Raw genomic sequence first — 109,282 nt, 5'->3', positions numbered from 1 at the left:
ATCAAGGTGTAGACGAGCCGTATGTAAAGATACTGAAAGATATATAGCGGCTCCACAGCCACCGCAGTCCTCCATAAAGAAAGCAACAAAATCCCAATAAAGAAAGGCGTCTGGCAGGGAGATACGATCTCTCCAATGCTATTCACAGCGTGTTTACAGGAGGTATTCAGAGAACTGGATTGGGAAAAACTGGGGATAAAAGTTAATGGAGAATACTTCGATTCGCTGATGATATTGCCTTGCTTAGTAACTCATGGGACCAATTGCAATGCATGCTCACTGACCTGGAGAAGCAGAGCAGAAGAGTGGGTCTAAAAATTATTCTGCAAAAAACTTAAGTAATGTTTAACGGTCTCGGAAGAGAACAGCAATTTACAATAGGTAGCGAGGCACTGGAAGTGGTAAGGGAGTACATCTACTTAGGGCAGGTAATGACGGCGGATCCGGATCATGAGACGGAAATAATCAGAAGAATAAGAATGGGCTGGGGTACGTTTGGTAGGCATTCTCAGATCATGAACAGCAGGTTGCCATTATCCCCCAATAGAAAAGCGTATAACAGCTATGTCTTACCAGTACTCACCTACGGGGCAGAAACCTGGAGGCTTACGAAAAGGGTTCTACTCAAATTGAGGACGACGCAACGAGCTATGGAAAGAAGAATGATAGGTGTAACGTTAAGGGATAAGAAAAGAGCAGATTGGGTGAGGGAACAAACACGAGTTAATGACATCTTCGTTGAAATCACGAAAAAGAAATGGGCATGGGCAGGACTTGTAATGAGGAGGGAAGATAACCGATGGTCATTAAGGGTTACGGACTGGATTCCAAGGGAAGGAAGCGTAGCAGGGGGCGGCAGGAAGTTAGGTGGGCGGATGACATTAAGACGTTTGCAAGGACAACATGGCCAAAATTAGTACATGACCGGGGTTGTTGGAGAAGTATGGGAGAGGCCTTTGCCCTGCAGTGGGCGTAACCAGGCTGACGATGTTGATTATGATTTTGATGATGATTATGATGATGATGATGGTGATGATGATGATGAAATGAGCGACATGGTTCGCTTGTCGAGTGACTCCCTCGACAAAGTTCCAGACAGTCTCCCCACACAGCCGCCCCCGCTTGCATTGTCAGGCCACACAGAGCAACCGCGTGGCAAAGCCCAACTGCTCGAAAAACAGGTTTTCTTTATTGGCACGATTCGTTCGACGTGCCTTATTCGCTAAAAGAAAATTCTACCTGCCTCATTCGTTCACAAACATATCAGAAGTGAGCGTCATCTTTGGCCACGCTTAGTTTTCCCAGAGGTGAATGCTCATCAGTGAATTCTACTAGTTGAAAACAGATAATTTCATTCTTCAATAACATTGGCCAATAATGGCCAATATCCCAACTTAGCTGTACCTTAGTGGGCACAAGTTTGCCCGACAAACTGTCCGTCTGCGTGCCTACCTGTCAGCGCGCACTCTGATGAACTTACAAATCAATATTCGATAACAGCGGCTATGCGAGTGTAGAATAGTAACACATCAGTGTCACACCTTGAGAGCATTTCATATTTCTATATACATATGCTGCAGGTTTCTAGAAAAACTCCATAGCTCAGCTGGCTATTATATATTTTCACAGTACCTCTCTTCTTCGGTGCTCGCCGCTTAGGACAGTAATCTTTTCAGAGTAACTATTGGAAACTGGACCACTTGAATTATAATAGGGGCTTTTCTGCCAAAGACTATATTTTACGTGTTGTGGAAGCGCCTCCGTAGTTGCGGTCTAAACAATCCCAAACGTACAATACTTTTAAAGACCACAAAGCATGTCGTGCTTCTTCCATTACTGAATAAAAACCTAAATTTTAACATTTTACTGTTTTTCATGTTTGTATTGTAAAGTTGCAGGGTGAACACTTTGAGACCAGGAAGCACCCTTGGCGTCGCTGTGGAATGTCAGATCTTTCAACAGAAAAATAAAATGCAGCAGGGTTGTGCGGCCTTGCAGATTCACAACCGAATTCCCGGCGAACCTGTCTCTTTTGAGCAGTTACTACAAGAATTTCGTTTGTACGTAACTAAGGCAGATACTTTAAAACGTTGTTTACATATGACTCGTCCGCCTGAACCTTTGGTCGTTTATAACGTTTTCGAGCCCTTGTTAATAACTTTTTTTTACTGAGGCAGTAATTCATACACACAGATTTAACTTCGCTAGACACACAGATTTAACTTCGCTAGGCGACTGCCGATTTCCCCCGGGTGGCCGGGTCAGTCCGGGGGTGCCGTCTACGTGAAGCAGAGGCCAAAGAAGTGTGTTGCCTCCGCCGGGGGGGCCTCAAAAGTCCGAACACCCAGCATCGGCGCAACCCACAGGATCCCCTTTTCCCCGGACACGGCTAAGCCGCGCACGGCTACATGCGGGAGGGTCCAACCCTCGTGTGCTCGGGTACATGGTGTCGCAACACACCAAACGCCTGCTTACGCAGACGCCCCTGCGGGGCAGCACCATTATTATTTTTTGTGAAGTGGCTTTTTTTTTTTCCTGGACTTCTTTTTTTTCGCCATCTTGGGTTCGTCAAGCATGCAAATTCGTTTATTCAAGGGACAAAGCATCAACATCGGCACCAATTCCAGCAGCAGCCCGGGCAAGCACGCACCACGGGCGTAGAAGAAGTCCGAGTCTCGTTCCTGTCAGCTACGCTCTGCAGGCCTGGGAATCGGCAGCATTACAAGAGGTACGCTTGATGCACCTTTCGCAGCGCTAATTGTAACGGGTTCTATAGCTCCTCGATGTGGTCGCGTGCCATGTTTCTAGGACCGTACCGTTAAAATCTACGAGGGTACTGAATGCATTTGAACCCGAACCGTTAGCGACGCTACGCTCAGTTCTCGTGAGATCCCTGACGCTAAGCAACGTTGGCCATTGCTTGCGAAAAAGGCTTGCAGTTGCTAATGGCCCCTTTACCGGCATGGAACACTTTAAGATTTGGAGTGGGCGCAATGTACACGGCCTCCGTGATTGTTCGGTACAGTGGCTGCAATGGATATAGCCTCCGAGATGGAACGGCACCTTCTCGGAGGACATTCCGCGTAAAAAACGGTTACGACGATCATCGACAGATGTCCAGTTCCCATAATTCTCCTAGGAGCTCCCTAAAAGCAATCGTGGAGGCCACGCCTTAAGAGAGACGGTTACGGCATTCACCCGCTTTGTCACGCCACTTCTGCACTGCTGCTTTGTGTGATAAGTGATATGTTACCGTGACACGTGATATGCCTCTTTCGGGGCATTCGCCGCCACTCCCCGGAACCGTGGTAGGCATATCGAGATAATAACGCATAAGCGCACCGTCATCGCGTACCTACCTGAGGCAGAGTAATCAATTAATGATGCAGTAAAAGAATCAGGCTTTTGCAGCGTTCCGCACTGTCAACACATTACCAACGCTTATGCCGTGGCGCCATCTGCTAAGCGGAATTTCTAACATTTCCCTAGCCCGGTGCAGTATAGGCCAGCAGCGCCAAGACAAAAAACTGGTCTCAAAACTAATGCCAAAGCATTGCAGATACTTTATGAGATGATACTAACCGATGTATGATTTTATCACTTATTTTTTGCTGCCCGGACGGACTAGTTTCCGCTTAATGTCTGCAAACTATTTACCATTTTTGGTCTACCGTGTTACTGGACAGGTGTACCGGCACTGTTACTGTGAACGACATGTATTGGCATTTCGTAGAATCTCAGTGCCCTAAACACGTTGTTGTGTTAGATGAGTCTGCTTGAGAAAGAAACTAAAAAGACAATGTGTTTGCGATTACGCCGCTGCAGAAAATTTAGGTCAGCGGCGACTCAGAATACTTTCCAAGCGAGAAACAACGCGACAAGACGAAGACTGACGCAGAGTCGGCAACACTCGCGCTATATAGCCTCAAGGTATGGTGGCTAGAAGTTGTCCATACTCAAGGGAAATGTTTAACAAAAATTTGTTGTCGACTTTCGGCCAGTTTCTGTCATGCCTCGCTGGTTCCGGCCTAAAAGGCATTCAACTTTTACTACCCAAACGTCGCTCATTAAGTGAAATATGTTTGGTTACTGCAATTAGAGGATTTCTGTTTTGTTTGGTTCTACTTTGCGCTACCAGGTAGAGCCACCAACCCAACCCCTCACGTAATCTCTCCGGTAACCACGTGCTCCGCAAACGGTAAGTCTGCAAACCTTCTCGCCCCTCGCGAAACCATCTGGGAAGATTTCCGAATACGCGTTGGAGGGTGAGCCACACAGCAGAGCGAGCGTTTGGGCCTGGCCCGCTGAAGTATCATATCTGCAATCTATGCACCTTGACCACTAAGCGCAATTATTACAACCTGTGAAGTTACTGCTGAAACCATCCTCCATTATTATTCAAATCAATGCGAAACGCTTTCGAAAGTAAACGGTGCAACTTGTAGAGGTACGTGGCTTGGAGCAACTTTGTTATAGGGTTTTCGCATTTATGCGGCCCTTCCGCCGAGGTCCGGGTCACCTTCACTGTCTTCCGCCTTCTTCTTAACCTGTTTCGATTGCTGGTATTGTTGTTGGCACCAGAGGAGGTGATGCCACGTTGCGGCGCCGCGAGCGCACCATCTCCTCTACGTCGACCGGAACGTGCCGATTTTGCCGACGATTCCCGACCTGCAGCCATGCATGAGACGTTTCCCTCGCACAAACGGGATCCGGTGCAACACCAGGCGCTCGGTGACCTCGTCGAGGGGCGGAGGGTACTAGGACTTCTCGAGGTACGAGAATCGCTTGCTTCCAGAGAGGCACGGGACCGTGCCGCGTGTTTCATTTACGCCCAAGCTTACTGTTCGAGCGCTGCGCCGCCATGCGCCGCTCCCGTGTACCACGTTTCTAGGTATTTTTTTTTCCTGAAGAGCCACGGCGAGCGCCTTAGATCCTTCTAGGTACCTGGTGGGATTAGGGAGATGTTATGCCTGGGCGCACAATCTGCTCAGCCAGCTGTCGCTAAGAGAAAATAGGTTTTTCGAAACACGCCGCCCACCCTATCTTGAAATAAAAGTTGCGTGAGGAAGCTGAAGTAAGACCGGACGAAATATTTCATTGCGGATAATGGTATAAAGGGATGCGATAGGAAGTTGGTCGTAGTGTACGAGGCGCTTCGATCTACAAAAGCTGGGATAATCGTGGGGCATGGGGGGTTTCTCGCACCAGGTGTCATATCATCGCTGCAATCAAGCGTCCTCTCCTTCTTTACATCACTGTCTCTCTTCCAGCCTAACCAATAGCAAGGGACAGGTGCCACAGATGAGGCATATATTAAACAAACTATAGCGCGACGTCCAGGAACAGAAAAAAAAAGATCACGCAGAAACTCCTCTGGGAGTTACACTAAGTATGCGTAAGCATTGTGCCACTTTCTCATCTCCACGCATACCGGTGTCATTACCAACGTTATGCAACTTCATTACGCCAGCCCTAACGGTAGCGCAATGGCTTCACGAACTGGTGCCGATGGCGGCGCAAGTAGCATTGATGGCGCTAGCAAAGTACTGCAGGTGAAGGCGCCAGGTGCGCTGATGACGTTCCGATCATTATAAGCCGTTATCGTTCTTTAGTGCCTTATCCATCCGCGTCGAATCATTATGAACCATGAACTTACCGAGGCGGCGAATTCGTGCGGCACTGCCGCACGGCCCGCACCTTGAAAGCGATCTGCGATGCCTGCAAAGTGTGCCGACTGCTCATAGCTTCGCGCGCTGTGTTCTCCCCGCTTCATTGACATTCAAGCGAGATGATGCGTGCTATCTCTAAAGTGGTCTTCTCGTTGGGTTAGCATACAAATGCTTATTCATTTACAATTAAAATTTACCTATACCCCCTAAACTCTGCGAATGTGGTCTAGGCCGAGCAGACTTCGCGCCCAGGTACAGCCAGGGACGGCGCCACGGCACAACCAGTGCGCCGTGACGCTTCGGTGAAAAAGTACCTTGAAACGTGGTACGTGCGGACGGCGCATGTCGGCGCAGCGATTGAGCGCTGGGCTTGAGCGTAAATAGAAACACGCGACCGTACCCCTGTTAATTAAGGCAACCCATGCGCGTGGCAGAACGGTCAAACGAACTCGCGTCCTCCCGGGGAAGCGCTCACTCGAGTATCGCTCCATCTGCGAGCCGTGACACCCTGATGGACGTCCCGTTAGAACCAGACGCGGCCGCCGACGCTACACGCCGCGCTTAATTCGACTTGAACCAAGCGAAGCACGCGACTGCGTTCCGCAAGTGCCGGCCTCCCAATCCTCGCCGCTGGCTCTTCGGCGCCCGTTCACCCGCGTGTCTTTTTTGTCCGCGCTCCTCTCCTCCTCTCCGCAGTGCGTGTGGAGAGGAGAGGGAAGCTGCTGAACACCTGACACTTTCCTGTAAACGGGTTCGCCCTGCAGCTGCAAGCAACGGGGCTCATATTTTCAAAGCATTAGGGTTTGGAAACAGTGGAGGCAAAGTAGAATAACCAAACGGAGGTTTTTAACTGGAGGCTAAAATCAAAACAAGAGTCAAATTCACCCTCCGCTAATACAGAACATATCGCCAGTCAAGGCTAGGTGGCGTGTGCCGCCGGCCGATAAGAGTGCATCCTTGACCATTCATCCATCGCGCATCGCGTTTTTTTTTTTTTTTTTCTCGCGTTGCCTGCCGAAACTTCTTCACTTCTGCGGAGCTTTTGCACTCTTGCGCTCCCTTTCCGTCTCACACTTTTAAAAGCCCATCGTTTTGTCTTCAAGTCAGGGCATAGTTATTCTTTAGCGCACCAAAAGCACACAGGACCGCTGTGTCCGCGTCATTCCTTTCGGTATCATGTCCTCTTTTGTGTGCTAAACAAATTACCGTGTTCAACCAAGATGCCCCAGCATACGCACCTTCAAGTTGAGGCCTACGCGCAACACAGCGCACCCAGCGACACCAAGCTGCCTCTATTTGTGGCGCGCGCAGCCGTAGCGGCGAGCGAGTTGGACGCGTGAGGGCGCGCGCATCGGCGACAAGCTCTGCGACCTTGAGTGGCCTCGCGTTTCACCTTGGCTCTTACTATGCAAAGAAGTGCTTCGCATTGAAAAAGCACCAGTGCTATATATTAGCACCACTGACCCTCTATAAGTATGCGATAGAGTACTTACAATGTGAGATTCTTGAATAGCAGTAGGCAAGATCGCCTCTTAAGCACACGAGCAGTCTGAGACGTGAACACAAAGTGACGGTTCAGTACCTCGTGTAACTTAGGGTGTCGTGCGCACCATGAAACGCTCGCATCAGCTCAACACATCCGGAGTCATCTGTTACATGCCTCCGCAGTAGGGTAAGTCCATCTTTAAGGCCTTAGTAATACGTGACCGGTGGTGTGATCGAACACCTGTCGTCCAGCACGGCAGCCCAATGCTTTACCTATTTGGCCCCGATCACATTTATATGCTTCTCCCATGACAAAAAGTCGTTCTTTGAAACGTTTGGCGCGTGCGCCGATTGCCAATTTTTCGCATTCGTCCCCCGTGACATCTAGCCTTGATGTTAGACTGCACTTCCTTCGGAAACAGCCTATACTTCTTTTGTCACGGGAACGCGAGATCTCCAAAGTGAAAGAAGTCCCGGTCACCCGATGATGATATTGCTATAAAAAGCGCATCCATTTCAGCTGAGTCTAGGAGAGAAATGACAGAATCATTTTCCCGCTCAGAGGCGCCGCTCAGTTGGTACAGCAATGCCGCAGGGAGCTTCGGTCAATGGGCTGCCGCCTGAGTCTAGGTTGACGGCATCTCTTGGCCCGCGACACTTACGATAAGGTAGCGTTTTTTTTTTGCATTATACTGAACGTCACATGTGGATTTACCTTTGGAAATCTCGTGTGGTGGCGAAACTTTCTTGTAGACGATCGACAAGAGCTTGCAGACTTCCTGCGATATCCAAAATGGTACTGCAAACTTCCCAGGCCACGATGTCAAAGGAAGAGGGCAAGAAAGACACGGTGCCTCGCCGTCGTCGGCACAAGAAGACGGCGGACAGCGAGGCCAGGACGCCGTCGGTCGCCACGATGTCCGCTATCGTCACCTCCGATGAGAGCGAGATGTCCGCGAGTGGCGTGGAAACAGCCCCCTCCCGGCTGCCGCCTGCCGCCCCCACCGCCGAGCAGCCAGCATCACAGGGAAACATCACCACCGTTCAACTATCCCCTACCGCTAGTTCTACTTCGGTTCAGCCGGGGTCGCAAAGCAGCGGCAGCGTCGGACACATGCTTCAGGAAGGTGCCGTGCCTGCGGTGCCAACGTCGGCCGTCCCCAATGCCGCGACAACGGTAAGAAGGCACCCTATCTTATGAAAAGAAACAGTGGAGAAGGCCTGCCAGGTTTCTAGACTTTACGTCAAACTGCGTGTCTTTTTTCTGAAGCTCGTCGGCCATATGAACACTTTTGGCAGCTCTCGATTACCTGCTTCCTGGCCAAGTATGAAGTCCTTATCAGGTATCCCGCTATGTATTACACAAATTTGCTGACAGTGAAACTTACGATGCGCGGTTGCGTTCTTCATATTGACACGAGGGTGAGCTGACCAACCCTCCGCGATTCTGCCTTGGAGAGGTGTTATAAACCGGATTCGAAAAAGTAGGTTGCGCCCTACGTCGCTGACCTTATCCGTCGTTACGCAGTGATAGCATTCTACAGTGCATCGCAAGCCTCAGTACAGAATGTCACCGGCCTTAGTCTGTGATAAGGTGACAGAATAGACAGACGTATCAATGGCACCTGAAACCGGCTCCGTCGGTGTTCGTAGTTACCGCCTCTTATGCTGGAGGCGCCACAGGATAGGTGAGATAGAAGTAGTAAGGAAGAAGATCCCCTACGGGAACCTCAGAATAGCATCGCCATCAATAACAGAAAAAGGAGGAAAACAAGAAAGGGAGCTCGCCTTGCAATTGGCTACATCAACATGAAGAGCGGCAGAAGGAAGGAAGGTACAATGAGTGAAAAAAAAAACTTAGCTGGGTATAACGTATTTACGCACCGGCAATAATTGCAGAGAGAAGAATCAAGAGTTAGTGGAAGGCATAAGTGCTTATATTAGGGGTTTCGGGAAGTACGCCGCAATTATCCTATTAGGTGACATGAATGCCCACATACAGGATCTAGATGGCTTTATCGACAACAACGGGAAATCAGTGCTGGATTGTTGTGAGCAACATAACTTAGTTATCGTGAATACAGGGCCTAAGTGTTAAGGGCAGATCACGTGGGAAGTGGGAAACCGGCAATCGACCATTGATTACTGCGTGATGACAGAAGGAATTCATGATAAGTTGAGAGAAATGGTCATTGACGAGGAAGGGTATAGCAGCATAGGCAGTGACCATAATCGCATCATTTTGAAAATCGGATATGTAGATGGTAAAGCAAGCATGGAGTGAAAAATGGCCAGTCGAAATTTGGACGCTGAACAAATAACAAATATAGTCACAAGAGTCGAGGAAGAACTTGGCAAATGGCCAAGTAAAGAATAGGAATATCGTGAGCTTCTCAATGTAATAACCACAGAAATACGCAAAGTGAAACAAGTTCATTGGAAAGGAAAAAAGAAAACAGAAAATCTGGTGGAACAGGAAGATGTCAAAAGCGATCGCTGAACGATACAAGGCATCCCGAGAGCACAGGCAGGCAAAAAAAAGCGCAGTTGTTGCAGGATGAAATAGCCAGTAAATATGAAACGTACCGTGAGAAAAAAATGTATGGTTTAAATATTGCTGCAAGCAAAGATACAAGGTGAAAGTGAACGGCGGTTGTCATAAATATGTGAGGAAAAAAAGGCTGCACCTAGAATATTTTGGAACCCAATAACATTATTAGACAGGATGTCAACAGCATCGCAACAACATATCCTAAACGAAAGTGGAAAGAAACGGCAAGAAAAAAAGTGCATGAAAGAAAACCAGATGGAAAAGGAGCTTGAGCTGACAAATTTCAACTGGAAGAAAGCGGAAGAGGATTGCTAAACGTACAGCCACAGGGCTAGATGAGGTTCCTGTTAGGCGGATTAATTAGCTAGGACAAAAAAGAAAGGAAGATATGGTGAAAGCAGTGGAAAAAGCGAATACCAGACAGTTGACGACAAACTAGAATAAATTTAGTTGATAACGGTAAAGGGGACAAAGATAGAATTCCCTGGTATAGACCGTTGACCAATACATATGTAATACACATGTTAGAAATGCAGGCAAACAAATTAAGGCTGCAAGCATGGGCAGAGAATAATGACATTTTGGGAGAACTTACGGAGTGGCATTAGGATAGGTAGGCGTTTGGATGATAACTTACTTGTTCTTACTCAGTGTATTCATATATCGAGAGTAGAAAGCAGACCGTTATATGTGGCCTATTTAGATATTACATGACCGTAGGACAACGTATGCCGCAACATTTTATCGGATATTCTGGATAGGGAAAGCTTAAGCGACGATTGTCTACAGGTTTGGAGAGAGATGTATCTAGAAAATAACGTTTGCGCTGAATGGGAAGGGATGAGGAGCGAGGAGACAGTTGATATCAACAAGCGACTGAGGCAGTGGTGCACTTTATCCCCACTGCTGTTTATGATGTACATGGTGAGGATGCAGAGGGCGCTAGAAAGAAGTAATATCGTTTTTAATCTCTCACACAAACGGGCGGGTACAGTTGTACAGCAGTAGCTTCCAGGTTTACTTTATGCAGACGACATTGTTTTGCTAGCTAACAAGCAAAGTGATTTGCAACGTATGGCTTATATCTGTGCACAGGAAGGCAACAATTTAGGTCTGAAATTTAGTGTTCGAAAATCAGGTGTATGGGATTCAATGAAAACAGTGAACAGACGGTGCCAATACAGGGCCAGGAAATACCTCGGGTAATAGAATGTAAATACTTCGGCATATGAAGAAACGAAGGCAATGGATATATGGAAACATTGGAAAAAGCAATAACAGTAAAGGGGAAGAGAAATGCATCCATAATGAAGCACAGATCGCTATTGGGATACAACACGTACGAGGTGCTTCGGGGTATGTGGAAAGGTGTAATGGTTCCAGGACTTACTTTTGGAAATGATCTTGTTTGCTTGAAATCAGGTTTACAATCAGGACTCGGTGGCAAACAAAGGTCGGTGGGACGACTCGCATTGGGCGCGCAAAGGAAAACTACAAATGAAGCTGGGCAGGGTGATATGGACTTCACAAGTATTGAAGGGGGGGTAACTCACAGTAAAATTGATTATGAAGAACGACTCAGAAATATGGAAGAAAGTAAATTGGCTGGGAGAGTGTTGAGGTTTTCGTACAGGAAAACCAGTTATTCACAGTGGAGGAAAGGAACTAAGAAGCTTACCAGCAAGTGGCGACCTGTAGGGTGGGCAACACAGCAACAAAGAACGTCAAGCGGAAAGTCAGAGAAGGTTAAAATAATGTCAAGGGTGGCGGAAAGGGAAAAGAAACCTGCCATGAGTAACGACTTAAGAAAAAACGAATTCAGGAAACAAACAATTTATAATAACTCAAAGGAAAGCTCATTATTTTCGAAGCGAGATCAAGATGCCTTAGAGCACGCACCTATAAAGCGAGATATAAAAACGTAGAAGCATGTACTTGCTGCGGTAAAGCTGGGGAAACGATGGAGCATGTTTTATTGGAATGTGAAGATATCTGCCCAGCAGTCGATTTAGGCACCAATGGACTGCTTGAAGCACTTGGATTCCGCAAGAGCAGGACGAAAGTAAACATGTCCGCAATAGAGATTAGTAAGAGGCGATTGGAAGATTGGTGGAAGTAGCGAAACCACAAAAAACGGAGTCGTGCAAAAAAAATTCACAATATGGGGTCGGAAAATTTGGTTATGAAAATTTATCGAGTTTTTTCTTTTTTTTCTTCTTTACCCTAGGTACAACATTAGGCAGCATAAATGCAACAGCTTGGTTGCGCACCCATCACCCCGTTCCAAAGGGCACGTTCATAACATGCATCCATTCATCCACCCCTGCGACCTTGAGTGGCCTCGCGTTTCATCTTGGCTCCTATTGTGTGAAGAAATGCTTCGGATTTAAAAAAGCAACAATGCTATATATTAGCACCACTGACCCTCCTTGAGTATGCGACAGCGTGCTTAGAAGGCGAAATTGTTGAATAACAGTATGCAAGATCACCTCTTACGCACACGAGCAGGCGTAGAAGTGAACACAAAGTACCTGTTCTGTACCTCGTATAACTTAGGGTGTCGTGCACACGGCGATGCGCTCGCATCAGCTTAACACATCTGGAGTCTTCTGTTACATGCTTCCGCAGTGGGTTAAGTCCATATATAAGGCATTCGTGATGCGTGGAGGGCGGTGTGATCGAACACCTCTCGTCCAGCTCGGCAACCCAATGCTTTACCTATTAGGCCCCGATCACAGTTATGTGCTTCTCCGATGCCAAAACTTCGCTCTTTGAAACGTCTGGCGCATGTGCCAATAGCAGATTTTACACATTCTTCCCCCGTGACATCTAGGCGTGGTGTTAGACTGCACTTTCTTCGGAAACGGCCCATACTTCTTTTTTTTTTTGTCACGCGAAGGCGAGATCTCCGAATTGCATGAAGTACCGGCCCCCCTACAATGCTATCGCTATAAAAAACGCGTCCATTGAGCTTAGTCTTGGAGAGAGCGGACAGAATCCTTTTCCTGCTCAGAGGTGCCGCTCAGTTGGTAGAGGAACGACGCAGGGAGCTTCGCCGAATTGGCTGAAGCCTAAATGTCGCTGTCTGAAACAAAGAACGGCCCGAGTCTAGGTTCACGGCATCTCTTGCCCCGCGACACTGAGGACGGGTTAGGGTTTTTTTTTTTGCGTTATGCTGAATGTCATGTGTCGATTTACCTTTGGAAAGCTCGTGTGGTGGCGAAACTTTCTTGTAGACGATCAACAAGAGCGTGCAGACTTCCTGCGATATCCAAAATGGTACTGCAAACTTCCCAGGCGGCGATGTCGAAGGAAGTGAGTCAGAAAGACACACGACATGGCCGTCGTCGGCACAAGAAGACGGCGGACAGCAAGGCCAGGACGCCGTCGGTCGCCACGAGTTCCAGAATTCGCGCCTCCGATGTGAGCGAGATGTCCGCTAGTGGGGTGGAAACCACCGTCTCCCGGGTGCCACCTGCCGCCCCCACCGCGGAGCAGCCCGCATCTCAGGGAAACATCCCCACCGTTCAACTATCCCCTATCGGTAGTCCTACTTCGGTTCAACCGGGGTCACAAAGCAGCGGCAGCGTAGGACGCACCTTTCGGGAAAGTGCCGTGCCTGCGGTGCCAACGTCGGCCGTCTCCGATGCCACGACAACGGTAAGAAGGCACCCTATCTTAGGAAAGCAAACAGCGCAGAAATGCTGCAAGGTATGTCAACTTTGCGTCAAACTGCGTGTCTTGTTTCTGAAGCTCGACGGCCAAATGAAACACTTTTGGTAGTTCTAGATTACCTGCTTCCTGGCCAAATATGAAGTCCTTATCAGGTATCCCGTTATGTGGTATACAAATTCGCTGGCAGTGAAATTTACGATGCGCGGTTGTGTTCTTCATATTAACAAGAAGGTGAGCTGACCAGCCCTCGGTCGCATTCGAAAAAGCAGGTTGCGCTCTACGTGGCTGATCTTATCCGCCGTTACGCAGTGATAGCATTCTACACTGCATCGCAAGCCTCAATACAGAATGTCGCCGGCCTTCGTCTGTGATAAGGTTACAGAATCGACAGAAGTCTCAATGGCGCCTGAAAGCGGCTCCGTCTGTGTTTGTAGTTACCGCCTCTCTCGCTGGGGCCCCACGGGATAGGTGGTATAGTAGTAGTAAGGAAGAAGATCCCCTAAGGGAACCTCAGAATAGAATCGCCATCAATAACTGAAAAAGGAGGAAAACAAGAAAGGTAGGTCGGCGTGCAATTGGCTGCATCAACATGAAGAGCAACAGAAGGAAGGAAGGTACAATGAGTGAAAAAAAAAACTTTGCGGGCATAACATATTTGCGGAGCGGAAATAATTAGACATAGAAGAATAAAGGGCTAGTGGAATGTATTAGTGCTGATATTAGGGGTTTCGGGAAGTATGCTGAAATTATCTGATTAGGTGACATGAATGCCCACATACAGGATGTAGATGGCTATAACGACAACAACTGGGAGTCAATGCGAGATCTTTGTGAGCAACATAACCTAGTTATCGTGAATACAGGGCCTAAGTGTTAGGGGCAGGTCACGTGGGAAGTGGGACAGCGGCAATCGACCATTGATGACAGTCTGATGACAGAAGGAATTCATGATAAGTTGAGAGATATGGTCCTTGACGAGGAAGGGTATAGCAGCATAGGGAGTGACCATACACACATCATTTTGAAAATCGGATATGTAGATGGTAAAGCGAGCAAGGAGTGAAAAATTGCCAGTCGAAATTTGGACGCTGGAGAAATAAAAAATATAGTCACAACAGTCGTGGAAGAACTTGGGAAATGGCCAAGTGGAGGAATACAGTCGGCTTCTCAGTGTAATAACGGCAGACATACGCAAAGAGAAACAAGTTCGTTGGAAAGGAAAGAAGAAACCGAAAAGGTAATGGAACAGAGAGATACGAGGAGTGATCGCCGAATGAGATAAAGCATCCCGAGAGCACAGGTAGGCAAAAAGAGCGCAGTTGCCGCTGGTTGAAATAGCCAGTAAATGGGAAATATACCAGTAGAAAAAGAATGTATGGTTTATATACTGGTGCAAGCAAAGATACAAGGTGAAAGTAAACGTTGGTTGTCAGAAATACGCAAGAAAAAGAAGGCTGCACCTAGAATATTTTCGAACCACGTAAAATTATTACACAGGAAGTCAGCAACAATACAGCAACATATCCTAGACGACCATGGAAAGAAACTGGAAGGGGAAGCGGCATCAAATTACATCCGAAACATAATAGCCGAATCTTTCCAAGGCAATGACGAGGTTGTACTTGAAGAAAAAAAAGAGCATTTATCGCTGAATCCGTAAAGTTCATTGCATGAAACTAAGAATGGCCCGAGTCTAGATTTACAGTATCTATTGCAGCGCGAGACTGGAAATGGGTCAGTTTTTTTTTCTTTTTTTTTGCCTTATACTGAACGTCACCTGTGCATTTACTTTTGCAAAGCTCGTGTGGTGGCAACATTTTTTTGTAAAAGATCGCAAGAGGGTGCAGACCTCCAGCGATATCGAAAATTGTACTGCAAATTTCCCAGGCCGCGATGTCGAAGGAAGGGGGCAAGAAAGACGCGGGAGATCGCCGTCGTCGGCACAAGAAGACGGCGGACAACAAGGCCAGGACGCCGTCGGTCGCCATGATGTCCCCTATCGTCACCTCCGATGTCAGTGAGATGTCCGCGAGTGGCGTGGAAAGCCCCGTCTCCCGGCTGCCGCCTGCCGCCCCCGCCGCGGAGCAGCCCGCATCACAGGGAAACATCGCCACCGTTCCACTGTCCCCCACCGGTAGTCCTACTTCGGTTCAGCCGGGATCGCAAAGCAGCGGCAGCGTCGGAAACACGTTTCCGGAAGGTGCCGTGCCTGCGGTGCCAACGTCGCCCATCTCCGATGCCACGACAGCGGTAAGAATTAAATCTTAGGAAAGGAAGCAGCGGAGGAGGCCTGCAAGGTTTCTCGAATTTGCGTCAAGCTGCGTGGCTTGCCTCTGAAACTCGACAGCCATATGCAACACTTTTGGCGCCTCTTGATTAGCCGCTTTCTGGCCAAGTATGGAGTCCTTATCAAGTACTGCACTATGTGTTATACCAATTCGATGACAGGGAAATTTACGATGAACGGCTGTGTTCTTCATGGTAACAAGAGTGTGAGCTGACCAACCCTCCATATTTTCGTCTTAGAGAGCTTAATAAAGCGGATTTTAAAAAGTGGGTTGCTCTGTATGTGACTGATCTTATCCGGCGTTGAATTCTTTCTGACAGTCTTTGCAGTCCTGTAGCATACCATGGCATTTGAAGGTATAGGGAAGCTGGTTCCCGTCTATAAATCAGGTAGTCGACACTCACCTTCTAACTATCGTCCGATATCGCAAACTACCGTCCGATCTAAACTAATGGAACATATAATATACTCAAATTTGCTCCAATTTCCTCAATCTAATTCACTTTTTCACCTCCTCTCAACAAGATTTTCGGAAAATTTTCGCTTGCAAAACGCAACTCGTGTCCTTCACTAATGATTTGTTTCGGGCCCGTGATTCTGGCCTCACGATAGACGGCATTGTCCAAGATTTTGCTAGGCCTTTTGATGCTGTCTCGCATGAATTACTTTTCTGTAAACTAAGCAAGTTTAACGTCAATCCCAACATCAACTGGATTGAATATTTCCTTTCGATCGTTCACAATATGTGTTTGCCAATGGCTGCAGCTGAAGACTTACCCCTGTTGCCTGCGGTGTACCACAAGACTGTGTTCTGGGGCCACTGTTGTTTCTTATCTAAGTTAACGACCTCCCCACTAAAATTCAATCTGCCATCAAACTGTTGGCACATGACCGTGTTGTTTATCGAACTGTCACGAACTATTCTGAAAATGCAATGCTTCGAAAATGATCTGGATAACGGTTCGTCTTGGTGCTCTTATTGGCTACTGGAGCTCAGCGTACCTAAGTGAAAGTGCATACGTAACTCGCGTCATTCATAAGATCCTAACCCAGTAGTATACCTCCCAAATACTACGTCGCTGACAAGCGTCACTTCATATCAATACCTTGGTTTTCACATAACAGGCATCCTTTTATGAAATATACACGTAGAATTCGCATCTAACAAGACCAATCGCAAGCTCTGGGACCTTGCGACGCATTCTTTTATCTGCAAATGTCCCGGTAAAGTTATTCCCATACAAAGCACTCATACCACCCAAGCTCGAATATGCACTTTCGATATGGGACCCTTGGTATGCTTCCCTCGCGAGCATTCTTGAGTCGGTTAAAAACCGTGGCGGCTGGTTTCATTTTGTCCAATTATTCTCGTCATGCCAATGTCTCCTCCATGAAATCAACCCTTGGTTTACATGAACTCGATCGTCTGTCTCGTCTCGACTTTTTTCTAAAAACATTTTATTGCACTAATCCTAACCTAACCTAATCCTAACTTCTACTTCGTCCTTCTTGTATACTTCGCCACGTGCTTACCATCGGTCCAACGTTGGAGTGCCGATTTGTCGCTCGAGTGCTTACCTCAACTCCTTCATCCCGCGCACCAGTAGAGAATGGAACCATCTCCTTGCCTGCATCGCCGCTATTGCGTGCCACAACCACGTCAAGTCATGCCACTGCTCTGTGTAAAGCCCTGTGGGCTTTGAGAGCAACGACAATAAATAATTAAATAAATATAAACACACAAACAGCTAGTACACGCACTCAGAGACACATACACAACAAAGTAGAACAGCAGTGCTCCCGTGCAAGTCATCGTTACCCCGTGGGTCGGGCATGTTCCACAGCTTCAAGTTCTAATCGTGCAGCATGTGTAACGTGGCCTTGAGAGAGTGTGTATCTGACACTTAGTGACAGCCAGCCGTCACATAAGTCCCGAGGAACGTTACGCACAGAGCACATTGACAAAATTCTGCCCACAGAATTTCTCACGTGAAGAAGTTCGTGTAGGCCACTCACGTATAGAGCTTCTGCCCTACAGGGCCGCGCGATGTCACCCTTTGACTGAATTCTGGTTTTTTGCCTGCTGGCAGCGGTCGCCATGCTAAAACTTTCAACGACGGCCCGTCCGCAGGCGACGCCACCGAAACAGGATGGCAGCGGAGGACGGTGCACCGAGCAGGAAGGCGATACCGCGGAGGTGGAGCCCATTTCAAAGTCCCCGTCGGGCGACATGACATTGGTGCCTTCTGTGGTAGCCGCCCCCACCCCTTCGATCGGAGTCGCCAGCCATGCCGAGCCGGCTTCGGCGAAGGATCGGGACGTAGGCACAGGGCGCACACTCCCGACTGACGCGTCCACTGGCCGCACAGATCAGATGGATCCGAGCAGAGGAACCACGGGGCAGACGGTGCCGAAAGGAGGAAGTACGGGCAGAACGATCCCGCTGCAGAAGCCTGTAGCGGGAGTCGCAGGTTCCTTGCAACAGGTTGAGCAACATTCCGTGTATTCATTTCGGACTACCCTGAAGGTCAAATAGCCTTACTGAAAGAAGTTACTGCACGACAGAACGTACGAAAAGTGTTGTTAGTTCTTAATAAGAGCAGCATTCCGCAGAAGTTGGTAATCCATTACTGAAGTAATATTGCGCAACAAAAAACAAGGACACGTACGTAAGAGAAGACATACCAAGCGCTTGGTGTGTCTTCTCTTACGTCCTTGTCGCTTTTTTGTTGCGCAATATTACTTGAGTGTTTAGTTCCATCTTGTACAACATTAGGTGCCACAGCAAAATGCAAAGATATTTCTTTAGTGCATATTTACTGGGCTAAGACAAGAGGAAGTGTAATACGTTTATTATTTACTTGTTCTATATAGTGTTACCCTGGCTATTACGCTGTTTTCTGGTCTAAGATGGGTTTTATTGATGCGAAGAGGTGATTGCACTCGTTGGATGTGCGTGGTAGGAAATGAATAAATGAATTTTTCATGCGGTGGAAGGCAGAGTTTATAAAGGTGGTCTAATCTACGTACGATATACTGCGGAAAGGAGGGGGGGGAGGCTTAGCTGCTTACATAAGTCACGATGATAATGCAACTTATGAAAACTATCACTGCAATCATTTCATAACTTTAATTTTTTTAGAGCTTTCATACAAATCATGGCAGCAAATGTGGTACCTGAAGAGGGCGAACCACGAAGGTGAATCTTATCATCGACGCGAGAGACATCTTGCAGTGTGTGTATGTCCTATTATTGGCTCTAATCCGTGATATCATTTCAAGTAGCATGTCAGGCATTTCGCTAGGCTAGCATCTGCAACTGTCATTAGAATATTTGTCGCTCTTCCCTTTCTCAATATACAAGCCTGATGTCAAAATAATGAAATCTCGAAATGTCAAAGAATAGGAATGTACACGTTCCGGCGTCTACGAATATATTTGAAAGCAATAATATTTTTTGAACAGTGAAGGAACCTGGAGAGGGTTACAAGTGAATTATGTATAAAATTGATCTTCTGGGTTTCTGGCTTGTTTAGCGGCAGAATGACGCGTTGAGTGCACAGTTGATATTTTCACGGATGTTGAACGAAGACATCAAACCATTACGCAGATTGTAACACGTTTTGGGCACTCTTTGGTTATACTGTTATGTCATTTCAGGCAATAATTGGCAACGTTGATCTTCAAGCCCTTTATTAGGAAAGAAAGGCGATATTTTGAAGTGTCCGTACCAGAATATTTGCCTGGAAGAAATCTACCTATCAATGCAATAATAGCTTTCTCCGCACTGTAGATCACTCTGGAGTGATTGTCAGAATATTCACTTCCATGCCAACGAAAGCAGATGTTATTGCAATAAGATGTATTACCTAGAAAGTCCTTTTCTTTATCTGCTGCCCGAGAATCTCCATTAGTTGACTACTTAAGACGATGTTGCGGTTAGGGTGGCATTGAGGGCTTGGAAACCACCAAGCCCATCGATTACGACGTCAAGTTGTAGAAAACGAAGAAAAAAGGGTTCATTTAGCTTAGTTACACGGCACCAGTGCGGAAGCCCACTCCATACAGGAGCAAGTTAACGCCTCAGTTCACATCAGGACCCTCTGTCGCTCTCGAAAGGTCTCTCTCTTTCCCGTCGTCTTCCCTAGGCGAGTCGACGAGTGGTATGTACCGTAAATCTTTTCACTCTTGCGAAGACAATACCAGCGACTCGTATCAGTCACGTTCACAGAGGGCTCTTCACTTGTGACCAGGTGAAAAGTAACACTGGCGCTGTATGTTCTATAAGTGGGCGAAGCGCCGTGCGCGGTCCCCTTGGTGCTTCGGACAACAGACGACTTCATCGTCTTTCCCGATGGGGAAGTTTTCAAATTTTGTACTAGGCATCACCACAGACTAGGTTTACCTGTGTGAAATGTCTGAACGAAATAGGCACATAAAATATTCGTAATTAAAAAGGCACGTCGAACAAAGCAGGTCATTAAAGGAAAACCCATTTGTCGAGTAGTCGGGCTTCGCCGCCCGGCTGCTCTACGTGACCTGACAGTGCCGGTGTGCAAGGCCGCTTGACAAAACCTTTGGAGTCATCTCACGTGCGAACTGTGGATAACTCTTAAGTACTCGCCCTGTTGTGTATATGCAAATGATTCGCTTCTTTGCTCTATCATCTCACCCTGATCTTTTACTTCTCCCCCCCTCCCCCCCAATTGCTGACTGCCGTTGAAGTGACAGCAAACTGCGCTATTTATTTATTGATAAACAACCAATTATTTTACGGAAACGTTCCATATGCCGTTCCAAATATTTCATACGTTATTTAAAATAATTTATGTAAAATCTACATGGATTCCATACAAACTCGGTATGATTTCCGATAAATGTGTATGAAAATCTTATTAAAATATTGGAGCGCATGCCGAACGTTTGAATGGCTACAGCGTACTGCTACCAATTCAACAGCTGTGGTGTTAAAATGCAGATTAATAAACACACTAGTTTAACAAGGAGAACATTTTACGTCCCCTACGCGTTGCCCTATCAGCAGATCATGTCGGCACCATGAACAACCGGCAATGTTCTTCGGTGCGCAGCTACCCGTCAGCTCCAGCAAGGCCCAGGGGAGCATGCAGCTTCCCGCTTCTGCCCCCGACTTGAGGCCTGCACGGACCGGCCTTCCGTTCACTAAACCGGCGATCAACGTGAGTGCACCTGCTTAATTTTTCGCGAACCGTGTCTTTTTTGCTCGTTTCAAGAGAATCATGCACTGGCTTTTTCTGCAAAAGTAGCTGTTTGGAAGAAAACTGCATGGCTTGTTGTCACTGGAGAGTTTTCGCGTGTCCGTAAACGCATCAGATAAATTTAGCTTTTCTGGTATTGCGGCAAACGCTGGCGGTTCTGGGTGCTCTCTGGGTAAACTCTGAGCCACAAGGTGGCGCCACCGAGGCGGCCAGTCAAACTAAACGTCACCGGTAAACCCGGCATTCAGCCAAGAGCAATAAGTTTTAAAAATCTGCTCAAGCTCAACTGCCACGTCACCGGATATGCGCTAACGGTGATTGCCGGAGACGTCTGCACGAGCAGCCACTCGATATGTTGCGAAGGCTTTAACAAGAGAGGACACGGAGAACACATTGCAGTCATTACCGCGAGCTGACGCATTCCTTAGCTGCATAGATTGCCAGTAGTGACGCGGCCGTTCAGATTCAGTTTTTTTTTTCTATCGTGCCACGAGCATCACGTGACACTTCTGTTTCTTGCGCGTCCCTTCCGGCTCACCTCCTCAGACGACCGGGGAGGAAACTCAAAATAAATCAGGAAAAAAAAGAAAAAGAATAGTACTGTACAAAATTCATTAATTTCATTATAGATATGATATCAGACCGTAATATAAGCTACAAGTTGAGTTACTAGAGTGTCTCCAATAATTAAAGTTAATTAGATATCACTGAGCCGACTGAGGGCAAAATTCAAGATCAGAAAAAAAATACAAGTAGTGAAGTAGAAAGTTTATGGATTTCGTTATATATAATGTATCAGAGCTAAAGTTTAAAGTTGAATTACTGAAGTGTCTGGAATAATTTGAATGAGAAATCATTGGTTAGTGCACACCAAAGCACAGAATCGTGCACCTTAGAGACCCGCCATGGGAGCAGATTTTGGCGAAATTCCTGGAAACCCGGAAGTAGAAAGTGGAAGTAATGACACCACTAATGAAGTCACAGACAAGGTGGCCTGATATTTACCCCCTAATTAATGGACAGCAGTTGCCCAATGATTACCTAAAGAATACCAACGACGAGGTGCAAGCGCCACTATGACACACCTACCATTTTTTATTTGACGAGAACAGTGTTGCAACACACAAACGCATCAAAGGCGTAGTGATCGGACAAACCATCACGAGATGTCGCTACCTGCGTTGCTATTGTCTACGGGGGCAGATTCTTGTCAATCCGTACGGCGGTATGTGCTACGGAAAACCTACGACTGTCTATTGCGAGATGAACGTAGCGCCGATCCCGAACTCACCCACAGGCAAGGAAAACTGAATTAAAAATATCAAACGTGATGAGTAGCGGTTAATTGGTTCGAAATAACGAATGGGCCATTTTGGCTGAGGGCGAACTTTTCGTAATTGAAAAGGGCAGCTGGTGAAGCCAGGGTAACAAGCAGGGCGAGGTGTAATACTGGTAAGGAAAATCAGCGCAACAAAAAGACGACGAGCACAGAGAGGGAAGAAAAGGTCAGCACTTCTATAAATGCAAAAAAGATCAATAGCTCAAGTATTTCTGGAATATATCACCGAAGTCTAGTAAAGTTATCTAAATACCAGCGTCACGTGATGCTTAGGAGCAACCTGCCGTGCCGTTGTCCCCGTATAACCTTTTAACAAAATATGCGCTCAGAAAAAAATGAAAAACGGGTGTCAGCCAATCCAGGGCAAAAAGCCTTCGCTACCAATTTCTTTGCAATCTTGACTATACGGCGCGTACATACACAAAAGAACCGATAGAACGACGATGACATGCGCTTACTTCCAAATACGCGCTGTACGCACCGCAGTCAAGTTTGCAATGGAATACCCCCATGCCCAAACCCAGCTTCGCTGCCAACAGCGGACACCGTTCCATGTTCGTTGCAGCCAAGAACCGAGTTGCCGTCAGCGTCGGAGCCTGGCGCTGCAAAGTCCTACCGTTGGGCAATCGTGTTGGTCACCTCAGGAGTTGTCGCCCTCTTCTGCTTCCTCATCTTTCTTGCCAGCTCGCATCGACGCGCCGATGTCCGCGCGCGGCTCTGCAACACGGAAGACTGCCGCGCACACGCCAAGCTGCTCACTGGGCATCTCGACTGGACGCTGGATCCCTGCGAGGACTTTCAAGCGTTCGTTTGCTCGGCGGCGCCCTCATCCTCCGAACGAAGCGAGCTCTTCAAGACGGTGTTCGACGGACTCCGGCTCTCCTGGTTCCACAGGCTTCGCGGCATCCTTCACGGCGGGTCGCGCAAGCTTCCCGTCGGGAAGAAGGCGCTCACCATGTACGAGATGTGCCTGGATAAGTACCCGTCGGACAAGCCCGATCTGCCGTTTTTTCTCAGTTTTATTAGGTTCTTGGGGATGAATTGGCCCGAACCGCCGCGCGAATTCGAACCGCCGCTCGAATTCGTAATCAAGCTCGCCTATTTGTGGCATTCCCCATTTTGGGTCTCGGTGAAAGTGTTTGAGATACGGGACCGCTCTTTGTCGACTGCAAGGCTGCGGGTCCAGATTCGGCCGAGCGCACTCGTTCCCACGTTGCTCCACCACCACGTGATCGTTGAATCCGTGTACGTTACGTACTGGAAGCATTTTCTTGTTCACATGTATCCGGACGAAAGAACGAGACCCGCCATGAACAACGCAGCTATTTACGAGGTTCGCAACATGGAGAAGTACATACTCGAAACCTTTAAGTCGTTGGACAATGCCGCAGTGCCGCGGCCGGCGGTGTTCTCATTTGGCAACATTCCGGCCCACGTTCCCAACGCCTCGGCTCCTGAATGGCTTCGAAGCTTCCAGGTATCCATCCTTCTGAAACGACAGTTCACCTTCGACGACGAAATCGTCGTCAGCGATGTCCGCCTCCTCCAGAGAGTCAGCGAGCTACTCAACAAGTACGACGTGGCGCAGCTGAACATGCACCTGACGTGGCTACTCGTGCAGTACCACTCTGCTGTGGCCGGTTACCCCATGCTCATCGATTACTACGGGAGCCAGGACAAAGCCAAGTCGCATTTGCCCGTGTACTGCGGCCACCAGCTAGAGGCGTCTTTCAAGGTTCTTGTTGCTGCGCTCGACTTCGTCTTCCGATTCACGGCGAGAGACATCAAGACCGTCAACGAAGGCTTCAACGACGTGGTTTCGGCGGCCGTCGAAAGGGTCAACGCTTCGGACTGGATGGACGATGAGAGCAAGGCGCGATTAAGCGAGAAGATCTTCGCTGTGAAGAAGTCATTGTGGCCGCCCAAGTCTATCGTGAACGCCGCCTTGCTGGAGAAGCTGTACGGTGAGTTCCCCGAAGATACTAGAAGTTTCGCGGCCCTATGGATGGGCACTAGAGTGGCTGCGAGCCAGGCTGACATGGCGGGCCGATACCTGAAGACGATGAGGCTGCCTTGGAATAGCCTTCCTGGCTACGCTTTCTACGATTACGTCTCGAACGTTGTAGAGCTTGCCACCGCCACCGTCGCAGCACCCCTGTATTATCCGAACGGTGCGAAGGCTATGCTGTACGGTGGTCTGCTGTTCCTCGTGGCGACTAACTTGGTTCGTGCATTCGACAGCGAAGGCCTGAGGTGGACACCCAACGGAACCGAAGTCCACAGCATCCTGTCCAATGCGACGCTGTTCGAATACCGCGACAGGGAGCGATGCCTGGACGGTGCCGTGGAGCGCAGCCTCTTCCCCGAAGCGCCGGCTGCTGCGATCGCCTACGCAGCCATGAAGCAATCCCACGTTCGAGACGGCAGCGAACCCCTGGCGCTGCGCGATGACCTCTCGGAAGACAAGGTCTTCTTCATGACGCTGTGTTATATTTCGTGCGACATCTCTGGTGACCACCGCTCCCGTGATTTCGACTGTAACAAAGTAGCGAGGAATTCCATTGCTTTCGCTGAAGCGTTTCAATGCCCTGTAGGATCCAAGATGAATGCCGAAAGGAAATGCGAATTCTTCTTTGGATGAAGACGTAAACCAGCGCAGACGATACGAGTGGCTACATGTTTTGGGGACGAAAATTACATTGCGGATATTATTCTGTGAAGCTTTAGTTAGCATTGTTGTTAGCCTTCTGCAACTGTCTTTTAATACTTCGAACTTTCCTTGTTAGTTCCAACAGACGCTTGTGTAACAAACATGGAGAAGCTCAGTGACGCAATTGTAAAGGCAACGTGGCGCGCAGATGATTCGATAAGCTCTAATATGGGTGATTCTATTAATGTTTGTTCAACAAGCAAGTTGCCATGTACTGTGTTGTATACGTACTTTGCTATGGCGCAGTAGCATGAGCCAGATATGAACTTTAAGAAATCAGCCGCGCATGCGCAGAGACTTTGCCGAACGGCTTGAGCATCAGTGTGTCGTTCGCCACCCTATAACGTAACCTGAAATCATCACGTCTGCCTATATAACAACAATTTGACATTTTCCTTTGGCAGTGCTGAAATGGGGGCAGATATAGTAGTGAATATAGTTTCAATATCGAACGTTTGCGTCTTGTGAAACATGGTGCATATCTCGCAGTTTCACCACCGCCTGATTCACCCCAATACTGATGTTCCCCGCACACCAGCTTTTAGGCAGAAGCTGATGCTTTATGTGCCATTTCTACCCAATATGGCCGGCTCGCTGCAATTTCATCTGAAAGAAGTCGCTAGATGCTTAGAAGACCTGTGGCAGGGATAGGTGCGTAATTTGTACAGAGTAGTTTACGTACTGTTTTTTTTTTTTCTATCTGCAGTGAAATCTATTGTTCCCAGTTTACCGTGCTAGTAGTCCCCGACCATTTCTTCGCCCTTGTGTGTTTAGCGTTTAGATTGTTTGTTCTTCAAATGATGAGGTCACTGCGCAAGTGGCTGAAATTGTTTGCATATTGCTTGGCGAGACAGCGCTGAATGCAACTGTTCTCTTTTTGCCTATTGATCTGGTTTCGGACTATGAGTACTTAAAAATGTGCGTGATATATAGACGGGCTTCGCCGTGGCCTATTGGGAAGCAGCGCACGCAGTGAACGGAAGGGGTTACTGACCCACCCATGGCAAGCTGTGGTCGAACCTGGCTATAATAAAACAAAGGTACTTTGGGGCTGCAGTAAATGTCATTCTGTGCTTAAATTCGGATATCTTGTTGGGTGTCACATTTCACCAAAGGCCTGTGAGTGGATTGGCTTTGGCAGCCCACGGCAAAACTACGAACCAAGGCATTGCAGGGTGACGTATGGGTTGGGCGTCTTACGAATATGGAGGAGCGCGAACAAAAATTTGTTTTAAGGATTGACTCGATACCAAAGACTAAGTACAAGTGCACAACATGAAGTCGTCAATAGTTAGAAATCTCAAGGGCAAATTCGGACATTATTGATGCAAGAAAAAAGTTTTTGAGGTTTACAAATTAAGCAAGCAAGAAATCTGAAAAAAATAAATTTGTAGCTCCAACTAAACTTCTAGCTGGCTAACTGAAAAGACTGAGTATAGGAGATATTCATATGAATCCTATATCTTCTCCCCTTTGGAAACAAACTGTTAACAGTATCAAGCCCCATCTATCTACTTGCAGCAAACCCCCATCCGCCATCTTTTCTAGGGCACGATCAACTGAAACTGCTCACCCGACGGCATAGCTGCTGCTTTCCCCCGTGTTATGCGGTAGCCTACCACTGCTATTCGCTGCCACATGCAAAGCAAGGAGGACAGAAACGTATTACCATAGAAGAGCTGAGAGGTCGATGTGAATCAAAGTTCTGACTTGCTACGCAACATTGTGAAAGGTAAATAGGAGTAAAAAAAAATTCACGCAGTAACTTCTGTGGGGATTGTCTCGGTATTATGCGTAAGCACTGTGCCATTTGCTCATCTCGACGCAGCCCGGTTTCATGTTATGTTTCATCAATGTTATGAAACTTGATTCGACCAGCATAAAACGTTATCAACCCTCATCGGTCGTTATTACCCTTATCGAACATGATCCGGCCCTTATGAATTTTCATTGGGCTTTATCAACCTGGATATCCAGCGAAACTGTTGCAAAACCTCCACTACAATGGCTGAGGGGGATATGCAGGGCTTTATTGATGGTTCGGATGCTTGTTTTCAGCTTGTTCTTTATCGAAACGCATGCTGTTCTGTCTGTTGTATGGGTGATTTCAATGAATGTATGCACTGTTCGTTTCACGTTGCTGAACGCTTTGCTGATGGTGGTGCATCAACTTGATCAGCGAAGACTCTTCAAGGTCTCAAGTTCAGACCGCTCTCGCGGAAAAATTTCATGAGAGCCTTTACAACTCAAGTTTGACGACAACGGCACAACCAAGGTTCTAATAGAATCCTTTGAAACAAAGGTTTATTTGTAAAGGTGATTTGTAAGTGAAGTAATGTAAAGCGCTCCTGCGCGCGTTACTGCAGGCTCAATAAACGTTTTTCCAATCAAATGATTGCCATTCCACAGCAGATCGCTGGTATAGCACATGACGTGTTTACGAAGCAAGGAGTTCTTGACAACGGCTACAGCACGCTATAAGCTTGTCTCTCTCTCTTTTTGCGATATACATAAAGAAGCAGTGAATAAGATCACTGCTACTAGCACTACCAGGTAGTGTAGGCACTACATGCAAGCAATTCTGCTCATAATAAGTGTCGTCTGCTTGTGGTACAACGTGTTCCGTGTTGACGTGAGCTACGTGGTCAGTTTGGGTCTCGTGGTTTCCTGAGGAATATGAAACGCCCTTGTTCCGTTGTGCCCAGCTAATATAGCGATTGGCGACATGTCAAGCTGCGACATCGTGTCCCTCTGCAACGCAATGATCCAGCAGAGTGTCTGTATCTCATCGGGCTGCCGGTATCCGATCGGCTCCAGGACCTATGCGTTCGCCGCCATCGCTCACGCCGGAGAATTACTATCACAGTTTCTAGCCCATGAAGCAATTGGGCGCGGCGACAGAACGCTCGCAACGCTCGCAACGCACGCTGATTGGATAGCTCTGGCTGAAAATCGACGACCAGGCGGCTAGCGGGGAGGCTTGAGGCCGATTTAAGCCCGAGCCGCCCGGCCCCGAAAAATTGCACACGTTGAACACCTGTGCACAAATTTCGGTTTACACTGTGTACGCAGAGTAAACAGTACGCAGTGTAAACCGCAATTTGTGCACAAGTGTTCGACATGTGCAAGTTTTTCGCACCACCGCACGTGTGCGGTGCGGCTTGCGGTGCTGGGTGGCCTCGAGCGTAAATCGGCCTTTCTCGCTTTCTGGCTCTAAGACAATCTGAAGTAGACAACGCGGCGTCACATCAGGACGCAGAGCCAGTGAAGGCGCAGCTCAGCAGCGATCAGTCGGCAAACCGATTGAGGAGAAAATGCGTTGACAGGGTGGAGGGCAATTTGTAATCGCCCGCAGCTCCGATAATAAGAGACGCTTCACTTTAACGTTACCCTGCACGCTTTAAAAAGTTGTCCAACCGTTTCAGACACTTGAAGCGTTTTAGCAGCTGGAAAATATTTCGCAGACAGAATAAGAAAAGCTTCACGGATTGCTACCACACCTATTTTCACACAACAGAAATCAAGAATGCGTCAGCGAAGGCCACTCAATGAACATGAAATTTGTATTTTCACTTGTACTGAACAAGAATGAAAGAATTTAAGACGTTAGCATAAGCGTGCAGATGGATCATTTATCAATGCAATTTACTCCGTAGAAAGTGTAACCAGCTCGAAAAGTCTGCAGACTTTTCAGCTAAACTGAAATGACTGTGGCACCCCTGCAACCCGCCAGGGCAAGCTTGTTGAGCGGCATCGATGACATCGCCTCGGCACTGCAAATTCGCCTACTTCGCATACAGAACGTGGTGAAAGCGAAAGAGAGTGCCGCTGTGATATAGGATTGTTTAGAAATGTAATGTACGATTTACATTAGCCTGATAGTGAGACGTATGCAAAAAGAAGCTATGGCATTACTATTCACAACCCTGTTAAGTATATATAGCAGAGCCACGGGCGAAGTGTTGCAACCAGGAGAACGACACATCGCATGCCGGGCACTTTGGCTCTTAGGCGCGCAACGGCCTCCTTGCAAAAGTTGTAACGAGAAAAGTGATGACCATGGCCTCTGAGACCAGACCCGATTGCGGAGGCCATGGGTATGTTACGGAGCGCAATCAACAAGCTAGCAGGCTTGGCAAATCCTTACAAAAAGAAGTGTTGTTGGAATTCTATCGATTCGCTAATAACATTTTTTTGGCATCAACAACGAACAAAGTGCGGAAATTCTATCGGTATTTCATTGTTGATTTGTTAACTAGTGATGGAAAAACGACCACAGTGAATCCACTGAAGTTCTATTAGAGTACAATTGTGTTGTTTTTCCAGTGGGTCGTTATTTTTGTGTAGCCATAGGATTTAGTGTGTGGTCAACCTCCGTTGTATATTCATTGCATTGGGATATATCCCACTGAGCCCTACTGTACCAAGATTATGTTCACTGAGGGTGAATGTTAACTGCAGCTAACAGGGAAACAAAATAGGCACATGAAAAGGCATTCTTATCTGAGAGAACAAGCTGCTGTTTATATAATCAACGCTTGCACTTGTTAACCTAATGCTGGTATATCCTGAAAAACGAAATATGCTATAGAGCAATAACGTGTACCATCAACATGTTACATTAACCAAATATTTGGGAGTGGTTTTGGTCCACGATATGTCTTGGTCTTCACACGTTGAACTATAACATGCAAAAAAGAAGCTCTTCGAGGCCTCGCTAATTTGCAGCGCACGCTCCGATTCGCACCAAAACACACTAGACTGTTAACCTATATAGCCCTAATACGTCCAATATTGAAATACCCCTATATCACATGGAATCCCCATCATAAAAAAGATGTCAAGTTGTTATAATTAGTACAGAAGGTGCTGCTGCGATAGTATACGGAGCACGTGCATGCCGGTCCTTCCACAACACGGTTGTTCTCGTTGTTTCAAAACAAGTCCAAGAGCGCCGTCTTCTTCCCAACAGTCCTCATCGCCTTCTTTATCGGCCTGTCACAAAATAAAACATACCACCAATTAGGTACCCATCATTAGATAGACTTCTAACGTTATTACAGTCGCCAATCACCTCGACGCGATGGATACGCCACGAATTTTAATGTGTTAGTATTTTTAAGGTACCGGGAGCCATCTATCTGCTATATATGTTTCTTTGTATATAAACGTTTTCCCGTTTACCTTGGTCACTGGATAGCCCATGGTGGAATGGGTAGAGCATCAGGCTGCGGTGATATATGGAACAGGTTTCGAAACCAACCGTCGGACCAGCTTCGGTGACTGAATGTGCGGCAACGTTTACCTATGTGTCACTCTTCAGCGAACCTCTTTTACGCCGACATAGGTTATGGTAGATGCGGAACTGCTTATGTACCACTGTCAACCAAAACTATTTGGCGCTGGCTTTGGAGCAGTTGCTATGTGCCACTTGGTGCGTGCCACTCGACTGATGCCGGTCATCAACGAACCTCTCTGATGCCAACTATTTCACTGGTTACGAGCCAGTAGGTGTGGGCTACTCTTCAACGAACGACATTGATACCAAATTGGGTAGCTGGGTACGTGTCATGCGAATGTGCCGCTCCCCAATGACAAAAAAGATCCGTTCAATTTATCCCGTGCCGAGCAAAATTGAACCCACGTCACATGGGTTCCTCAAGGGCAGCAACCCGACACTTTGTCACACTTGTAGTGGGTATGTCATTATCATCATCATCATAAGCCTGGTTACGCCCACTGCAGGGCAAAGCCCTCTCCCATACTTCTCCAACTACCCCGGTCATGTACTAATTGTGGCCATGCCGTCCCTGCAAACTTCTTAATCTCATCCGCCCACCTAACTTTCTGCCGCCCACTGCTACGCTTCCCTTCCCTTGGAATCCAGTCCGTAACCCTTAATTACCATCGGTTATCTGCCCTCCAGTGGGTATGTGCCGCTTTCTAATGAACGACTATCGCGCCAACACTCTAGCGAGCAACGCCACGAATGCACTGGGTACGTGGCGCTCTTCAATAAACCTCTCGCCAACTTGGGTCACTGGGTCCTATCACGATGGTCCTATAATCCCCATTTTACCTTAGTCAGCTTTCATCACTGCGGCGCGATTCAGAAAATATACTACTCGAAATAGGTTCGCGCGGTCGTCATAGGCAACATCTGATTTCCCTCATCTCAGTTTTACTTGGAACAACAAATGGGACGAGGAGCAGAAGGAGCTTCGATTTAATAAAACAGACAAACCTAATGTCTACGACTTGTTACCTTCGGGTCCAAAGCAAGAGTGACATAGTACACCGAATCTCATCTTCCCGTTGTTTCCCCACATTTTACGACTACCAGGCGTTGCTTCGCCTAAAAAATTGCTCTCCAACCCACGCTGTGAAGGTGGTTGGACAGCGAAGCTGTAAACGACAACTGGAACATTACCTGTTGCGACGTAGGTTGAAATTTTTGACGTGGCGGCATTCACATGCACTTTGCCTAATTATTAGCATAGGACAGTTTTGACGGCCTGCAACTTGGCTTGGTCTTTACCATGGTCCACAAAGAGTGGACCATGCAGAGAGAAGAGAAATTCGCCGCACCCAGTATTCACACTGCTCTTGAGGAGTCCTGACTATACGTGTCCTTCCCATAGCACTGTCACAACGCTAATCAATTGGTAGGTGGGTTCTTTAACGTATAGAACGGTAGAAGGTACATCACTCTGGCAGCTAGAGCAAGAGTAATGTTTACCGGGAAACGTATGCAGGAAGCGCTGGGTGCTTCGCATTGCAGGCAGGTGCAGGAGTGTCTTATCAGAAAATATGTGGCTCGGATGCTTGTTTTTATCTTCTTCTTCATTGAACAAATGCTGTTCTGTATGTTGTGTGCACGATTCCAAAGAGCGTTTGCTCTTTGCTTGAGGTTTGCTTGAGAGTTGTTCGCTTCGCGTTGCTGAGTGCTTGTAGCCTCTGATTTACGGGGGATGAGTCAGTGCATTAGGGGGTATGAGCTATATATGATGATAGTTTTCTGTCGACGTTACTCTGCGAAGAAATCCCGGGATCCTAGCCAAAGACAACTTCTCCGTAAAAAACTACACGCTTTCAGAAGTACCTTTCTACATTTCGCTGAGTGTGGTCGCGTGTCGGGTGTATTGTCCTTCGCGGCCGAAACAGCAAGACTGAGAAAAAGACGACGCAGGTTCACGCGAATAGCGAATCATTAGCAGCGATAGCAAAGTATACTATTTCACAAAGTAAAGGTGAGTCGTTGTATCGGCCGCATAAATGGCCGGAACCATTGACTTACCAAATACACGTGGTGCTGCGAGTCCGAAGTCACGTGTAGCGAGTTTGTTCGAGGAACGCGAGCGATCGCGGTCACAAAATTGTCGCAGGGAGGAGTGGCGACAGCGGGCGTTCTTGTCCCGTGCACTGGTCGCCTTCACTACAGTTAATTATTTTTTTTTTTAATTTCCGGGTTTTACGTGCCAAAACCACTTTCTGATTATGAGGCACGCCGTAGTGGAGGACTCCGGAAATTTCGACCACCTGGAGTTCTTTAATGTGCACCTAAATCTAAGTACATGGGTGTTTTCGCATTTCGCCCCCATCGAAATGCGACCGCCGTCGCCGGGATTCGGTCCCGCGACCTCGTGCTCAGCAGCCTAACACCATAGCCACTGAGCAACCTCGGCGGGTTCCACTGCAGTGAGTGCGCCGCTCTTGAAAGGCTTCGAATATCACATGACTGCCAACATTGAGCGTCGCGCTTGTGGTGAACGTTCCGCGCTACCGCTCCCTCAACATGTCAACTTCGCTGCGTCTCCGTAACTCGTCAGATAGCGTGACGTGCAACCGTAGGCGAATCCAGAGACAGCGCGCCACGAGAGACCAGCATGCTCGGCTAGGCTGGCACGATGTGCTCCTGCTCGCCCTTGCACCCCTTGGCAGTCGCAACCCATCACGTGAGTGCCAACCACAAGGTTCACATGCCGCTTGGCAACCTGGCACTCACGGCGACGGCGCGAACCCACCTCGACCGTGTATAATTGGTACTGCAATAAAACGCAAGAAAATCCGTGTATTCGACCGCCTACATTTAGGGAGAAAAAATGATAGGCGACCGTAATGTTTGACTCATACTGGCACTACCACCTCAGCGTTGGCGTTCTTTAGGTTAAGCGAGCGAAAATCTTTCCCCTGGCACAATAGGTGGGCGAGGAGCGAAGAAGGGCGAGGAGGAAGCGCAGAGCAAGCCATCTGGCAGGGCGTAGCCCCCTAGATAGCGGCGCACAAAGCGCACCTTACGCCCCCTGTCAGGTGCCGACGTCAGAGCATGTAACGAGCACGCGTGCGCAGCTGTTGCGAGCAGGCGAGCGAGCGAGCGAACAGGTGAGCGCCGGGAGAAAAAAAAATTAAATTATGGAGTTTTACGTGCCAAAACCACTTTCTGATTATGAGGCACGCCGTAGTGGAGGACTCCGGAAATTTCGACCGCCTGGGGTTCTTTAACGTGCACCTAAATCTAAGTACACGGGTGTTTTCGCATTTCGCTCCCATCGAAATGCGGCCGCCGTGGCCGGGATTCGATCCCGCGACCTCGTGCTCAGCAGCCTAACACCATAGCCACTAAACAACCACGGCGGGTCAGCGTCGGGAGAGGAGATGCCAGAGAGGAGGGAGTGACGTTACAGCCGCTCTGCTAGGCGGATGTTCAGTCTATGCCAAGCATGTGTTTTTCATTAATTAGCCGGTTAAATATTATGTTACCTTCTTGTGTGTGTCGTCATTAGTGACATCACTGCTTCCGCTTTCTACTTCCGGGTTTCTAGGAGTTTCGCCAAAGTCGTGCTCACATGGCTGATCGCTAAAGTCTGCGATTCTGTGTTTTGGTATGCGGTAATCAGTTAATCCTAATTAATTCCAATTATTTCAGATGCTTCTGCAACTCAAATTGTAACTAAACTTATGCTTTGGTATATCTATAATGAAACCCGTGAGTTTTGTCCTGCACTATACTTTATATATATTTTTTCGACTTATTTTGAATTTCGTCCCTGGTCATATCGGGCGGTGAACTGGAACTGCTGCGCAATAAACAAGAGTGTTACTTGAAGTTCATGCCACTAAATAAACTAGGAGGGAGCGTAACGGATCCATTTCGAAGCCTCGAAAAAGAAATCGGCCCGCCACGGGATCGATGTCACGGTAGGCTTTAATGCCTTGCGCCCGTTTTTTTTCAGATGCCGTAATCACTGCTTTGAGCGCTACAGATGCTTTTTATTCTGTCAGACCACAACAGTCCACCATGCAACAACGCTGCATCAGGTTTGGAACACTCGCAGAACCCGCACATGTTCAATGAACTATCAATAAAACGCAAATAACTAAGACAACCTAGGAAGCAACACGTAGGTGGCTTCTGTGCCAGTTAAATATATGTCCTAGTTGTTTGCTATCATGCAGAAGGGCAAAATATTATATGAAAATAAACACACATAGAGTAATTCGAATAAAGTATTATAAGTCAAGATCGTTGCACGCCCATTGAAAATCATGGAAATGTTCTTCTTAATTACGGTCGACACAAGCCTGCTCCCAGTCTGACTTGAAATCAATACGTTCTTGTCGCCTGGCATATCATCGGAATTTACATCTTTATTCGGTCTTGTGCTTCAAAAAAATATACATTTTTCATCAGGGTTCATCTTCGATCCCTTTGAACAGTTAAAGGCTTTGGCAAACGCTTCGGAATTCTGCGCCACCTTATTGCAGTCCAGGCCCAAGGGGTCCCTGTCTCCCGAGCTCCTGCACGTCAAATAGCAGAGCGTCATAAAAAAGACCTTGACCTCTGTAAGCCTTTCGTTCAGAGCGAGGGGTACGCTTCCGTCACGAATGTGGGCTTGCCTCAGGGCGGCGAAGCACATCACGGAAGCCGGCACTTCAGGGTGCAAGCTCTTGCCGAGATGAGAAAGACAGGCATCTTTCTGTTTGAATTCACGCTGCGTCGATGCACTCACGATGCTGCTGACCTTTGTTCCACCCGACGTCCACTGAAGGCCTTCGTTGTCGATGGCCCTCGCCAGCGCAGTTGCCAAGAGGAACAGCAGCCCTCCGTGCAGCATAGCCTTGCTGCCGTGTGCGTAGTACGCCGGTTCTGCGACGACAGACATTGCGACATTCACGGTGTTCAACGCGTAGTCGTAGCTCACGTAGGACAAGGGAGTGTTCCAGGGCAGCCTCTGCGCCTCATCGTAGTCTTCGGTCGTGTTCATCAGAAGCATGGTTCTTCTGGTGTCGATCCAATACTCGGCCAAAGAGGCGTCCTTTCCCGGGAAGGCGAAGTAGATGCTGTCCAGCACGCCATCCTTGAGAAGAGCGTCTGGAGGCCAAATAGCCATCTTCGCAGCGAGCAGCTTCTTCGAGATGTGGTCCTTACTGGGAGGGTCCATCCAGCTCGACTTCTGGACGCTGTCGACGGTCGCCGAAACGAGGCCATGGAAGCCATCGTCGATGATCTTTCTGTCTGCAGCTGTGAAGCGAGAGACCAGGCTTAGGACAAGGATGAGGACTCGGTACGGTGCTTCTACGTGGCGGGCGCAATACATAGGTAGCCAAGCTGCTGCTATCTCCGTATCGTTGCCGTAAAAATCCATAAAAAGGCGATAATCTGAGATGGGAGCGTAGTACTGCACAAGAAGCCAAGTCAGGTGCATGTTCAGTTGCCTTCTGTCGTAAGTGGAGATAAGCTTGGCGATTGTCTTCAGCAAATTGACGTCGCTCACTACGATGGTATCGTTTAAACTGAGTTCCGGTTCCAGAAGGAGAGCACTCTGGAAGCTTTGGCGCCACACGCTGTTCTATACGTTGAGTACGTTGTCTTCTAAATTAGCGAAAGAGAACGTCACCGGCTCAGGTGCTTTCGATGTGAACACCGCGTTCAGGCTTTCCAGCACGTCCTTCTCTACCGCGATAGTTTCATCAACGATACTTTCGTTCAGGCGAGGTCTCGTCACACTGTCCGGATATAAGCGCTTGCGGTACTGATCCCAGTATTCAGTGTAGCCGTAGGAGCTTGTGGCCTTCTTGTGATTGCTCCACATGACGGGGATGTAGAAACCGGGATACAGCAGGACACGTCTCCCCCGAGAAGGCTGATTCGTTGACTTAAGCAAACTGACAGTTATCCACAGCGGAGTTTGCCATTTGTAAGAGACTTTGAGGATGTAATTCAACGGTGAGGGCAATTGTGCAGGCAGCTCGGGCCAGCTTAGCCCTTGGCTCGCTAGAAAATCGAGAAAAAGTTTTGGCTGCGCCTTGTCCGACGCGTAATGAAGGCACTTCTCGTACATGGCCAAAACTTTCTTCCCGGCAGGGATCTTATCAGCACCATCACGCAGCATGCTGTGAAACTGTCCGTACCATGACTGCACGAAGCTGTTCATTACGGCCACTTTGGAGCTGCCCCGACCCGAGGAATTGCGCGCCGCCGAGCAGACGAAGGCGGAGAAATCCTCGCAAGGATCGAGCGTCCAGTCGATATTGTCGGTGAGTAGCTTCGCGTGCTTACGGCAGTCTTCAGTACGGCAGAGCGGCAAGGACTTCTGTCCGCGCGAAGACACAACGTAGATGATTAAGAAGGAAGCGACAAGGATTGCTCCGAAGCACGCCAAGGTTATTGCGTTCTTGTTCCGTTTGCCGTCCCACGTGGCTGTTGACATATTGACGATTGAGATCTCAACTGCCTTCTGCTGCAATAGACAGGAAAAGGGTTTCAGGCGGGGTGAAATGATGATCAGGTGAACACGCTACTGAATTAGTTTGTTTCACATGCGATGCTATAGCAGCTAAGGCACGGACACAGAAAGGACAAAGGCGGGCGCTTGCGAGCAGTGCTACATAGAAGAAAATGATATAGGGACGTTTAGCGCGTCCGGTATCCGGGCAAGCGCGGGCGGTTTTCCGGTTTAGCGGGGGCGTCAAGGTGCGCGGCCCGATCGGTGGCGCCAGCTGGTGGCGCAAAGCTCAACCACACAAACACAGAGCTAATTACTGTATTCTGCTTAGCTGCTGGGGTAAATTTTCGACAGTGGCGTAATCGTGTTCACAATTACGCCGCTGCCAAAAATTTGCAGGAGTGGCGAAGCAGGATATCGTGAGTTACGGTAGTTTTAGCTATGCGTTTGTCTGGTTGAGCTCTACAACACCAGGCGGCTTCACCGCTCACGTTTACGCCTCGACCATACGGTAATCCGCCCAAACCGCTCCCGTTTACCGGAATAGCGTACAAGCTAAAAGTCTCTATGACGGCTCGTGTGCTCTACTCCTTACAGATAATAACACTTGTGAAACGTGGTTTCTGTGCTCAGGCGTATAAATTAAACAGCGAATCACTGCTGTGTGGCGTGCCTCATACGAAACCTTCGGTGAAGTTTCGGGACGTTGAAACTTACAACTCACTCTTAATACTGATATTGTGTCAGTTTTCTGATACATATTAATAAAGCAGCAGGATTTAGCACCTTCGAGCCTTTACTAACTATTGACGCGTGTGGCTGTGTTTTTGCAGTGGCACAAGGACATGACAGGTTCAGATCGGAACCCTCATGGGTCTTATGACAGTGGGCGATAAGACTTCTCATGCACACAGGTATATGAGGAAACGAAATAAAACGCGGTGAGAGCAGTACTCAAGAGCTTCGTCAAAATAGGGAACCTTTTCCAAAGAAAAAAGCACTAGCAGGCACTTTCAAATTAAGCGGAGAGAATGACGACCGTAGTGAGACACACCGCTATGTATAGAGGCATAACTTCAATCCTTGAATCTGAAGTTAAATCACGTCTCAAGATAAAACCACAGAACTAGTTTAATCCTTTGAGGGTCCATTTTTTTCGCCATATGTGACCGCCCACTGCAGGATCGATTTTTTTTTATTGCAGATTACTGTTCTGAGGGACCTATATCGAAAAAAAAAGAATTGCGTAATTTTTGTAGGGTGACCGTAAAGTGAGAAAAAAATATTTTGGGTATGAATATGAATATTTTGGGTACGAGAATATTTTGCAAGTGTCAAATGTTCCTGCTCTTACACTAATAGACAGTTTTAGTATAGGTGCCCCAAACGATTTGGGGCCCCGAAGAAATAGCATCGGAGCCACTGCGCATGCGCGAAACGCGAACTGCGTTTGGGTTTTGCATTGTGCACGCTATTTCCCTGATTTAGCGGGAGCCCCAAAAGTGGCCCCAAAATATTTGCGTAAACAAACATGACGGCACCCATTGAAGCAACGGCTCTAACCAAGCTCCAAACTGGGTTCGATTCGTGGTAACGCGTAAAGTTCGCAAGCTAGGAGAAGTGACTGCGGGTGTTGCTTTCTCAAGTCTAGCATATCTTATGAAGATTGATTCATTAGACGCTGCTGATTCCGAATTCGATTGTGGATTTTATGGCTCATAGGCCGAGCACGGCTAAGCTTGGCTGGTGAAGGCACGTAAAGTTGGTTACTCAAAACTATAAGGGCGACTAATTGTTTTCTGCTTACAGAATAACCTCTAAATAAACTCTCAATTGTAATCAAACGCGAATACACGGAAATCAAGATTACTATTTTTATCATGAAATGGTATATTTTATTTCATTATTTCTAATAGCTTTTCCTTGACGCCGTAGTGCAAGACGCTATCCGCAAACGCAAAGCCCTATTCTAAAATTCTGCACTCCTGCGTGCCCCAACGCTAACACCCACAAAGCTCTTTGGGGCCTCAAGCTATTGGGGCCCCTGTTTTAAAACTCTAATATTTACGTCCAGAGGACCGTGGTTCAAATCCCGGTGCCGCGCTATTCTCCACCGGAAAATACAAAAAAAAACCGTGTGTTGAGAAAATTGCACAAACAGGCCTGGAGTGCGGCCTGATCCCGGCGACCAGAACCGGTAACGCACTCTCTCACCAGAGCAGGATTGGCCACCCTGGTGCAGTACTTGGCCACAACCTCCCATATGAATACAACAATCAAACCCCGGCCCTCAGTCCCCAGCAGCCGCGAAGCAACTGACCACGGCGGCGGTCAGATATGTGACGCTGCAGAGGGTGCTAAGAATACCTGGCTCCGGACAGGCCGCCATTGGAATCTGAACCTGGCAACGTTTAACGTTAGAACGTTATCTAGTGAGGCGAGTCTAGCAGTGTTATTGGAGGAATTAGAGGGTAGTAAATGGGATATAATAGGGCTCAGTGAGGTTAGGAGGACAAAAGAAGCATATACAGTGCTAAAAAGCGGGCACGTACTGTGCTACCGGGGCTTAGCTGAGAGACGAGAACTAGGAGTCGGATTCCTGATTAATAAGGAAATAGCTCGTAACATACAGGAATTCTATAGCATTAACGAGAGGGTGGCAGGTCTTGTTGTGAAACTTAATAAGAGGTACAAATTGAAGGTGGTACAAGTCTATGCCCCTACATGCAGTCATGATGACCAGGAAGTCGAAATCTTTTATGAAGACGTGGAATTGGCGATGGGTAAAGTCAAAACAAAATACACTATACTGATGGGCGACTTCAATGCCAGGGTAGGCAAGAAGCAGGCTGGAGACAAGTCAGTGAGGGAATATGGCATAGGCTCTAGGAATAGCAGAGGAGAGTTATTAGTAGAGTTTGCAGAACAGAATAATATGCGGATAATGAATACCTTTTTCCGCAAGCGGGTTAGTCGAAAGTGGACGTGGAGGAGCCCGAATGGTGAGACTAGAAATGAAATCGACTTCATACTCTGCGCGAACCCTGGCATCATACAAGATGTAGACGTGCTCGGCAAGGTACGCTGTAGTGACCATAGGATGGTAAGAACTCGAATTAGCCTAGACTTGAGGAGGCAACGGAAGAAACTGGTACACAAGAAGCCAATCAATGAGTTAGCGGTAAGAGGTCAACTAGAGGAATTCCGCATCAAGCTGCAGAACAGGTATTCGGCTTTAACTCAGGAAGAGGACCTTAGTGTTGAAGCAATGAACGACAATCTCATGGGCATCATTAAGGAGTGCGCAATAGAAGTCGGTGGAAACGCCGTTAGACAGGAAACCAGTAAGCTATCGCAGGAGACAAAATCAAGAAACGCCAATGTATGAAAGCCTCTAACCCTACAGCTAGAATAGAACTGGCAGAACTTTCTAAGTTAATCAACAAGCGTAAGACAGCGGACATCAGGAACTATAATATGGATAGAATTGAACAGGCTCTCAGGAACGGAGGAAGCCTAAAAACAGTGAAGAAGAAACTAGGAATAGGCAAGAATCAGATGTGTGCGTTGAGAGACAAAGCCGGCAATATCGTTACTAATATGGATGAGATAGTTTAAGTGGCTGAGGAGTTCTACAGAGATTTATATAGTACCAGTGGCACCCACGACGATCGTGGAAGAGAAAATAGCCTAGAGGAATTCGAAATCCCGCAGGTAACGCCAGAAGAAGTAAAGAAAGCCTTAGGAGCTATGCAAAGGGGGAAGGCAGCTGGGGAGGATCAGGTAACAGCAGATTCGTTGAAGGATGGTGGTCAGATTGTTCTACAGAAACTGGCCACCCTGTATACGCAATGCCTCATAACCTCGACCGTACCGGAATCTTGGAAGAACGCTAACATAATCCTAATCCATAAGAAAGGGGACGCCAAAGACTTGAAAAATTATAGACCGATCAGCTTACTGTCCGTCGCCTACAAAGTATTTACTAAGGTAATCGCAAATAGAATCAGGAACACCTTAGACTTCTGTCAACCAAAGGACCAGGCAGGATTCCGTAAAGGCTACTCAACAATAGACCATATTCACACTATCAATCAGGTGATAGAAAAATGTGCAGAATATAACCAACCCTTATATATAGCTTTCATTGATTACGAGAAAGCGTTTGATTCAGTCGAAACCTCAGCAGTCATGGAGGCATTACGGAATCAGGGTGTAGATGAGCCATATGTAAAAATACTGGAAGATATCTATAGCGGCTCGACAGCCACCGTAGTCCTCCACAAAGAAAGCAACAAAATCCCAATAAAGAAAGGTGTCAGACAGGGAGATACGATCTCTCCAATGCTATTCACCGCATGTTTACAGGAGGTGTTCAGAGACCTGGAGTGGGAAGAATGGGGGATAAAAGTTGATGGAGAATACCTTAGCAACGTGCGATTCGCTGATGATATTGCCTTGCTTAGTAACTCAGGAGACCAATTGCAATGCATGCTCACTGACCTGGAGAGGCAAAGCAGAAGGGTGGGTCTGAAAATTAATCTGCAGAAAACTAAAGTAATGTTTAACAGTCTCGGAAGAGAACAGCAGTTTACGATAGGTAGCGAGGCACTGGAAGTGGTAGGGCAAGTAGTGACCACGGATTCGGATCATGAGACTGAAATAACCAGAAGAATAAGAATGGGCTGGAGTGCGTTTGGCAGGCATTCTCAAATAATAAACAGCAGGTTGCCACTATCCCTCAAAAGGAAAGTGTATAACAGCTGTGTGTTACCAGTACTCACATATGGGGCAGAAACCTGGAGGCTTACGAAAAGGGTTCTGCTGAAATTCAGGACGACGCAACGAGCTATGGAAAGAAGAACGATCGGTGTAACGTTAAGGGATAAGAAAAGAGCAGATTGGGTGAGGCAACAAACGCAGGTAAATGACATCTTAGTTGAAATAAAGAAAAAGAAATGGACATGGGCCGGACATGTAATGAGGAGGGGAGATAACCGATGGTCATTAAGGGTTACGGACTGGATTCCAAGGGAAGGGAAGCGTAGCAGGGGGCGGCAGAAAGTTAGGTGGGCGGATGACATTAAGACGTTTGCAGGGGCAACATGGCCACAATTAGTACATGACCGGGGTAGTTGGAGAAGTATGGGAGAGGCCTTTGCCCTGCAGTGGGCGTAACTAGGCTGATGATGATGATGATGAGCGTAATCGAACTGCGTAGGTGAGCGCACTCAAGAAAACTATGCTTGTGTGCCCGTCAAAAAAGCAAACCGTGTGACAAACATCCGCTAATCTTCATCTTATCGCTAACCAGATGCAGTTAGATATCGCGAGTCTTCCTCCCCCTCCAAGAAAGAAAAGGAAGCGCATGCACGGCGGCATTCTTCCTATGCGCACCTCTGTGAGCACTAGACGAGCGAGAAGCAGGCGGTCGCCCTTTCAGCGATTAGTAACGAGATAGCCATCAGTGTTGTTAGCGCAAGAACCCGAAAACGCCTGCGGAACAAAACTCAAACCGCCCCACGCCCGCGCGCCCGCCAATGCGCAAGTAAAACCCCTTAAACTTCGTAAAGTATTCCCACGCTTTGAAGAATGCCGCCTCCTCCTCGCGCGCTCTGGCCGAGGCAGACGCCGCGTCGCTATTGGCCTATTAGCATCACGTGGGCCCTCGCGCCGTGCATCAGCGCCATTTTTGGTCGAGAAGCATATACGGCATGGAGGAAGGAAACTGAGGAGAGGCCCTACCCCCTCCGCGCGCAAGGAGAAAAGTATGGAGGAAGTGACGAAGTACGTTCTCATCTTTTTTGCTGATTTTTAACTTTTTGCCGTAGCGGCCACGCCTTTCGGGCCACAATGGCGGCTTTGTTTTGGTTCTGTGCGCTCACACGCGTTGCTCCGTAGGTTTCGTACCGTGGCAAAGGCGCCATGCGGGCATGTTTGCGTTGGTCTCCGTGTTTTGTTGCGCTGCGTTATCTAGACCGTGCTCTCTCGGATGTTGCTGTGGCCAGGTGGGACAGGAGGAACTAAAGTTCGTGAAATGAACGCGCATGCAACGCTGTACGCAATGTACCGCGCCACGGCAATAGCTACGGACGAAGGAATATCCGCGGAAAATTTTGCCCTCTTTCGCGGAATCATGCTAACGTGCTAAGGATTGCTTAGTGTAGGCAGGTTGCGAACGTAGTTCCCGCGCCTACAAGGGCGCCCCTCGCGGCGGCGAGCGCGGAACCGGTAGGATAAGACCGGCCCGCTTGCGTTCGGAAAGCCTGTCTGCGCACTGTTTCGCGCGTAGCTGTTGCCTTTTCTGAGCAATGGCGAAGTGCAACACGAGCTGTTGCGTAGTGGGCTGCAACAGCACGTGCACCAAATCACGAGGAACAAAGTTTTACAGGTTTCCAAGCCGACCGTATGAAGCAGAATGGCGTCAACACTGGATAGCGCTCGTCCGACGGCATAAGCCGTTTTATGTTCCGGTGTTATGCCAAGCGCGTTAACGCTGAATTCTTTGCTTTTACAGCAATGATGGCAGCAACGGGACACCTGCAGTGCGTACCAGGATATACAGCAAACAAAGTAGTTTGTTCCCACACTGTACCGCAGTAAAGTAGTGGAACTCTTTCCCAATCCTCTCCCATTCAAAGAGCGCTAGGGCTTGCTGAGAGGTTTGAGGAGAGGTTGCAGCTGTTTGAGCTGGCATACACCCTTCTGCGCCCAGCATATCAACTAGGGGGCAGTTGAGATCACCAAAATTTTTGACGGCGTGAATTATTGGAACCTCCTTTGCACGCACTGGAAAATCGCAACATAAAAGTATCGCACTTCCAGTAACTTGGGCGAAAATATTTTCCCAACGTAGTCTAAAGCCTGTTTCACATGATGCGACTGCAACGACGAAAATCGGTGCTGTCGCACGCGTCGCAATGCGATTTTTAGAGGGCTCATTTCACATGATTGCGATTTTAACAATGCGACTGGTGCGACGCCCAGGGTTGCTTAGTGCCAGGTTTCGTGGCACACGCTGCATAATTCATTTATTGTAGTGAATAAAACGTTTACACTATAATATTATTGACTTCTTTTGATTATAAGCAAATAATATGTACGGTTACTCATTTAAAAACGTTAGTTAAGATTTGTCTTGGGGTGCGCGACGGCGGTTTCTGTAGTTCAGTGCGACATCGCGCACGTAAACAGCTGTTCGTAGGTGGTTCAGCGGTGTGTGTTGCCTTATCTACCTTCTATGACCGTTTTGTTCTGCCTGTGCTACAACAATCTGCAAGATGACCTATCGACAAGTTCATATAGCTACCCTCACCGTATATGCAGTATTCGGAATTCGGCTGCCACGAAGTTGTCGTGTCAGCCCAACAAGATCCTCGCGCTACCCGTGCTCGGCGTCAGCGTCTAGAGAAATGATGCGTGTCTATTGCCTGTCATTGCGCATATGTGGTGCCTGCTCCTAGCCATATTCTTACGCCAAACGCAACAAGAAGCACCAACCCGAACGCCCGCGTGTGCCCCTGTACGAAGCCTCAAACGATCTGTGTGATTACGACGTGGAATGAAAATTGTGTTGTGAAATTCAACCTTAGCGCTAGCCTGGTTCGTCCATCGCCGTGCTTGCGCTGCGAATATATATATGGGAGCCCCCTCTCAATATTTCTAAAGGCGCAAAAGCCGACGCATCAAATGTTTCGAGCAGTTACCGTCACTTTTGTAGAAACCTGTACGTTGTAACATAGCATTCTAAAAGACACGCTCCTCGTCCACTTTGTTGTCCCGTGTCTCGCGCTGGTAGTATACTCGGAACTTCTAACAAGAAGACCATATCAATACGCGCTATTCATAATGCAGGATCGTAGGCCCACGGCAGGCGCATTTGCCGTAGAATTTTTCAGCTTTCTGCTCAGCCTCGCACGCCTCTCACGGTTAGCCTGTTTTGTGGAAATAAATATTAATATTATATTATTAATGATATTAGATATTATAGTTTCTGCACTGTAATTTATAGCAATCGTCCAGATTTCTTAAGCTAGTCATGCATTTAACCTATATTAGATCAACATTGTTACGACATGCTTATGGGAGTCATTTCAAACTAGATTGCTCAGCCAGAGAAAGTACAAATGCAAGCCTCAATGTTTATTCCAATTTGGTATTCCTATACATTATATTGTCAGAATTTTATGCCTGCTTGCATTTCCTGCAATTCAATGTTCAGAGCTGGAAAAACTGATTCCTTTTCTTGCTGTCGAATGGCTGCTTCAATGTCGATAGCAAGCTATAATTATTCATTTCGAAAGTGTTAAGCAATGACTATATGTCTAAGCTTATCAGTGCGTTTTTGTTCCACGAACACTTTTAAGTTTTCTCTCTCCCTCTCATTGACAGCCATGGAATGAAACCGTTCACTTTCATATGTATCAGAATGCAAACATTCTGAAATTTGTCCTGAACATTTGTCTGCGTCCTATAGTGTGCATGTTTGTATTAAGTTCTGGGGTTACAATCGCAGTGATCTACACATATTGTTATATTGCAAGAAACAAATTTATTTCACTTTGTTTTCAAATCTACAATGTGGCCATGCAGTAACGACTGCATTAATAAGCAAAAAAGAAAACTGCAGATTCAGTGTACGTGTTGGAATCTATGCGAAGTGAAGTTTTTGTCAAGTGGTCAATTAAATGCTGTTAAAGTAACTGCGATATATACCATTTGTCTTATTTTCAAGAATCCAACTTGTCATCTTTTGCAAGGTTTGCTTATGCACCGCATAGGTCACAACCTTAATGTCATGTAATCTTTATGCATTACACTGTTCACAAACCATACCGAAACGCAAACGGCAGTTAATGTAGATGCACGCTGCGAGACATCAACACAGTGACGTTTGTTGAGCAAGGAATGGTGCGAGGTGTATGCAGATGAATGAATGACGTGCTTATGTACTTATTTATTTATATACCTCGCAGGCTGCAAGGTTGGAGTATTATGCAAGGGGGAATAAAAAAGTTGTTACAAAAGGAAGAAGGGCACAACATTAAGAAAAAAACCAGCAAAAACAGTACCACTACATTGCACCAACTATCCCAACGTGTTTTACTGGCTCAACATTATACAATACTTAACAAACAATAACAGAAAAAGTTACTGCCCATGCACCCTGTACAGACGGTAAACCAGCGAAGCTGAAATGTGCAGCCCCGGTTCTTATCACTGGGTTAATTCCAATGGCTTGTTAAAGTCTTTCTATATTATTGGTTATGTCTGTGTTTCTTAATGAGGTTATGCACATGTTTGGCTTGGGTTTATCACATTGTTTATTTGGAATGCCGCACATTGCACTTTGCAAGATCACCATCTTCGAAAGTGCAATGAGCAGCGGTTCATTGTGTTAATCCAGGTGGTCCGTCGAAGTCTTTCTGAATTATGTTACGCATTTGTGTTTTGTAATGCGTTAATCATAATGTTTATGACTCAGTTATGCACTGTAGTTACCAAGTGACACACCGGGGCTGCACATTCCATTTAATTAAATACAGGGACACATTTTTGAACCTATAGGGAAGTCTGAGAGAGACTTCTGCACGCGCGCTCTGCTGCTAGAGAGAAATGACGTCACTATCGGTGTAGCCATTGGCCCGCCACACCTTTGCTGCAAGATAATTATGACATCATGATCTTGTCTTAACCCCGTCCCACTCTGTGTCCCTTCCTTGGAATAATGCGTAGATAAATGTTTATGTGTTAAATGCATAAGCAATTTCTATGTCTACCCAACAAGAAATGTCTCCGTCCCTCATGTAAGACGAACAATGGCTCACAACCCCCGAAACAATGGCTCATACCCCTACGCTAGGGTTCTTGTGATCGGACCATGAGTGTTTCGCCTAGGCATATACAGCTTCACTCTAAAAAGAATGAACACCTTTCTGCTAGATACCAAGATAATCTCATGAGGTGTTCTAACAAATGAAAGTTTATTGACCATGCCGAGTAAATGCTGGTCGACAAGCAATAAATCGAATTTACACAAAAAGCAGAAGCAAGATCTGATGCGTGTCCATACAGATCCCAACAGGAAACGCATCCATCTCTGAAAGTGTAACAGCGGCCATGCTGACACAAGATTCTCCCAGTGTATTTGCATCTACAGCATCCATAATTTCTCTAGGCAGCCGATCTCCACAGAATGCTAGCTTCTTCCTCTACAATGCACTCTCCACATCTGAGCGTGCATCGTAGAGGAAGAAGCTAGCATTCTGTGCAGATCGGCTGCCTAGAGAAATTACGGAAGCTGTAGATCTAAAAATGCTGGGTTAATCTTGACATCACGGCCCCCGCTAAAAATGGATGCATTTCCCGTCAGGAAATGCACATGAATTTTTGCTTCTCCTTTTTGTGTATGTTCAGTCTATTGCTTGTCAGCGAGCATTTACTCGGTGTGTACATTAAACTTTTGATTGTTAGATCATCACGGTTTTCTTGTTTGTCCTATGTGTTCTTTGGTGCCATTTGCAGCCAGGCTATTCGTTTTTTTTTTTAGACTGCAGCAAGTCACTTTAATAGCCCTCATGATACCTTATAAAATCTTTTATTTGGCCAATGTAGCAAGAATTTACAGTGTGAAGCAGTAAGAACAGGGTATTGCTAACTTCTAATTAAAAGGTTTATTGTGAAAGTGCAGTGATCTATAAAGGTTACCACAAAGTAGTGCAGCAATAAAACCTGACAAAGACTAGTGCTTCATGAAACCAAACATAAAAGCAGGAAAGGGGGAAAATACGTATAGATATACAAGTCCAGGGAAAAAAAACAGTGATGACCAAGTGTGCAAGTGGCTACCTTCCAGGAAACTCATTTTTTCCCCAATGGCATGGAACTGGAAGAATGTGCTTGCATTGCATAAGCAAACTGTCAGTCTGTCTATTGGAATAACAACAGTGTTTCTTGAAAGGTGCTGGCATGCAGGATTGGCAATTGTAATTATTTTTTCCTGCACTTGGAATTTTTCTCTATTTTCTTTCTGTAGCATATTTATTTATGTTTGGCTGCATCAAGCACCAATTTTTATCTATCCTTCAATGATGTCTTTCTTTTTCTGGGGAAAATTCGGGGGAAGGCAGGAGATGGAAATTCAAGACGATGAGCAACATGATAACAAGGTGAAAGTAGGAGCCAACGTTTCCACACGTGGACTTTGAAGAAGACAAGTCCACTTGTCGAAACGTTGGCTCCTGCTTTCACCTTGTTCTCGTTTTGCTCATCGCCCTTTTACAACTCGCCACATTTTTACAAATGAACCTCAGTTGAAAGTTAGTCCTCATCCATATCTAGTGTCATCCTGTTGATACTGCTCCATGCTATGCACTCTTGCAACATTTGTGTGTGTATGTGTGCACACGTGTGGATTTGGATGCGAGATCGGGCCCTTGGGCAGAGGTATCATTCTTCTCCTGTGCAGCCTTATGAATTCATTAACTATACTGCAACAGAAATTCAATGGACAGGAACGAAGTGAACACATAGAGCGCTTCGTTCTTGTGTGTTGTCTATCTGTTGCACTTTAGTTAATAATGAATACACACAAACTCATCTAGTTTTCAGTTATTATGTCAGGCTTATAAGCCCGCTTGTGTCCTGGAATAACTGCATGGCTATGTATCCTGTAATTTAATTTCTGGCCATGTGCTGGCAAGTCGCGTGTTAATCTCTTGATTTTCCTGACAATCTTGTGTGATGTGCAGGCCCAGACAGTTTCTGGTGAATCCATGCAGGGTGTTGTGCAGGGTGCAATCTGCATTACAAGTGCTGCTTTGATTGCTTTCCGTTCAGCTTTTCTAGGTGTAGGATGACCTAAAATGGTACTCACTTATATGGGGTTTAGTTTTATGTAGTGTCATACTACTGTTACACTGCTATTGCCAGATCAGTGTACTATATGTGCCTTATGTTTGCTTGCATCTTCGTGATTAGCAACCTCCTGTGTTTGTTTGGCAGCTGCATATAATCTCCTGGCCTAATTGTTTGTCCCCATATTTCACGGTATGGGCCTGTTGTGTTTCAACTTCACGTAATCCCGAGGTTGCCTTTCTGAAGGGAGGGGTGTTTGCATCTCATATGCTAACTGGCATAGTATCTTGGGACGAGGTTCTGAGCTCTTGAGACAAAGAATTTGTGCTGCAGGCTGCAACTCTACTCTGTCTAGGTGCTTGTTCATTAGCTCTTTCTCATAGAGGTCTTCAAGCATGGTACAGTTGGAAAGACCTGTTATTACTACCCGATGCCTGTATTCGATGAGTTGTCTTTTTTGTGTGCTGTTGGTAATTCATACCGTACCATACCTTGGACACAAGCACAGCATCTGCGATTTTCTATAGTATCCGCTCGCCCACCCCCGTTATTTCAAGATTATTCTTTTCACCAGGTGTGGAAGTTGCGTCCAGGCATTGCATAATTGTTTCACCCACATGCTGGCTCTGCCGTCATGGGCTTACACTAGCTGAGGATTTGTGGATGTTGACTTGCGGGCATATTTGTCCAGCTATGTGGATCACTATGTGCAATCTGGGGTAGTTCTTGATTCTAGTCTTTCTTTTTTTCTGACGTCGATATGAGCTGACTTATCAGAAAGCGAGAGGCCAGACTAGCCAAGAAAGTCTGCAGTGTTGTCGAGGGCTTGTTGCATCATTTTTGATTTCTGTATAAGATAGCTTTCCCACAGACTGTAATACACCATAGGCTGTAGTGTTTCTTGTAGTATGCCCGTGTTGTTGGTGTGTGTGGGCTAAACGTACCTCCAACTCTCACCTGGAATTTTCTGTCTTTCAGAAAGTTAGTTTAAGTGTTCTACCAGAAATGTTTTTGCACATCGTTCCTCTTATTAGAGCAGCATGAGGTACTGCTGTTAACCCTTTAATGACGAGACATATAAATACCGAGAAAACATGTTTATTGTTCTATCTAAATATGCAAAACACGTCAAGAGTAAGCATAATCAACAAAAAGAAAAAATATTTTGCAGAAATTTTTCAGCAATAGAGGGAAAACCCCAGGCAGGAAACTGGAAGTGGGCTTCACCCCATTGAAGCCACCTAGCTTTATTTTCCATTTGTATAGACAGCTCTTATCATATGTGAACCAGAGGTGCCCATTTCATTTGCTTTACATCAGATGTGCGACACCAATGCAGCTGCATACGTTGCATTGGCCTGTCTCCTCTGAACTTGCTTGCACAAGACAGTGAGTCACGTGCCAAACTTCTTCTTCCTCATCCAGTGTTCCTGCTCTAAACCAACAAATTGACAACCAACAACGCTTGCTGCTTGTCATTCAGTGTTGGCCGAAGACATTTAGCTAGAAACTTCGTACTCGATACTTAAACTCGACAAGAAAAAAATTCTTTTTTGGTGTGTTGCCTGTAGGCAACACTCGTCAATAAAGGGTTAAAAGCCTATTCACTCACTTCATTCTTTCATAAGCGGTATTACACAATGTCCTGTAATAAAGTTTCTGGTGCTTATGGCCCACTCATATCTGCCAGAAGGGACAACTCTTGAAAAAGGTTTTCTCTGTGCTATGTGTGCGACGTAGAGTATGAGCATTCATGCCTTGACATTTATACATCTGTATAACCAGCTTCTTGACAGAGTACTTGCTATACCTGATCATGCTTACTTGTGCAGTGCTGTTGAACAATACATATTGATGCAATGAATATTTACACACTTGAATTATCACGAAAGATGGTTGTTTTACAATTCTGCGCTTTGCTTTCTATTGGTGTTAGATTTTGCATAAGCATGCCCCCCGTGCAATAGCATTTTGAAGTGTAAGGGTTCAATAAAAGGTGATGAACTAAATCTAAGTGCAAGAGCTTTTTTTCGCACCTATGACTCCCATCGAAATGCGACTTCCATGGCTGGCAAATCAATCCCTCGCCTTGTGTTAGCAGCAGAATGCTATAGCCACAGTGGCAGGTGAACAAATTGAAGAACAATATTTCTGTCTATAATTTTTTTTCTTGCCTGTATGTAAGTAAAGTTTGGAATAAGTTTGTCATTGCAAAAAAGCCCAGTTTGTGTTCTTTTATTGAATAAACCACATATTGTGTATAGTTGAAATGCAGAAATTTGTTCTAAAATCCTCAGGTGATATATGTTCTTGCAAGTAGCATGGTATTTCATTACTTACAAAGATAGTAATCGCAGCGGATATCGTTTTATGGGTTTACACACTAATATATGTGATCACAAACTTATTAGAAACTTACTAGAAACATGTAAGGCATGAATGTTTCTGCACACTTGATCAGCTGTGAACGTGCAAGAACTGCTTGTACTGGCTGACTTCACTGCACAGTTTAGATTTACTTTTCTTCTGCGTGTCGTTTTATACTGTTTTATCCACACAAGAACAGGGCGTTTGCCTGCTTTTCGCGTTGTTGCACGAGTTCTACATAATTGTGCAGGAGGGTACGTTGTCACTGTATTTACTTAATCTACTAGCTGTGCAGTTAGTTACCTTGCAGAGCAAGTGTTCATACAGATGCAGTAAGGATACAAAGTCCGCAACATAGTCAATGTTTATTGGTTTCTGTGCAAGAAAAAAAAATTCTCCAGCGAAGAGGTGCAACCAAACGTGCATGTAATATTTTATTCAAGCCACGGATTTAATGCTATCGTAGCAAATTCATTACGATAGCCTACACTTTTGCTCTGTCAGATTTAATAAGAGGCAAGATAAGCTTTCAAGATGCATCGGGAAATTCGTGCTTGAAAACCGACAAGAAAATGCAACTGAACGGTACCGCGTTCAGCGCAACGTTGAAACTTCGGGTACTTTGCTGTCTTGTCATTTGCCCTTGACGAGGTTGAAATAATTCAAGCTGCTCCGTAAGCGCGATTTTTGCATGCTACTCAAAACATTGTAGCGACCTCGTCGTCTGCTGGGGATCGAACACCTCCTAGCACTGACAACTCGCAAAGGCGTACGAAGCAAACGTGAAAATGCACTTCCTTTGCTGTGCAGAGTGTCAACAAACGCATAGAAATCGGAGAATGCAATCTGCGGTACAAGTTTTTTTATTCTCCCTTCGCGTACGTACCGAATTCGACGATCCACGTCTCCGCGTATTGCACTTGTCGATCGAGACGCCATTTTCCAAAACAAACCAGCGAAATAGCTCCTTTGGCAGCTCTCCGCGCAATTTCGACGGAAAATCGCAGCGATCGGTGCGACGGTGCGACTGTGCGACCAACCGGTTGGTCGCAGCCGAAAATCGGGGGGTCGGCACTGCGACTGCGATTTTCATCGCAAACGACGGAAATCGCACTTCCGGTGCGACGAAAATCGCATCATGTGAAACAGGCATAACACAACTGGTAAGGTTCTCCCCTTTTTTCGTGTTTGGGGAGAGCAACGTTAGAATACCTCGGGTAGGTCTTACGAGTCGTTCGTACGCCCCACGTTCTTGGATGAGATGTTTTGGATTCGTATTTGCCGTCCTGTATGTACAGGGAAACTACCGCGGCATCCTTGCACTTCTCTGCGATGCCAGCACGGCAATCGCAGCTCCCCGCTAGGATTTGTATGCTGTCGCCGATCTTCAAGAATCAATGTCGCCTATAATTTCATGCGTCCACGAAGTAACTTACGCTGAGCTTCACGCATCTCGTTGGTGCGTTATTTTTCGTTTGCGGAATACACCTAGCAGTCACTTCCGATCAGTGCGAGTTTAACATTTCCCCCACGTCGTAGAAGTGCCCCACTTCAAATAGACGACTTCCTTTCTCTAAATTATTTTCACGAAAAAAGCTGTGGAGACCTTGTAATTCCCAAAACCCGGTTAAAATTAATATCGGCACGCTGTTTCGCACCATCGCTACCATTTGACAGGGCACCAAACACGCAGCGCGGACTTCTGACGCCGCGAGTAATCCTACCACATTCGCGCAACTATTCGTCAGATGGCGCTAGGGGTCGGAAAGACAGGGCGCCGCCTAGCACTTGCAACGTGCCCATTGCTGCGGAGCGCGCGGGTCCGAGCAGCACGGTTGCGCGCAGCGCGGCGTGGTTTCGCGAGAAATGTAAACAAGAGAGGAGATCTGGCCCGATAGGCGGAGCAACACCATGAGCAACGCGAACTTCCGGCTTCACTTTAGCTTCACAAAGAGTGACGTCAGGGCCTCTCCTTAGTTTCCTTCCTCCGTGGTCTACGGAGGGGCGAGGTGCGCATGTTGGCGCCGTTGCTACGCTCGAGCAGTGTAGGCGGCGCCATGGTCGAGGAGGGAGCGTGAAAGAGAGGAGAAACGATGAGGAGTGAAGGCGGAGAAGGAGAGTGTCACTACTTTACGAAATTTAAGGAATTTTATGCGCGAGCAGTAGTATGTAGACGCGCGGGAGCAGGTCTATTCGATTCGGCCAAGTTTCTCTGCGCCTTCTGCACCTATACACTGTGCATTGCACCTACAACCTCGATTGCCCAGGCGCAGCAGAACATCCTGCACCCCCGTGCTCGATTGAACGGCGTGTAAGGCAAGGTGCCGCCGCGGTGCAGTGCATCCTTGAAACTTGCAGCGAGTGGGTGCAGCCCGGCACACCGTAACTGGCACCCCCTCTACCTTTTCGTTTGTGGTGCCGTGCACCTTTACCTGAATCGAACAAACCTAGAAAACTGGCTCTAAAACAAACCGTCCAACGAAAACCGAGAAAGGGAGGTGCGAGAAAAAAATTCCCCGTATTGCCACATAGTGGCAGCACATGCCAGGAAAGAAAAAGTTAGGAAATTGGCGCGCGTTTAAACGTACAGACGACGCCGTAAATATATGGCATCTACCATTTTGTACTTCTTCGCGGCGCCGTATATTCACGTCACTGACGCTCAAAGGGTAAAGGCTAGCAGTAAGCGTGTATTGAAAGAAAGCGAAGCAGGAAAAATATGCGTGAGCTCTGTGTCCATTGAAAAGTAGGAAATAAGAATGAAATGTGCTTCAAGGAACGGCTGAGCAACACCGACGGGAAGGGACCCTCCGAGCCACGTCTCAGCCCGTCCGGAGAATAAATCAGTGCAATGACCCGTTCTGCTAGTTGAATATAGCTTCACGAGTGCACGGCACTCATGTCTAATGCATGTTTTGCATTGACTTCATTATCGCTGCCATCTTGGTGCACTAGCAGATCGAGAAGCTGCGCAAACAGGGAACGTGGCAGCAGCACACCGGGCGCGTCTCACTCAGAGCGACAAAATGCCCACAGCGATAATGCGGTGAAGAACGATGAGCGTCGAAAAGCAAAACAATCTACGCGTGATTGGCCGGCGCACTGAAGTCATCGTGGCAGCCATGTTCGGGCACTAGCACGTTGAGATGCCGGGTCCGTGATGTCAGGCGTAAACTCTCCACACATCGTTCTAACGCCCTCTACACCAGCGCTCCCTTCACCCCCTCCTACCCCTTGTTGAAACAAAATTTCAACATCTGCTTCACAATGTTGTGAGAACCAATCAAACTGACAAAAAAATTAAATTATGGGGTTTTACGTGCCAAAACCACTTTCTGATTATGAGGCACGCCGTAGTGGAGGACTCCGGAAATTTCGACCACCTGGGGTTCCTTAACGTGCACCTAAATCTAAGTACACGGGTGTTTCCGCATTTCGCCCCCATCGAAATGCGGCCGCCGTGGCCGGGATTCGATCCCGCGACCTCGTACTCAGCAGCCTAACACCATAGCCACTGAGCAACCACGGCGGGTCAATCAAACTAAGTGTGCCGTCACCTGCGGTGTGGGGCCAGCTTGAGCAGCTTCTGGTTGCGGTGGATCCTGCTTCTTCGCCGTGGGTGTGGCCGCATCAGCTTGGTCCGTGCCCCTTGCCCCCTTTGTAGCCGTGGAGGTTCCTTTGGTGCCGGAGGGTACCGAGGGAACGTCTCTTGCCGCAGCCTCCACTCCGGGTCCATCGCGGGCCGCGCCCTTGCCGTGGCTGGTAGCGGCCCTGTGTCCCTTGCCCTCCTTGCCGCTCGGCTTCTGCGATTTAGGGCTTGCGTCATCGAGAGTTGTGCAAAGGTGTGAATACACAGCGCGCAGTCGGTGCATGACATCACGGCACGACACTGCGCGTGCAGAATGTGCAGCCTTGTTTTTTTTTTTCTTTTTTTTTTTATTTCCTCGCCCACGTCACTCCTCGCCTCCGGTTCAATTCTGACCGCCTCGGTTTCCTTAACGTATGCACAACGCCCGGCACATGATTGTTGTTGCCTTCAGCTTTCGTCGCAACGCGGCCGCCACGGCCGGAATTAAAAATTGGAGGACGCCGAAGCTGCGCCTTTAAGAGTGGCATGCGATAGCATTAAAAGAGCCCTGACTGCTTCTCACGCTTCCGGGCAGCTGCAGCTTATGTAACCGTGATTTTTACCGGGAAACGCTGACGGCCAACGCTACGCGCGTAGGCGAGCTTTCTGGCAGAAACGCTGCCTCTTGCGTTGGCCACTCCCGGAAGTAGTGCACAGCCGCGCCAGAAAAAAAAATATCATTTTCGGGTTTCTGTTACTGTTCCGCAATTTTAATACTGAAGTATGAGATATGAGTTAATGTAAAAAGCATACACTCCCGGTGTTTAGTTTCAGGACATTTGTTTGTGGGCTGTCATTCTCTAAATTCCGGGGAATAACGTTGTCAAGAATGTCAGACAAGGAATGAGCAACTTTAGTGATAAAATGGTGTGGAAGTATGGTCGGCCTATACCGCATGCCATATAGCAAGGCGTGGCACGTACATATACCTAAATATATACGGGAATTTTCTGTTACGGGAACGCAGGTTCATACGCCAACGCCGACACTGCATTTGCTGCGACACCGGGCCTTTTAAAAAGGGATGACTGTGAGCTCAGCAACCCAATGCCATAACCACTGGGCTGTGACAACGCGTCGCATCGTCAGACAACCGAAGATTCAATCGTAACAACACTTCGTTTTTAGTAAGAAATAGTTGTCATCGCAATAGTCGAAAGAAACCCACGTCTCGTGAGACTGTAACCCTCTCTTCACGAGGGTTGCAATGTGGGCTTGTTGGTAATGCATCTTCAAGGGGAGTACCGTAGCGCGATTAAAAGACGGGACAAAAGAAGACACATAGGGACACACACAGCGCTACCGTACTCCCCTTGAAGGTCCTCTCTTCCTCGGCTTTCGTGTCCTTTCCTATCGCATTCGCATATTTCTCAAAACACGAACTCACATCAGTAACCACGTTTACATCACTAAAATGGCAATCGGCATAATTGAAGGGCTTCGTGACCTTGCACTCTGCAATGGACGCGCACGACGAAAAAAAGCGACACCAATATGCACGAACAGAGTAGCGCCCCGATAATAGAGAGTTTTAGCAGAGCGTTTACCGTCCGCTCCGCTCAGACCGGCCTATCACAACAATTGGCACGCAGCCGCTCAGCAAAACGCTACCGGGAACACTGACGCGCGTGCGCACAGCACACATAGCGGCAGCGGAACGGGGGACGCTGACCACGTTCCGCTAGGAACCTGATGTAGCAGTGCGTCAGGGGGCGTGTAGTTGCTTTCGTAATCGTTTTACCGCCAAGCTGAGAGCACGTCAGTGGCGTCTCTTGGAGACGCGCTTGTTAGATAAGCGAAATCAATGCATTCTATGCAGCCACCGGCGCGCGTGAAACGTGTGCCGAGCGGAGCGCAAGCAAACGCTCTGCTAAAACTGTCTAATCTGTGGCTGCGATTACTGCTCTGCAATGCCTCGGCCGCTGTCTCTGCATGATGCATTCCATGGCCGCTCAATTTCGGGCTTTTGCCGCGGGCGCTTGACGTCACCACATAATACGTCAAAAGCCACGGGTGAACTGACACCGATATACCAACCCACGGAATCATACAACGCTCACTGAAAATCCGGAGCGCTATCACAGGAAATGTAGACACGCAGATATAACTGCAAAGCCTGATGAATCACTAGAACTCAAGAACCTATGGCCCTTCTCTCTAATATGTATGTATATATGGGCGCATATGGGCCGATGTATTATTACATATATAATACACCCACTGAGATGCCGATGAAGCAAGCAGCAGAGAGGAGCCGCACCAAATGGTAGGCATTAAAAGCTTCGATCGCTTTGAAAGCAACACTGCGAGGCTTCGCAAAAGAGAGTAGCGTTCGTCCAGAGTTTGACAGACGCTGCAGCGTAAAACGTGACATTGCGTGAACGGCACATTCGCAGCATGCCGATACCGTGCACAGTGAGAGACGAAACATTACGTTGCAGCCTTAGGCGAGAATGTCGAGCGGGTCTCTCAGCGCAGGGCTCCAATTGCTGCTGTCACGTCTCATGCCACGCAGCACGGCCATCACGGATTTGAAGCAGCTCCTGTGTGCTGCTGGGTTGATCGGCATCTCGGTGGATGTATTATATATCCAATAATACATCAACATATATATATATATATATATATATATATATATGTGTGTGTGTGTGTGTGTGTGTGTGTGTGTGTGTGTGTGTGTATATATATATATATATATATATATACACACACAACAAAGGTTAGACACGTGCAGCGAATGCAAGTACTAGCAAAGCAAAGGAGCCTATGCAGCCCCCGTACGCCGACCCATAAGCTTGTACCAGCGAGCACGTCCTTGCTCAGTGCAATAATAAATTCCTGCTTGAAACCTGAACGTATAGTGCTGGCCGTTAATTAGGCGTATATAAAGCGCCCTCTTTTATTATTTAACCATTTCTAACGAATATACTGGGCCCGTGCCCGCCATCGTCCAATCCTCCAGAATGGACACCACAGGAAGTTGTGCCCGTATGTGTCGTGCAACCATGATGCATCATGACCTTCGTTCCCGCGACATAGCTGCATACGGAGACACCTCACTGTCCCTCAAACCGATTATTTGGTGCCCCCTTTCGATGCGAGGATCAGCGTCAAAATTGCACGAGATTAAAGGACTCGGTGACCTTTGGGGAGAACAAGCGTAAATCGTGCGTTAGGTTGTGCACTGCGTAGCATGAAAGTAAGCGGAATAGCTTACGCGTTGCCATCGTTTGTTGGAATTTATAACATGCCGCTCGACTAAAATTGCGTTTGGAGTAGATTCTAACGTGTGTTTAAGATTTACAAACCTGGTTTTCTTTTTGCTCTACCCCACAGTATACAATGCCCAGCGGAGGAAACCGTGCTTGTTTCCGCCTCTTCCAACAAAAGGATCGTGGAAACACAGTAGCCGCAATCACTGCCACTGAGAGTTAATTCTTTAACAAGTGCTCGAAACCGTTATCATGCGCACGTTTCAAACGGGCTAGTCATATGCGGGCGACGTTTCAAATTAGGTGAGTTAAATACAGGTAACTGAAACTATTATCTTGAACTGCTCGAAAGAAACAGCTTCTCTTGAATTTGGGTTGCGAATCTGCAACGACGGAAAGTATTTTGTACCTTTTAAAATTATTCTTCGATGCTCACTTGCTAGGATCGCTTCGGCATTTGCTCTGCCAGCGTTCTTCTGCCTGATATGATTGCGCAATTGTCATGGTTTATTGCAACGCGTACTCTTGGCGGTGTCGTTGGAATACGACAGTGCGACAGCCGCTCTTTGTTGTCGCATCCATTATTCGCTCCCGAACATAGTGCGGCGTGCAGTGAGCGTGCAGTGATCCCGCCAGGCTCCCTCCTATAGCTTTCCCTTCCTCCGTGATTCTCGTGGAGCGTGGATCGCTGTACCACACAGGCCAGGCCAGAGTTCGCTATAATACTCTTAGTGTGAAACTATATGAAATCACTGCGGCCGGACGGTTCGCACGGTCAGGCGTTTGCGGTGCACCGGTGGGATGTCGCAGGTCACGGCATCCCGCAATTCCCGGAGCCGCACATTCCGAGAGTTGAACGTTACAGGCTTGGCCATGCAACAGCAGCGCGCTGATGACGTCAGAGAGCGGTCTCCGTTTCGAATTGAATTGAATTATGGGGTTTTACGTGCCAAAACCACTTTCTGATTATGAGGCACGCCGTAGTGGAGGACTCCGGAAATTTCGACCACCTGGGGTTCTTTAACGTGCACCTAAATCTAAGCACACGGGTGTTTTCGCATTTCGCCCCCATCGAAATGCGGGCGCCGTGGCCGGGATTCGATCGCGCGACCTCGTGCTCAGCATAACACCATAGCCAGCTCTCCGTTTCGACGCCGTTCGCATGCATGTAATCCACCCACGCTGTCGCCGCACATGGGAGACCTTGGCTGTTCACACCAGGCGATCTTTCGCTTTCGACGATGTGAGTATGCTCGCGCACGTGGTGTATTCGGGGTGTCGAATTGCGCACACACACACACACACACACACACACACACACACACACACATATATATATATATATATATATATATATATATATATATATATATATATATATATATATATATGTGTGTGTGTGTGCACTTTTGTCTCTGCTTCCACATATATGAATTACTAACCTTAACGCACCAACTTAGGTTAGGCCGTCTTCATACGTACGTCAACAAACAGCGCTTTAACATGAGTATACAGGGTGTCCGAGCGAACGGTAGCAAGAGTTTAAAAAAATTCAAATGCCACGTAGCTGGACAGAACTAGGCTATGTTGTTCGCCGTCACTTGGAGATACTCAAACTGTATTTCTTCATTTCGAGTAATTAAGAAACTAGAACTAACTAATTAGTCAATTATGTATTTAATTAATCAGGTTCTGAAATATTATATTTAGATTATAAGTGTTAATCAGAAAATTGTAGAGCGACACGAAAAACTCCCGACACAGCTTTGTGCCGCTGCTCAATACGTGGTACAAAAAATGGCTGTGGCTTAGCTAAGGTTAAGCCCAGGATGCGAAGCATACTAGCCTTTATTTTAGTTGTTGAACCACTGTTTAAGCCTAGTGAACTGCTGTTGCTTGGCTATATTTGGTTCGGCTAGACGAAGAAACAACTCATGCAGGCGAGCGCACGAGCTGAGACCCGGCTATGCAGCTACGCGGCCGCAAGCGAGCGCACGAGTTGAGCCTCCGCTTTTGCAGCTGTTATGACGTCATACGGTAGCTACGCGGGCGCACGCGGCACAGCAAGAAAGAGTATGGTTGTGCGGCTAGTATGCTTCGCATAATAAGTGTTTTTGCGAGCGTGAAAAAATCCCGCAAATGTACACACAAAATTGCCGCGCGACTGGCCACTCGACGCACTTTGCGTGCATTCGCGGGCTTCATTCACTTCTTCAGAAGATTTCCCCTCCATGGAGACCAAGCACCGGTGCCGGTCCCGCTCCCTCTCCAGACCGAGGTCGGACCGAGGTCGGTCCAGATCAAGATCCACGTCGACTCCAGGCGCCAGATATACCTCAGAAAAGGTGAGCTTCGCAGAGGCCTTGACGGGCGTCTCGCGAGAGGGTCACGTGAAATCCCCCCCACTGCCTAAACCCAACACAGAAAACACAGACATAGAACACCTTAAGAAAGAAAACGCAATTATGCGTGATTTAATCCAAAAGCTTACCCAGGAGGTTCACAGCCTCAAACAACCCAAAACCCAACCCACACCTATCATCCGCTACCAGCAGCCAAACCGAAGAACTCTCAAGACCAGCCCCCAAAAAGCGAGCCCTCCAAGAAGGAGCTCAGGGCCAAGTACGCTCCGAGGTCAAGGATATGCTCGTGACACTCCAAAGCACGGTGGAAACTTTACAGAATTCTCTAATCGCCCTTATGCACAGAGTCACCACCATGGAAGCTAATATTCAAACCCTTTTCACACAAACCGCTTCCACCGCTCAAACCGTAGCCATGGACACCACAGGAACCGTCGCCGCCACCCTGCCACCTGTGGCATCCCCTATCCTTCATCATGGCCCACACAAAAACTGACACAACATTGTGGCAGTGGAACTGCCGAGGCTACCTCCATAAACAACCCGTTCTCCGTCAACACCTCCGTACTACTGCATGTCAACCCGACGTAATCTTGCTCCAGGAAACGCACAATAATCCGGTCAGCCTTCCAGGATATAACTCTTTCACTGCGAACAACGCTCCGCACGGAGTCTCCACACTCGTTCGAAAAAGAATTACCGCAATCGAACACGACCTGAACGATCGGCGCACCGAACACCTCTTCATTGAGCTCATCCCGCACAGAAAACGAAAGGAAGGAATATTTATCCTCAATATCTACAATACTCCATCTCAACGCCATAGCCGATTTCTAACCCTCTTCAAAAAGGCCCTTAACACCGCAGGCAGCAGCCCCCTTATCATCGGAGGTGACTTCAATCTCCCGCACACAGGATGGGGTTACAGACACAGCTCTGCTGCAGGTCGTAACTTATGGCAAGACTCCCATGATCTCGGGCTTACACTCATTACTGACCCAGCCTTCCCCACTCGCCTCGGCACTTCTACTGAACGAGACACGACGCCAGACCTCACTTTCACCAAAAACGCAGACAACGCCCGTTGGCGCAACACCCAACACGACCTCGGGAGTGATCACTCTATCATCGAAATTACTCTCCCACACCTACCAGCCGTTATGAGAAGAACAAGGGACTTTACCTGGACGGACTGGGATGCGTTCCGTAAACGCCGTATAACAGCAACGACGGACACTCCCATTACCGACATAGACTCATGGTCATGCGATCTACTGTCTGATACTAAATCGGCCACCCGCATTATCACAACAGACGCCCCGACTGAGCGCATGGACAGTAGACTCGCTCACCTTATCGAGGCCAAATCATCCATCCTCTCTAGATGGAAGGGACAACGGCTCAATAGAAGACTCAGACGGAAGGTCGCACTTCTCAACAAGGAAATTGAAGCTCACTGCCGCGTTCTAAATCAACAGCAATGGACAGAGCTCTGTCACTCTCTAGACGGGCAACTCCACCACCCCCGATCATGGAAAATCCTCAAACATTTGATTGATAGCACCACCACCCGCTCATATCAACAAGATCGCCTCACCAAGCTTTTATTCACAGAAAGCAAGACGCATGGCCAGGACCACGTTAAGAAGAGCTTATGTCAAAAGTACATCCCATCTGGGCCCACTCAACCTCACGGCCCATACACAGGGACCTGCAACCCTGCCCTTGATGAAGACTTCAGCGTGGCAGAGATTCATGCTGCCCTACATAAGCTGAACAGCCGTTCGGCGCCAGGCCCAGATGGTGTTACGAATAAAACACTAAGAAATCTAGATGACCCCTCGGTGCAACAACTCACCGAATACATCAACAACTGCTGGCGCCAGGGATCCATTCCCTCGACATGGAAAACGGCCAAAGTAATTCTCATCCCCAAACCCGGTAAGCCATCTAGCCTCGCCAATCTCCGGCCCATATCGCTAACTTCATGTGTAGGCAAGGTCATGGAGCACGCACTCCTAACCCGTGTAAACACTCACCTCGAAGACACATGCGCTTACCCCCACTCGATAATTGGCTTTAGACAGCATCTTTCCACACAAGACGCTATGCTCCAACTTCAGCATCAAATCCTAGATGGCAAATCTCGTCACACGAAGGCGATCTTGGGCCTCGACCTCGAGCGCGCCTTCAATAATATAAGGCACTCCACCATCCTCGAGCGTATCTCCTTGCTCAACCTTGGAGAACGCACTTACAACTACGTAAGAGACTTTCTATCCAATCGGAAGGCCTTCCTGTCGGTCGGAGACATCCGATCGGAGGAACTCTCCCTCGGCAGCACGGGCACACCGCAAGGCTCTGTCATTTCCCCAATACTGTTTAATCTGGTTATGCTTGGATTAGCACAGGAACTACAAAAACTCGACGGCATTGAACACACCATATACGCCGACGACATTACAATCTGGGCTGCAAAGGGCAGTGACGGCCAAATCGAAACTGCCCTACAAGACGCCATTGACATCGTAGAAAATTATCTTGAAGGCACGGGACTCCGCTGTTCCCCTGAAAAGTCGGAGCTTCTCCTATATCGCCCCACACTCCGTGGACGCCCCCCGCGGGGCTCCACGACTAAACGCCAATACGAGGAAATCGAACTCCACTTGAGGGATGGCAGACCCATACCCGTGGTCCCTTGCATCCGCGTTCTTGGTATGACCATAGAAGCCAACGGAGCTAACTCTACGGCTATCTCAAAGATCCTTCGACAGACCGCCAATACATCCAGACTGCTGAAACGAGTGACCAACCGGCGAGCGGGTATGAAGGAAGAAAGCCTCATCCGCCTTGTCCAATCCTTTATCGTCTGTCACATTACTTACGTTGCGCCCTTTCTCAACTGGTACAAAGCTGAAAAGACTAAACTGGACATCATCATTAGAGGAGCCTATAAGCAGGCCTTAGGACTACCCCACCACACCAGCACGGAACTTCTATTACAATTAGGTATCTATAACACGCTAGACGAGTTAATCGAGGCCCAACGTCGATCTCAACTAGAGCGGCTTACTCTCACGGAAACGGGCCGTAGCATTCTAAACAAGCTTAATATCACCTACCACCGTCAACATGGAGACAAACACCCAATACCACGCGACATTCGGCAATGGATACACGCCGACCCTATTCCGAAAAACATGCACCCAGACTACAACAAAGAACGTAGGAAGGCACGAGCTACTTCCCTCATCAAAGCTTACGCCAACACCGCGGGCGTCACCTTCGTCGACGCAGCTGAATACCAAGATGGACGGCGCTTTGCGGCGGTTACCACAGTAGGCGGCTTGCTCCGACATGCTGCCAGCATCATTACCAAAAATGCCGAGACGGCCGAGGAAGTGGCCATCGCTCTGGCCACTCTTGACCCAGCCTGTCACACTATACTGAGTGATTCTCGCACAGCAGTCAACAACTACATCAAAGGTCGTATTTCTCATCAATCACTCCGTATCTTACGACAAGCCCCGCACTCGCCTGAAAATCAAATCACACTCGTCTGGATCCCAGCACACGCCGGCGTTGTCCACCCGCACCTCACCAACCTCAACGAGGTTACACACTCCGTAGCACGAGGACTAGTCAACCGTGCAGGAGACGGTGCAGGTGCACCCGCAGGACGCGACCGCCTTACAAGGTACAACGACCTTGTAAAGTCATTTTACCTTGCAAGAAGAACCTTCCCCACCCCTCACCGCAAGTTAAACAGGGCACAGGCAACCACCCTTCGCCTGTTACAGACGAATACATACCCCTCCCTCACACGCTATCACACTATATACCCCGACATCTACCCGAGCCAGACGTGCAAGGTCTGTCAAACTGAATCGGCAACACTCCCTCACATGCTATGGGAGTGCAAACATCAATACCCAGACCTTAATCCCGTGACCCTCTCGTCGAGATGGCACGCCGCCCTGCGCAGCTCCCATCTCGACGACCAACTCTGGGCGACCCAGCAGGCCTACGAAGCGGCGAAGAGGCAAGACCTCGACGTCCCATCGTGGGAGGCCTAGGCCCAGCCGACTGAACTGCTGGTGCTCATTAAAGTTTACTCTCTCTCTCTGGCCGCCCACACCAGACAACTGCTCGCTTACATGCGCGGGGGAACCCGGTGACGAGCTCAGGCTTGCCGGAGAACCGAGTTTCTTCGGCGACAGCGATTGCTGCTTGCCACCAGCTCGCCGGATCTGGCGCCCAGGGCTGGCCGCGGCACCGGCGATCGGAGAAGCCGCCTCGGACCCTGCAGCCGCGGCATTCCTGGAAGGCGACTTCACGCCGTGCGCGCGAGAATGGCGCCCGACTTTGTGCGAGGGTGCAGGGCTGGAAGCGCCGCTGGCGATCGGAGAAACGGCCTCGGACGGTGGGGCCGCGGGATCTTTGGGAGGGGACCCCGCCGGCTGCTCATTTCCTTGAGGGCCCGCTTCGGGTGCTTGCTCGTCGCTCTTCATGTCCATAGTGTATTAAACTGTAGAACAGGGCCAGTAATATATAAAAAGATTACTTTCTGAGGCTTGACGCTCAAGTTCAACACTCACACGTAAATACGGTCAGCGCGCTCATTATTATTGTTCTTTTTTGTTTTTTTGCTATTCGCCACCACTAAAATGCAGCCCCAGCGACCGGGATTCAATCCGTCACGTTCGCTTTGAGCACCGCAGCGTCGTGGCGACAGAGCTACCGCGGCGTGTAGTAGTTCGTATCTGCGGCGTGATTCCCCGCTCAAAAGTAGTTGGGGACAGCCAGGAGGGAAGGGTACCGGAGAAGACAAGAGCACATGCGTTGCCTATTCTCGTCAGATCTATCTCTTCGCGCTGTCGCCAAATATCCTCGTTGGTGTGTACGAACCAACAATCCCTATTTACAACCGTACGACGCATTCGAGTGACTTTCTTTTGCGGAAGGGCTAAAACAGCTGTCCATAGCTATATATATATATATGTATGTATATATATATATATATATATATATATATATATATATATATATATATATATATATATATATATATATATATACATACATACATATATATATATATATATATATATATATATATAGAGAGAGAGAGAGAGAGAGAGAGAGAGAGAGGGAGGGGGGGGAGACGACGAGGCACAGGATAAAACAGCTAGCCCAGTGAACGGGTGCTGTCTCTGTTCTCTCCTTTACAATGTATATGTAGCCACACTACATAGCCATGGGCTAGCAAGTGCATATCGAAATCTAAACAGCGCGAAGGACGCGACAAACAAGAACACAAGCTTCAAAGCGGTGACCGTCAACTGAGTTAGCGGTAGGCCAGTGCTCTGTCGTTTGTATTCTTGCTTGTTTAGCACTTATTGCTGTGTGTAGGCTTCGACCGTTCTGGCGCGTTCCAGGTCAGGCGCTGCAATGAAACTGATGTAGATGATGAAACTCTTCTGACGTAGAGGCGATGGCAACAGAAAGCATTAGCATTGCGGAAACGTATAACGTCGACGTATAGTACTGTGATACGTCCAGGGAGGTATTCTGTAAGCGTCCAGTTAGTGGGCATGTCCATATCGTCTGCAGCTCAAGTGCCGTTTAGCTGGGGTCGCCTGTCTCCGTCTGACGTGTACTGCAGCGCAGCCAATCAGAACTTCAATAGCAGACGAATGGCCAAGTCCACCAGGTCGACATATACAGGATACGTCCCGCCTTCCCCCTTACCCAGGAACACCGCTGCTGACGATGTCATGCGAGCGGGTCTTCATTAAAGGCGTAAACATATTTTTCTTGAAGATGGCCGATTGTATTTCACTCACATTATACCTGAAACTTGCCGACAGTGATACAAGCACCTGTTAGTACAAATGAGGATGAAAATGCGCGTAAGGATGAAAAAAAAAGAAGAACTGGATGAGGGCTGACGCATCCCCTACCTCAAATATCCACCGAAGGAAATGGCTCTAGCCTGTTTTAGTGAGTTCAAAATAATCGCCAATCATTTCTTTTTTCGCCGAAGCCACGCGTAGCCGTGACGTGGCACAATAACTGCTACTTTGTATTCCTCTTTTGTGAAGGAGGTCTCGAACTTCTCCAGCTGCCGGCTTCGAATGGAAACACCTGCGAACACAGTTAACCAGTCTTTCTTTCAGTGTAACAGCAGCCGGGAAAGTGACGGCGTTTTAAGACAAATACGTAGAGGGATTGCTTCTATCTCTTATTTTTATAGAGCTTACAATAGGCGTACACGCAAAAACGAAAATGTTAAGTTGAATTTCATCCACGGTTTCCAAACACTGTCCTGACTCCTCAGGTAAATGTTGAAATCTCAGAAATCCACATCTCCGACGAGGAAAATGAGCTACTGCCGACGCTGAGTCATCGTAGAGGTTACGCTACGTGCAGCTGGTCAAGAGGATGGCACTGAAGTTACGCTGTCGTTTGTTTATTATCAAGGCTCCCGGGCAATGTAACTGGCACTACTGCTGTCGGGCGGGTTGTTTGAAACACTAACCATGCTGCACATAAACATAACAAGCTCCTTTTTTTATTATAAACACTTTTTTTTGCATGAAGACAGTGGCCCGAAGCGCAAGAAAGGATAAGACGGTACACATGGCTGATGGGAGTGAATAAGTAACGTGACATCCACGCTTCGGTTAAATCTGGTCCGATCGTGGAGGCATCTTGATCCGACACCACTACCGGATTACATTAAGTGGCTCCAGAATAATAAGCGACATAATAATTACTAACGTGAAAAGCAGTGCTGGCTTTATATATTAAATTACTAGCCACATGCCGTAAGCCCACCATGTCCTAAATTTATCGATGGTGGTTGGAAAATTTTACTTTGCTGTGCGGATATAAACAGTTCGCGGCAACTTGCAGTGACTGACGAAAAGGTTTGTAACCGTGGGTAAATTTTTCAAGGGAAATGCGGCTTGTGCACATGAAGCCCGACTTCCATAGAATGGCAGGGAGGGAACAAAAAAGAAAGGTCTCCCTTGACTGGCAACGTACTCTCCAAAGGCCAGGGTTCGAATTCACAAAATATTCTGGTGCTAGAGCAGGTCGTGAGAGTAGATCACATTCCATCGTCACGTTGAACGCATTAGGAAACGCAGCTGGTAAACGGCAAGCATATCTGGCTAGAGGGTTTTGATTTTGGGCCACGAAGTTTGAAAAAACTAGCCCACCCAATAGCATTGTTATTCACGCACTGCCATCAAGTTATAATGCTAGCCTGCTTCGTTTCTGATCATGGCGACATCGCGCGCTTTTCTTGCCCACGTCCTTCGACATCGCGACCTGGGTAAGATGCAACAGCATGTTTGACGTAGAAGTGCGCCCGCACACTCTCGTCCAGTTTCTACAAAGATAACAACTCCGCCAGAGCCTTTGCAAAGGTATACGCGTGGTGTTTTTGATATAAAGAACGGGAACTGAATCATCCTCAGTCTCCCTGCGCCAGAAATTCCGTAAACTCCAACTGCGTCTGTTCGTTTCATTAGATACAGCTTTTACAGCTTCAGACATTTGTGGGAAGCTCTGTTCGGCGTTCGTGTTGCAAACTGAGCGCCGCCTTCATAAATAAAAAAGATTGTGCTCTCTCTTAGACTAAGCTGGACTGGACATCTTTTAAAGCGATATCTTTACTGGTCGCGAACTTGCGATTTCACCGTGGCCGTGCTCCGAGGAGGCACATGACGTGACACCGCGTTCCTCGTCGTTGCGTTCGCCTCCGCTCGCTTCGCCAGCTGCGTCGCATGCCTGATAACATGTCGGAGGATTGAAAAGGAGGGCTCGCGTGCGCCGCAACCGCAGTTGAGGCGGCTATATGGACGGCGACAATTCTGATAAGCAGGAGGAGGCCTGGAATCGGCATCGGAACGAGATGAAGAGGAAACGGATCGCCCAGGAAACAGACGAACTGCGCGCCGAACGACTGGCTAAACGCCGCAACATAGCTAGACAACCAGACTAACCTGGACTTGCAATCAAGATTAACCAAGGCTAACCATGCTCTATGCCTTAGCTTTCGCTACGTATATCCTGTCAAAGCCGAGCTAAGCCACTGCCAATTTTTTTTTTCTAATGTAATGGCGTTATAGCCGGACTTCGCTCACTTTGGCGGTATGGCACGAAGGTCGTTAACCAAGGCAGTACCACCTAACACCGGGCACGTCACACTCAACGTCGTATTAACGCGACAGCGTTAAGGAGCCCGTGTCGCAGAAAAGCCGGTGTCGTCGGCGTCGGTGTCGGCGTTGGCGGCGTTGGCCATGAGCGATAAATCCCAGCAGGCACTTCATGAATAAAAAACGACTTGCAAGATGGGCTGGGTGGGAATCGAACCAGGGTCTCCGGAGTGCGAGACGGAGACGCTACCACTGAGCCACGAGTTCGATGTTTCAAAGCGGTACAAAAGCGCCTCTAGTGAATGCGGTGTTTTCATTGTCGTACTTGGTGCAGCATCGCTAACGGGTAGCGTTCAAATGCGTTGGCCTGCCACAAGATGTTAATCGGGTACGATCCTAGCCATATGGCGCGCGGTCACATCGAGACTAGAAAGAACCCGTGACAACTATTGCTGTAAAAGGTGCTGAAGGCGTACCTCTTAATCCTGCTGATTCAACGGTGTGCAGGGCGTGGCCGACTGGAACGCGACTCGTTCTTCTTCTACGCTCGTGGCGCGTGCTTGCGTGTGCTTGCACGGGTGCTGCTGCTGGTCTCGTGATGATGTTGATGGTTTGGCTCTTGAATAATGCAATGTGCAGTCGCAACCAAAAGTTAGGGGACGAAAGGGGCCGCTATATATCTCCCCCAGCCTAGGCATTCCGGCTTAAATCATAAGCCGGAATCATATTAAACCAATTCCAGGAGTCCTATAACGTAATACTATTCCAATCTGTTTTGATTGCAGTCTCCTGACGTCAAATTTTCGTAACCAGCGGCGCAAGCATCTGGCGGTTACTCGCTGCGTTGTTTACGCGTTGTACGCGTTCCAAAATAGAACGGAGGTGGTCGCCGCCCACGATTGGTCAATTTGAACCGCGACGAACGCCATGACGTCAATTGTGACGTGATATCTGCTGTCAATCAGTCCGCGTCGTCTGCTATCGGACGAACGCAACGGAACGGACTGCCTATTTCGTGACGTAAAGAACGGACCGCCTCCGTTCGATTTTGGAACGCGTACAAGATCGCACCCCAGGCTTCTGTTTGCTTTCAAAACGAATAACATTGCCTACATTGAGCGGTTTTTCTTATCTAATTAGCCCCGTGTACATGAATGCGACAGTGGCGCATCGCATTTCCAAGCGCATTTGGGAAATGCGATGCGACACCGTTTACATGTAGCGCATTGCCTCTGGCGAGAACGTCGTGCCACATGGTGTCGTATAAGGGAAGTGCAGCCGACTTCCGGTGTAACTGGTTTCCGGTAGTGGGCCGAGTGCACGTTGGTAGCTGAGTGCCGAGAAATAGGTTCGCGTAGAGCACGCTGCGGCGAGTGAGGTTGCCGTGGGTGACGCCATTTTGCTTCTGCTTCAGGCGTTGCTGTCTCGCAGCTTCACCAGAGCGGCAGTTCCGCAGCTAATTCCTTCCCAAAATTCCTAATGCGACGATCCTGCGTTTACATGCTCCGCGAGAGTCGACTCGCGCCCGTAAATCTACCCTCGCCTGGCGCATTAATGCGATGCGCCTTCCTAACGCATCACCGCTGTTTACATGAATGCGATGCGCGAAAATGTGATGGGATGCGACACTGTCGCATTCATGTAAACGCGTCTATTGTCTGACAAGCCGTGAGGAGCACGCTCAAGTGGAGAGGGTTTCGATGGGGCCGAGCGAGTGCAGTGAAAATAGATAACCAAATTCGGAGGGTGGTGCCGGCGTCTGCGGTTGGTCCGCTTCCCTTTATTAGCTTGCGGTGGCTTGTCGAAAATCGCGGTATGGTATGGTATGGTAAAGCATTAATGAAGTCCTGCAGATCGTGAGTCTTCACGAAGCGGGCTGCTCCCACGTGGGCACCGGAAGGCCGAGCCTCTCGGCCGCATCGTGGGCCTGCTGGACAGCCCAGAGTTGGTCAGCCAGAAGAGGGCTGCGGAGAACCGCCTCCCATCTGGCCGAGCTGTTAGCGATGATAGACCGTGACCGGGCACACCGCCAGAGCATGTGGTCTAGCGTGGCTGTTTCTCCACAATCGTGGCAGGTAGCATTGGTGTAAGTACCCTTATAGATTTTATGTAAAAGCGACGGATCGGGATAGGTATTCGTTTGTAGTAAATGGAGCGTTAATGCTTGAGCTCTGTTGAGGCGCGGATTAGGAACAAAGTAGGTTCTATGGCTGAGGTAGTAGTGGTTAGTAATCTCGTTGTAGGTGAAGGGTGTGTCCCTATTCTCTGGGGAGTCGTCTTCCGATTGGTCGAGGGTAGCGCGGTGGGCAAGTTCACGCGCAGCCCCGTGAACCGACTCGTTGAGGTTGGGAGGAGCACCCTTTATCGGACCCTGATGTGCGGGAAACCAATAAATGAAGTGGTGCGTTGCCTTGCCCCAATAAGTCTGAGGGCCTGTTTGGAAATGCCGCCTTTTTTCAAATGCTCTGACTGCAGATCTTGAATCACTATAGATGACATCCCGTGAGCTATCCAGCAGGGCTAGTGCAATAGCCATTTGTTCAGCTATTTCGGAGTCCCTCGTCCGAACCGAGGCAGCATTGGTGATTCCTTGCCGACCATCAACAATGACGATGGTGAACGCCCGACATCCCTTACAAGAAGCGGCATCCACGAAGCTGACCTGTCGCTGATCACTGTGTATTTGCCTTAGGAGGTTGGCCACCCTTTCCCTCCTTCTACCGCGATTATGATCGGGGTGCATGTTCCCAGGTATTGGCGCGATCGTAATGTCCTCACGAATCGACGGAGGAACGTCAGAGAACTCCTCCGCTACTCTATCGGGGTGATATCCGAGTTCCTGTAAGATGGATCTCCCTGCCTTCGTTGTTGTGAGGCGAGTTAGCTGTGCGCGCTCCTGGGCCTCTGCAATCCCTTCAAGAGTATTATGAATGCCAAGCTGCATTAAGCGCTCTGTACAAGTGTGTACGGGTAACCCGAGAACCCGCTTGGTAATCTTCCTAAGCTGTGCATTCAATTTATTACGCTCTGCCCGTTTCCATCGATGCATGGCAGCCACGTATCTAAAGTGTCACAGAACGAAGGCATGCATTAGTCGAATGAGGTTATCCTCCTTGAGTCCATGAGTCCATCGTGGCGTGGAACGAATGGTTGAGAACTACGCTAAAACAGATCCTCAGCAAAGAAGAGTTGGCAGAGCGATGCGGCATACGTGTCGACAGGGCTCGATAACTTTATTCTGCCACGCAAAAAAATTTTATTACACGCAAATAAATCCATTTTTTCTGGCAGCTTCGAGTAGCCAGAGTAGCCAGCGATCCGCCGGCAGCCATCTTCTCTTAATTTCGGAATCGGGCAGTCTCCAGCTATTCAGAAAAAAATTCAGTTTTGTTCCCCATATTAATGCATCTACAACGCATTCAGGTCACTTTCACGCGGTGACGGGGAGTGACAGGCAGGCAAAGTGGGCCCAGCCCGAAAACTTCTGACCAATAGGAGAGGACTAACTGCGAAAAATCGTCAACTCAGAAATAACCAATTTTTTTATTTTGTTCGGCCTGATTATGCATAATCAGTATGCACATGTCATTTAAGATGGATAAATATGGCGGTTTTCGTGACGTCGCCTAACAGACAGGACAAGTGGGAATGACCCAAAAATTTTTCACCAGTCCTAGAGGATTCATATTAGAATTATAATGGAAAAAATTCGGTACAGCTTTACATTATAGAGCTCCGAGCCGCGGCGCTGCGCTTCGATATATTTTAATTTTTTGCTCACGCCATGGTCCCTAAACATCTGATCTCGAATGTACATGCGTAGCCGTATGAAAGAGCGTGAACAGAACAGACTACCGCAAAAAAAAGTACATTTTGTCCAGAAAATGCAAATAGTAAACTAATTTCAACTAACATAACCCTATCAAATAAAGAAGTATTTACCATGACGACGAGTTCAAACCTTGTTCTTCTTTGATACCCCCTGAAAGCACTTTACCATTTAATGTCAGAACAAATTACATTGCAATGCCGACCTCATAAGACGCCGCATCAGGAGGCTGTCAGTCCATTGTTAACATTCTTTAAGGACAACAAACCAGCACAGGCGACTTTAGCAACCACTAGCGTAAACTGTTACCTAATGCCTTAATCGTGTGCAAGGATAGTCACAAGCTGTGATCGAAGAGAGAGCACGGACTGTTTGTGTTGCGGTCTCATATTAATGAAAGAAAGTGCTTGTGCGAAGGATTTTTCAAAATGAAAAGCAACCAGAAGCGCATTATTTTTCTCGATGCATGCCTGACCACCTTGTTCAAACGTGATGTCCAACCATAAAACGTATTCTACGGTATAAAGAATCATTTTCTCAATTTCAAATTATTTACCATACATCTATCTTTGGAGGTCTACATTTCTCACGATATCATTGTTTAGTTCCTCTCTAAATGCTATCTTATGTTTAATTGTGATGGTCGTTCACACGAAATATTTTGAGTTACGCCATTTCACAGCTTTTTACTGTTGTTTTGAAAGGTGAGAAGGGGGTTACATGCAATGAGGAATTTTCGTCTTTCTACTTGGCTCGTTCGTGAACAGCCGTTATTATTGCCTGAATGAAATACTTTGATGTTTCAATGGAAGTAACATGCAACACATGTCACCTCCTTTAGGTGGGGATTACCTGGATTTATCTTTCAACGGGGTATCTGGGTTGTTTTCTTGTACAGAGAAGGGCCTGCTAAAAGAGCAATTCAAAAGGCAGTGCGGTGAAACCGGAGCCGGCTACTCTAAGTTCTCGTGAGAAGGAGGACGACGTGTATCAATTAAGAAAGACATATGTCTAATATATTCAATACATCCTAAAGGCAAACTGTGTTCTGCACATGTTCGGTTCTCTACGCCGTTGATCGTCGCTCCAGTAGGAAGCCATAGGCGAAGTCCTGTTCGCGAGTGAGTTCTTGGCCGCAAGGAGGCATTACTTGCGCCATGGTATGTATGGCATTATGTATGGCATTACATTATACGGCACTTGCTCTGAAAACAAAAAACAAGAAATAAATCGCGTAATTCGTAAAATACTCAAGAACATAACCTACGGCACAGCGTTAGATAGCGCAGGTACAAGGGAAAGATACCAAGCCCTGGGTATACTACCAGTGAAAGAACTATTTAATTATGTAGTTTTGAAGAATCACTATTTCAGCAAAGAATTCAGGGTTGCCGTAAAAAAGAACGTGACATTGCGACAAACTGAGAGGTACGTGAAACCACGTGTCTACACTCACTGTGGAAAAAGAATCCGTAACTACTATGTCCCTTCAGTATTTAATCAATTGAGTGATGAATTATGTACAATAAACACGAAACGAAAAATGAATAAAGCAATCAGAAATTGGTGTGCAAGCTCAATAAACATTTAGTAGGTAAAGCCAGTTGACTCATACGGAATTGTTTACCGGCTTTGTTTTCAACTTTTGTTTGTTCTTGCTTCGATACCTGTGTATAATTTTGAATTCAGCAGTTTAAAGAATTGAGTTGTAGCCCTGTAAGTGACTGGTGTATTTATGTATCGCTTTGATGTTTTGACTTTGATGTTTTTCGTGACAACATTGTGTAATGAAAGAAAAAAAAAACAGGAACTCAAAATGCTTGTTATTTTTTGTTTTTGTTTTTGTTTGCTGCATTGGATGGTGTTCAGTGTGTATATGCGAGAGAATGTATTAATTGTGGCAATATGAATTTATTATGTTGTTTCACCAACTGCCTGGCCATTTTACAAGCACTGCGTGCTTAGATTGACCAGTAAATCCACCCTGTACAAAGAAATTTGGATAAATAAATGAATTTATGAATGAATGAATGAATGAATGAATGAATGAATGAATGAATGAATGAATGAATGAATGAATGAATGAATGAATGAAAGTTCAATCGTCTTCCATGACGCAATGACATGTGCCCCTCCAGATGACGCTGGCCGCCGCCATGGTGGTAGTACTCTCGTGAGCAGTTGCGGCTACTCCAGACGACGAGCTGCCGTTGCCGCAGCCATGGCCAGCAGTCATAGTGTTTCAGTGTTGCACATCAACCACGGCCGCAGCGGACTCCTCCTGCTGGGTGCAATGACGGACCTGTAGCTTACACCCGGCACCACAGAAGCAAAGTCACCGGTACTGCGTTCTGCTCCATGCGACGTTGCCGCGTCAGCGTTTGACCCATTCGCCGACGCCATCGGAATCAGAATCTCGACAGTGACCGAGCGGCCGTCACTCATCCCGGCATCGCCAGCAGCGGCAGTCTGCTTACCACCGCTGAGCTCGTCGACAGCCGCCCTGGTACCGTGGCGCGCTATGTAACTGCGCACTTCCTCGGCGTTCTTCTTCATCTTGACGTAGTTGCCGATCGAGTAGGCCAGGACGCAGACGCATTCCAGGAGGCAGACGCCCAGCACGGCGACGATCACGTGCAGGCCCTCCATGTGCACCGGCCCGACCGGAAAGCTGAGCCGTGCCTGCACCTCGGGTTCCGTGGTGCCGGCAAGCTCCTGATGATGCTGTAAAAACGTCGGGCAACTGTGGCGCAATGACGACTATTCCTGTAACTCGCCGGTCGCAGTCGGGGAGCCTCGAACGTTGGCGTCCGCGCGAGCTCTTCTTGCTCTCGTTCTCTCTTTTCTTCCCTTCCTTTCGTTTTATTGATAATGATGATCAATCCTTTGATTATGATGGTGATGATGATAGTGACGAACATGAAGGCGAGACACATATAAGCGGAGAAATCGTAAGGTAAGAGCAGGGAGGGTACTTCAAGTGCAGGGTAGCCAGGTTTGCTACCCTGCACTTGAAAAGGGAAGGAGGACACAAAGCTCAAGAAAAGAGTGAGAAACACGAAGAAGTGAGTGCTGAGGAGAGACCTGAGCGAGTGAGAAACACAATTTACATGTATATACGTTGATATTTAAATTATGGCGATATATACATATAAGGAGCACTTACTCCCTTCCCCCCAACGGCCACAGGGACGCTCCCGCTACTCACAACGAGGTTATGAAATTCTTCTGCATGTCTAGAAGGGCCTTTCCACCCCCTCACCCCAAGTTTAATAGGACGCCAGCCGTTTCTCTTGGACTCGCACAGACCGGGACATACCCATGTCTGGCCCGCCTACACGAAATCTACCGAGACGAATATAGCGACGACGCCTGCCCGTCCTGCGGGACGACCTCCATCTCTAGCATACATGCTCTGGGAGTGCGGGTCGAGATACTTCAAGTTCAGCAAGGAGGAATGGGACTCGCTTCAGCGTAGCCCCGATCTAAACAAGCAAACCCCGGCTGTCCGGCGTGCCCGCGACCGGGCCAATGGGCTAGACTTGCCGGACTAGCTGGGTGTCCGACGAGTTCGCGTCCTCGCCGCACCTCCAATAAAGTGCTTCCACTCACTCGCTGGTCACGCTGCGCCATCTAAGGCGTCACTGCTAAGCCCGCGCGTTGCGCGTGTCGATACATGTTAGGACAATTCTGTCTGCATATATATTCAACAAACAATAAATACAGATTTCACCCTTATACTTTCATTACTTTATTTTATTTTATTTTAATGTCATTGACGAGCGGCATCATACCCGTGGCACATTCCCAGTTACCCAAGTTCGCGTAAAGAAGGTTAGACAGGCACAGAGAGACGAACATATTCCACATAAGTGAACTTCCCAACGACTGCTAAACGTATTGAAGCAAACAGGTGTTATGTCAAGGATTTTCAGCAAGATTCGACGCAGTTTCAAAAGTTACGAGAGTACGCCTCTCACGATGACTGTCGACGGCAACGAGAATAGCGATCGAAAACGTAGCGACACACCATGTTCCTGAAGTCACGTTTCTTTAACGCGTCCAGCGGTAATCGGGTCTTTCGCTGATTTAGCTATACGTGCCACATGCCGCGATATCGTCCCACTTTCCTACGGCACTCCCTTGCCAACGTCGCACATGGGCACCGAGGCATGACGGCGACTGTATGACTCCGACGCAGAGACAATGGAATGAAGAAGGAACGATATCGATGGAACGACAAATGCGTATAAGGACAGCTGTGTAACGATGATGAGATGTTGGTATTGAAATTATGGCGGTAGTATGAGACGAATACGTGACGACGACCACGGGAGGACAATGAGATGACGACGATTATGTGACAACAATGGAGTGATGACGATGGTGTGACAACTGGATGAAGAAGAGGGAATAACGACGATGGCATGACCAAGACACGGCATGACGACACCGGTGTGAAAAGGGATGCATGATAGCGTCTGCGTGACTATACGGCGCAATAGCGAGGATGGCATACCAACAGTGGCATAATCACGATTTCGTGCCGACCGCACTATTGCCGTAAAATGACGGACAAGGAATGACGCCGAAGGATCGATGAAGGTGGTACGGCGACGAATTAATCAATTAATTATGGGGTTTTACGTGCCAAAACCACTTTCTGATTATGAGACACGCCGTACAGTGGAGGGCTCCAGAAATTTCGACCGCCTGGAGTTCTTTAACGTGCACCTGAATCTAAGTACCCGCGGGTGTTTTCGCATTTCGCCCCCGTCGATATGCGGCCGCCGTTGCCGGGATTCGATCCCGCAACGTCGTGCTCAGCAGCCCAACACCACAGCCACTGAGCAACCACGGCGGGTTATGGCGACAAAGGTATGACAAGAATAGAATGAGGACACTGAAGTGTTGACGATGGTGAAACGACCGCATGGCGATGATGGCGTGACGACAACGGTATGACGAGCAAGATCACGAAGCTAGAACGACGACAATGAAACGACCAAGACGACATCACAACCAGGAGCACACACCTAGCAGGCCAAGCAGGCAGGCAGACAGAAGGAAGGAAGGAAGGAAGGAAGGAAGGAAGGAAGGAAGGAAGGAAGGAAGGAAGGAAGGAAGGAAGGAAGGAAGGAAGGAAGGAAGGAAGGAAGGACGGGCACTCAAAACCGCTGAAGTAAACAAGGAATGATATTCGCATTAAAAAGTATCTTGTCCTGTGCTCCTGTCTCTAGGGGCGCGATCTAGTATGCGTTCCAAAATAGAACGGAGGCGGTCTGTTCCACCGAGCCGCACACGATTGGTCAATTTGAACCGTGACGAACGCCATGACGTCAATTGTGACGTGACATCCGCTGTCAATTATTCCGTGTCGTCTGCTATCGGACGAACGTAACGGTACGGACCGCCTATTTCGTGACGTAAAGAACGGACCGCCTCCGTTCGATTTTGGAACGCGCATAAGATCGCACCACTGATTTTCCATCGGAAGTACGCATGAATGCCAACCAACTAGACCACTCATCCTCTTTACTGCGTGTATCTCATGGTTACCATTCGAAAATCGATTAATATTTGGCATGTCCAATAATCTGGCATGAGCATACGCGGGCTTGTATTGCATCCCGAATGGTCGTGCAAAATTATTCAACATGAAGAGTGCATGACACATGGCCTTAACTTACCAAGACTCCGCGATAGTGGAGCCGAGGCAGCGCAGAAAGAGACAGTTGAAACGACACTGCAATAGTTTCATTGACCTGGTGTATAGAAGAGAACACACCATTCAAGAACGCACGGAAATGCATGCGAATGTGCGGGTGAAAAGCGACAGAAAACGATAGCGCTATGATGATAGGCACGAACTAAGGAAGCCATCTGCACTAGTCCGACATTCTACAGGACGTGTTCTCGACGTGTTCGCTTTTCTGCACGAGTTCATAGTCGCTCCCATGTGGGAGATCGCGACGCGACGTTCAATCAACCTTTGTGATGCAGTGATGACGTGTGCCGTTCCAGCCGACGTTGGTAGCCACAATGGCAGTAGTACTGAAGTACCACGGTGTTTATGGTACTATGATGGCTATAGTACTCTTTACCGGTTGCGGCAGCTCCAGATGGCTAGCTGTCGTCGCCACTGCCACTGCTCACAGTCGTAGTGTTCCAGTGTTTCAGGCGAGCCGTGGCCGTGCCGGACCGCTCCTGCTTGCCTGCAACGAAGAACGCGTTGCTGAAATTCCTCACAACAGCAGCAAAGTCGCTGGCATTGCGCCCTAATCTGAGCGGCGATGCTGTGTCGACGCAAGACCCATTCGCCGGCGGCATCGGAATCTCGACGGTGACTGAGCCGCCATCGCTCGTGCCGGGGCCGCCAACGGCCGCCGCCTACTCGCCACCTTTGAGCTCGTCGGCCGCGGTTCTGATCCAGCGGTTCACGATGTAGTTACGCTCTTCCTCAACGTTCTTCTTCAGCTTGCCGTAATCGTCGAGCATTGCAAGGGCTATGGCCACTTGCTCCGGCCACCTCGGGGTCGCATGCGAGTACCGTGGCAGCGTTTAGTGTCCGCTGCGAGGACGAGACCACGACGGCGACGAAGGCTCGGTTGCATCGATCGGTAGGCGGTGGCGTCCACGGAAGTGACGCCGTCCGCTTTCTTGTCTATGCGTTTGAAAAATGCGGTCGCCCGGGCTAGGCACCTACCTTGATTGTGTTCCAGACGTACATTTCGCTGAATGAATGCAATCGTAATCAGGTCGCGGAGCTCGCGGGGTACCGGCGTAAACTCCGATGGATCCTGGGTGTTCAGGGGAAAGTAGCCGAGCTGGCGCAAGATGCGACGGCCCGTCGTGGTGGTGGTCAATCGTCTCACCTGCACTCTCTCCTGTCTCTTCGAGCGTATTGTACACGCCGAGCTCAAGGAGTCGATGCCTCCGTGGGGTGATCGGGAGCCGAAGGCCCGATTCACTACCTTTCATATGAGTGTATTGAGCTTGCCATGCTCCGATTGTTTCCACTTGTGCGTTGCTATCGTATGTCTATTCTGTAAAATTTTTGTCCGTGTGCCGATGCGCTTCGAGATTTGTTCGACATTAACTTTAACCAACTATCCTGACTCGCCAACTTCTCGCTTATCTCTTCTGATTTAATTCTAAAGATGATGAAATCTGTCGTCTATACGACGACAAAATCCGAGGTCACGTAGGTTTAGATAGGCGGGAGCACCGAAGGTAGCCTTGGGCTGTTCTATAATGCGCCACAGGTTTGAAGGAAGAATGAGTTAGGAGGGGATAAGATAGTACACGAAAGGAATTCGGATAGAAAAGAATTAAGAAATTAAGGCAAGGTTTACGACAGTTATATTGAAGAGAGGAAGCTGCTTGGCATGAACGTCTTAGAAATAAGACGAAGAGACAGAAGGAAATATTGACAGGTATCGTCAACGCCAACGGTAACGGGAATGGGTCGGAGAACGAGCTTTTATTTAAACACACAAATCGATATATTCTTACAAAAGGCTGTGAGCTTGTTTGCTCGGGGTACACACTACCGAGCTGTAAGTCAAAGCGCATGCCTATATCAGCGTACCTGGCTCAGTCGTGAGTGACATTAAGTGTACTCATTGGTGTGCTGCACAAAGCAGACCAATCATATTGTTATAGAACGGAGAAAAAAATGAGGAAGACAAGTGTTGATTACTTGTAGCTTTTTTTACGCAAGTTATTCTTTATTTACACAACGTTAATTACGCGCGGTGAACTCTTATCAAGGTGCTCTGGAGGCGGGTTCTAAGTCATCCGCATTCTCTTTGGCGAATGGAATGATTGACACAGATTGAAAACATTAACAAAGTCCCATGGCTCAGCCATCGCGCAGCTTCGCGATGTGGTCCTTCTGGTAGATCGACGGGACGACGCGCCTGCGAGGAGAGAAGCACAAGGGTTACTCCCGAGACGGTAATGATCCAATGACTTACAAATTCAATCGTTTACCGATTATATTTGCACATTTTTGGTGCTGTTACGTATGCCCATTAATGCAGTGGTCCTTACATGCGTGAAATGCGCGACGTACGAGCCACGCAACATAACATATTTCCTATGATTCCCTTGCCTTACATGGTCCGAGTCGCAAACTGCATACTAATAGGTCGTGCTGTGAAAAATTGCAGAAGCGTTCCACTAGTTCAGAAAGCCCACGTTTGGCTTTCCCTGTATTGCCGGGGCCAGAGCCAGCTGCGTGCAACGGAAGAGACACTGTAGCCGATCCGACTTCCTCGGTTCAGCCCGAACTCCGCGATTCGACCCGGCCGACAGACCTCACCGGACACTACATGTAACCGTCTCTCTGAAGGAGGACGCTTCGGTGATTCTGTGGTAGAAGGGCAGCCGGTCAACACGGTACTTTTACAGGTGGTTAGACAGTATGCAGAATTGCGTTAGCAGACTTTCCCGCACACCTAACTTGCCCTAATAAATTTAAGGTGGTCGCGTTCCTGCTAACAGCAATGTTAAAGCTATGGACACGTGATTTCAAAGCTCGGACGTTTCAGGAAACCCGGGTTGGCTGGAACGAGTGTCCCCAGTCTCCGCGCTGGCGAAATAATTACGATTCTAGCCGGAGGTCCGCCATCTTGCTTAGATCAGACAAGATGTAAGGACAAGCGCACTTGCAGGTTTCTCGTATCAGCTTCGGTGATGTGACAAGTGCCGTATTAAGCAAGGCCTAACCGACTGCCTGGGTGCAAAGCTTTCAACTTTGCTCAAACAGACGTACCTCCTGAATATTGTGGGGAAGTACTGGGCCAGGTAGGCGTACACGACAAACGGCTGCGGGCCGAACCAGATCTCCTCGAGCTTGTTGGCCACCGCGAGCACGATGAGCTGAGCGGCGCGGCTGGGCGCCATCTTGTTGCTCTTGCCCGCCGGCGCCGGCTTGAAGCTCTCGGTCTTTCCCAGCACGTCGCTGAAGCACTTCTGGCGGATGGGCGTGGCCACGGGTCCAGGACAGACCAGAGTGACGTTGATTCCCTTGTCGAACACCTCGGACCAGAGGCCTTCGAAGTAACCCTGCGCGCATCCCGACAAAAAGAACGAGGGGTCATCAAGAAAACCTACACGTGCTCTCTGTGCCATGGCTGTTCCTGCTATCAGGATTAAGCGTAAGCACAAATAAAACGAGCGAAACGCATTATTGCCTCCAGGAAGGACTCAACGCACGTCTGCCTCAAAAAAGGAGGGGTCAGAAAAGGAACAGAAATGAAGAAAGAAGAACCACAATAAGAGGACACCTGAAGAGTGAAAAGTTCGTGAAAGGGACGAGAGTATAATCTGCAAAGGAATGTCGCGGTCAGCTTCTGGTCCCGTTGTACCCGCGTACAACGGAGGCGGACATACATACATGTATGTATGTATGTATGTATGTATGTATGTATGTATGTATGTATGTATGTATGTATGTATGTATGTATGTTCTCATTTCTGGCATGTTTTCCCTCGCCCAGCCACGCACATTACTAAGAATTTTTGCAACAGACTGCCAGGGGCTGGGGTGGAGATGAGAGGTCAGGCAACACATATTATAGAAACAAACAAGTACAAAATTTCTTTCACCACCAGCGTGTGCGATCGTCAGTGTCCGGCGTCCTGTGTAAGGAACTTTGTAAAAAGGCACAAGAGTCTTCGTAGAAAGCAATACAGCTAAAACGAAATGCATACGACGATGACTGTATGCCAAACTGTGCATGCGCCATGTCACGTGGCGTAGTATAACGTATAGCCAGAACATTATTTCGAGGGCATCTGCAGCCTGCTCTTAATTAGGTTGTTTCCAATCAGCAAGCAGCCGGAAATTTAGCGGGTTTCCGGACACTTTGTGAACTTTTTCAGAAGTGCGCAGTCCTATGCGGGATTAAACCGGATTGCGAATTGCTTCAACCTACACGAGCATTTATGGAGCGATTCTTTTCTTGCACTTTTTTTTTGTCCCGCCGATGCATTCAGCAGCCGTTGTCAAGAGTAACAAGAAACGAGACTAATCATACGCGTGGCGCTCTCTGACGTATGGGGATGAACCTTTAACAATCGATGCAAAAGCGGAACTTACGTGCAAAGCCGCCTTGGTCGCGTTGTATGTGGCCGAGTCGGGCAGCGCTGGGCAGAAGGCATTCAAAGTGCGCATAAGTTGTTGCAATCAAAATAAGCAAACAGACGTGGCAATAAAGGCACTGCGAGGATTAAAATGCAGCTTTATTTTTCCCAAAATATCTGTCTTATTCAAGCACCCCTTCAGTGTCCGACCATACTCGACTGTTTTCGTTCACGGTTTTCTTTTCCTTCTTTTGCTTTTGTTCCCGCCGCTGTTTGTTATAGCAATATGTAGCTCATGGAGCTGAGAACTCTCAAATCATCAGTTTAAAGAATTTCAATGCAAATCGACCGGCTGAATAAGCCGAAACAAAAGGGCCTGACAAGAGAGCTTGCGCGAGGGCAGACTTCTCATCACTTTTTTTTTTCTTACGTAGCGTAATTCTATAGCGCATCGACATATTTTCGGAATAAGCGTCGTAAATTCAGCGAATAACCGTATCACTGCAGCCAAGCATGACTTGCGAGATTTGTGTCGCGCGAATAACTCACGTGAAACGCACTGACGTTGAGGCGTTACACCGCGATGCCAAAAATGCGGTCCGAAAGAGACTATACAGCCAGCGTCTTGTAACTTCGAACTGAACTGTAATGTTTTAGAAATGCTATCTTCTATGAATGTTATGTTTCTGAGAAACGTTCGCACTTAGAAATGTGCTGAAAACCCCCGCGTTTTGCAACCGCAGAAAACAAACTTCCCAATGACACTTCCAATGAATTTGAATTTTAGGGATCACCGTACGAGGCACGCGAAGTGAGGGACTCCTCAAATAATTTCGTCCTCCTGGGTTTCTTTAGGGTGCAGACAACGCACGTTACACAGGTGTTCTGGCATTTGCAGGTTACATGATGCAGGCTACATAATTGCGATATCTGCTTCTGGTGCACTGTTGCGGATTTGCAAACTTCGCGCTTCAATTTTTAAAAAAATTTCGGCAATTTTTTTATTATAGTATGAGGGGCTAATTCAAAATTCTGCTTCCTAGAGTTGCTGGAATTCACCTTTCTCTCTCAAATGGGACAGACCATTCAAGTTGACCTAGCGATTGACTCGAGAGGATTTCTGCGCTTTGCCTGCATTTAATAGGGAAATCAGTAGTTGTTCCCGAGCTAAAGTTCCCAAGCTTTGAAGACTGATTGATTGTATGATCCTAATGAGATTAAATGCGCCTAAAACAGAATGGTGGTAACCTTTAATATATTTCATTGCAATAACTCTAATCGAAAGCGGGTGTTCGCGTGCATGCATTTTGCTTTTACAGTAGTTAGTGTTCCGATGGTAACCCTCGAATAACTGGCAAACGGGATCCGTCTTGGTCAAACGTTCGTGAAGCATTGCTATTAAGGTTCACCGTGTACCACGACTTGCTGTGCCTCGAAGGACGGGACGCAACAGCGGAAGCGATAACAACACCCCAATTTCCGCCCCCAATTGACAGACGCAAAACACGCTCATCGAAGCGCTCACCGATCTTGCCGGCGACGCTGGTGATCACGACCACGTGACCGCTCCTCCGCTCTAGCCAGTGTGGAATCACGGTCTGAGTCAGATGCACGTGGCTGAACACGTTCAGGTCAAACATGGCCTTGTGGACCTGCCAAGGGACGAAATATGCAACGCAAAAGATCGCGTAGTCCGCAAAGACGGCAGACGCCGTAACGGCTGTTCATCGTCCCTACAGCATTCCACTACATTCCCTCGAAGTACACCAGCAGAAACGTTGACGCAAGGTAATGCGTTTATTTGCGCTATGTACAGCCTTTAGTCTTTGAAAATCTGTACTTAGGTGTAACTTATAACGGAGCACTAACCACAATTCATAACGTATCACCAGTGCACACCCGCGTTGCCGTTACATCGCTTCATCCAGCCAATGGGAAGGACGCGTACATAGAAGCACATGGATTTGTCTCAACCCCAACCCTTTAGCTTCGAGCAACATTGTGGTTTATTATTTCAGCCTAGTATTGTCATACCAGATTTGGCGTATGGCAACAATTGCACTCATTCAATCATTGACGTACACCGTCGCACTGCTTTCAGAACATCACAAAGAATATTCTATATTTGTAATACTTAACACAGCCGATGAGGATAGCAATAGGGGCTTGTTGGTACGGCATATCTTATTTTGTTATAGCGCAAGCTTGACACGGACAACAGAAGGCACATCTGACACACACAGCGCTAACTTTCAACAGATTTATTTCTCGTTCTCGTCGCTATATATACAACCTCGAACCGTCATACAGCACGTGTAAACTTTTTGAGGAAAAAAAAACAAATAATATAAACTGCGAACCACACGTAGGCAGTTTCTTGACTCACTTATTCACAGACATGTACACGTTTAACGCGAACAAAGATAATTGAGCTCTTTTGAGTCAGTAAACCTTCCATTTCATTATCTTCAAAAGAGCTGAATTAGCTTTGTTCGCGTTGAACGTGTACATGTCTGTCAATATGCGAGTCAAGAAACTGCCTACGTGTGGTTCCCAGTTCGTATCTTTTTTTTTTTCAAAAATTTTACACGTGCTGTATGACGGTTCGAGGGTGTATATATAGCGACGAGAGCGAGAAATAAATCGGTTGTTGAAAGTTAGCGCTGTTTGTGTCAGATGTGCCTTCTCTTGTCCCTGTCAAGCTTGCGCTATAAGGTTAAAATAAGGTTAACACAGCCGGTCACGACGAAACATTCTTTGCGCCAAGGTCATTCTGATCTAGCGGCGCACGTAAACCTCGAATGTCAAGACCTATTTAATCATGAAATTTATGTAATAGAATTAAGTAGTTGTCAGCGCGAAACGCTGAAGAAATGTTATGTGACCAGCATGCAGCCCAGCTGAAGCACAAAGCCCCATACCGGATGCTGCAGCTTACTTGGAACTTACTTTCTCAAGCTCAAGTGCCTCGAGCGCCCAGTCGCGCTGCAATTTTGCGTGTATTCGCGGGCTTCTTTCACGCTCGGAAAAACACTTTCACGTAGCACGTACTGAGCAACAGAAAGCTGTACTCGGGGTTTTTCGTGTCGATCTAGAATTTTGTCGTTGACACTTTTTCATCAAATTATAATATTTAAGAAAATGAAAGAATAGGTTGAGCAAAACTCCAAGCGGCGGCAAACATAATTACCTTGGTTCTATTCGCATAATTTTTGAACTCTGGCCAAAGTTAGCTGGAACACCCTGCAGAACATACGGTGTTCGTTCATTAGACTTCTGGCGACCCAACACCGAGTTCTTGAAATCGTATCTTCTCGCGCCCTACCCATTCTTTTCAACGTTTTTTTTTTTTGCATTGAACAGCTAGGCTAAAGTTAGCTAGGACACCCTATATATACAGATTAGCTGACAAACCTGTGAGATCACATTCGACGACCGACCGACGACTGTGTTCGCCACCGTGGCTGCGATTTTATCGTTGCTTATCTCTCTGGGCACAAGGTATAGTTCGCCTTAGCGTCAAGTTTCTAAACTCGCAATGCTGACAAAATTCGGTTCTTCCCCATCGCTACAACGCTACGTCACACTACGTTACACTACGTCAGAGGGGCGGCAAAATGACGCCGGGCATGCATGTGGCGACGCACCTCCATGCTGATGTCCTGGAACCGGGCCGACTGGGAACGACCCGCGCAGTTGACGAGGATGTCGAGGCGGCCGAACCTCTCGAGTACCTTCTCGAAGAGCTTGAGGTGCTCGTCGAACTTGGTCACGTCCATGGGAAGGACCAGCACGTCTCTTTCGCTCAGGAGCTCCTGCGCTAGAAACCGCGATCGCCGTTTTAAATTCTCAACAAGCGTACGCTATCGCTATACTCCTGCACCCGTGAACGGTATTCCGAAATTCCTTTCTTTCGCGGCATGCCCGCTACGCGCGTTCACAACCTCCTCGACCCACGCGCCATTTCGCTCCTTGAGGAGCACGCTATGCGGCACGTACTGAAAGGCTTCATCGCGAGGTGAGCCCAATTCCTCTTCGCATGTGTAGCTAACCAACGAATAATGACACTGGCCGCGCTTTTTGTACAACCCTCGAACAAGCGAGTTGTACTCTTTCGTGCATGACCGTGTCCTCGGTGTGGGCGTCGGATATGCTATTCCCCGGCCGGCACCAGAGCTCCGCCTTAAGGCACGTCCTTATATTTACTAGAGGACGCGGGCTGGTGTCTAACTTCTAAATGCGCCACCGTTCCTACGCTGTCAACCTTGGGTCCTGTCACCGCGACGATCCACTCTTCTCTTTCCTCTTTGTGGCCCCCTTTCTTTCTCCAAGGTGCTCAGACGTGCTCGCTAAAAGGTGCAGAAAATAGTACTTTGTCCTCTCCACAATCTCTCTCCCGAACTCAAAGTGTCCATTGTTGTTGTTGTTGTTGTTGTTATCATTATTATTTGTTTTGAAATATATATACATTTAACAGGAAAGGGAAAGCGAGGAGCAGGCTAACAACTGCCACCGAAAGGGGCACAACGCCAGCCTACTCTTCAGAAGGGAGGTGCCTATTACGCAAGAAGAACGGCAACATGCACGCAGCAACGACTCTCAAACAGCGGTCCGCCGTTCTAAAAGAAGCATGTACTCACTGAAGGTGAATGCATGTTTCAGTTGTTTCCTTTTTTATTATTGTTGACAAGATACAAGGAGATGTTGGCGCACGTATACGGGCCTACTACTCATTGGCCCTTGACTATGGGGTGCAGACCACATGCAGTTACAACATCCAACATACAACAATATACAACATAGCTACAACAAAGTTGCGCCATCACATACAAGTCAGAATAACAACACATTACAAAGACTCCTAAAGCACTATTACGCAGAACGATGTCTCATAACAAAAACAAAGAAAAAACCAAGCAACAATGCGAACGACAATAATATAACGCGTACATACACAGGGACAATAAAAAATGTACAATACTCGTCTCACCATGATCGACTGTGGACGTTAATGCGACCACCACTCGAGCAATGTATACCTACACACTGTATTTATGAAGTAACCTTTATTGAACATCTGTATAAGTTGTTTAGGAAATTCCGCTGTGACGGCTACATGCGACACAATCCGGTGGAGTCACACTTTGCTACAGTACTCGCCTGGCAAGGCCTCCCACAAACATGGCGGCATGCCGACGACTGTGCAAAGCCGATGCAGTGATGACGGTGTAATGATGAAGAAGGAATGACAATGATGAATATTTTGAAGGGGCAGCGCAAAAAGACGATGACAGAAGGCAGGAACACACAGGACAGCGCTGTCCTGTGTGTTCCTGCCTTCTGTCATCGTCTTTTTGCGCTGCCCCTTCAAGATGTTCAACCAGTACCAACTCGCCCAAATGTCGATCCTTCTACAGTATATGACAATGATGGGTCGACGAAGGTCGTATAACGGACGACGGCATGATCACAACGGGATGACGTTAGTGAAGTAATGACATATTCGTAATACGAAAGCATGACGATCGATGGCATGAAGACAATGGTAAGAAGACGACTGTGTGACGAGGATGGCGTGAAGAGAGCTGGATGACGAAGTCAGAATGAAGACGACGGAAGGAACGTGAGGCCCTCACGACGACGCTATTACAACGAAATCATCACGACGACTGTACGACAGCGATGCAATGGCGACGATGGCTTGAGAATTAAGGCATGAGGACGTTTGAACGACGCCGAACGTGCGACGACAGTGGCGTGTCGTCGACTGAACCACGAGTCCTGTGAACCACGGTCCTCAGCATCAGTTGTATGTTGAAATAAACTTGATTTGATTTGATTTGATGATGGCGTGACAACGACGGTATGACAAGAGTTGGAAGACGAAGCAGAAGTTACGACGATGGCACGACCATGACGTCATGATGACGACGGTATGACAAAGGACGAATGATAGCTCCTGTCTGACGGCGACGCAGTGTCGACGATGGCGGGACAACGGCGGCATAAGCACCATTGAACGACGGCAGCGCGATTACGAGAGAATGACAAAAAAGGATTGGTGCGTGCGTATTGAATGGGGGCGGTGGCACGATGATGACGCGATTACGGCCTACTACAATGGGATGACGTCATTGAAGTGACGACGATGGGGCTGCTGAAGACGACGGCACGAAGACAGGGGTATGACTAGAACTGAGCAAAAATTACGGTCGATGGACGAAAGTCGCATGACGAAGCTGGAATGACGATGGTGGGAAAACCACGGTGGCATCCCGACGGCAGTGTGACAAAGAACGCATGACGAGTGCATAGCCACGATGGCGTGAAGACGACGAAATGACGAGAGTTGGATGACAAAGCTGGACTGAAGACGATATATCGACGGCGACGGCATCACGGCCACGAGTACGCACTCAGTGCTGTAACGCAAATTCGGCCGCTGGTTGGCGCAAAAGGCGCGACCACGCGTAGGCATAAGGAAAGTTGGATGACGAACCTGGAATGACGACAATGCAATGAATCACCACGACATCAAGACTACGAGCACACACATAGGCATCCAAGCTGGTAAACAGCCTGGACCAGTATACATCTGCGTAAGATTAGATAGATAGATAGATAGATAGATAGATAGATAGATAGATAGATAGATAGATAGATAGATAGATAGATAGATAGATAGATAGATAGATAGATAGATAGATAGATAGATAGATAGATAGATAGATAGATAGATAGATAGATAGATAGATAGATAGATAGATAGATAGATAGATAGATAGATAGATAGATAGATAGATAGATAGATAGATAGATAGATAGATAGATAGATAGATAGATAGATAGATAGATAGATAGATAGATAGATAGATAGATAGATAGATCCAAAACGGCTGCAGTAGGCAAAAATGCTATTCGCATTAATAAACCGAAGCATCAGGGCAAAACCAGGGCCTCCTCGCATTGTGTAGATGACTTTTGAACAAACTAATTATGTATTTTAAATACTAGCCTTAGTGTTAATAGACCTCGCTATAGCCTAGTTCCGACCACCAGTACCTTTTCCTCGCTGCTTGTTCTCGTCTCTTGGCGAGAATTACTTTCATTCCAGATGTCTCCAATATTTTCGACGTTTCTTTCTGGTCAATTCAGATCTCGATATACGGCCGGTTACCACCGTGGATGCGAGCCATGTGTCAAAAAATCAGCCTCAGGAACCAGGAATATTTTCATCATACGTCTACATTACAGTTCTAGTCTCACGCTCCACAATTTAAATCTAGTTTGGCTTTACTACTAAGCATACGAAAAACCGCCTGCTTCTTGGCCAATCCCCCATAGTGGATATGCGCCACTGTCTGGGACACAAGACAAGACAAGACAAGACAAGACGGAAGAGAGGGAAGAAGAACAAGTAGAGCCCGCGGAGCGCGCGCACAGCGGCCGCCGTTCTAGGGAATGCCGATATATCACAAGGATCTGCATCTACGTATACTTCTTGGCCAATCCCCAAGAGCGGATACGTGTCACTGACATCCAGGCTCTACATCTGCTACATCTACATCTAGATCAACATCAGCATCAGCGAAGGACTACATGCGGCAGGCCCGCGTAATGCCGGAGACAACTGCAGCCGCGGACGCAACTTCCACGACAACTTTCGTCACGGCTTCGCAGTTGCACAGCGTTTTCCAGCATGGCCAGCAGTTAGCGGGCCCCGTGGAACCCGAGGTGCAGCCACGAATGAGCCCTCCGGTAGTGCTGCTAGACCGCGAGGGCCAGTACGGGGTCATCACCGCGCTGGGCGTCTCCATCGTGGGGCTCACCTGCGTCCTGGTCTACACGCTCGACAGGTACGGCAAGCTGAAGAAGAACGTCGAGGAAGAGCGTAACTACATCGTGCACCGCTGGACCAAAGCCGACAAGCTCAGCGGTGGCGAGCAGGTGGCGGCCGCTGGCGGCACCGGGACGAGCGATGACGGCTCGGTCAGCGTCGAGATTTCGTTGCCGCCGGCGAATGGGTCTTGCGTCGACGCGGGATCGCCGCTCGGAGTAGGACGCAATGCCAGCGACTTTGGTTCTGTTGTGTGGAATTTCAGCAACGCGTTCTTGGTTGCGGGCAAGCAGGAGCGGTCCGGCATGGCCGCGGCTCGGCTACACCAATGGAACACTACGATTGTGGACACTGGCAGTGGCGGCGACAGCTAGCCATCCGGAGCGTACCACAACCGTGCAAGAGCACTACATCCACCGTGGTACTTCAGTAGTACAGTCACCGTTGCTACCAGCGTCAGCTGGAACGGGACATGTCTTCACTGCATAACGACTGTTGATTGAACGTCACAGCGCAATCTCGGGCGCAAGCGCGAATATGGACTCGTACAGAGAAACGAACACGTCGACAACACGTCCTGTGGGACGTCTCGCTAGTACCGATGGCTTTCTCAGTTCTTGTATATCATCGCGCTATTGTTCTGAGTCGCTTTTCACCTGCACATTCGTATGTACTTTCCGTGCGTTCTTGAGTGGCGTATTTGTTTTCTTTTATACTTGGGGTCAATTAAATTCTTGCAGTATCGTTTCAGCTGTCGCTTTCTGCGCTGCCTCGGCTCCGCTCTCGCGGAGACTTTGCAAGTGAAGGCCACGTGTCATGTACTCTTCATGTTGAATAACTTTGCACGATCATACAAAATATAATTCGAGGCACGTATGCTGATGCCAGATTATTGGATATGCGAAATATTAATCAATGTTGTTGTGATAACTGTGCACCTTCCTATGATAACCTTCCTTGCGTATTTGTTCAAGGAGAATAAACTTCAATTCAATTCTATTCAATTCAATACACGCAGTAAGGAGAATATGTGGTCGAGTTTCTTGGCAATCATGCGCACTTCCGATGGAAAATCGAGAGATGGAAGCACACGACAAGACCCTTTTTAACCCTTTTCAACGCCAATATTCTTTGTCTACTTGACCGTCTTGAGCATATATATATATATATATATATATATATATATATATATATATATATATATATATATATATATATATATATATATATATATTGTAAGCACTATTAACGTACTTCGTCGTTTTCATTTGTACAGAGCCATCATCATCTTCCCTGTTCTTCAAGCGTGAGCTGGGGCGTTGCCTTCTTTTGGCATAAACAGCGCTGGACAACTTGATCGGTCTCGGTATTATAAAGTGGTGGAGTTACGTCAAGACCCCGACGTCCTCTCGCGTTCCTGTCCTCCCTGGAGCTCCGTTCCGGTCGCCGCCTGCGCCCAGCTACCCCTACAACAATGGACACTTCCAACCCCGGCCCTTCCGGCACCGCTAACCCTACGGTTACGGTGCGCGTTCTTTCAGGTCTTTTAGATTACCGTACGGAAACGCAAATGTAAAGAAGAAGTTATGAAACAGGGCGCCGTCTGGTGCCTCCCCTTACAAAAATGACTTTAGACTATATATAGAAAGTCTATAGACTTCTTATAGACGACCTTTCCTTTCTATAGATTTGGCCTTTTGTTGATACAAAGTCTGTAGACTGTCTATAGACGAAAGTCGATAAAGTTTCTATTTCTTTTTGTCTATACGCAGTCTATAGACGGTCTATAGAAAAAAGTCGATAAGGTGTTTGCTCTTTTTTGCCTACTTCCCCTCTATGGACTACCTATAGACGAAAGTCGATACAGCTTCTATCTATTTTTGTCCATACTTTGTCTATAGACTTTCTATAGACGAAAGTCAATAAGGTTTCTATTTCTTTTGTCTACTCGCAGTCTATAGACAGTTTATAGAAAAAAGTCGATAAGGAGTATGTTTCTTTATTGTATCCTTCCCCTCTATGGACTACCTATAGACAAAAATGGATTACGGTCTCTATCTATTTTTGTCCATACTCTGTCTATAGACTCTCTATATTAGACATTTAATAATAATAGTCGGCTAAGGTTTCTATTTCTTTTTCTCTCCTGGTGTATTGAATGTCTATATAAGAAAGTCGATAATATGTAATGCCGAGTTCCCGTACTCCCCGGCCTCTGCGAAGGCGATGATATGGCACTGGTTCATGCGCGACCGGCACCGCGTGCAACCCCGGCGCGGCGGGCAAACCGTGCAGACTGCTAGTCGTCATTCGGTGCAGCTGCACCGAACGAGGATCGCGGCGGAACAGGCAACGTCCGAGTCACAAAGGTCTTCCAGGCACCCGAAGGCCCTAATCCTGGCTGCTTCCCGGACGTACACTTCGCGAGACCAGCTGGTGAAGGTCAGATGGTGATGATGTGGCAAAGGTGGTGAATAAGTCGCGAAAGCCGGCAGACCAGGTGGTGAATTCACCACCTGGTCTGCCTCTGAGTTGTCGTGGTATTGCATGTCTATAGATTAACAATAGACAAACATCGTTAATCTGGGCCCAACCCGTGTACGCTGTAACCAAGCGCAGGTACCGGTGGATAATACGTAGCTGCGTTTGATATAAGCCACTGAAGTTGTATACTGCTGAGATTGCTGTAGAGCCTATTTGTAGACATTAGTATACACATAGTGTATACCTCCGCATTTGTTGACCACATGATATGATCTACGTAGTCGGTCTCGGCAATCCCAAGACAGTCTTCACAGTTGTCGCATCACTTTTGCGGCAGTAGAATAAAGAAAGCAAAACGCCGATCCAATTGTTATAATAGTAGTTATGAACGCCAGCTTCAGCTACAAGTGGATTCCAAACAGGCATCGAGCTAACAGCAAGGACACTCGTAATGTTTGTAGCTGACAACGCGGACTTTGTGAATGTGCGATGAACCGATGTCGCGCATGTGGTGTTCGCGTTGTGTGTCGTCCGATTCTCGGATACTTTTCACATTTTCTTCATACCTCGGCTGCGTCACTAACATAGGGCGGTTTTTTGTTGACTGATATCCTGCACTATAAACCCATCAAAGTTTCTCATTTACTTAAAATAGGTGCCAAATTATCAGAGCCCACCCAGTATTTCGCCGGCGGTATGCCTGGGCAGCCACGCATATGAGTACCTCAATGCTGTACTGATTGCTTTGACCTATCACCAGAACAGAAAATTAGCACTAACATACGTGTGGGCATCACATTTGGTGGTACGCTGGAAGATATGCTACAAGTACGCTGTATTACTAATCGACGCTGGCAATAATGCGTCTGAAACGTTTGAAGGGCCCTGTAATGGCTTTTACAAACAGCGCATTCAAGTTAGCGTTCCAGTCTCATACGATAGCCCACAGCGTTTGTCATACAACCTGCCAGCGCATTTCCTTCGTCCACGAAAAAAGATGAATAATGGTGATAAAGATGAAAAAGCCACCCGTTCCGGCGCGCATGGCGCGCCGAGAGAGAGCGAAAAAAAAAATGAAGGAGGAAAAGGCGCTCACACTCCTCCGAGCGCGCGCGCTCGCGCGCGCGGAGCTCCTGCGCATGCGCGGAGATTTTGCGCATGCGCGGCGGTGCGCCATTTCAACGAGTGCGCCAAGCACGTATACGGTTGTACCGGTGTGCGGTGTCTGCCTGAGCGTTGGTGTCTGTGTATGCGTGTCATCTTTGTGGCATCACACGTCAACTACACTGAACGGTAAGCTTTAGCAAAGATGTTTTGCGTCAATAGCTCATGATTATGTGAGCGCATTTCGTAGCGCGAAGCGGCTGCATGTAGCGCAGGCGACTCGGGTATAGTGTCGGTTTGTCGTTGACATAGTTTCATAACGCGCTCTTGTTCTCGCTTCTACTATACGGAATGTTTTACGGCGAGCGATCGCTCGGGCTTGTTGATTTTCGCATAATAGTTTAGGTGCGTAAAGAAGGAAGCTACACCATGTATTAACTTGATATTGAGCTACCACTAAGCGGATTGTGTATGTTGGGCAGCCAGTGTGGCAGATCTCATTTCGTGGCGCTTGATCCGGCCGCGATGAATGCTGCGCCGCATGTGTAGTGAAATTCTCGTGACACGCTTTACGTATATATCTCGAAATTGTGTTAGCATCAAGAATGTTCTGACAGACATGTATAGTTGAATAACTGCTAACGTACTCGGATGAAAGGCCGTGTTTGCGGGGCATGCATCAGCAGTGTGTGCACTGCCGTTTTCGCATTGTTTTTAAGGTAGCAGTATTTTTAAGGTTTCTGGCAACCAATCTAAATAATTTTGGGAAGTTACAGCAAGCAAAACACGAGACTTGAAGAAATGTCAAGCGAAAATCTCTAGATTCACCCAATCTATTTATATGCAACCACAAACGCTTTTCGAGCATGAAACCTGCGATAAGCTCAGTCACTCGCAGCTTCGCAACTTAGCCGAAAAAATTGGAGCACAATAAATTAGTCGCTCCGGGAAGCACCTTTACACGTTTCAGACTGAAGGCATTGTGTTTGACGGTAGTTGGAAGATTTGTTTTTTGTCTCTTTTTTAAACAGTTTAGCAGCAGAAGTTATCTTTCGAGCTATATGAAAAGCGTTAAGCGCCTTTCGATGCTTCGGGGTTATGCAGTTTAGGTGCTCTTAATCTCTAGGCAGCTGCTGGCGCAGATTCGCATTGTGCCAGTCGTGCACGGTATGAAGCCCTTGTCGTGCGCAATAAGTGTTCCGGTTTTCATTACTGTTGCATGTAGTGCCGTCATCTTGGACAGACTGCATACTATATGCGCTGTACAAAAGAATAAAGAGCCAGATTATCAATTTGGTGGTCTTTTCTTAGTAGATAACGCACAGATTATTCAAATAATTCAGTGGACATTGCATTTGTTCTACCCTTATTAACACACCTAAGAGATCGTAACATGTTTTAGTTGATAAGTGATTTGATCAGTACGCCCCCATTCATGCGCATTCTACTGAAAGTGTGGCAAATGTATTCATCTCGAAGTATGAGAAAAGAGACAATGCAGACTGTTCTAAGCGGAAATAAATTGCAAATGTTAACGTGATTGTTCAAAACTGCAGTCAGTATGCTGAGCATGTTCGATCGGCACGGGCACATTGCTTTAACACTTGAAAAATGTGCACAGTCCAGCAGGGTATCTTTGTTTCAACAATTATTATTATAGGAATCGTTTGGGATTCTCACATTTCTTTCGTTTTTATGAGTACACTGTGTGTCACATGAACCTGTCTTGAAACGAAGCGTACCGTTGCTAACACCGGCTACCATTATGGTTGTCTAACTGCTTATCATACTATAATATAACGAAACATCATAATGGTACTGATTAATATTGCCATGTAGTCTTTAGTCATAGGTAAACAAAGTTAACTAGAGGCATAAGTGGTGAGAGCAAATTATATAGAAAACTACTATTGAACCGTAAAAATAACTCATTGTATGAGTTTTCCCTCAAATTGTTGCATTTGTTTTACGCGTGTCTCTGTCTTCCGTGCTGTACTCGTGTGGCCATCAATTACGAACTTGCCGAAGCCCTTGTCAGCTTTATTAAACAAGGGATTCAAGTCGGTTGCATCTAATACTACATGTTAAGTGACTGACGTGTTATTCGTTTTATCTAAATATTATGGACTGGCACTACTTGGCAAGCATTAAACCATAGTATTTTTTATTGCACTTAAGCTGCAGGCGCAATAGATTGCTAGAAAATTTTCATGAAAACAGCCAGGAAAGGCTTGGAAAAAGATCGGGAAACTTTAAATTGGCCACATAGGTATGCTGTCTTGTTACATGTCAAAGTTTCCAGAAAGTCTCTGTGTTAAATATATTTTTAAAACGTTTCACTTCATAAAAATTGAAGGAAATTGGTTCTATTTATTGAAAAAAAAGAAAGTTAAGCAGACTGACAAGGCATTTCTTACTCAATACGTTTTTTTTTTGCGTTAACTAAACGTCCTGAACCTCGATAGCCTAGAAAAAATTTTCATCTTTCAAAGCACCTTAAATAATTTACTGTGATAGAATTCATTCGAACTATACTATCAGTTCTGTTTCCTAGGAGGTGCATATCTGTCGTGCCATGACACAAATGCTCGTGTGGTATTTCGGGTGCTCATGTGGTATACCTAACTTGGAAACCTGTTAGCATGCCCAAGAGGCCTCATTACCTGCAAGAAATTAAGGTACCATATCAATACAATCAACCCATCCGCCATCTGTTGAAGTTATGGCCAATTACCCATTCATTTAAAAGTATGAGAAATACATTTCAATGTGTACTAAGCAAAATAAATTACAATCTTAGGCATGACACTGGGAATATTCCAGTCACGTCTCCTGAAAACATCCCTCTGCACGGGCATACTTAACTACCAGCCAAAAGAACTGCACAGACAGCCCAACTGGGTAACGTTTCCGCAATAAATATAGGGACCATTTGGGATAAGTACATTAATGCATCATATGTGAACTTGTCATAAAAGGGAACATACTGTTGCTGACACGAGCAGCAGTTGTGACTGTTTAATTGTTCCCCATACCATGCAATAGAACATTGCATAAAGGTACTGATTTGTATTGACAAGCAGCCATTAGTCATAGTTAAACCGCATTAAGTATTGACTTAGATGGTTTGAGTAAATATATTCAGCTGCTTAATGAACACACAAAGAATACACATCTGTTATTTTTGCCTCATATTGCTGCATGTACTTATTTGCAGCATACACCTGCAGCACCTTTGGGACTAATGACACAAAGGTCAAGGCCAGCCTGGCGACCATGCTTGCCAAGGAGTAGTGTAAATATTTAATCTGTTTCCATAATAGCATAAAACAAGAATTTAAGGAATTCATGTATTATATCGAGCAATAAAAACGGTTAATGTATTGCCGGTGCATTTGTTTTATTTTTTGCACTGCATGATTCAGCACCATATAAATTATTTCTGTTTATGCAACATATATGAAAGTACAGCTGGTTCAGGAGCTTTATTAATCTACTAACGGTAATGCATAAGTGCAGATGAAAAGGAACAGGTGCACATGCATAATATCTGCATTCCATGCATTTCATATCTATAAAATGAAATGAAATACATTCAAAACGTTTTGCTACCGCATGTAATGAAAAATGTGAACTAACTTGTAGATAGCCGCTATGGAGTTATGGCCTTACACACTCTTTGTAGACTTGTCTATAAAATGTCTGTGTCTAGAGTGTCTATAAATTAATGAAAATGCATGTTTGTTGGCAAGTGTATGCAGAATGTCATAGAAAAAAGTGTATTGGATTATAAAGTTCTGTTTTTGTAGACTGAAGTCTATAGAATGCCTATAGTATATATACATTTGTCTGTAGACATTCCATAGACTTCAGTCTACAAAAGTAGAATTGTAAGCCTATACACTTGCCCATAGACATTATGCAGACAACTGTCTACAAACATGAATTTTAATTAATCCATTGCTTAAATGATATTGCGCGACATAAAAAACGACACGGACGTGAAAGAAGACGACACACCAAGCGCAAACTTTCAACTAAGTTTATTGTGCCACTGCGTCATTTTATACATGGCATGCACGTAAGTCGCGCATGCGCTTACACGGAAATGAAGTGCGAAATCATGTAACATGGTTACGTGTCGTGTGATGCCGCGTCCAAGTAACGTAATTCTTTTTCTGTGAGAGCTAGAGACGGGAAGCTGACACACGCATCACCCAATTTCGCGATCATCTGTGCTTCAGATATCTCACGGATGAGCTGCGTGCTGCCACGGGAAACAATCGTACATTGATCCTCAAGAGGTTTGCACCCATGATCGCGACAGTGGATCGCAAAGAACTCAGAATCTGTGATTGAATTCTTGAAGTCACATTCTGACCGTGGTCTTCAGGCGTTTTCCATTGATGTAAAGGATCTTTATTATTCCTTGCCGCATAGAAGCGTACTGTCCTGTGTTGAGCAATGTATAGATAAGTATGGTGCTGTTTCCTTCCAGAATGAGGCCGGCATGTCTTGCAGTCAATTTTTAGAACTTTTACAGATTTATCTTAATTCCACCTTTATCACTTGGGATAACCAATGTTTTTTGCAGAAGAGCGGAGTTTGTATTGGCTCTTGCATTGCTCCCATTCTTAGTGACTTGTTTTTATCTTGTTTAGACCATGACATTTCTTTACAAGTGCAAGGCACTGCAGTTTTTAAAACATTTAGATACGTTGATGACTTTTTAATTTTCATTGACTGCTCTTCTGATGCCTTCATTCTGGAAGCTAAGAAAGCGTTAGAAACGTTTCAGAAGTGCTTAGCCCCCTTCAAACTACTCATGAGATGCCGCCAGATAGGTCTCTTCGTTTTCTTGATCTTCGCCTGAATTTTCAGGACTGCCACACGTGTTGGTCGTACGAGCCGCGAGCCAACAAACAACTTCTGCCGTATACGTCCGCACATTCTAAGCTTGTTAAGCGGGCCATTGTCAGTTTGTGCTTCAAGAATGCCCTTAGCAAGTCTTGCTGCCATGTTGTGGACGTAAGCTTAGAAGCGCAAACTTTACGGTTGTCCTTGGCTGGATATCCCAGGGTGGTGCTAGTGTCTGTCGCGGAACGCATCTTAAGAGAAGCGCGATCCAGTACGCAAAAGTCAGTTGCCGATGCCCCTCCTGGCACACGCCCTAAAGTTAGTGTCATACCTTACATGCACGGGATTTCCCACAACTTGAAAAAGATTGCCCAAAGAGCGAATGTAAGAGTTGTTTTTTCTGCTCCCGACAAGCTCGGCAGGCTTTGCAGGCTGACGGATCCAAATGCCGTCCCTTCCGATAAATGCAGAAAGCATCACCGAAAAAAGTTTGTCGAGTGTGTACACCGGGTGGTGTACAGCCTTCCGCTTTCTTGTGGCAAGAAATACATAGGACAAACTGGGCGTTGCCTCAATGATCGGCTCCGTGAGCACAGCAACAATGTTAAAAACGGCTCTGGCGGTTTCTTGGCGATCCACTGTCGCGATCATGGGTGCAAACCTCTTGAGGATCAATGTACGATTGTTTCCCGTGGCAGCACGCAGCTCATCCGTGAGATATCTGAAGCACAGATGATCGCGAAATTGGGTGATGCGTGTGTCAGCTTCCTGTCTCTAGCTCTCACAGAAAAAGAATTACGTTACTTGGACGCGGCATCACACGACACGTAACCATGTTACATGATTTCGCACTTCATTTCCGTGTAAGCGCATGCGCGATTTACGTGCGTGCCATGTATAAAATGACGCAGTGGCACAATAAACTTAGTTTTTTTTTTTTTTTAATATATGGGGTTTTACGTGCCAAAACCACTTTCTGATTATGAGGCACGCCGTAGTGGGGGACTCCGGAAATTTTGACCACCTGGGGTTCTTTAACGTGCACCTAAATCTAAGTACACGGGTGTTTTCGCATTTCGCCCCCATCGAAATGCGGCCGCCGTGGCCGGGATTCGATCCCGCGACCTCGTGCTCAGCAGCCTAACACCAATTATAAACTTAGTTGAAAGTTTGCGCTTGGTGTGTCGTCTTCTTTCACTTCCGTGTCCTTTTTTATGTCGCGCAATATCATTTAAGCAATGGATTACCAACTTGCCCGGAATGCTGCTCTCATTAATTAATCCATAGACACTCTAGACTCAAGACTTTTTATAGACTAGTCCATAAAAAGTGTATGGCCATAAGTCTATAGGCAATCTATAAACAGTCTATAGACTTAGACTTTTTATAGACTAGTCTATAAAAAGTGTATGGCCATAAGTCTACATACAGTCTATAGACTGTGTATAGACAGTCTATAGACTCAGACTTTTTATAGACTAGTCTATAAAAAGTGTGCGGCCATAAGTCTATAGACTGTCTATAGACTAGTCTAAAGAAATGTCTATAGACAGTCTATAAACTTAGACTTTTTATAGACCAGTCTATAAAAAGTGTGCGGCCATAAATCTATAGACTGTCTATAGACCAGTCTAAAGAAATGACTATAGACAGTCTATAGATTTCTTAGACAAATGTCTATGGACTGTCTATGGACTTTGTATAAAAATTTTTGTAAGGGTCCTGCCAAACCTATCCGAGCCAAGACTATCCATTAGCAACAATCCTGCTGTTGCTATGTGGACGCGTCTCGTTAGGCCTACGGGCGCCAGAATCACCGAACGAGCTCAGAAAATGGTTGCGCGATGCGCTCATAACTAACCCTTCAGGTGAGTTTAGAGAAGGCGAAAGCTAATTACAATAGTTACTGGCAATCAACGCGAGTGAGAGCGCAGCCATCACGAGAATTCACGCTGAAGTGGGAGCCATGGGTGCCGCCATGTTCGACAACGCTATTTCTTAGCGTCCGTAAACATTACGAACGTTAAACTTACCAAATAACATACGTTATCATAGCGCACGTAAACCACAGAAATCCAATAACGTTCCAAGCATGCTCAGTGAGGAAGACGCTATTTCTTCACGTGCGTAATGCGTTTACGCTCGGTCGCAAACGCTTAACTAAAACTGTCTATTTACAGTGAAGCTGTTAGCCTCTCGTTGGTCTGCACATTTCGTGTCGTCCTCCGGGGACATGGCAAAATATTGACCGATCCCGGCATTGCAGTAACGCCGGGACGTCCCGCAGTAGAAGTAAAGCAGGCTTTTCGCACTCAGCAAAGTGGAGCGAAATTACATACGTTCTTTGGAGTCACTCATACAACATGCAGAGCAGCATTCTTTTCAATAAAGAACAAGTTCAATGTAAGCAACCAAACCACATAATTGATGATAAGGCGCTCATGATAACAACGCGATAAACGTAGCGCTCCCCGCATACGTTTCCCGGTAAAGTTTACTGTTGCGCAAAGTGCCGCGGCGATGGCAGCTTGAGACGTGGGGAGTGACGTCACTAGCTTTTCCTATATAATATAGCCAGCCTAGCAACTGATGTGATTGTTGTTGCAGCATCGCTGTGGGTAGGCAACGCATAATTAGAACTCCCTAGGAGCAGCGTGAATACGAGGAACGGCAAAGAAAGTAAGAAATGGCAATACGACCAGCGGCGGCGTGCTGTGAAAATTGCCAATACACACATTACTCTAAAGCAAAAATAATGAGCCATTCCGCTCTGTGAAGATGGATGACCAGCGGAGCTGTTTAGTACACGGCACAGAGGTGATACACAATTTCAATCATCGTTACGAAAAGTACGCAGACACATTTATTTATGTACATTTGCGTGGGGGAATATATATATACATATATAAATATAGTCATATCATAAGAAGCCAACAAACACTGACACCAAGGACAACATAGGGGAAATTACTTGTGCTTGATGAATGAAATAAAGAAACGATAAATTAATGGAAATATAAAGTGGATGAAAAAACAACTTGCTGCAGGTGGGAACCGAACCCACAACCTTCGCATTTCGCGTGCGATGCTCTACCAGGAAACAGCGCCGCGGTAGCTCAATTGGCAGAGCATCGCACCCGAAATGCGAAGGTTGTGGGTTCGGTTCCCACCAGCGCAAGATGTTTTTTCATACACTTTATATTTCCATTAATTTATCGTTTCTTTATTTCATTTATCAAGCACAAGTAATTTCCCCTATCTTGTCCTTGGTGTTTGTTGGCTTCTTATATGACTAATAAAAATCGGGCCCCTCGGTTAACCCCCTTTCTTCTCGTTTATATATATATATAGCCTCTGCATTACGAGAGGGATGAGCCAGTGTATTTTTTGCTTGCTTAGAGGAGTATGAGCCATTGCTGATGACGATAGTTTTTGGTGACGCAGAACAAGAATACACGCAAGCCTTGCCATGACCAGCTTCGCTGTAAAGAATTGTTACCCCCCCCCAGCAGATGTAGCAGTGGTTTTCAGCAGCTTCGCTGGACATCCGCTTTCACAGGACCGCAATGGCGAGTCATTTTCTCTTAATTCCAGCTAAAATATCGGGTATCTCCGTATTGCTCTCTCTCTGATGGACACCACACTCTTCCTGTCAATTAAAGTTACGCCTAACATTTTTCGTTCCATCACTCTTTGCGGGGTCCTTAACTTATTCTCGAGCTCCTTTATTAACCTCCAAGTTCCTGCCCCGTGTGTTACCACCGACAGAATGAAATGATCGTACACTTTTCTTTTCAACGACAATGGTAATCCACCAATCAGGATGTGATAATGCCTGCCGTATGAATTCCAACCCATTTTTATTCTTCTGTAAATTTCCTTCTCATGATCAGGGTTTCCTGTGAGTAATTGACCTAGATTAATTGACCTGTCCGGACTCTAGAGGCTGAATGGCGATCGTGAATTCTTGTTCCGTAGCCAGGCTATTGAACATGACCTTTGTCTTCTGCATGTTAATCTTCTACGCCACTCTTACACTTTCTTGGTTAAGATCCTCAATCACTTGTAAATCTTCGCCAGTGCTGCTGAACAGGACAATGCCATCTGCAAACCAAAGGTTCCTGAGATATTCACGATCGATCCTTGCATGTAAGCCTTCAGTCTAAATTATTATTATTATTATTATTATTATTATTATTATTATTATTATTATTATTATTATTATTATTATTATTATATTTGAAGACGTATATACATTTCGCAGGAAAGAGAAAGCGAGGAGCAGGCTGGCAACTGCCACCAGAAACAACGCTGGCCTACTCTTCAGAAAGGAGGGGACACAAACAAAGCAATAGAATATGGGAAGAAGGGGAAGGAAGAGGGTAGAAAGAGCAAGAGGACAAATGTCAAAGAACAGAGCAGAACACACACAGTGCAGGTCACGCGCAGTAGGGCGAGCCACTGCAGGTCGCGTTATTAAAGAATATTGAGGTAGAAGGAATAGTCTTCGAGGTCTTCTCATTTGAAAACCGAAATATGCTACAAACGTAAACCTAAAATAGTTACTTCTAGACAAGTAAGGAGAGAGCGATGAGCCTGATCCCTTGGATACTTCTTCTGAGTATGCAGTGAATAGCATTGGAGAGATTGCGTCTCCTTGTCTGACCCCATTTTTGATAGGTAGGTAGATAGACTCAAAACGCCCGAAGTAGCAAAGGGTACTAATCGCATAAAAGTGTTTTGTGCAGGCAGTGCCCAGCCGTAACCGATGAATAGGGTCTTCTATATTTCATTTAAAGGTAACGGAACGTTGAATTGAATAGGCGTATGAATACCAAAATTCCAAAGAATTGTTTCTTCCTCGCCATGCGGGCTTCCATCGAGCACTGTACGGATGGTACACCGTTTCTTAAACCTCGGAGGTCAAGCTGAACAGCGCTGAGCACATTGCAACGTGCAGAAGTGGTATGCGGAAGCATACCACTTCTGCATACCTCGCATACCATAACTGCATCCATACCATATACCATACCATAGCATACCACACAAGCATACCATATCTGCATCCATCACGTTGACCATGGTGTCGTACGCTCAGGCAATGTCACCTTACCTACGAGCGTGTACTTGACGTCTTCGACGGCCTGCTCGTCGACGTCGGAGAGGACAACTTTAACGCCATGAGAGGCGAGTTCGAGTGCCGTCGCACGGCCCAGGCCGCTCCCAGCGCCGGTGATCCACGCTACCTGGCGCCTGAGGGTTGCTGCGTCAGAAGCAAGCAACACGCGGTTATTCGCCGCGAATGATAACAGTCTATGCTTACACTACCGCGCTACCACATACAGAAGTACTGAAGAAATTTAACTAGCATTCTCAACTACTGCTCACGTACATAAGGAATCAACGAGCACCTCGCGTACCTTTTCAGAGCTTAAATTTATCCTGAAATTGTTATTGAAACGAGAATCATGAAACTATAGCAGTTGCGTTGTTTCGTCTTACCATGACCGCTGTACTACAAGCGTGACTGCCCTCTACGAAATAGGAGTGAATCCTTCAAGCTACGAGCACATTACAAAGCTTACTATATATAGAACTCGAGCTTCACAGGCCTCGCTTAAGTTCGTTTGCCCTTAAAGCCCCCTCCCTCACCCTTTCCCCTCCCCATCTGCGAGACGTTCACGGCTCAACATTGTCTGAACACTAACCAGTTAACCTTGCACCAACCAACTATCCGCCGTGCTGGGGCTGCGCATATTGACCACAGAACTATTTTCGAAAAATGCACGGGCATTAGCGATACTGTTGAACCACTTACATTGGCGGAGACGTCGGACGTTATGCGGCTGTGTATTTGACGTGCGGAGACTTAGGCGCGAAAAGTCGACAAAGACAGAAAGTAAACAACCTGACAAGACAGCTGTGTAACAACTAGACCTTCATTTCTTAAGAATGGGTTAAAGCAAAAAAGAAAACATGAAACAATGAAAGCGCATTCGGATTGCCCGCAAGTTGTATTGCATTGTTATGCAGTGCAGGGGCACAAGTTGCCTTACAGAGGCATAGAACCATGACGAGAATATTTAGTGGAAAAATGTGATTAAGTAAAAAAAGCGACTGACTGCTGCCTCTTGTTGTGATCTAAAAAGTAGATCCTCGAGATTTTTTCTTCGTTCTTTCGTTTTTCGTTTTCTTGCTTCAACCCATTCCTCTGAAGAAAAAAAAATTGTTCATTTGTTATAGCTTTGTGCCGCGTGGTCTCCTGTCAGTCCTTGTCTATTTTTCCCGCTCAAAATTTCAACACCAGTGCTTGCTAACTCGATCAGTTTAGCCTTCTGTATATGGCACGTGTTATACAGCTATGTACCACGCTATGCAGGACTTTTCGCGTAATTAAAACCAAACTTTGCAAATTCACTGGTATGCCATGCACGAATAAGATCAATCTTATACTGTTCCTAGTGGCCTTGAGTTGTTCAGACTATTTGAAGTGGGACTATTTAAGAAATTATTAGCTTTAATTATGCAAAATACCATTTATTTCAGAGAATATGTTATATTTGAAAGGATGGAGAGCATGCTCAGACCATTACGTTATCTTTGGCGTGGTTCTTTTTTGCGGGGCTATGAAGAAAGCGCGCTAAGAATGAAAAAAAAAAGATTACGTGACTGCGCTCTTGCGTACTGTTGCTTTTTTTATGACATTTTAAAGATATGACGGTGAAGCTCAGAACAATGTGAGAACGGACTCAATTGCTCGCATCTTGCATTTAAGGTAACTGCTTCAGTACGTACTGCTGAGGTAATACGGAATTCAGATTCAGTTAATGACGCCACGCGATACAACAATTCCAGCCCCCCCCCCCCCCTGCTAAAGTGTGATGTGTGAGGAGAATCAAGTTTCCCGTAGTTATAATAACACCTTTACTTGCGCCAGCTAGGAACGGCCTACCGGTGCCGTACAATTAGTGCAAATCGACTATTGCAGGCGATTGCGCCTAGTGGCAGGCAACTTGAATTCATTGTTCTGGCGACACTCACGTGATCTTATCGCTACACTCACGTTGTCATTCACTCATGTATCTACACGCCCGTATCTTTTAATTTCTCTTTGTATTCCATGCCCCGCCACTTTTCCCCTTCTTTGACTCATAGACTTTGACGGAGCTCTACATCGCTACAGTTACAACGATGTAGCGACGATTTTCTGTCTCCATCGAATGCCTCAGGCTGTAGTGTAGAACAAGCGACCTTAGCGCACTGGAAATGTTCCTGACGTCTGGTGTGGCGATAATATAGCTGATATTTGATAGCGAGGGTACGTGACAGACGCGTTCGAGAATGAGTGAGTGATTCAGTGAGTGAGTGAGTGAGTGAGTGGGTGAGTGAGTGAGTGAGTGAGTGAGTGAGTGAGTGAGTGAGTGAGTGAGTGAGTGAGTGAGTGAGTGAGTGAGTGAGTGAGTGAGTGAGTGAGTGAGTGAGTGAGTGAGTGAGTGAGTGAGTGAGTGAGTGAGTGAGTGAGTGAGTGAGTGAGTGAGTGAGTGAGTGAGTGAGTGAGTGAGTGAGTGAGTGAGTGAGTGAGTGAGTGAGTGAGTGAGTGAGTGAGTGAGTGAGTGAGTGAGTGAGTGTGCGAGTGAGTGAGTGAGTAAAAAAAGGACAGAGTGTTTTCAATTTTGTACATAGTTATTCGGGAGCGCATTTCTCTCTTTAAGCAACGGATATTTCATAATCCCAAATAAGCACACTTATGTGATTCGGTCACCTCTGAATGGTCTAACTGCAACAGCAGCAGACTGTCGCCGCAGACACTGCGTTCTTAAAAGACAAGTATTTGCGAGGCACACAACATCGTCGCCCCGCGCTACTGTGTCGCTTGCTTTGGCCTCCGAAGTATATGAACAGATCTCACCACTCTCACCCGCCGTGGTTGCTCAGTGGCTATGGTGTTGGGCTGCTGAGCACGAGGTCGCGGTATCGAATCCCGGCCACGGCGGCCGCATTTCGATGGGGGCGAAATGCGAAAACACCCGGGTACTTAGATTTAGCTGCACGTTGAAGAACCCCAAGGGGTCAAAACTTCCGGAGTCCTCCACTACGGCGTGCCTCATAATCAGAAAGTGGTTTTGGCACGTAAAACCCCAAATATTATTATTATTATCACCACTCTCAGGGCATGCGCGACGCGTAAAACGTCGTACAAATTGCAAGGCGCCAAAGCCATGCAGTACCTCAGTGCTTAGAGGGTCTAACTACCTACTGTTCATCACTGCAAGGGTGCGAGTTCGAATTGTGAACTTAACCTGTAAAGTAATTAATTATTTGTGATTTATTTTCTGAACTATCCGATTCTGAAACTTCGCTGCAGTGTATCAGAGGCATTATTCTTCTATTCATAAGCTTTCCGCTTTCTCGCGCTTAATTAAATCAGAATTTTTGAAATGCGAAAATCAGCGTATGAAAAACAATACGCCGGGAAAAACGATACGCCATGTTTTTTTTCTCTCTCCATTGAAGGAAGGGTTCAAATTTTCGGTCGGCATGACCCCGCTTCGCTGAGCACCGCCGCGTCGGATCACCGGCTGCATACGGCGTCCTACTGCTGAAACACGATGTCGGGGGTTCGACTCCCGAACGCGGCGACCGCACTTCAGTGGATGCGGAACGCCAAAAAAAGCGCTCGTGCACTTTTATTCGGGTACACTTTAGAGAAACTTCAAGTGGTAAAAAAAATAGTAATAATAACGCGGACCCTTCCACTGCCACGCCCCTCATACCTTCAGGTTTTTTGAGTAGTTAAATAAGCCACGAATCTATCGCCGCTCGCCGACCGAGTCCTTTTCACCACGCTATGGTCCTGATGCGCCAAAACAAAACAAGAAAAATGGACCCGTACGCGTCGACGACGGCGGGAGCTATAGAGAAGTGCGCATTTAAAAAGGAGATTAAAAAAATGGCTGTGGCTTAGGTAAGGTTAAGCCCAGGATGCGAAGCATACTAGCCTTTATTTTAGTTGTTGAACCACTGTTTAGCCTGGTGAACTGCTGTTGCTTGGCTATATTTGGTTCGGCTAGACGAAGAAACAACTCATGCATTACTTCTTCGCCTTCAAGAGTGGAACGCGACAGCGTTCCCGTCGACCCGCCAAGGGGTGTAAGACAATGGGCTACAGGGCAGCGACTACGCGCCCCGCATTGGACGCGGTGAGCGTCGAGCAAAGCAGCGTTCGGCGCGGCAACGAAATGTGCGCCTGAGCAAGAGACGCACGCCTTAGAAACAGCGCGTTTCTAAGGCAACACCGCATTCACTAGAGGCGCTTTTGTACCGCTTTGAAGCGTTGTACTCGTGGCTCAGTGGTAGCGTCTCCGTCCCACACTCCGGAGACCCTGGTTCGATTCCCACCCAGCCCGTCTTGCAAGAGTTGAGCCAAAGCCACTTCTCCTCTGTCGTGACGTCACGGTGTCACGTGATTTCATGGTCACCGCCGCGCCTGAGGAGCTGGGTTGAGCCCTCGTAATATGCTTCGCATAAAAACGAGAGTGGGAAAAGGACAAGGCTGGCTCACCCGGCGAGGTGCCGAAGTGCTCGGCAAAGATGAGGCTCCAGCAGGCATCGGCGTAGTAGCGAAACCAGTAGGCGACAGCAGCAGCGAGGGCGGCGACGCCCAGTGCGGCGATGCCGAGGGCCGCACAGCACAGCATGATGGCCACAGCAGCCGGCGCACGACCACGAGCAGCGAGGGTTAGACTGGCACGCGCGCACAAAAAGCCGCGCTGCACAGCCGACGACGCGTTATCGGAGTCCGCAATGACCTGAGGGTCACGGCTCACTCATTCCTTATCTCCCAGCCACTCGCTCTTACTCTCGGGCCCGCCAAGCCGTTTCTTTTTTCCTTTTTTTTTTTATCAGCCAGTTGCCGGCTTCAAAGTGCGAGCGTGCGCTGTTTCAAGCGCTTTGTTTTCCGCTGAACCGCAGCCCAGCAGCTGTTGTTTTAGCCACGCGTCGATTCATCGCAGGCCCGTTTCCTCTCGCCCCGTAGCTTGTTCGTCTGGGTGCAACGTGCTACTTGTACCGATATCGCTGGCGCGCGCGCTCGTTCGGAGTCGTGAAAGTTTGCGGACCACGAAGTCGGAGGAAAAGCTTGATATTTGCGCAGCCTGCATCCACGGCGCGGTTCATCGGGATTTTCCTGGGCATTCTAAATAAGAGTTATGTCTGCCTTTGGAGCTGCAAACAATAGTAGTCGTGTTGCGGGCTCGTTGTTTTCTTTCTTGAAAAGCCTGCGCTCGAGATTTTCGTAGAACGTCAATTTACGCTATGACACACCGATAAACGCGCATGTCGTTCGGGACATGCAGAAGTAGCGGGCTCGCAGCGTTATTGAAAGCAACGGCGTGCAGGGCAGGTGACGATAATTGCTCGCGAATTCGAGATAAGCCCCATAGTGTCCGACGTTTCTTTAACATAGTGATGCACGGTTTCGCTGACTGCGCTCACAAGATATGTTGGAAAATTCTGTTTTCTGAGCTCCTGCGAACCGTATACAAGCGACGCCGGCTGTAAATGAAGGTTCGTGGTCGATAGGGGGTTTCCGTCGATTGGCCTGCATGCCTTGCATCAGACATAATTAACGCAATTTGAAGACTAGCAGGATATTAAGTGCAAGCGTGCAACAATTAGTTACATTTTTCTTGTTCCACATATATTCCGGCAGGGATTTAATGATCATCGAATTAATTCAAATTCAAATGCTCATCACAAGCCAAACGCGTTTCTTTTGTGAGGCTAACTGTTTAGTGTCCGGCATCT

The 109,282-nt window shown here is 47.3% G+C and overlaps 4 protein-coding genes across 6 annotated transcripts; 1 reads left to right on the top strand and 3 right to left on the bottom strand.

Moving 5' to 3' along the window:
- Nucleotides 1-2,616: 2,616 nt before the first annotated feature.
- Nucleotides 2,617-27,226, top strand: LOC139048025 (endothelin-converting enzyme 1-like). The gene is made up of 8 exons (XM_070522369.1): nucleotides 2,617-2,728; nucleotides 4,139-4,198; nucleotides 7,969-8,331; nucleotides 13,003-13,365; nucleotides 15,268-15,630; nucleotides 17,799-18,152; nucleotides 20,758-20,865; nucleotides 22,809-27,226. The coding sequence occupies exons 3-8, from the start codon at nucleotides 7,975-7,977 to the stop codon at nucleotides 24,882-24,884; spliced, it is 3,621 nt and encodes a 1,206-aa protein (XP_070378470.1). The 5' UTR covers nucleotides 2,617-2,728; nucleotides 4,139-4,198; nucleotides 7,969-7,974; the 3' UTR covers nucleotides 24,885-27,226.
- A 7,355-nt stretch (nucleotides 27,227-34,581) lies between these two features.
- LOC139048024 (uncharacterized) lies at nucleotides 34,582-68,857 on the bottom strand. Of its 3 annotated transcripts, none has more exons than XM_070522366.1 (5): nucleotides 68,750-68,857; nucleotides 66,069-66,252; nucleotides 64,263-64,633; nucleotides 54,460-54,705; nucleotides 34,582-36,694 (listed from the first exon to the last, which is right to left on the bottom strand). In XM_070522366.1, exons 3-5 carry the CDS (start codon nucleotides 64,620-64,622, stop codon nucleotides 35,804-35,806), a joined length of 1,497 nt encoding a protein of 498 aa, XP_070378467.1. In that variant the 5' UTR covers nucleotides 64,623-64,633; nucleotides 66,069-66,252; nucleotides 68,750-68,857; the 3' UTR covers nucleotides 34,582-35,803. The 3 variants fall into 3 exon arrangements, with proteins under 3 accessions (XP_070378467.1, XP_070378469.1, XP_070378468.1); XM_070522368.1 differs by having other exon boundaries at nucleotides 34,582-36,691; XM_070522367.1 differs by lacking the exon at nucleotides 66,069-66,252 and having other exon boundaries at nucleotides 68,750-68,837.
- Nucleotides 34,619-35,551, bottom strand: LOC139047845 (neprilysin-like). Its single transcript, XM_070521984.1, has one exon. It carries the CDS (start codon nucleotides 35,549-35,551, stop codon nucleotides 34,619-34,621), a length of 933 nt encoding a protein of 310 aa, XP_070378085.1.
- A 10,708-nt stretch (nucleotides 68,858-79,565) lies between the features above and the next one.
- On the bottom strand, nucleotides 79,566-108,360 carry LOC139047488 (dehydrogenase/reductase SDR family member 7-like). The gene is made up of 7 exons (XM_070521297.1): nucleotides 108,039-108,360; nucleotides 103,590-103,739; nucleotides 85,842-86,014; nucleotides 83,720-83,846; nucleotides 82,211-82,257; nucleotides 80,882-81,174; nucleotides 79,566-80,024 (listed from the first exon to the last, which is right to left on the bottom strand). The coding sequence occupies exons 1-7, from the start codon at nucleotides 108,172-108,174 to the stop codon at nucleotides 79,967-79,969; spliced, it is 984 nt and encodes a 327-aa protein (XP_070377398.1). The 5' UTR covers nucleotides 108,175-108,360; the 3' UTR covers nucleotides 79,566-79,966.
- Between the last annotated feature and the right edge of the window lie 922 nt (nucleotides 108,361-109,282).

Source organism: Dermacentor albipictus, chromosome 7 (genome assembly GCF_038994185.2).
Source record: "Dermacentor albipictus isolate Rhodes 1998 colony chromosome 7, USDA_Dalb.pri_finalv2, whole genome shotgun sequence".
Lineage (NCBI taxonomy): Eukaryota > Metazoa > Arthropoda > Arachnida > Ixodida > Ixodidae > Dermacentor > Dermacentor albipictus.
The sequence above is the reverse complement of the archived record's forward strand: the minus strand, read 5'-3'. Positions and strand labels throughout refer to the sequence as shown.

Excerpts from the sequence above, each read along its gene's own strand:
- LOC139048025 (XM_070522369.1), top strand. The coding sequence starts at position 7,975 with ATGTCAAAGGAAGAGGGCAAGAAAGACACGGTGCCTCGCCGTCGTCGG. Across the intron at positions 8,332-13,002 it reads TCCCCAATGCCGCGACAACG|GCGGCGATGTCGAAGGAAGT; the intron begins GTAAGAAGGCAC and ends CAAACTTCCCAG. Across the intron at positions 20,866-22,808 it reads TCACTAAACCGGCGATCAAC|CCAAGAACCGAGTTGCCGTC; the intron begins GTGAGTGCACCT and ends TGTTCGTTGCAG.
- LOC139047845 (XM_070521984.1), bottom strand. The coding sequence starts at position 35,551 with ATGTATTGCGCCCGCCACGTAGAAGCACCGTACCGAGTCCTCATCCTT.
- LOC139048024 (XM_070522366.1), bottom strand. The coding sequence starts at position 64,622 with ATGGACATGAAGAGCGACGAGCAAGCACCCGAAGCGGGCCCTCAAGGA. Across the intron at positions 54,706-64,262 it reads CACCGGGTTCCCCCGCGCAT|AAGCCGAGCGGCAAGGAGGG; the intron begins GTAAGCGAGCAG and ends CCTAAATCGCAG. Across the intron at positions 36,695-54,459 it reads AAGCTGGCCCCACACCGCAG|CAGAAGGCAGTTGAGATCTC; the intron begins GTGACGGCACAC and ends TGTCTATTGCAG.
- LOC139047488 (XM_070521297.1), bottom strand. The coding sequence starts at position 108,174 with ATGCTGTGCTGTGCGGCCCTCGGCATCGCCGCACTGGGCGTCGCCGCC. Across the intron at positions 83,847-85,841 it reads TCCAGGACATCAGCATGGAG|GTCCACAAGGCCATGTTTGA; the intron begins GTGCGTCGCCAC and ends GTCCCTTGGCAG. Across the intron at positions 81,175-82,210 it reads CGACCAAGGCGGCTTTGCAC|GGTTACTTCGAAGGCCTCTG; the intron begins GTAAGTTCCGCT and ends GGATGCGCGCAG.